Raw genomic sequence first — 102,012 nt, forward strand, 5'->3', positions numbered from 1 at the left:
ATAGAGGAAGCAAAAAAAATTATAAACTTTCAAAGTTAGAGATAAAATAAAGGCAATCAATAGTACTGTATTTTGGAACAGGGAGTATTATATTTATTATTTGCTGAAGTATGGAGTGATCGAATCCCACAGGCCGAAAATACACGGGCCAGAAAGACACAGGCCTCGAGGCCCAGCCCAGCTCCCACATGCGCCCATTCCGTCCATTTCCAACGCCCCAAACCGAAACCTCGATCCCCTTCGCCGGCGATGGCGCAGATCCTCGTCCGCGCCTGCGCCACCTTCCGCCGCCGCCACCGCTCCTCCTCGGGTTCTTCGGGGGGCCCTCCGGCTTCATGCCCGCGGAAGCGCCCCACCCCGACGCGCCGGCCGCCGCGTTTTTCAGGTACCACGATCCGAGTATTTCCACTTTACCCCCGACTATTTACATATAGCCCCCTCGCGATGAATAATCGCTATCCGAATATTTCTACTTTACCCCTACTATTTACCCCCTGAATAGTCGCTATCCGAATATTTCTACTTTACCCCCTAATATTTACAAATACCCCCCTAAATTGGATCGCGATTAATAGTAGCGATCCGATTATTTTCATTTAGACCCCTAAGTATTTTCAGATAACCCCCTGGTCGTGCTCCGCTCCTCCTCCGCCCGTCCGCCGCCGCCCTCGACGCCGGAATCACGAAGCCCCGCCTCGGCCACCAGTCCCCGTCTCAGTCTGTAGCACCATCCCCCATCAATCCCTCCACCCGCAGGAAAATGGAGGGCAGCGCGCGGTTCGATGCCGCACCCGGCCGCGCGTTGCGAGCCGCCGGGCGGGCATCGGGGCATGGCGGCAACCGCGAATTCCGATTGGGATAGGGCACCCCAGCCGTCTCCGTGTATCAGTCTTCACCCAAGCAAGAACCGATGCTCGAAGCGATTGTGTGGTGGGTTCAGAGCAGAGCGTGTACAGTTTCTTTAGGCAATTCACAGCAGAGAGGATCTTGGCCGCGGTGTTGCTCGCCATTTCCTGTTCGGGTCGAGCACGTTGGCCGTTTTGATGCCTTCTTTGTCCATTCGGGAGACTACGAGGAGGCACAATTCAGGGTGATTGACTGGATACACTCCGAAGCAATGGCTGCGGTATTTGTCTACCCTTCGCTTTCTGTCACCTGGACTGCTGGTACTTCCGCCAGTTGGGAAGCACTAGGCTTGCACCAAGAAGAACGCATGACACCGCCGAGTTGGTGGTCCAGTTATGTGTATGGGTGCTTGTACTGCAAAGCACTCAAGAGCAACAAGTTTCTTAAGCTTGACGTTAACAGGATGGAGTTCTCAGCTGTTAGCCTTCTGCCTAACCATGAAAATCGACAGGTTCTTGTTGTGGAAGCTGGCGAAGGAAAGATTGGGATACCTGGTCGCATTTTTGGTCAAGAAATTCCTGAGTCTTGGCGCTACTCCATTAGGTAAAATGAGGGTGAATGGGTGATAATGCCAATGAGCATCTGATGGCGACTATATTCCCGCTTCCTAGTGATTATGACAAATATTTTGTTGTTGCTGCGGCAGAAGGACATATTGTCCTACGAGGCTCAAGATACATTTACAAAACAAGTCACTAGCATTCTCTGTGGAGGAAGTGCGTTTTCCACACTTGAGATCAAGACATCGAAGATTGAGAGGGTCTGTTCAACATGTGGTGGTGGATGTGGCCATATCCTTCCCTACTTTGGGCTCCCACCATTCATGTCACCGAGAAGGATATGACACAGCAAGTCTTTAACATAGTTTTTACTACCCTTTTGCATTCTTCTTTGAGGTCCTATTGCAGTACATGACATAGGATGATGTTTTATTTTTTGTTGTGTGTTTGTTTTGCCTATCCACAATGTCATGTGCACCATGAATTGCAGGTGCTCAAAATCTTCTCTAGGTGATGTAGTGTGTGTACGCCTCAATTCAAGCGCATTTAATTTCTTCTAGAAAACTGAAGTTTAAGAATTATGTAGCACTGAGCATTCAGCTAGATACAGGAACATGTTACATGTATGTAGCAGAATGCTGCCTACAGAATAGCTATTATAATTTGTTACTAATTCAGCGCTATGCCAAATCATTTTCTTTATGAATTGAATACATTTTCAATTTTCAAGCCCTGCCAACTGATTTAAGACGGAAGCAAAGCCAGTTTACTATAAGCTGTGATTACATAAATAATCAATGTTGTGATTTGATTACTCGTTTATGCTTTCAAATCGTGACTTTCCTTTTCCATCATTCATGATTTTTTTTCTCTTTTTGGATCAGAATGCATGAGGAATTGAGGGTGGTACGTACGGGCAACAAAGACGCATTCGGCTCTGTCTATGGGCTGACGAAGCCCAGCAGTATGGGTCGGGCCGGACGGATACAGGCCCAACACACAAGCGCCAACTTATTAGTCCGTCCTGCTTCCGCCCACTCCCACACACAGTCCCACTGTCCCACACCCCCCAACCAGACCAGACCTAGATCCATTTCGCCGGCGGCGGGTGGCTCGCCGGCGATGGGGCAGGTCCTCCCGGTCCCTGGAGCCAGGGAACCTCCGGCGCCGGCCCTCCCCAACCACCTCATCGAGGAGGTCCTCGTCCGCATCGCCACTCCCCGCGACCTCGTCCGCGCCTCCGCCGCGTGCGCCTCCTTCCGCCGCACCGTCGCCGACGCCTCGTTCCTCCGCCGCTACCGCACCCTCCACCGGCCGCTGCTCCTCGGCATTCTCAGCCCATGGGGCTTACTGCCCGCCGAAGCGCCCCACCCCAACGCACACGTCGCCGACGCGCTCTCCCGCGACACCTACTTCTCCCCCGATCACCTCCCTCCCCGCGGACGCCCCGGCTGGTTACGCTCGGATTCCCGCGACGGCCGCGTCCTCCGGATGTTCTATGAACCTAAGGACGGCACCGTCCTCCCGGAACTCCTCGTGGCCGACCCCTTGACGCGGGGTTACACGCTGCTGCCTCCCATACCCGAGAGCCTAGTAGCCTCCCTCCTTGGTCCTGTCTGCCCCAAGCTTGTTGGGGATTTTGATGCCTTCTTCGTCCCTTCCGGAGACTACGAGGAGGAACACTTTAGGGTGATTGGCTGGACGCGCGACGAAGCAATGGCCGTGGCATTTGTCTACTCTTCGCTTTCTGGCACCTGGACTGCTGGTACTAGAGCCTTTTGGGGTGAACTAGGCCTGAACGTGTGCCCAGAAGAAGGCATGCTGCTACTGGCGGATCGGTGGCCCAGTTATGCGTATGGGTGCTTCTACTGGAAAGTGTTTGAGAGCAACAAGTTTCTCAAGCTTGATGTTAACAGGATGGAGTTCTTAGCTGTTCGCCTCTCACCTAACCATGAAAAACAACAGGTTATTGTTGCTGAGGCTGGTGAAGGAAGGATTGGGATAGTCAGTCTCACTTTTGGTCGAGAAATAACCCAGTCTCTGCGCTACTCCATTAGACAAAATGAGGGTGAGATTGCCAATAAGCATCCAGTGGAGACTACAATCCCGCTGCCTAGTGATTATGATGAGTATTGGGTTGTTGCTGCGGCAGAAGGATATATTTTCCTACTAGGCGCACGATACATCTCCCAAGGAGGCACATCTACTCACTGTGTAGGAAGTTCAGCGTTTCTCACACTTGAGATCAAGACATTGAAGATTGAGAGGGTCTGTTCAGCACGTGGTGGTGTATGTGGCCATATCATTCCATACTTTGGGTTCCCACCATTCATGTCACTGAGGAGGATATGAAGCGGTAAGTCTTTAACATAGTTTTTACTGCCCTTTGCATTCTTCTTTGAGGTGATGTCGCACACAGGACACAGAAGGATGTATACTTTTGCTGCGTGCTTGTTTTGCCTATCCACATTGTTATGTGCACCATGGATTGTAGGTGCATGAATTCTTTCGTGGATCCTTGTGGTCACCATGTAGTGTGTGTGCTATTAGGCCATCTGCTACTGTTTTTACGTTTAGGTTCTTGTCGACATGATTTGCTAGTATTCTCTGTTATCATGTAAAGAAACCTCTCCAGAAACCATGCGCGATCTTTTTGTTTTATTTTTAAACAATTAGTACCATGTGAATGGAACCTTGTAGAATGGAAACCAAGTGTCTTGGAAGATGGAACATACGTCAATTACTTAGGAAATTGAGAAGATCATTTCAGAGGTATAATTTCTCCCAGAACTGTTGAACTTGGGGCAAGAAGCATAATTTTTGTAAATGGATTCTTGTTAAACTTAGTTTTTTTAAAATATTCTGGCATCTGAAATACTGCATGCAAGCAAAATATAATGATTTTGTGGTTTTATGGTTTTCCTTCATGGATAATGTTTCTAGCATCTCTTGCTTCATGGTTTTTGAGGGCAGCCCTATAGTTTGGGTTGCTTTTTCATGTTAATCCATGTCCTTGTATAATCTGGTTGACGAAGTGATTAGTTTGGGTAGTGTTGGGCTTTTCAGTGCCTTCCCCCCATGGTTATGCAAATTTGCTAAACATTGACTATAGCATCACTCTGACGTTAGGGCCTTTTGGCATGCATGGTAATTCACATGTTTCTGTGTTTGTGTTTGTTTTGTATTTGTACTCCTATATGTAGCTTGCCTTCTTGCAGTATGGTGGATCTGAGGGGCAGTGATTTTTCCTTTACTTCTTACTTTTTAAGAAACAACATTCCGAGCTTAGAGAAAGATGGCTTATTTATCTCACGTGCCATGAGCAACTGGCATAGCCTAAGAATTTTGATGGGCTTGTCTATTGCTTCTTATGCATGTCCCTGGACTCTGACTTGTTCTCGCTCTAGCATTTTTTTTATTGTTTACTTTCGCCTGTGCTAATTTGGTCTTGTGACAGATCAATCCGTCCCTGCCCTAGGTGCTAGACTGTCAATTACTTATAAAGGCAAATATGCAATATTGCTTTGCTTATCACAAGTAAGATAACAGGCCTAGATGTTAGTTATGCCAAATGATTTTTCACTTCATAGTTCATTCTATTATCTTAATTTGTCATTTTGTTCAAATGGATCGGAATCCATGTAGCTACTGGCCAATGAGAGAGACTGATACTATCCCAATCCAAAGCCTCCTCCCAAGAATTCGATCCACGAGAAAAAGGTAGGGCATTTACACCAGGTGGAGGGTAGCATGTACTTGCCCTTTCAGTTTTTCTAATGAACACTTTCCTCAGAATACACGTACCTATTGCTTTATGTGTTATTGTTGGAGATTTGGATCATAATTATATGTAGTTAATGTCTTGACAACAAGGACTATTTGCTTCCTTTTTGACATAATAGAGCTACATCATTTTATAACTTTTCTATGTTAACTGGACGAGAGAGTACTGTGTACCTGCATATAGTTGGAGGTTGGCTGCAAGTAAATTTGTTGGAGCCACACCATTTTTTATATGTTTTCTTCCTTCATGCAAATCTCGATGACGTGAATTATGTGGACCATGATGTCTGGTACATTTGCTAATATTTTCATGTCAATGAAGAGCGTAGTTTGGCGCTCTCTTTCATTTTGGTTCATTTATGTATTTATTTATTTATTTATTTGGCAATGGAGCTGAACTTTACACTATTCAGATTATGCCTTGTGACAAACTGTAGATAGTAACGGTTGCACTGTATCAGCAATGGTTGTTTCTAACTCCTGACTGCATCCAGTTGCAGCACTAAATTTGCATCCAAAGCTGTGGCTTCTTTGGTGCCATGCTGCCCATGTGGAAGCTAGGTGGTGGTGAACTGATGATGATGATAATGCTGATTGTGTTGCTACGTGGGTTATCATGTAGTCTGTCGATATTCTTTAGAAGGTTGATGTAGCTATCAAGCTCGGTCTATGTTCTTAACCTAGTTTGCCCCACAACTCTGATTATTGCTCGGTCTGATGTAGGGATCAACTTGGTCTGTGTTCTTAATCTAGTTTGCCCACAACAACTATCACTCGGGCTGATGTAGCGATCGAACTTGGTTCATGTAGTTAATCTAGTTTTCAGACTGCGGTAATTATAACTCCATATGTCAAGTATCAGGTTTCTGTGGTTGATGTTATGTACTCCCTCCATCTTAAATTATATGTCATTTAGTATTTCTAAGTTCATAGATTTTTGCTATGCATCTATACATATATTATGTCTAGATGCGTAATAAAAGGCAAATTTAGAAATGTTTATAGTTTGGGACGGAGGGAGTATATTTTCTTTCGATGAGATGTACTGGAGTAGGCGAGCCAAGCGTGTTGAACTTCGAGACTGGAGTGGCTCTGGAGATATTTGCAGCAATCACGTTATGCGCACGAGTAATTCATTGTCCGGATATGCCCGGTGGTAACAAGGATGTGAGCACAAGTCAACTATACAGCTCATGCATGTTTCCTAAGCCAACGACTAAACTAGGAAAGAAATATCTGACAAACCGTGCACATGAGCTTTGTTCAAGTGAGTTGGATTGAAATGCGTGTTCCCCATCCATCGAGAGCTTCGGTGATGTGCGTTCAAAGGGAAGGGGGAGCTGACTGCTGACGTCAATGCATTTCATTTAGCTGCTGAACGGTTTTTGACCTGCAGCTAGCTTAGATACAGGCAATCCAGCAGGCTGGCCTAGATACAGGGAATCTAGCAAGGCGTTGACAAGATTAATTTACTACTATACTAGTAGCACAGGCAAATGAAGTAGTGGCACGGTACCATCGAGCATTTACAGCTCATCCTTGTGATGGTCAACGACTAAAAGAGGGAAAGAAATTAATCTCGCATGTAACGACAACTCTCGCGCATGTATATAATTTTGTTCAGGGTGGGTTGGCTGCATAGGCTGTCCCCACGCCGACAGCTTCAACGTCAAACAAAATTGCAAATGATTGTCAGTGGAACAAATTCAGAGAAGGAATGTTGTTCTATAGAAGGAGCTTTGCTTTCACTAGCAAGAACAACATTAAGTCGTGGAAAACAAATTGCAACTGAGTTTTTTTTTTGAACATTTCCTTGTGGGGGATTTTGCAAATTTCCCAAGAAAGAATCTGAACTTAAGTTCATTAGAAGTATTTGAGAGAAAAGAAAATAAAAAATCTAATTGCTTGATGCAATTAACAGTTCATTAGAAGTACGCAATCTTTTGCAACAAAAAAAGGCCTCGACATAGCATCGAGTACATGCACACACGATCAAAACAAATGCATCGAACCTTTTGTTTTGCGAGGAACAAATGCGTCGAACTTGTTTCCTCATAGACCATGCAAGCTCAGCAAGTACGTTGAACTTTACGAAGAAAAGACAGATAGGAACACAAGGATCCTACAAGGAAAATTCATTGAACTTGTGCTGATCGGCCCAAGTGCGTCTCTCACGTACGTTCCCCTCTTCATTTTGGAAGTCTATAAGTTTATCCCAATTGTTGGTTTTGCATTTTTCTGGATTCATTCCAGGATTTAACATGCGCTATTCTCGACATACCCGTCGATAACAAGATGCCAGTGGTGACTTCGTGAATCTCAAGGATTTGCCGACTCAATCTTTCGGAGATGCTTAGGGTAAGATTGCGCGCGCGTGTTCGTAGTAGCGAGTATGTGTGCTCTGCATGACCAAACGACGAGGCCACTTGGCAGCCGGGTTTTGTGCAGAGAACCGTTTAACTTGCGGAGAAATCAGAAATGATGTTTGCGCGTGCATACACGTGGATCACGAGAGATAGGACGGTGGCGAGAGCTGGCAGGTCGGTGCAGTGTCAATGCAAGCTCCAACAGTAGCTCCAGGTCAGCAGAGCGCGTACTCACTTCAGCCTCTGAACCTGCTGGCTGGGATGAGTGGTTGCAATGGCCTCATGGAGGCTGCTGCAGACATAAAGCCTTCAGATTCGTGGGGCACGACATGAACAAGGGCGTTCATGATCGACCAGGTGCATGCATTGAAATAACACCTTTTTTTCATCTTTTTATTGCACCATAAGCTATCTTGAAAATCCTAGATCATCCACCGCTGGCTGAACGCAAAGCTCAAATTTTCGAGGTAAACTTAGACAAGCCATATATTGTATTATAACGGCTCTTTCTTTATGTATCAGAAGATTTAAGACTTAACATAATTAATGCCCTACTTGCCCTACTTGGAAAAGGGAAGTGTCTCCATTATATATGTACTGCTCCTACGTACATGTAGGGTCCTATCCAGTGTACTTCATATTTATAGATTCTCGAATAGGTCACTTTAGCAAGGCATCAGCCCCGGCTTCTCCAGCGGCTCCGGCTGAACCTCTACCAAAAGTAACAGTTTAGTTAAAAACAATTTCGGCTTATCTAGTGCTCTAGGTATGGAGCCGTTTTGTATGAAGAAGCAGAAGAAAAAAAAGTGGCTCCTCTAACTTCTCCCCGTTTCAGGAGGAGCTGGAGCCGTGCCAAAGACCCCTAACAGGGAAAAAGATGGATTGTGATCAATCTCGACGTACCTTTTTCCTTTGTAGAAAAGTCTCAGCGCACATTTAGAATCCTATCGAAAAGGTTTTCCATGCTACTTGGACAATGGTGGGATGAGGGCGTGTATGTGAGAAGCGAGACCAGCTGAATTAAATCGACCGATGGAATAGCACAGAAAGTTGCAGCAAAGGGGAGAGGAACCTAAAAAAATAACAAAGTTTCACTAAAAGTTTCAAAGAATCACTGAGTTGGCCGGACTCCTATATTATTCTTGAGCCTGACTTTTTCTACAGGCAACATTCTAGTGAGTTTAATTGAAATATGTGTACCATGGAACACCGGGAAGAAGATGGGTTGCAAATTAACCTCAAGCACAATTTTTTTCTTTTTCAGAAAAGTTTCAACTCTCATTTAGATGTAAGAAGAGAGTGTGCTATGAATATGATAGCCGAAACCGACCGAAGAAAATCCATTGACAACACATATGAAGGTGTGGCAAAGGGGGAAGGAACCTTCAACACCTAGGGATCCTACATCATGCCTGCTTTCCTTTTTCCAAAAGTGCTTTGGAAGAATATCTCCTTCTTGTCTTGGGCACTCGAACGGATGGAAAGAATTTTCAGCATTGATAGAATAGAATTCCAGCCGTGTGGTGAACGGCCTATCTATGGTAGAATTGTCGGTGAACCCTGCTTATGTAGCAAACCTAGCAAGAAAGAAATCATATTCAAACTTGACCCATTTTGTTCCGGTGCGCTCACTTTTATGTTTTCTATTAAATACTAAATATTCATTGCATTTTTATTTTATGCCAAGTTCATCCTAAAAATTAGAACATCGAACTCACTCAAATTGGAGTTTCCCCTTATGGTAAGGACCATCTTGGATATTACACCATCACAGCACATATGAGTATATGACAGCCAATTAAGCTGTTAATTACTTGTGGCTGCCCCTCTGGAGTCTCTGGACATACTACTAACCATGCATGTAACCAAAGGCAAAAGGGTTGTGGCTTACAAGTAGGAAAGGCCCCTGGCCCCCACCATGGCTTCCACTTGGTCCTCTGGATGCAGAGATGCAGCGCACCTGTCCTCTCCTCCGCCCCCGCCACACCTCCACTCCATGGTTTGGTTTTGAAAACCGGCATCGCGAGTCCACAGATAAAAACGGCGGCCTCCCCACCACGCTCGTCGTCCTTGCCGATCGATTCCCGCGCCCCCACCCACGCCGCCAAAAGCTTTTCTCTCGCTCGATCATCTGCACAAGCTCTGCCTTTGTTAGTTGTTCTTGCACAACTCTCTCTAGTCTCTGCTGGTGTGGTTGTTCCAGCTCCGCCTTTTCTTTTTTTCCTGGTCAAATTTATCAGTCCCCTCCGTCCTTGGCTGGCGCCTTTTGGAAATTCCGGCGGGTTGCCGTCCTCCGCTTGTGTTCTTGCCCGTCCAGGGTGGTGGTGGTGGTGCTATTAATCTGGAGAAACAGTCCTCCATCGCTTGGGAAATCATCCAACAAAGGGGAGAAGTCGGCAGCGCCACGGGCTCAAGATCAGAGGTGCAACAGATTTACCTTTTCTTCATGTCTAATCTTTGCTACCTGCTGTGTTCATCCTAAGTCTGATTGTGTTGAGTAGTTCTTGATGTCGTACTTCTTGTTTCTGCATGTTGAGCAGATACTGTTGCTTCAAATCCCCCAGAGCAGGTGACGGTCTCTCACTTGGACGCTGCAGTCGTCAGAGTGTTAAGGAAAGAACTCATTTTTTTACAAGATTGGCGACGGGCAGCCTCCAGAAAAACCAAAGATCAGATTCCTGATTCTGTCCGTCGTCAGAAGATCGAAACTCGTCTGCGCATTGCGCGCGCATTACATGCTGGTTGCTGCGTCGCTCATGGCGATGGAGACGGCGGACGAGCAGCTCACCAGAGGCCAGCACAACCCGAGCCGGCAGCGGGGCGGGAGGCCCGCCGTGGCCGTCTGGAGGCAGCAGCGGAGCGCAGCCACCACGGCCAAGCAGGGGCAGCGCCAGCACGCGCCGAAGCAGCCGCCGCCGCCGGCGGGCGGGCTCAGCGCGGAGGCGTTCCTCGTGCTGGCTTGCGTCGCCGTCTCGCTCATCGTCCTGCCGCTGGTCCTGCCGCCGCTGCCGCCCCCGCCGCCGTTGCTGCTGCTTGTGCCGGTGTGCTTGCTCCTGCTCCTCGCCGCACTGGCCACCTTCGTGCCGTCGGATATCAGGACCATGGACTCCTCCTAGCTACTTAGTAATTATTTTTGTACTGTTGTGAATCTGACATTCTTTTTGTTCCAGCTTTTTCTTCTCTCTGTGTATGGCATAAAATGAGTCAAGGAAATGGAAATTTGTTCTCTTTTTCTGAAACTGAGATTAATTATTGGGAAATGCTACGACTCTTACGTCCGGACACGTCAGACGCTCCACCAAAAATATCTAGCGTAGATCCCACAAACACCTTTTTTACTCCCACATTATCCTCTCTCCCACGAACCACGATCCATCCTTATCCTTCCTGAAGATACCGCCACCCGTACCTGTTGCCGCCGGGGCCCCCGAGCTCGACCCACCGGCCATGGAGGGTGTCGCGCCCAGAGCTTGCCCACCCCGCCGGCCATGGAGGCTGCCACGCCCGTTGCTCACCCCGTCCCCCGACCATGGCGGGCGCCGCGCCCGGACCTCGCCCCTGCCTCGCCAGCCATGGAGGCCCCGTGCCTCGAGCTCATCATATGCATCCTCTCGGGCGTGGCCCCAACCTCCTCTACATCGCCGTCCTGGAGCTCGCCGTCCACCGCCTCCCGGCATGGCACATGGCACATGGCACGGCGGGGCTGTCAGTGAGCGAGGCCGGCAGCCATGGGCGCGCGCGGCAGGAAGCGATCTCCATGGCTGACGAGATATTTCTGCATGTTGCAAGCGTATGTTTCACGTGTTTCGGATGTTTCAGAAGAATGTTGCAAGTATTTCATGTTGATATTGCAAAGTAGATCTAAATGTTGCATATGCTTCGCACACATGTTGCAAGAATTAACCTATCATATGGTGATTTTTTTTTGAAAATGTTGCCTGAAACATGCGCTTAATGTTGCGGTAGGAAATTTTTTAATCAAAAACGATGTTTACATTGAACGATTTTTTGCATATTTTTTAATATTGCAACCCCATATTTTCGATGTTGCAGATGTTATTTTTAAATGTTGCAACGGAGCATCCAATGGGAAAGTTCCTATCGGACGTCCGGGCACTAGCAACGTCCTTAATTATTAGGTCCAACAGACTATTGCATTTGATTGGATTTATCTATATGCTCTATTGCTTTAACCAAATTATACTTTTCAAGTTATAGTTTTCTATTTAGTCAAAAAGAAGTTACATTTTCTATTTGTGAGTGTATATGCATTTGTATGAAAATTGAAACTATTAGTTAGTGTAATCGGTAGATTTTGACATATAATTTACGCGGCACATAGGAGAGACAAAACGTCCTTGCGCAAAGGTGTCAACATCCCATCAGGTAGGCTGATAATTGGAATTTTGGATAGTGTTGTTGCTCTAATTGTAGAGAAGTAGATGGAAAAACACCACACACTAATGAGGGGGTGACCTCTATATATATAGCCAATATAGCTTGGAGTACAAGGAATACATCAAGTGTATAAGAAAAGGATAAATACATCCTAATATGCACATATACTTCCTAATACCCGCCCACAGTCGAAGCGGGAGGATCACGGGCGCACAGACTGGACCTAAACTCAGTAAACAAAGGAGTTGGTAGGCCCTTCGTCATGATATCCACGAACTGGTGAGAGGACATCACATGGAGGACCCGGACCTCACCTAAGGCCACCTTCTCACGAACAAAGTGAATATCAATCTCGATGTGTTTCGTGCGCCGATGATGCACCAGGTTGGCTGTCATGTAGACAGCACTCATGTTGTCACAGCAGACAACAGTGGCCGAAGTAAGCAGGACATGAAGCTCCTAAAGAAGTTGACGCAGCCAGCAACATTCTGCCACATCATGAGCCACAGTCTGGTACTCTGCCTCAGCACTGGAACTAGACACCGTGGTCTAGCGCTTGGAGGACCAAGACACCAGATTGTCATGAAGGTAGATGCAGAAGTTGGAGGTGGAGCGTCTAGAGTCCGGGCAGCCAGCCCAGTCGACGTCGGAGTAGGTAGTCAGAGACTGAACAGGACCGGTGCTGATGTGAAGCCCGGAGGAGAGTGTGCCCTTCACATAGCGTAGGATGCGCTTGATCAGGGCCATGTGGGCTCGCGTGGGTCATGCATGAAGAGGCACACCTGCTGAACCGCATACGCCAGGTCAGGTCGAGTCAGAGTGAGGTACTGAAGAGCCCCAGCAAGACTCCGATACTCAGAGCCGTCCTGGAGCTTGGCGTCGTCATGTGCCGAAAGCTTGGCATGAGTGTCAACGGGAGTCGTTGTAGAGTGACACTCAGTCATGCCAGCACGCTGAAGTAGATCCAGGGCGTACTGTTGCTGAGACAGGATTAGGCCCTGGGAGGAACATGTGACGGAGAGGCCAAGGAAGTGGTGTAGGTCACCAAGATCCCTCATGGCAAACTCGGAGTGAAGACGCCCCATGATGTGCTGAAGAAGAGTCGAGGATGAGACGGTGAGGATGATGTCGTCGACGTAGAGCAGCAGGTAGACGATGCTCGGCTCCTAGGGAGGTGTCGGAGGTGGAGGCAACGAAGCCAAGCTGGCGAAGGAAGGAGGCGAACTGCTGGTACCACGCCTCAGGGCCTGCTTCACTCCATACAAGGACTTCTGCAGGAGACAGACGTGATCGAGGGCGGCGGGGTCGACGAAGCCGGGAGGCTGCTGGCAGTAGACAGTCTCCACGAGGTGTTCGTGAAGAAACACATTACTCACGTCTAGCTGGTGGATCGGCCAGGCGCGAGAAGTGGTGATGCTGAGGACAGTCCGTACCATCGCCAGTTTGATGACCGAACTGAAGGTCTCGTCGTAGTCGATGCCGTGATGCTGGGAGAAGCCACGAACCACCCAGCGCGCCTTGTGCCGGGCGAGGGACCCATCAGCATGGAACTTATGCCGAAAGATCCACTTGCCTGACACGACATTGGCACCGAGCGGCCGCAGGACGAGGCGCCAGGTGTCGTTGTTGATGAGGGCCTGGAACTCGTCGACCATGGCAGCACGCCATTTAGCGTCAGCCAGAGCACTACGATAGTTCGCAGGAATCAGAGAGGGCGGAGAAGAAGTTGAGGCTGTCATGCCGTGGTAATGGCGCCGCTGGATTGCCCTGGTCACAGACTGAGTGACATGGCGCGGAGGGGCAGGTGGCGACGAGCAGGGGGCAGAAGACGCTAGGGCCACGAGCATCGTGGGCGTAGGGGGAGGACCGTCGGCGCTCGCCCGACCAGTCGGAACGCTCGCTGGCGCGGTCGGGACGCACGCCCGACTGATCGGAGCGCTCGCTGGTGCAGTCGGGGTGCTCGCCCGATCGATCGGAGCGCTCGCCCGTGCTGTCGGGCGCTCGCCCGACTGATCGAAGCACTCACTGGTACGGTTGAGGCGTTCGCTGGTGTGCTCGGGGCACTCGCCCGACCAATCGGAGCGCGCGCCGGTGCGGACGGTGCGATCGGGGCTGCACCCGCGCGTGACGCGGTCGTGGTCGGAGCAGTCGGGAGTGCACCCGCGCGCGGTGCGGTCGCGGTTGGAACAGTCGGGAGCGCTACGGTCGCGGTCGAAGTAGTCGAGGGCGCGACCGCGCGCGCCACGGTCGGAGCAGTCGGGAGCGCGGTAGAGAGCGGCAACCCGCCCGTAGATGGAGTGGGGTACACGGTCGGCTCGTGGAACAGGATGGCGGGGTCGTCATTGGTGAGTTCCTGCAAAACAACTGGTGAGGGTTGAGGCTGCTCAACATCATATGATGGAGCGACCGAGGTGGAGGTAGGAACATCGGAGGGGCTTGACAAAAGGAGGTCGAGCTGCGATGGCTGAGTAGGATGGGAGGAGAAGGGAAAGACGAACTCATCAAAGACAACATGGCGAGAGATGATGACTTGACGGGTGGACAAGTCAAGGTAGTGGTACCCCTTGTGAGAGGAGGGATAACCGAGGAAGACACAGGCTGTGGAGCGAGGAGCAAGCTTGTGGCGTGTCGTGGCTGAGAGGTTGGGGTAGCAAAGACAACTGAAGACATGCAAGTGAGAGTACTCGGGAGGCCGGGAGTAGAGGAGGCGGTAGGGGATGTCATTCTGAACGGTAGAACAGGGGCGTCGGTTCAGAAGATAGGTGGCGGTGGTAAGCGCCTCAGCCCAGTATGGGGCGGCCATGGAGGCGTGAGCGAGCAATGTGCGAGTCACGTTATTAAGGGTGCGTAGGACACGCTCGGCTTTCCTATTTTGGGGAGAAGTGTAGGGACACGAGAGGTGCAAGTGGATACCTCGAGAAGTCAAAAAGGATGTGAGAGTCTTATTAACAAACTCAGTCCGTTGTCAGCTTAGGCCCTGTTTGGGAGGAAGGTGCTAAAATTTAGTCCTAATCTAAATTTTAGCCCTCTCAAAAAGAGTGCTAAACTTTAGTCTTTGGGGGTGTTTGGGAGGGAGGCTAAAGTTTAGCAACTGCTGTGCCAAATGACCCTTTTACCCTTGCATAGCTGCCTCTCCGGATCGCCACCCGCTCCTCCTCAACCCCTTCGTCGCCAGCCAGCGCCGCACGGCGGCGAGCAGCGGCACGACAGATAGGACCGCCGCCACGGTGCACAACGGCGCCCTCCGGCGGCCACCGCGGGAGTGGGCGCCGGCACCGGCACTGGAGACCTCGCGGGGAGAGAGAGAGACGCCGTCCTGCGAGATCTGTGGAGGCGAGGCAAGGCGAGGCGGAGACGGTGGCGGGGCCTGCGAGGCGAGCCGGAGGATAGCGGTGGCGACGAGGTTCCGGGTGGAGCGAGCGAGGCGGAGATGGCGCCGTGGTCCAGCCGCGACGGCGGTGGCGGGGTCGGGCGGAGGCGAGGCGAGGCAGGGCAGGGGCACAGCGGTGGGGCCGGTGGAGGCGAGGTGCGGGGGGGTGGAGGTAGCGGCGGCGTGGCCGGCGAGGCGAGGCCGCGGGGGTGGACGGGGCCGGCGGAGACCGTGGGGGCGGGCGGAGGTGGTGGGGCCGGCCGGAGACGGAGGCGGTGGCGGTGAGGCGGAGGTGGTGGCCGGACGGAGGAGGATGGTGGCGAGGCGGAGGTTCGGGCGAAGGAGGCGGGGAGAGAGAGAGACTGAGGGGAGGAGAGAGAGGGGAGGGGGGTAGGGGGAAGTGGTCCGGGGGACCATTTTTTAGTCCATTTAGTCCATTTTGCTACCCCCAAGTGACTAAAGGATTAGTGGGGGGCTAAAATTTAGTCCACCAGTTTTAGCTCACCTGTTTGGGAGCACAAGTGACTAAAATGGACTAAAGTGGGGGTGCTAAAGTTTAGCACCCCTCTCCCAAACACCCCCTTAGACGCTTCGAATAGGAAGACTAAACTGCGTGTGAGCATAGGCGCAGAAATCAGTGATGTGTGAGGCGACTTCAGACTTGTGAACTAAAGGAAACGTCCAACAAAAATACGAGAAGTCGTCCAAAATGACTAGGTAGTAGCGATAACCAGAGATGCTAGCTACGAGAGAAGTCCAAACATCACAGTGAACTAACTCAAATGGAGCAGAACTGCGAGAGTTAGAATGTGAGAAAAGTAACCGCACACGTTTCCCTAACTGACATGAATGGCAGAGTATGACTATCTTTATTACAAGCAATGGATGAAGTTCGTCTAAGTGTGGCGATGGCGGCAGAACCAGGATAACCAAGATGGAGATGCCACAAACTGGAGGAGATGGCGAGGCCGACGTGGGGCGCTGCAAAAGTGGCTGCTGGAGATATGGTGTAAAGATCGCCGGTGCTATTGTAGTGAAGAATCACTCGTCTGGTCGGAAAATCCTTGACAGAAAAACCAAAAGCGTCAAACTCTATGGTGCAATTATTGTCCTTAGTAAACTGACGAACAAAAATCAGATTACGAATAAGAGAATGAACAACAAGGATATTGTTAAGATGAAAGTGAGAGGTGGGGGTGGTAAAGGTGGAGTTGCCCCGACATGTGATAGGAAGGGTGTGACCGTTACCAACATAATGGAGAAGTGAGAGAGAGGGAGTCAGGAAAGAAGAATACCATCCAAGGACGACATATGGCCGGATGCGCCTGAGTCAACCACCCAACCGCCGTTCTGCAGCGCCATCTGGTGCAGGGCAGCAACCAAACCCGCCCGGTCCCAGGTTGACGCCTGAGTGGGCGCCTGAACAGGGGTGTAGGTGGTGTGGGCCTGCGGGGGGGGGGCCGAGGAGACCAGGGGCGCTAGCGCGCTAGCCCCCACCGCCCGACGATGCTGACCGCCAGCCTGCTGGAAGCCCGTGGTGCCGTAGGAGCTAGCCCCTGGACTGAAGCAGAACCATGGGCCGGTGGGTCGTGGGGGCCCGGCGCCGTGAGAGCTGCCGCCGCCCTTCTTCTGCCACTTCTTCTTGCAGCGGAGGGTGGGTGGCGGCAATGTAGCAAGAGGGGTGCCGCCTAGGGTTGCGCGGATCAGGGGGAAGGCGCAGGGAGAGGAGGCCCACGACTAATCTCGTGATACCATGTAGAGAAGTAGATGGGAAAATACTATATACCCTAATGAGGAGGGGTGACCTCTATATATATGGCCAATATGGCTTGGAGTATAAGGAATACATGAAGTGCATAAGAAAAAGATAAATACATCCTAATATACACATATGCTTCCTAATACTAATCATCTTGAGTTCTTGACACGTTGGAGGATATTACATTTTCGGTATGGGGTGCATCTTACAAACATTTTAAAGATCACCTCTGTTAACCAGAAAGACCACAAGGCGAAAGTCCCTATTCAGTAACCGGAAGCCAAAAAACATACCAGGTGCATTGGTTTTAAACTTTTAATAGTCTTCCCCACTACCCATCTCTTCCCAAGAAGCCCATGGGCGACAATGCCAACAAGTTTCATTGGCCAAACTTCACTGCCAGCTATTTCTACCAAGTGGAAGCGAAAGGATAGATTCTCAACTGCGTGATTTGATTGATAAGTGGCGTAGATCGGCCCAATACGTTCTGCATCAGCTTCAGATGTACGCTGTCGGTTTCTTATTGGGTAGGAAAAGGGTGCTCAAATGAGAGGGGTTGCTTGTGAATTCATCATGTTTGGTTCCGAAAAATTCAAATTCAAATACTTCTACAGAGACGGTTTTTCATAGGGATATGCTTTCTCCACAGATATGGTTTTCCCATCATAGAGAGGATTATGGTGGTTTATTAAATAATGCGACATAATTACTCAGATACGTATGAGATAGTCAATCCTTATTGACATAATTATGCCATCACCATGAAATTCAGTTCGAATGCCTCTGATGCAGTGTTTCATGTCTCTAATGTGTATGGACCTTCTGCCCTGCTAAGAAAGTTGCTTTTGTTAATTGGCTTTACAATTTTGATGCCTCCTCTTTTGAAGACTAGATTTTAGTTGGGGATTTCAACTCTATTCGATCTCCAACAGATACAAACAAGCCTGGGGTTGTGTCAGTGACATGCTACTTTTCAATGATCTTATTCAACATCTGAACTTAATTGATATACCATTTGAGGGCACGCATTTCACTTGGAGTAACTACAGGATGATCCTTTGCTCGAGAAGCTTGATTGGGTTTTTACATCAGCATCATGGTCCCTGTCCTTTCCTGCTACCTTTGTCAAACCTCTCTCAAAGCCAATTTCTGACCATATCCCATATGTTGTCAGAATGGACTCTCACGTTCCAAAAGCTTCGATATTCATATTTGAAAATTATTGGGCAGACTTTCCAGATTTCATTGACACAGTTCAGTTACATTGGCACTAAAATCCTTTCTTTGCTAATATGGCTAATGTAACGTCCCATTTTTAGAGCATTTAAAAATACGTACTTTTTAAAAATTTTCTTTAAATACAAACTAAACTCCTTTTCTCCAAAATATTCAAAATCGTTTTCACAAACTAACCTTTCATTAACCAACATATATGTTGCATTTGGTTGTTCCTTCAACACCTCCCTTCCAAATCCTTCTTCTAAGTCCAAGGACTAATAGTCAAACCACCCTTGAATATTGCCTACAACCAAAACCCTATAGGGATCTTTCAATCCTAACTCCTTCCCACCTTACCCCAACTCCTAAACTCTTCAAAAAGTCCATATTCTATGTCTTATTCAAGCCTACACCTCAAGCACAATCCAAATTTGAAATCCATTTTAATTTTGGATTCAAACATCAACTAAATTAATAGGAAACCTCTTTGAAACCTTATGCAGGCTGACAACTTCCCATCCGGCCCACCTCTTCTTCCAGCTCAGCTCACCTCCGTTCCTCCCTCCATCGCATAATTTAACTTGCTTAGTTCAACACGACATATAAAGATAGCAATTAGATGTTATTATATATAATTTATTTTTCAAAGTTAAAGTTTAAATGGCATAATTTATACATCAATATTTATAAATGAAAGTTGATTAGATTTTACATCGTCTTTTCATCTTTTCATTTTAGATACAAATATAATCTGAATTAACTCTCACTTAGGATATTTTCTAAAAGTATTCTTTACATATATTTTCTAATTAAAATAACTGCAGCATATAGCTCTTGTCTTTTCCTTTATAAAATGTTTCTCCGATAGATGTATATTTCAATGGTACCATTGTTCTTAGTGTTTTATGTGCCTTTGTGATCCTAAAATCGACCCCTATCCTTTAGTACGTTCTTTTAAAGTTTTTCTTTGATTGGTGTATTATTTTTAGTTATACTTGTTTGCTTTGTACAGTTGTGTCGATGATTGCTTCGAGTAGAAGGATTGTTGTTCGAAAGTTTTGGAGATTAAGAGTTCCAAGAGAGCAAGAGCTGAAGAGCAGTAAGAGTAACTTTTTTTGGACAAAGGCAAGTGTCCCTAACCATCTTTCTATCTATGCTTATTTACAAAAATACCTTGCATTAATTGGAACACGGAGAACCACCCAGGAAAACAGTGCAACCACAAGAACTACATGGCTCTAGTCTTGATTAATTAATTAGAGACTCTAGTTTGAAGCGGTCTTACCGAAAGGGCAAGAGGGACGGTGGCAGATGGGGTATAACCCGACCCTTAAACTGATCTGCTCTATGGTAGCTTCGCAGTCTTGAGAGAGGTTTATGCTCTGCTACTAATCTGGAAACCTTAGCGGGCTACTTCTTAACGGGGAATCTTTGTAAAGGCCTCATAGCATCCCTATACAATCACACATCGGTAGTGTGATAAGTGCCTACTTTTGCATAGCATGGTTGGGTCTAAAGTTCTTCCGAACTTTTACGCGACTTGTGGTGAAAATGTACAACCTCTGCAGAGTGTCTAAAATTAATATATCAGTCGTGCTCATGGTCAAGAGCGGTCTATACCCTCACATGATTAATAAACTTGAAGATGGACTTAAATCATTATTCTGGCTATTTCTTGTGGCCTTGCTGAGTACCAACCATAAGTGTAATCTACTAACTGTTGTTCAGAAGAATAAGGTGTGTGAAGTTTGCTGAAGTTGATGTTGAGTTCTAGGCGTGCGCGATCCCAAGTCGATTGCCTATGAAGTTTGGAGTCTTCGTTTCTAGGATTAAACTGTATACCTTGATAGATTCGTAAGTCATTATTTATATTTCTTTAGGTGATATTGTTACTGTTATTCATGATGATGTCACTGTATGTATGAAACTAGATCCTAACATACATATGTGCAGCACTTGGTTTTGTTTTAAAACCGGGTGTGGCACCTAGCGGCCACAGCACGCGGCTCGCCCCTGGCCACAGGGGAGCGGTGACTCGCGCCCCAGTGCTCGAGCGGCGCCCGGCTCCCTTCCCCTGTCGCAAGAGCAGCCAAGCCCCTCCGCTCGCGGGAGCGGTGGCCAGCGCCTGGCCTGTCCCTGGAGCAAGGCCGGTGGCTAGCACCCGGCGCACCCCGGTGCTTCGGGAGCAGGGCGACCGGTGCCAGGCCCTCCCCCAGCGCGGGCGTGGCGGTAGTGGTCCATCAGCAGTAGTGGTGATGGAGATCGGAGCGCGGAGGATACGAGGATGAAAAACGAGTGGATAAGAACAAGGAAGAAGCAACCGAGCAGATATTATTTCGCTCGGAGTCTGAGGCCGTAGTCAGCGTCCGGTATTTCTAACTCGCGCTGGATGCCCGACTCTTAGTATTACCGTGAAAAAAGTGAAGGGATGCTCTTTTTTAGATACTAGATGGCTTCATCTGGAGGTTTCAAAAGGAGCTGAGTAAAACTGAAGGGGCTGTTGTGATAACTTGGAACGTTGGACGCAACAGTCATACAGAAAACTGAAAGCAGTGACTATGGTGTTGTTTTCCTGAAAGCAACTTCAGCTTGGATCAACGATTCAACGTGCGTGTGACCTGTTCCCTCTTTTGAAAGAATCACCTAGGTCACGTCAGACAAACTAAGGTTCTAATGCAGAAAACTGACACAAATTCTATGGAAATCCTGATATTTTATACTCCCTGTTCTTTTGAGGATATCCTTCGACGATTCTGTTCATCAGCACTAGATAAACAGGTACATGCAACACGGCATGGCGTTGATCAGACAACATGCAAACCATGGGCAGCCGTGCGGTTCTTCAGAGTTAGCATAATTCAGAACCCTCTAGCTCTCTCCCTTCCCCCTCCTTCCCCTAGTGTGGAAGTTCTTCAAAAATTGCCTTTGTAACAATGTCGGGAAAACCTTTGGGAAATGGAAATATTTGCTTTCTCAAAAAAAAAGCATAATTCAGAATTCATCAGGCATGACAGTTTGCAGAGCTTGCAGTTTCTCAGGAGACAAATCACAGAAATCAGCATACCCACCACGCATTGGTCCCCACATTTGGTAGAACAACGTATGACAATGGACACATCTCATCAAACCAGAAATTGTTCACAAGCAATCAAACAAGGACAAGATCATTTCTGCATTTGCTATCTTGTGTTCATTTCTTTCTGTATAACAAACCTGAACCGAAATACTACCAAGTTAACAATCTCCTAACCAAAACAATCAGTTTCTTAATCCAAAGGCGCACACACATATCTTAACCAAATTTTACACAGCATGCTTGGTAACTAAGTACCCTATACATTAATGATTCGAGTATTCGCCGCGCTTCATCACTTGGGCTCCACCCTCGTGGACGGCATCCCGCCGCCGCTGTAGTCGAAGGGGCTGTCGCCGCCGTATGGGTGGCGCGGCGTCCGGCTGGCGTAGCTCATGGACTCGGACGCCGACTCGTGCCCCGGGCCGCCGCCGGCCATCTTCACCATCCTCTCGATCTCGCCGACGACCTCGCCCATGGACGGCCGGTCGGCGCCGGCCTCCTCGACGCAGCGCAGCGCCAGGTCCACGAACTGCTCCAGCCCGGCCAGCGCCGACGGCGCCGCTCCCAGCACCGGGTCCACCAGCTCGTGCAGGCCGTACATGTCCTTGCTCCGGTCCACCGCCGCCTTCACCTCCCGGACGATGTACCGGTTCCGCTCCAGCGGCTTCCTCGCCGTCACCACCTCCAGCATCAGCACCCCGAAGCTGTACACGTCGCTCTTCTCCGTCAGCTGCTGCGTCATGTAGTACTCAGGATCCAGGTAGCCCTGCAATGACAATAATATCGACACGTGTCACACCGATCCAACATTAGTTATCAAAAGTTTGTTACTACGGCTACCAACAAACTGGTCGGTGCATGAAACTCAATAGAATGAACTGGTCGGGGCATGAAACTCGATAGTACGAACTGATCGGTGCATGAAACTTGATAGAGATGTAGTATTGTCACAAAGCAGTAGTAGAAAGGTAGGTAATGACCATTGTCCCCTTGACTTGGGTGGTGACCTGGCCCCTGCCGTCCTCGCCGAGGGGCTTGGAGAGGCCGAAGTCGGAGACTTTGGCGTTGAGGCGCTCGTCGAGGAGGACGTTGCTGGACTTGATGTCGCGGTGGACGATGGGCGGGTCGGCGAGCTCGTGCAGGTAGGCGACGCCCTTGGCGGCGCCGAGCACGACGCGGAGCCGCCGCCGCCAGTCGAGGCGCACGCCGGACTTGCCGGTGAGGCTCTCCTTGAGCGTGCCGTTGGGGACGTACTCGTAGACGAGGATCTGCTCGTCCTGGTCCAGGCAGAAGCCCACGAGGCTCACCACGTTCTTGTGGTGCACCCGGGAGAGGAGCTCGATCTCCGTCCTGAACTCCAGGCTCCCCTGCAGCGACCCCTGCTCGGACCTCTTCACCGCCACCAGCTGCCCGCTCGGCAGCGTCCCTCTGTAAACCTGCAGCCAATCAAGTTCATCGATCAGAATTGTTAACTTTGAACATTGCTAATTAGTTAACCTCTGATGATGATCACATGAGCATTACAGTTCACTGAATTGTTAGCAGTAGCACTACCTTCCCGTAGCCGCCGTTCCCGATGTCGTTGGCCTCGGAGAAGTTGTTGGTGATCTTCCTCAGCTCGTCGAAGCTGAACATGCGCGCGCCGCGGAGCTGGGGGACAGTGCTGGCACTGGTGCTCTTCATGTCCCAGGAGACTGCACACACAGAGCTGCCTCGGTCAGCAACCACCATACAGCAGAGAAGCTGTACTGAAAGAGATTCAGAACATGTTGTAACATTCAGTACTGACCGAAAGACTGGCTCCTGTCTTCAGTCCGCTTGGGTGTTCTCTTCCTTCTGGCGATGCAGACAACAATGGCAACAACTGCTGCAGCAAGAACCGCACCGCCAGCCGAGGCTCCAATTATAAGCGGTAAGCGGTTCGTCTTCTTCGATGTCGATGGTACTAACAAATCTAGACACATGAAAATGGTTGATCTCTCTGAGTGTAACTGTAACCATACCAGGATGTGTGCTACGCTATCTGAATTCTGAAGTACATTTTCTGAATGACCTTACCATTGGCAAAACTGTACTGCTGCCCAATGAAGTAGTACGGGCCGAACATGGCTGGCGGTTTGTACGTCTGGTTGCTCAGAATGAACCCAACATCAGAAATGTCCTGCTCGCTGAACTGAACCTTGCCACTCGGGAACAGCTCAAGGCTCATCTGCAGGTTGTTGTTGGAGTCGAAGAACGGTTCATGGATGGCGATCGAGTCCACCGGGACGTTCAGCTTCGCGAACTTGGTCTTCATGTCCTGCTCCAGCGGGACGAAGTTGGAGGGGCTGCTCAAGTCGGAGAACGATGGCGATCTGAAGAACAGGGTGCCTCTGTACGGCACGGCACAGATGCAGGCTGGGCTCAGGAGCTGGTTCGAGAGGCATGGGGTCGGCACCGCCGAGCAGTTCCTGGCGGTAGAGTACGGCGCCGCCGTCGGGTTAGAGTGTCCTGGTGCCACGCAGTAATTGTCAGTGCTACCTGGCACGCAGATCGGGTTTCCGACAAGTCTGTGGGTGTCAAAGGGAGTGGAGGTCAGCAGTGAACAAGATCAGCGCACACATTGTAACTTGTAAGACAGAGCAATGTTTGTTCTCACATGAGTGTCTTGCTGTACTGTGATCCCCCAACAGTGATGGCTGAGATCTGGTTGTTCTGAAGATCGATTAGTTGGAGCTGAGTACTGAAATCCGACCCGATAGTTAGCGTGCCGTTGAAACGGTTGCCCCGGAGCCTCCTGCGGTTTTCAGGAAGTATCAGTGAACTGAACATGATTTTTCTGAGCATATCTGTTTGTACATTCTTGGCTGAACATGAACCGAGTAGCAGTCTCAGACTCTCAGTACAAATAATCCATCACAGTGTTTTTGTCTTTCTACACATTCTGGACTTGATGATCATGCTGATGTAATCACTTACAATGTCTGGACAGCAGGAAGACTGAAGAGAGCTTGTGGTAGCTGGCCGCCAATTTGCAGATTTTCAAGGAATCTGCATTCAATGAAAATTCAGAAAAAAAATTGCTGCAAATGAAGTAGCATAAAAGGTATGAGTAGAGCAAAGAGAGTTACAGTGAGGTCAAAGATGGCAAAGTAGTGAACCAGGATGGTGCATCAGATGCATTGAAGCTGTTGTTGCTCATATCCCTATAACAAGGTTGCAGAAAGATTCAGAAGCTGGACAGATTCAGAAGCTGGATACCCATGTCATGAATTCAGAAAGCGAAATTTGGGCATATCACTTACACAAAGCTGAGTGCACTCATTCCTGTAAGATCTGGTAGTGGACCAGTCAGCTTGCAGTTTTCTAGGTGCCTAATGTAGAAAAAAAAATAATACTGCAGTTAGCTTCCTAGTATTGTAGAACTGATACTGACCAAGAGCATACACACATAAACAGACTCACAGTTCTGCAAGCTTGGTGAGGTTGTTGATATTGCTAGGAACTGGCCCACCCAGCTGGGGGTTGTTATCGAAACGCCTGTGCCGATATAACTTCATGATCAGAATCAATACGTACTAATACATCTCTACATTTTCTCTTCTCAGCTGTGAACAATATATAGATGATGTACTTTACTTACAGAACTTCTAGTGGGTTAAGAAGTCCTAATGTTGGGGGAATGCTTCCAGAGAAGTTGTTGTTGTCGAGAAGCCTTGAGACATGAAACAAACCAAACACTGTCTGAGCTTCAAAATAAAAGTAAGGAACTTATGAGTTGAGAATTTGTGTTATTCTTACAGATGTATCAGCTTCATTTTTGAGGAGAAAATCTCTCTCGGTATGGTTCCCGAGAGCTGATTTATCCCGAAGTGGCTGTGACAAAATGATCATCAAACTACAACTCCAAAAATCTCCAGATATTAAGGAATATAATTTGAGTAATGCACTTACAAGTGTTTTGTATTTGTTAGATTATCCAACCCAGGATTTGTCCCGTCGAATATGGGAAGTGTTCCAGTGAGCTTATTGTCGGCCAGATCAAACCAGTATAGCTTTGAGAGGTTGCCTAGTGATGCCGGGATGGAGCCAGAGAACTTATTGGAGTTCAGTGATCTGCAGGCATAGAGTTTAATGAATACTACCTTATTTTTATCATAATGCCGATGAACAATCATGTTGTACTGAAGCCAAGTATGAGTTGTGAGCTCCTTACAAGAATATAAGTTTTGACAACTGTCCTAATTCTTTTGGTATTTCACCAGAGAAGCTGCAACCAACAAGAATTCTGCAGAGAAATGCGAGGTAGAATAAGTCCAAGATGAATCTATGCGCTGCAATTCTGAAGGCAGTGAGCCAACTGAACTCATCCAAGTTTGACTACCCACAAGTTTTGGAGGTTACTCAAGGATCCAATGGTTGAAGGTAGAGGACCACTCAAGTCCTTGTTGTAGGATAAGTCCCTGAAGCAAACCGAACAGTTACCTCATTTGCTTGCATGCCATACTAAATTCAGTATATACATGTTTATGCCTGATTGAAAAATATGTGACTAAACTTTGGTGGAAATCACCAATTTAGTTCTTTTAAAACTAAAATGATATTTAAAATAAAAAAATTGATTTTCTGATTGAGTAAATTGCATACAAGTATACGAGTTCCGTCAAAGTCTGAATGTCCCCTGAAAGAGTCCCTGACAGTCCAAAACTTGATAGTCTTCTGCAAAACATCCAGCAAAGGAGAAAAACAACATATGAGCTATCTCTTTCATCTAGATAGAAGAAACAGAAACCATGAATTATGTTTCTTATGTTTCTGTGATGCTGATACTAACATAGAAGTGACTCTGTTCCCAGTGCAAATTATCCCGATCCACTTGTCTCTGCACGGGTCATCGCCATTCCAGTTTGATGGCTTATTTTTCCAGTTAGCAGCAATCGCAGTGAGGCCAGCAGCTGTGCAGATGGACAACAAGAGCAATAAAATGAGAAAATTAGCATTGAAATCACAAACACTGGAGGAAGAACAGAGACATACAGTCTCCCGGATCCGTATCGGCCAAGATTGCAGAAGTCTGCACAAGAACACTGAACAAGAAGAGAAGCCATGGAGAAAGCCCCATGCTTGGGCAGTTTCTTGAGATGTCGCTGAAATGCTCTTAGTTGCTCATCTTCTGCAAGGTCAGAAGCTCTGGTCGTATTGCAGGAGGTCATATTGGTTGGTATGTCTTGTAGGGAAGAAAGCATCATGTTCATTTGGAACGGGTCAAGATATAGGTACATACACTTCATCTCCTATGAATTAGAATGAACCTGTAATCTCAGCTCGTCCAATAAGTGGCCAGCGTGCCAAGTCCTTGTATTAAATTTAAGAAAAAATAAAATGGGGGGGGAGACGAGATGAAGTCAATGGTGTGCAACTCGCATTAAGAAAATGACAGGATTGACGCTATTATAGCCTTTAATGTAGTGGTTGGGTGCCAGGTCGCGATTGCTCAACGGGAGAAGGTTAGTCTCTGATAGGAGCGTGGTGCAAGAGCATGTGCGCTCGTCTTTGACCTCAAACAGAGGAGGGAATTGGGGAACAATTGCATGTATACATACAAGTAGTTAAGAACAAAATAGTGGAATATTTGGATGCTTTAGGTGTCCAGTATTTAGCTATTTTTTTTCTTTGGTGAAGAACATTTCAATTGTTCGTCTCTGTAACATGAGCTCAACCAATCACAGGCCAGCTCATACATCACTCAACCGCATGATGGGTTCCAACAAACGGTTGCAACTTCTAGCTGGTTGATGCATAGAAGGGCTTCACTAAAATTAATGCTGACAGCGAAGCTTAATAAGTTGGCTTTGGCTACTTAGCTGCATCATTTGATATTTTGATCCGCTCAATCATGAACGGAATTGAGTTCCTGGAAGCATTTCAGGATGCCTGTAGCAATGCAACTTGAACTGCTTGAGGGCAAGAGACTTATTTAACATTATCGCAGGCGTCAATTTCTGATCAGATTGTTGTGCTTTTGGAACCATTTCTTCCTTGTTATCAAACGGAAATAACAGGAACATCGTGACAATCCATGCAAATTAATGTATGCACTATCAACTTTCTTGTTAGAATCAGTCTATTATTATACAAGTTTGACGTGTGCTCGTGTTCAAGTTTCTTCCATGGCGTCCAATGAAACGCCACCTCATTCCGTCAAGTGTGCGCGTGCGTGCATCATGTACTTAAAAAAGATGCATTAATCTCGTATTCTTGTTCTCACATCAGAATGGTAATAAAAAACACTAAAAACAATCTATTTGCATTTTTTTATGCGATGAGCTGAAGTCAATACGCAGCATTTGCATCATCTCCACAAGGTCCCTAGACATAAAAAATGCTCCCTTACTGACACTTGTGCCTCAAGCTTTAGGCCAGGTCTTGTCACATGAGGTGGGTTGATTATGTGATCTGAAGTCATTATCCTGTTGGAGGGACTGTTTTATCCACTGCCAAGAATTGTTCAAAGGCAGTGAAGTGAGATATGCATGTCGCATTCCATATTTAATATCTCTTATGAGTTATGATGTTATTGCCTTACTAGGCAATGGTCCAGTGGACAGCTTTTAATGCGATACATCGCAATATTTGTATTTTTTAGTGTTAATGAGCTAATTTACTGTAATTCAGAAAACTTATTTTCAAAGTCGGCTTGCACTTTCTTTAGCGCAGATTGATTTCTGCTATTTTTCTTAGTAGTACTTTGAGAACTTTTCTCAGTGTCCAATGCCTTTTTCTCTTCTTTTGCAGTAGTTCAGAAAAATCTGGGGGTGAAGTTATCCTTAACATCGTTTTCAAGATGGATGTGATGAGCAAAAATGGTCTAGCTACAGGATTGGATGTGGTCCATCAGTGACTAAAGCTAGCAACTGTGCTAGAAAGCTGCTCGCTTGCAAAACGATATGCAACGTCAACAATTTAATATGTTGTTGCCCATGACAAATTGCATATTTATCATCTGACTGTGCTTTGTCTGTTCGATAGATGGATAGTTTTGCAGTTGTTAACTGATTAGAACCTCAATTATTGTGCTGCATTCAGAATATGCAGCATTAAGACTTCATTCAAACTGTACACATTATTAGGAAACAACAAATTTCTCAAACATTTGCTGGAGTCTCCATGAACTGTACACATTATTAGGAAACAACAAGTTTCTCAAACTGTTTAGGAAACGGCCCAGTTTTGAAGCAGTGACTCCCCTTCCAATTTATTATCGAAAAGCATGCATTTTAATTTAGCATGATAATCTTGATTCTTTATGATGATGGTGCATCTGGCTGATTTTTAGGAAGCGCAGCTTGAAATGCTGGGATTTCCATGTATTCATCATGAAGTCTTGCCAAAATCGGGTACTTCAACTGCAAGAAAGCAAGCGTGTATTGAAACCACTTTCTGAATAAGCAGCAGGACAACACTAAAGCATTTAACGTGTTGGGACTAGCAGATGAATGTTGGGTACCATATCAATTTGGAAACGATTTATGCCGGCATGGATCTGTGGTGCTAGAAACACATCACCCTGTTGATAGATGAAAAATATGTACCAGAAGATAAGTTCAAATCACATTGCAAAGGCAGAAAAAAAATAAAAAAAATGTTTCACTGCACATTAATCTTATCTAGATGCAAGTAAGATGACAGGTTCACAAAAGTTGGGTGAAGGAGTAAGTCAATCAAGAAGTTTTAAATGTAGTTTGGACAAAATTTCTATGTATGATCGAGGTGGGGATTCAGCTTTGAGGATCGTTTCAAAGTGATTGGTCAAGGGAAAGTAACATGCATAATATATAAATTTAGGTCAGCCAAACAAACCAATTGGACATCATCTCCAGTAGCATATTTACTCTCGCATCCATCCAAAAGCTTTTCAATGGCTGACACAGAGAGTTGAATCAAGATAGTACCACGGTAAGTAATATTAAGAGAGAAAAAAAGGCAGGTGCATGAATCACGCTTTTGTATATTTTATTATTGAAGGCGGATGTATGTAGTGATCTTAAGAACTTTCATCCCAATTACATAAGGGCTAATATAATTACATTGCTACATTTGAAAACTTCAATCGTGTGACTGAAAACAAGGATGGTTTTACTTTACAATAAAAAGGTGGTAGGAAATGAGACCTCTGAATCCCTTGTCAATATAATGCTGAACTATTTGAAGGCCCTGATCAAAGCTCATGCTGCCCTCATGCAAACCCTGCAAAGTAGTTCTGTAAATTAATTTTGAACGTACCCACGGCGTCATGAGTGGGAACTAGCAGTTGGTAATACCCACAATAACAGCATAGCCTTGAAGAGGTTGAATGCTTGAACAAACTATGTTAGCTATCTGCAACAAGAGACAGACTTGTTGAAAAGGATATGCAGTACGTAGGTGCTAAATGACAATAATGTTTGACCTCTTCAAATGATATCACCAATTTGTAGCAAGTATATGTGCAAAATAACATACTGAAAAAACTAAATAGCAGATACCAATTGAATCCCCCACATACAAATTGTCACTCAGATTGTATTTAACTATATACAGAGAGACTTTGATCTGGAAATGACCTGAAGATTAAGAGCTTTCCTCTTAAGATCTTTAGGCAGGAGCGGATGCGCAGGATATTTATCTTCTAAATACTGTTTAACCCAATAACAGGGCACTTGTTAGTGACTAGTAATGGATGCAGTGGCATGTCAAAAGAACATATTTGCTTGACCGCACAATGAAAACCTGCTGAAGCAACATTTGAACTCACCAATGAGATGGCAAGAGAGTCGGAAACGACTATGTCCCCATCTACTAGTGCAGGAATATATTTTATTGGATTGATTTTTTCATAATCTACAAAAGGAAAGACATAGAAATGCAATTGCCATCAAACCTTGAACTTTCCACAAAATAAAACACGTATAAGAACTTGTGTGAATATGAAGGTACTAGGAAAATCCATGTTAGTAGAAGAATTCATAATTGAACCAAAAAAGTAGCCAAAACAATAATCGGCAAAGGAAATCCACTAATACATTATTGGGCACACTGGGCCTCAAACTTCAACATAACTCTAATTCTATCACCGTGTGATCCCTCTTGTGTTCTCATTGGTTGTAAAAGCATGAATGAGATGGCAACTGCAATGCAAGAAATGTGTCAAGGCATCGCAGTTACCTGGATCTGTCCTGGGATTTACTGACTTGTACTCATAATCCACACCTTCAAAATAAAGAAGAAATGACGAAATTAGCCATAACCAAATGGACCTTATATTTCACAATCTAACTTGCTAAATTCTCAACAGAGTTTTTCTGCACATTGGAACACATGAGGTTATTCAAACAAAAGAATTAAGAACTGCTCAAGGATGGACCAGTGGGAGCACGAGCACCTGTGCAGACTAAAAATATGTACTGCATGTTACCGTTCCGATTCTATCACTAGACAGATATCGACACAAAATATCCCTGGCCTTGTCAAATTTATTGAACTATTCATAATTTTTGAAACTCAAAAATACACAACTGCTAGCATTTGCAGTCATCCCTATTCGAAAAATATTTCAGAATCTGAGAAAACATAGATAACTCCGAACCTGCTTGTTGCAAAGCTTGAGACTATATGTTGTACTGAAAAAGAAGAACAGTTTGACTTTATTCAGCAACTAGAAGACAAGTTCTCCTTGTGCCTATGCTATCTGAATTGTTGAATAAGATTAAGCTCAGCTAGGCCTGAGAGCCAACCAGACTCCATAGTTTGAAGAAAGTAAGTAATTCACCTTTGAGGTTGAGAACGATGCGGACACGGTGGGAGCAGGAGCTGATCCAGGCGCCGTACAGGATGGGCTTCGCCGTTGCCATGGCCGCTGCCTCCTCGTCCTCCTCAATCAGCAGCAACTGAACTACCAGATGACGACGAGATGCAGCAGCAGGTGCAGGTGAAGTCGAATTGCGTGGAGCCTGAACTCTGAGGAGCAGGTGAAGTGAAGCCCAAGTCTCCAGTCTACTCCTAACCCCTTCGTGAGCAGAGTAGATAGAGCAGGGCTGAATGCCTGAATTCAACAGAGAAGAAAGATACCACTCGCCAAAGTCTGAATATCTGTCAGGTGGGTCCCACGAGATGTCCAGAAAGTCAGGATCACTGATTGCAGAGAGGGGAAACAGAGGAAGAGACACCAGGGGAGGACGAGTAAAAAAGAATTGTTGGACCATGCTATGCTACTTGTATGGTAGTAGCATGGTCAAAAGGAGAGGAAGAGGCAAAATTTCTTAGAGGATGGCATAGATGGTTGTGTTGATGCTTATATCTTTATTATTAGCCTGGTTTGGTTCCTGTGATTTATTTTTAGCACCCATCACATCGAATGTTTAGATACTAATTAGAAGTATTAAACGTAGACTATTTACAAAACCCATTACATAAGTGGAGGCTAAACGGCGAGACGAATCTATTAAGCCTAATTAGTCCATGATTTGACAATGTATTGCTACAGTAAACATTTGCTAATGATGGATTAATTAGGCTTAATAGATTCGTCTCGCCGTTTAGTCTCCACTTATGTAATGGGTTTTGTAAATAGTCTACGTTTAATACGTATTTAAACATTTGATGTGACACGTGCTAAAAATAAGCAAGGAACCAATCGTGTGCAGGCCTGGCGTGAACTGTTAGAGACAAACTGTCTAGCTTTGTTCGCCGGTGACGCACACATACGTTTGCACTGACCTGAAAGGCCTGCACTGTTAGAGACAAACTGTCTAGTCTTCCTGCGATAAGCATACAGGACGCAAGACCTGAAAAAAAACATGCATTGTTTTCCCCGCCAATCCTTTTTTTTAGAGAGAACACCCCGCCAATGCTTTGGTCAAACAATTAAAACTTTATGTCGCCAGAAGTAACCGTGTGGCCATTCGATGACTACAGCTAGCCCCTGTGCTAGAAACTGCACATTTATCATCTGACTATGCTTGGAATGTTCAAAAGATCAATAGATTGCAGCAGACAATTGTTAAAACTTACTGTGCTATTTCAGAATGAACAGCATGTATGATATATGGTTCATTAAAAGTGTACACATTATTAGGGAACAGCTAAAATGTCAAACAGTGACTGTTGAATCATGATACACAAGGGTCGGCTGGCCTTCAACAAGGGTATTGAAGGAAGCTGGGACTGCCCTTCTGAATTGTTAATGAAAAACATTCATATTGGTCTAGCTTGCTTGTAATCTTGACTTTCATGATGAAGGTGCATCTGGCTGATTTTCAGGAAGCGCATCTTGAAAGGCTGGGGTTTCCATGTATGTATCATGAAGTCTTGCTAAAATTGGGTACTTTGACTGCAAGAATGCAAGTTGCAGAATACAGTTTATGAACAATATAGGAGAGTATACTGCTCATTGGCGTTTATATTTTGCAGGGGAGGGAATAGCAGATGAAAAGTATGGTACCATATCAATTTGGAAGCGATGTATACCGGCATGGATCTGTGGTGCTAGAAACACATCTCCCTATTGAAAAACACAAAACATGAAAAATTAGATTAGTTCAAATCACAAGTGAGAAGACACTAGACAGGTTCACAAAGCTGGGTGAGGAAGGAACAAGTGAAGTAAGGAGTTTTGAAATATAGTTTGGAGAAAATTTGTCTTTTCATTCTGGTGATGCAGCCTTTTGAGGATCATATCATGGTGATTGATCACGGGAAACACAACATGCATCAATATAGAAGTATGAGTTAGTGAAACAAACCAATTGGACATCATCCCCAGTAGCATATTTACTCTCACATCCTTCTAAAAGTTTTTCGATCGCTGACACAGTAAAAGCAAAATTAGTACTGTAAGTAACACTTCTTTTTTTAAAAAAGAAACAACTGAGACGAAGTATGCTTTTGTTGTTTTTGGTACTGGAGGTCCATTTTTGTTATAGTGCTAACAAATGTTTTGCATCCCAATTACAATAAATAGCATAATTGCCAACACAACTGCATTGTTAGATTTGACAATAAAACTCTGATCTATATGCCTGATAAAAATAATTTTACATTGTGATAAAAAATTGACGGGAAATGACACCTCTGAATCCCTTGTCAATATAATACTGAATCACTTGAAGGCTCTCATCGGGGCTCAACCTACCGCCATGCACACCCTGCAGAGTAGTTCTGTAATTTAATCTTGCACATACCTATAACATCTTTAGTGGAATCTAGCTACTGGTAATACCCACAATAATGGCATAGCCTTGAGCTTGAAGAGGTTGAATGCTTGAACAAACTATATTTGCGATCTGCAAAACCCAATAGGCAAGTAACAGATATACTGAAATGGAGATACAGATAAATACATGTGCTGAATAACAAGAAGAATGTTAACTCCTTCAAATGAAAACGCATGCAGATGTGTAACATATGACACTGAAAAAGGGCAAATGCTGAATAATGCTTGAATCCCCATCTTTAAAGAATGGTGATCCTAGTTGTAGATAGACTAGAACTAAAATATCTGGACATTACCTGAAGATTAAGAGCTTTCCTTTTGAGATCATTAGGTAGGAGAGGATGCTTAGGATATTTATCTTCCAAATACTGTTCAACATAATAGCAAGACACCTGTTACTGACTAGCAATGGATGGCAGGGGAGAGAAGATTAATTGAAGCAAGATTTTCAACTCACCAATGTGATGGCGTGAGAATCGGAAACAACTACGTCTGCATCTACTAATGCTGGAATATAATCCAGTGGATTGATTTTTACGTAATCTGTAAAGAAACGAAAAAAGTAAGTAGCGTAACTTTTCAAAAAAAAAACACAAACTTGTGGAAATCAATGCTTGAGGGTACCTGGATCTGTCCTGGGATTTACGGACTTGTACTCATAATCCACACCTTCATGATCGAGAAAACTAGTGAAAGAAAGAAGCATAAATTTCTGCGAGGCAGCTCCGACCCCAGGGATGACGGCGCTGACCTTTGAGGTTGAGCACAATGCGGACACGGTGGGAGCAGGAGCTGATCAAGGCATTGTACAGCACGGGTTTCGCCGCGGTCGCCATGGCAAGCAGCCTCCGTGTCCTCCCCGATCAGCAGCGGCAGGTGGATGACACGATGATACACCGTACCAGCAGGAGGCGAAGAAGAATGCTTCGGCTCAGACATCCGGGACCGAGGGAGTAATAGATGGTGTGTTTGGTTTGAGGAGTGGGACAGCGACGGATCCAAATTTACCCGTTTCCTCTGGGGATTTGATGGGTTTGGGGCTGTCCGTGAGATACCCCGCAGCCTCGACCTGGAGACGACGACCCCCCACCCACCTCTGCTCCTTCTCCTAGGCAGTATGCACCCGCCACCACAGAGTCCTCATCCCTGGCAGGTCGGGGGCGGGGGGGGGGGGGGGGGGGGGGGGGGGGGGGGGCAGGTGTGCTGTTTCATTCCAGGGCGTCTCCTCCGCCATCCCCTGAGTCGAGGGCGAGGAATTGTGAAGAGAGGTCATGATTTTGTAGTACAACATGACAATTATGGTATTGGGAAAGACCTCCTCGATCTGTTGCAAAGTTCCTACCGTAAAGATCATCTCATCTGGGTCCTCGTCCTCTTCCTCTTGTGCGGGTAAGCCACGACTGGTGTGCGCCTACGTGCCCGGCGCCCCGGTCCAGAACGCGACGGGGGACGCCCGCGCCGTATAGCAACCCCGGGTGGTGGAAGCCGGCGTGGCCGGGGCACCGTAGAGCAGACAACCGGGGTGTCCGGGCTGATCGGAGCCTGGAACATCGGGCTTCGACCGGCGTCTGTCGAAGGATGCAGCGGCGGAACTGCCGGCGTCGTCGTTCGTCGAGCAGCGTGGCTGCCGTCGAGCTCCGCCGCTCGCCATCCATCCTCGCGCGGTGCACCCCAACCCCGCTCCCGCTCCCGCTCCCGAGAACGACCGAGTCAAACTGCGAATCTGGCGAATCCGAGCCGCACATGTCCAAACGAACGGTCCAAATGAAATACCGTCCACCCCCGACCTGAGCACGAGCGCCGCCTCAGCGTCGTGCCTCGACTCGCCACGCCGCCGCCGCCGCGTTACTGCGGCTACTCGGCTCCATGCTTCCATCTCCCTGCTCCCAGCGGTCGACATCGATGGTGCGGCGCCACCTGCGGCAACAGCGAGGCTGTCTTCTTCCCATTTCTTCTGCCTGGAGGACCGCGCCCTGCTGTGCCGGCCCTGCGACGTCGCCGTCCACACCGCCGGCGCCCACGTCGCGTCCCACCGGCGCTTCATCATTATAGGCGTCCGCGTTGGCGGCGGCGTCCAGTGCCACCACGTCCCCGGCAGTGACGGCGTGGGCAGCGGCGTCAGCCCAAACACCAGCAGTGACAACGGGAGCAGCAGCGCTCCCAGGCAGCAGCTCCGGCAACTCAATGACCATGCCCGACAAAGAGCGGCGGCCATCGTCGCCGTTCGGCGCAGTGGCGGCAAGAGAGGTCCTTGGAGGTCTGTGACCGTGGAGCCAGTTCCTGGCCGATGATGCTGGCGTTGGATATGGAGCTGTGCTGCTCTGCTGGCCTTTCTGAACCTGGCTCGTCCAGCCTGAGTGGCTGACATGTTGCGAGATCATTATGCTGATTCCTGGCATCAGCTAACCCATGAAATGTAGTATCAGGTGATTTGTTAGCTTTAGCCTCTTGGACCATCAAGTGTTAGATTCTTCAGGATTAACACATATAAAAGAGAAATGTTATGGTAATTACAACAGGAACCGAGAGTTGAACTCTGAACATGTACTCAGTTACTGTTTCTAGTCCTGAACTCTGAACATGTACTCACTAACTACAATGCTAACAGCGAGCCAAACACATTTTCTTCAGTTTGTTCAGAGTTCAGGACTCACGACCACCGCTGATGAACTGCGAGGGGGCGAGTAAGGCATCACTCCCTTGTTGGCGCCCTGCATCCCCAGCTTCAGGTTCAGTTCAGATGGAATAGCGCCCGCTTTCCTCGTGTTCTTCCTGCCTGCACAAAATGTTCAGTTCAGGTTCAGGCTCCGTTCTGCAGCTAAAAGAGAAGGGCGCTCCTGCGGAAGCTTCAGAAGCGAAGTCGACGCACCATGCATGGCCGGTGAAATCGATTTCCTGAGCAATCTGACACGATGCTGTTGCTCACCGCCGCAAATGCAACTAGAAGGTACTTGCAGCAGGGCTAGATAGCTAATGAAGCTGCTGACGGCGCGTGGTCGCGTGGACACCGGCCGGTCAATGAAAAGCCGCGACGCCGCCGTGAGAAAGCAAAGGGACGCGAGATCAGCCGATGCGTGGCGGCGCTCCGGGCGTCGACTGTCGACGGGCGTCGCTGAAGGCCCACGCCTTCTCGTTTCTCTGCGGCCGTCGAAGAAAGCAGCACCGCCGGCGTCCTCAAGCAGCGCGGTTCGCGGCCGAGCTCCGCCATCCGACTCCGGAGACCGAAAAGGCGAAAACGACCAAGTCAGACTGTGACTCTGCCGAATCTGGGCCGCACAAATCTGATCGAACGGCCTGCAGGTACCCAAGGGGTGGACGGTAAATGAAATACCGTCCACCCCCGAGGCCCCGACCCGGGTTCGTGCCTCGGCTCGCCGGAGCGCTGCCGCGTTCCCACCGCATAGTTGCTCCCGGAGGCCGATGGCGTGCCCGGTTGCATCTGCCAGACCGACGACGATCTCGATCGCGCCGTGCATGGCGCCGATGCGGCGGCCTCGCCGACGCCAGAGCAAGGCGGTGGCCCGACGTCGCAGCAGTCGGCGTCGTTCATGTCGCTGCAGTCGACTTGCACGATGGCGGGATGGGCATGGCGGCCATGGTTCGCAGCACCTAGCATTCGTCTTCTCTCTGAACGTGCGCAGCTGCGAACGCGAGGGTACGGTAGTGGCGTGTAATTGTCGTTGAGTGTTTCAGATTTCACCGGCAGTGTGTGTCCTTGGCCATTTTCGATCATTCATTCGTCTCCTCCTTATCCCTCAACAGAAACAGCTCGATCTCCGGTAGTGATCACAGCATGGTGGTGGAGCAACCTTTAATTCCAGAAGGCAGAATTCTCCAAGTCAAGGAAGGTCAATAATACATTCCATATATGTAGATGGCCATGCTATACATTCTAGCTACTGACACATGTTGCTCAAGACAAAGGCACATATGTTGCTGCTCATCAAGCGTACACATCATGCAAATAATTAACTGAGACATGATCATTCTCACTGAGAGGCCAAATGTGCACACTTATTCTCTTGCGTGGCACCAGAGCAGGTTGCTCTTGCATAATCCATGGTTACCGGGAGCGCACGCCTATTATTTTCCACATTGCTGCATGCATCTTGGCATTTCTTCCAAGTCCTCATATCTAGGGTGATGGTGCATCTGGCTGCTTTTCAGGAACAGCGACCTGAACTGCGGGGATCTCCATGTAGGCTTTGTAGAATCTCTCCAGAAGAGGATACTTTGACTGCAAAAACAGTTGCCTAGTGTTGTCGTAATCTAGCTCAAGGAATTTGCTATAAAGAAAATACTCACTCTGATTAGAAACGTATGTCGGTTTATCCTCTTTCACTGTTTGCTAGGTGTACATAGTTCTACTTCTAGGCAACTTTACCCTATTCGGTTGTTCCAGTCTACCCTTCCTTTATCATTAACTGACTTCTAGTGCACTTTATATGGGATTAGTTCTGGGAAAGATGGGCATTTCACATCTTCCTTGTTTCTCTGTGATCAAAGGGAGTATTATTTTACGTGCATCTAGGAGTAACAGATGGCAAGTTGTGTACCATATCAATTTGGAAGCGCGTCACACCTGCATGGATCTGCGGTGCAAGAAACACATCCGCCTGTTCATGAACACAAAACACACAGCAGCATATTACTCAATGAACGTGCAATGTGCATTGAAGTAATTAAGTATCAAAGTTCAAATTAAATTGACCACCAAGTATAGAAATGCATGTCACACCTATAAACAAAACCAGAATCAGTGCAGCAGGAAATTTTTGAAGACAAGTAAGATAAGCAACTTAAAAACATCTGCTGTGGAGAACCATATGTAGTGAATATGGTTATAGGTTATCCTTGCATTGATTGTGACAATGCACTTTTTTACAGAGTAATTTGTATAGACAAAGCAGTAAATTGTCAAGAAAAAAAAGTAGAATTACTAACCAATTGGATTTCATCTCCAGTAGCATATTTACTGTCACACCCTTCCAGAAGTTTCTCGATTGCTGATTGGATCCAGAGGAAAATGCAACAAACAATAAGGGAACAAGAGCAGGAAATATGGTGACAGAGTTCATATTTATGTGTTACAAGGGAACACCATTTGTTATGGTTGCGCGTGAAAAGAAAAACCATTCGATAACAGAGTTTAATAAGCCACACCTCTAAATCCCTTGTCAATGTAACGCCGAACAATCTGAAGGCTCTCATCAGAGCCTAACGTGCCATCAACCAGACCCTGCCATGGGAGTGGCACAAAATAGAATGCCCATAAATCATTGCATCAATACTGAAAAGGAAGCAGAATATTTCATCAGCACTTGCTGGTTGTGATGAACCCACAATTACAGCATAACATTGAAGAGGTTGAATGCTCGAACACACTATATTTGCAATCTGCAGAAAAGTAAGAAATATTTGTCATCCACATGGATTGGCAATTTACAATGTTACAGATAGATGTGTAAACTGAAATGGTCTTGGAACACAGCTGATCCTATGTTCCCTTATGTGCTATTTAGTAGCAAGTGTTACATGCAAAATATAAACAACGTGGTAAACTTATTCAATACTCGAAAAGCCTGCAGTCTCGTAGTTTTGAAAACCATAAGAATACTTAGCTTCGTACCATGAAACTTCTCAACTATTGGGTAAGACTTGTACCTGCAGATTAATAGCTTTCTTTTTGAGATCTTGAGGCAAAAGAGGGTGTTGAGGATACTTGTCTTCAAGATACTGAACAGAAAGCAAGAAGTTGGTCACTAATACTAAAGTGTTTATAGATAAAAAAATTTAGAGAAGAGCATCTCACCAATATGATTGCTAGGGAGTCAGAAACAACAAAATCCCCATCTACAAATGCTGGGACATACTTGATTGGATTGATCTTTTCATAATCTACAATATTATCACAAGGAGAAAAGTCATTCAAACTAATACGATCAGTTTAATTAATATAATATAATGCTGCCTTTCAAAAAAAAAAGACTACCAATGAATTCATTGCAGCTCGAAATGAAAAGGAAACTATTGCTGCCTTAAAGTTATGAGTCCCTCATGAAAACAGTACATGTCCTAAGAAAAATGCAAGAAGGTTTCTGAATGACTTTCTAGTTCAAAGTGCAACTAGATGTCTGAACAGCCAGTGTTATGCGCAAACAGTGCCTAAACCCAATATTTTGGGAAACTGGTGACCTATTATATGGTGCATGTAACTTCACTCATAATTTTGGGAGGTGAGCCAATTTGACATCTAGAACCACTATGCTGACTGTATGTTTGATTCTTTTTTGGAGGACTCACTATATGGTTGAAGTTAACAAGTTACTACTAGTTAACTAACCAAGTCCATCAGCTGTGACCATGTCACCAATTCTTTTCGTCCATATGTCACACCTTTCAGGCAGTAAGATGATGCGTGTAATACAAGAGATCTGTTACTGCTAACCTGGATCAGTCCGTGTCACAGCCCTGTACTCATAATCCACACCTTCATTATAGAGAAATTGGCACAATTAGTTCACAGAAAAAGTAATAATTAAATAGCACCAGGTATAACATGAGCCATCCCTGCGAGTGTGACCCGGTCCCTGCAGTCCAGAGATTGTGACAATCCTTAAAGACACTGCCTGTCTAAAATCCGTTTTTTTCTGAACCACACAAACTCTTAACCTAAATGGGTGGCTAACATGTAACATCTAGCCACCCAATGCAATACCCCCGATATCTGTTGAGCTGATTAAATCAAGAAAAGGCCACATTGTCCCCACATGAACGAGACCCTATTCTAGGCACAGATTTGCCATCACCTCTGGAGCAAGAAACTAAAGCCAGCGGCTTGATTCAGTTACCTTTGAGGTTGAGGGCGATCCGGACCCGGAAGGAGCACGAGCTGATCCACGCGCTGTACAAGATGGGCTTTGCCGCCGCCATGGCCGCCAGCGCCTCTTTGGCTCCTGCTAAGACAGTACCAGGTGGATGCGGAGAGAGGCCAACAATGGACGAAGAATTCTTGCCTTGGATTTAGCTGCTGTCTGAAGTGCCGGCGGTGACTACCGAGGAAGATGGAAGCGTGGGCGAAGTCCACCGGGGGGAAAAGGACAAGGAGCCTGCTGGGCGTGGCCCGTGGCCGGCCTGCCCCGCCGGCAATAGGCTGGACTAGGCTGAGAGACGAGAGAGTATTTTTGGTACACAGGAATTCATCGGTGTGAGTATTTTGTTGAAATTTTACTCCAGTGTTTCCCGTGTTCCGTACATACTCCAGTGTGAATATGATGTTGTCGTAAAAATCTGTTGGGCCGCAACTACGCAAATGAAAGGTTGGTTGAAGCATTTTTTCCGTACAGCCCAATCAGCATACCAGGCAATTCACACAGAAGCAGCCCAATTATCCAAGGCTCCTCCGCCCGCGCGTACCTGGTCCGGTAGTGGGCTTTACGCCCAGGCTCCAGGCGCGCGCGGCGGGGCCAGAGCGCAGAGCGAGCGAACACACGGCGGCGGCGGCAGGTGGAAACCTTTTCCTTGCGGCGGCCGGCGGGAAAGCAGGCAAGCAGCTGCGCGCTGCGAGCTGGCCGCTGAGGAGAGTGAAGGCGCGGAACCGCGGCACCCGCCGCTTTGCGGAGGAGGGCCTGGAGCCGTGGAGGGGCAGCGGGCGCGCCGGCGGGCAGCAGCAGGTTGGCTTGCCGCGGCGCCTGGAGGAGGCCGTACGTGGCAGGGCCGCAGGGGCAGTCGTGCGGCGACGGAGAGAGAGAGGTGTGAGTTGAGCAGCTGAGCAGGCCGAGCTCGACTTACCGAACGGCGGTAGCTTGCTGTTCGAGCAGGTGGGTAAAGCACGGTACTTCCTCATTTCAATGTAACTCGTGATATTAGAAACTAAAATTATATAGATTGCTGCTTCAATTGGAGCTCATACCGCCAGCAGCCATACACGATTTGGTTGATTTCTTTTTTATCTACACCTCTTTGTTATTGCAGGCCGGTTCTTCTTTTTTCCCCAATGAGGGTTGAGGGGTCGAATGCAGAGCTGAAAGATCCATATTTACCATGCTCGTCTGGCGTCGACCGAAATGCGCAGCTGAATGGTTCAGACACTGGATGGTTTTCTCCCGGGAAACTTTTTCTTGCCCGTTCTCAGCGCTCGCCACTGCAGTTCAGTCAGATTCCTCCAGTGGTGATGAGAAGCCGGATTCTGTTCTCGGCAATAAAATCATCCGGAGACAACCCCGTGGATTAAGCTCTGATAGCATTGTGCAGACGCTCCGCTGCCTAAGGAGGAAGCCTGCGGTTGCATTTGCCTACTTTAAAGATACGGAGAGCATTGGGTTTCACCATGATTTTTCAACCTACTCAGAGATCATACATATTTTAACCCATTCACTCCAGGGGAAGATGTTGATATCCTTGTTCTGTGAGATTGTTTCGCCAACTGGTAGTGGTGGTCCTGAAATCTTAGCACTCATGAATCACCTCAGAAGAACATGCGCCGCTCCTCACGCACTCTCATTTGCAATCAATTGCTTGATCAAGGCATACACCATGTGCCATGATGCACAGGCCACAATAGACATGCTTAGCCATCTTTGCAGGCTTGGATATGTTCCATCAGCTTGGGCTTGCAATTTTGTTCTCAAATTTGTAGCACAGAGCAGTGGAACAGAGATGGTTGTCGCAGCTTATGATCAAATGAAGTGCTCTCAGATGACTCTGGATGCTGATTCATTGAACATAGTCACTAGGTCGCTTTTTAAAGCAAAGAAGGCAGACGAAGCAGTTCAATTGTGGGTTGAGATGGTTGAAATAGGAGTGAAGCCGCATGGATACTCATCATTCGTAATTGGTCTTTGTGGTTGTGGAAAGTATGATCTAGCTTATGAGGTTCTTCAATGGGTCAGCCAGGAGAGGGTCCCGATTGAGGCCATGGCTTATAACATGGCAATGGATGGACTATGCAAAGAAATGAGATTGGAGGCAGCTGAAAAGATATTGGAGTTAAAGGCCAAACAAGGATGTGTCCCTGATGTATATGGTTATAGCTATCTCATTCGTAGTTATTGCAAAATTGGCAACATATTAAAGGCGGTAGATCATTGTGAGGCCATGGAATCCCACGGTATCAAGATTAATTGTCATATTGTTGGTTATCTTCTACAATGCTTAAGGAAGTTAGGCAAGACGTTTGAAGTTGTTGTGCACTTCGAGAAATTTAGGGATTCAGGGATCTATCTTGATAAGGTGGTATATAACATTGCTATTGATGCTTATTGCAAGCTCGGAAACATGAATGAGGCAGTTAATCTACTGAATGAAATGATGTCTAGGGGTTTGGTACCTGATAGAATCCACTATACATGCCTGATCAATGGTTACTGTCTGACGGGAGAAATGCAAAAGGCCCAGCAGGAATTCATGAAGATGCTTAAGGCGAATATAAAACCAGACATAGTTACCTGTAACATATTGGCCACTGGATTTGGCAGGAGTGGTCTCTTTATGGAGATATTTGACCTTCTAAACCTTATGATGGCTGAAGGGTTGCAGCCTACTTCACTTATCTATGGTGTAGCAATTGATAGCCTTTGTAAACGAGGCAAGCTTAGCGAAGCAGAAAAGTTATTTTATACAGTTGAAGAAAAAGGGATAGAGAATATTGAAGCACTACATAGTGCCATGGTCTGTGGCTATTTGAATTCAGGTTGGAGTAACTATGCTTACATGCTTTTTCTTAGGGTTACTCAGCAAGGAAATCTTGTGGATCATTTTGCATGTTCAAAATTGATAGATGACCTTTGTAGAGATGAAAATGTCAAAGAAGCTTCAGATGTACTGAGCATGATGCTAAAAAAAAATGTTGTTCCTGATGTAGTTTCGTATACCCATCTCATATCAGCTTATTGTCAGACAGGAGATATGAGCACTGCTCTCTTATGGTTCGACGATATGGTTGGGCGAGGTTGTTCTCCTGATGCTACTGTATACACAGTGCTGATGAATGGGTACTGCAGGGCTGGTCAGTTTCAAGAAGCATGGAAGTTATTTGATCAGATGGTAAAACTTAATATTAAGCCTGATGTAGTTGCATACACAGTCCTATTGAACGGTACCCTAAAGGAAACCATACAAAGAGGGTTGCAGGGCTTTGCTAAGGAGAGGAGGCGCTATCTTCTTAGAGAAAAGCATCAGAAGTTGCTGAGCTCTATGGAAGGTGAGGATATCGAACCTGATGTACAATGTTACACGGTATTGATAGATGGACGGTGCAAAGCAGAATTTCTTGAGGAAGCTCGGGTACTGTTTGATGAAATGTTTCAGAAAGGGCTTACTCCTGATGTTGACACATACAGAGTGCTAATAGATGGATATCGTAGACAGGGAGAAATAAGAAAGGCTGAGGTTCTTCAAAAAATGAAAGATAAGCTCACGAGTCCAGATGTTTAGACATACAGAGCTCTTATATATGGATATTGTAGCCAGGGAGAGAGAGCGAAGGCTGACGATATTTTTCAAGAAATGATTCAAATGAACGATGAGGGCATGGGTTAAGATGTACTGAATGTTTCAGTGTCACAACAGAAAACCTTGAAATCTTAGAAGGCTCAGTTGTATTTATGATCTCCCAGTTATATGTTGTTGAAAAAGTATGCCAACAACAGATAGGTACTATTCTATGTTTAGTTGTATATAGCATTGACAATCATCAAATTTATTCAAACTAATTTTTTGGCTTTCACATGAATATGCCATCATATATGATGTTGTTAGTTGTTACCCTCCTGCACAGTGCTGTGTTCCGAGATTCCTATCCGACGAGTTTCCTTGTGCTCATGATCACCGAGCTCATGTCCACCATGAAGGTGGATACATCCCCAGTTATGCCTTTGTGGGCTGTGCACCGTTCGCCATTCGTCGAGCATGTGAGGGTCTCTTAGAAAGTCAGAACAGCACTGGATCCTCAGGGAGAAGAAAAAACACGCAGGGTGTGTTTAGTGCTAAGGACGATGATTGCCTATGGAACTGCGCGCACGCCATCCTGGTGAAGCCTGCTGCGGGAGCTGCTGTGCATGTGCATCACAGTTTTACATATGGCAATTCAATCTTATACCATAAGCATTTTTGTGTGGGTTGTATCATGGTAAATTGCCATCTATTTATAATCAGTGAATTAGTGATTAGAGGGGTAGTAAATTCAGCCGAGGGGTGGCGCGTCGAACAATTTAGGAGCTAATCTTAAATAGAATTTAGGAGCATGGGTTGCTTGTGGAGAAATGAGAGGACCACAACATAAGGTGCATGCATGTTTAAGGAATGTGCGAGAGGGCAATCTGGTCAATTTAGCTACCTTGCTGCTCCAGCATGATTCCTTTTCTTTTAGGTACAAAAAAAAAAACTAGCATGCATGATTCCTTTTCTTCTTAATTATATCTCCAACATAATTGATATCAGCTGGCCACTGGGCCCAAGTCCTCGTACGGACGACAGAGTGATGTTTGAATTTCTTTAGTTGATTGATTGATTGAAATTTGCAAGGCACGGACTTAGGTAGTTGGTTGCTATATGTATGTACCCCCTACAACGTATAATACGTGACCAATATATGCAAATGCTTCGCAGATTTGTATAAAGGTGAGAATATCTTTTAATCTGAACCTTGAATAGATGGATACAGTTTTTTTTTCCTTTTCTCTAGATAGCATGTGAGAATTTCTTAAAATTCTCTAGATACTCTTTAACATGTTTTTTTTCTTTTTCTCTAGATAACAGGTGAGACTTTCTTAAGATTCTCTAGATACTCTTGAACATGTTATTTTCTTTTTCTCTAGATAACAGGTGAGAATTTCTTAAGATTCTCTAGATACTCTTTTATCTGTTTGAAACGGCAAAGGCATATATTTTTGTTCATTGATACAAAAGGCTTCTTTCATATTCCAATAAAAAAGTTATGTGTGTGATTTCCCTCTATACCCGTGACAAGTACAATTCTGTCTCCTCGCAAAAGAGAGAGAGAGAGAGTACAATTTTGACTTCGCATGCTTACATGCGGCATTAAATGGAACCTTCACTTAAAATGATTTGTTGGTTTATGTGCAAGGCAAAACAGTTTCAAAAGAATGGATTCTTGTAGCATAATTGTCGTCAACTCTCGAAAGCAACATGCCAGCAATCATCATAGATGGTACTCCAGATGCCATAGACATACATTATATTGTGAAATGAAGAGAAGACAAAAAAAAAGATAAAATAAACTATAGAGAGAAATTGAATAAAAATTGGGGATGTATATCCATCGGTAGAGCTCTACGATAAGCTTCTTAGAGGTCCGGGGTTCAATCCGATCCAACTCTTTATTCTCTCCCTCTTTTGGTCCGGAATATGGTTCCACAAGGATGCACCAAACCTCGACCTCGCCGGAGAACGAAGATGAACCCTTGTACGAGAAGCTAGAGCGCACACTTTTTTACATGGCACGAAAATTCAACACACACCTAGAACAGTAATAATTTTGTAAAGTACAGTGTATTGTGGTTTGACGAGCGAGACGTGCATGCCATCCCTGCCTTTAATTCGAGAGCTGATTGGGCGCTTCAGTTTCAGTGGGACGGGTAGGCTGCTACGAGAGGCCGTCTCTTTTGTCGTCAACGTCAGGACGTCACCGCGTCCGCGTGCGTGCCCCGCCTTCAACGATCGACATCATATACTCCGCCGGCATTTCTCGCTACCATCGCCAGTGGCTGCCCCCTGCTCTATATAGAGACACGCCGTCCTCCGCCGGTCGCTGTCCCGGCCATATCCTCCCGGCCCCCCCTCCGCCAACCCACCACATCTGCACAGTACTGCAGCAATGGCCTCTGCGTCGTCGTCCTTCCTCCTCCTGCTCCTGGTGGTGGTGGCCTCCGCCTCCGCCTGGTGCAGCCGCGCGGCGCCGGCGGGGGCGCAGGTGACGCGCGTGCCGGGGTTCGGCGGCGCCCAGCTGCCGTCGAAGCACTACGCCGGGTACGTGACGGTGGACGAGGCGCACGGGCGGCGGCTCTTCTACTACCTGGTGGAGTCGGAGCGCGACCCGGCAAAGGACCCCCTCGTCCTCTGGCTCAACGGCGGGCCAGGCTGCTCCAGCTTCGACGGCTTCGTCTACGAGCACGGTGCGTCGTCGGCTCGCTCGTCGCCGTTGATCGATCATAATTCATATCCCTCTGCGAATTCTTCTTTTTTTTCTTCTTCTTTGGCCATGCCGCCATGGCCAAGCAATCGTCGCCGTCGTGTGGTCTGCTGCGGGCGCCGGACGGAGTGGCCGAGCCGCCGAGGCCGGGATCGGAGAGCGGAGGAGGAAGAAACGCGCGGGTGGGTGGGGCATGTTGCGCTGCTGCGCTGTTGCTTTCTACGCGTCTTGGCCCCGTCCGCGCCCGTATCCCGTCGCTGTCTTGTGCCCATTTTGTCTTGGAAAGTCTAAACCGCGCGCATCAAGATATTATTCCTGCTTTGTTTCCACGTCTCCTTTTTCTCCCCTACCTTTCACCATTCTTTTCCTACTTCGACGACGAGTCCTGTCCTGCCTAATCCATCTCCATCGAGATCGGGCTTTCCCAGAACGTCTAGAGAACTAAACCAAAGTCGAAAATTCAGATATTTTGAGTTAAAATAAATTAAGTATTTGGGCAGAAAATGCCAATGTGACCTCTAAATGGACCCGGGTCGTGGAGAAAATTTTAGGAAGAAGAACATGAACGGGTCACAGACAGTACCTGTACTTTCTATCTAACCGATACACTTGTATGAATTATTTTCTTTGATATATATGATTGATATTTATATTCTTACCTTAGCCCTTTTTTGTTATAATGCTGCATGACAAGTTGTTATTTCCTATATACTATTAGATGCATCTAGAGTTATATATCTTGCTTTCTGTTTAGAAATTTCGCTCCAACTAAAATCCCATCTTTAGTGTTGTTCAAATATTTGATTTTATATCTGAATTCATGTAATATATTTTTCTGTAACAATTACGAGGGAAGTCTGCATTGTTCATGTTAGGTGTTAGGTAATGCTGCAGTACTATGTTCCATGTCTTTCACGCGCTAACACACTTTTCAACTTTGGTCCTTTCATGCCAACTAATCTGTGTTTTCTTGGAGGGTTCAGGACCATTCAACTTTGAGTCAGGAGGGTCAGCTGGAAGCCTGCCAAAGCTTCATCTCAACCCATATAGCTGGTCCAAGGTTGGGCATTCCACATAAGCAGACATTATCCTGCGTTTTATCTGAATTGAGACTAGTAGCATTATTTTTGTAGGTGTCTAGTGTGGTATACTTGGACTCCCCTGCTGGTGTTGGGCTGTCATACTCGAAGAATGTTTCAGATTATGAAACTGGCGATCTTAAGACTGCTGCTGATTCACATACTTTTCTTCTCAAGGTATACATATATGTATAGATCTTCTTTCGTGTTGGTGCAGTAAATTTATCCTTTCTCCCTTGTGGAACAAAAAGCTGAGTTCGTTTTCCTTTCTCCCTTTACTTGAAACCAGTGGTTTCAGCTCTACCCTGAGTTCCTGAATAATCCATTTTACATAGCTGGAGAATCGTATGCTGGGGTTTATGTTCCTACCCTTTCACATGAAGTTGTCAAAGGTATTGGCTTTAGGATATGATAATTATCCTTAAACAGCTACTAATTGCTTTCCTATTCTTGTTGCTGACGAATTGTTCCGCAGGAATCCACGAAGGAGTTAAGCCAACTATAAACTTTAAGGTTAATGAATTTTCTTATATTGCTGCCTCCATGAGAGCTCTGAACGTGGTCGCAAAGGAAATATAAGGTTTAATGTTTAACTCTGTACTCTCATGTTGATAGGGCTACATGGTCGGTAATGGTGTATGTGACACCGCCTTTGATGGTAATGCTCTTGTACCATTCGCGCATGGAATGGGTCTGATTTCAGATGATATATACAAGGTACATCTGTACTCCGACTGAATTCCCCACTCTGAAATTTCCTTCCACCACGAATTTTTAGCGATGATGTCAGAACACTTCATATATCCTACGAATATGAAAAATTCTTTATAAACTTCATGTGCCCATTGAAATATTCTTAGTACATCAACCCGTGGCTATATTCTTTCAAATAGAATCAACTACTAGCAAGAGCAAGGGTGTCTGCATTAACCAACATTTCTATTCAAACTGCAGGAAGCCAATACTGCATGCCAAGGAAATTACTGGAATGGTAGCAGTGACAAATGCGAACAAGCATTGTCGAGGGTCGATACGGTAAGCCACTAAGCCAGTGACACTATCTGATAAAAATCAGGGCTGTTCTCATCCTGTATATTATGTTCTCGTGTAGGCAATTGAAGGATTAAATATTTATGACATTCTTGAGCCATGCTACCACAGCAAGAGTATCAAACAGGTGATCCCTCAAAAGAGCAGAGCGCCTCAAAGTTTCAAAGATCTTGGTGTAACTGGCAAGCCCCTTCCGGTAAGAACCAGAATGATTGGACGGGCCTGGCCTTTGAGAGCTCCTGTAAAAGAAGGGCGTGTTCCATCATGGCAGGAACTTGCCGTTGCCGCACCCAGTGGAGTTCCGTGTATGGTGAGCACAAGTGCAATACCTTTTTCTAGCTCTATGTTCTCTTGTGATCTGTCTGAATTTTAATCTTCTGGAGAGATTGCTCTTTTTCTCCACTAAAACTATAAAACAATGTGCTTAATTTTTAATACTCACTCATTCCTTAACAAAAGTCATTGGTCGTTTCCATCATCGTTATCTACAAATTTGACCACTAGTTTCTATCACAATACTGAAACCTACAAAGATATTAAAGCAGTGCAAAACAGAAAATCATCATGAATCTAGGAATAGTTTGTCAATGTGGCAAATCTATCTATGTATGTTTCTATATTAACTAGTCAATGTGCAACATTCCACTATAGAAAAATTGCCTAGCTAAAACTCACCTTATGTGTATGCTAGTGTAGTAGTACACTGATACTAATTAATATTGTGCCGTATCGTATCGTTTCGTGTATCTTTGTCTTCTCCACTTGTCCTGTATAAGGAAGCCACTTCTTCCAACTAAAAGATTTATTTGACCATTATCTGGTTCCTATTCCATTGCGTGCATTTTGTTATTGAAATACATATGAGTTATTTTTTCTTCCAAGAGAAAAATGATTGCTTTTGCCTACCGTTTCTTGTTTGCATAATCTTCAGAGTGATGAAGTTGCAACAGCATGGCTGAACAATGATGGCGTCAGATCTGCGATTCATGCCGAACCAGTATGATATTTATATAATAATCACCTTGTATTTGATTGATCAATTTTAAAACTTTCCATCTTCTAAGCATAGTTTATCATGCAAAACATTATCTAAAAAAGTTTATCTTGCAAATGTTAGGTGAGTTCAATAGGACCATGGCTCATATGCACAGATAAATTGGATTTTCGACACGATGCTGGTAGTATGATCATTTATCACAAGAACCTTACAAGCCAAGGTTACCGTGCTCTCATTTTCAGGTACGTTAAGCACCTGTAATATCGTTTTGGCTCTCATATTCTTTCATCGATGTTATTGATGGTATATTTGTTTCAGCGGTGACCATGATATGTGTGTACCTTACACTGGGACCGAAGCATGGACCACATCTTTAGGCTATGGAGTCGTTGATTCATGGCGACCATGGTTTACGAATGAACAAGTTTCTGGGTATTGAACAAAAATTAATCCGCCATTTTTTATCCTAGACCTTTTTTAATGTTTAATGCTAGAGAATTATTTATTTCTTCAATTAAGATATTTCATGATTTTAAACTAACGTTTGTATGTTATCCATAAAGAAATGTACCTCACATTTTTTTTTGCTTGTTATACTCATCAGGTACACCCAAGGATATGAAAAGGGCCTCACCTTTGCTACTATTAAGGTAAACATTTTTTTCTAACATTGCCTATCAAAACCAGTATGATGTGCAAAAGAACATGATAATAGCCTGCCAAGTAAAAAACAAATTATGTTCATGATATGAATACATTACTGAAACACAAAAAAAATATATGAAGGTTCGAGATTAGTAAGTTGCCTTGAATCATCACGTTATTCTTTTCGCAGGGTGCTGGGCACACAGTTCCTGAGTATAAACCACAGGAAGCATTGGCTTTCTACAGCCGTTGGCTTGCCGGTTCTAAACTGTGAAGTTCATGAATGCTGCTGCTGCTGATGGAGGCATATTTCTGTCAAACAAAGGACAATATGAAGAAACTGGATAGCCGATAGAACAAATAAGACAGTCAAAGGATCAAAGTTTCTAGCGCCAACTATAGTGTTGAAATTTTTTCTGCAAATATTACATCATTGCAGCTTATTTCAATTACATCCATTGTTCACGCCTTCATGGTGTGGCCAAACATTTGTGACAATTCTCATTGACATTTTGAAACCCCAAAGGTATCAATGTCTACTATTTTGTTCTGATCTGTACAAGGTTTCTGGCTGTTTTGTTAATCTCTCTCGATAAACATCTTCTGCATGTTTGAGAAAAAAATCTCAATAAAAGATATGTAGAACACGAATCTTTTGATACAGATTTGTACAATAAACATGCATGGAATTTTGTAGTTGATAGACAAAACTATAAAGTTTGAATTTTTTTTTCTTTTCACATTTTAAGACGCTCTATAAAAATAAACAGATGAAACATTGACAATATATCAATAAATAATGATATATAGAGAGTTTATGTTCCGACCTTTAAAGGCCAAATCTTCAACACTCATCCAGCAACTAGAGATGTACTGTATAGGATGCTCTCCTGATATTTGCACAAAGAAAAAAAATATGGTCGTAAAGGAGCCAAGCTCTAGTGACCCTCTCCAACTAGGCTTGAGACAAGCTGGAGTAGACAATAGACTACACCAAAAGTGTGTGTTTGGATGATGATCAACAACTTTATGGCAATTAGGTTCGGTGAAGTGGCTTGACCAAAAGGGTGCAGCTGAAAAATTGTTTGAAATAGTATGATTACATTTTTAGAAGACAATCAAACCAATCCATCCAAACCCCATAGGTCGGAGGGGAAATGAACACATCTCCCTACTAGCTAGCCTTATTTGGACTTGTAGAGAATTAATCACCCCAATCTCCTCCATCCTCTCAATCCAGGATTAACCGAATGAAGCATAAACCCTGAAGATTTGAGGGGATCCTATCCTAAAACATGGCATAAATGTCAGATCCCGAGTAATCTCGGGATATCTATCTGAGATTGCATGCACATTTTCGATCTCCAAGTATTAATGGTACGTACTGGTAGGCTGAGACAATGCCGCAGGCGTCGCGGCCACCGGCACATCCCTTGCGCAGCCCACGCTGCAGTCTGCAGGCACACAGCTACCTCTATTTAAACACGCTCCCGGCCGGCCTCGTCGACCACATCGTCCGTCGAGCTCCCGAGTCTCCGTCTCCGACACCGGCCGGCAGCAAGCCAGCAATGGCCGCCTCCTTCTCTGCCTCTTCTCCGTCGTCAGCTCGTGTCGTCTCGCCAACACTTCTCCTCCTGCTGCTGGCATCCTTCGCCTGCCACTGCCGCTCCGCGCCGGCGGGGGCGCAGGTGACTGGCCTCCCGGGGTTTGGCGGCGCCCAGCTGCCGTCGAAGCACTACGCCGGGTACGTGACGGTGGACGAGAAGCTCGGGAGCAGGCTCTTCTACTATCTAGTGGAGTCGGAGCGCGACCCGGCAGAAGACCCCCTCGTGCTCTGGCTCAATGGCGGGCCTGGCTGCTCCAGCTTCGACGGCTTCGTCTACGAGCACGGTGCGCTGTCGTCGATCCCCTCTCCTCTGACATTTTTTTTCCTTTGCCCAAGCAAAATCGTCGTCGTCGTTTGGTCTGTTGCGTTGCGGATTATCTTTTCATACGCTTCATCTTATTGATCAATGTTTATATCTTCGGTTACCTTTATATGTTCAATATTTATATTATAATCTCTTCACCTTTTTCACCACATTATACTGCTGGTTAACTTCTTAGTTCCTATCTAATATTAGATGCAGCAATAATTAGCTTGCTTCTTATATACTAGAAGATTTGCTCCAAAATTAAAATTGTATCTTTAGTATTAGTCGTTCAGATATTTGTATTTATAAATGAGTCCGTGTATCTGATTTCTGTAACGGTAATGAAAAAAGTGTGCATTTTTCCCATTTAGGTGTTACGGATGCATCTACATGACCTGACAATGCTGCCGTACTACTGTGTTAATGAGAAGTGTTCTCACTTATTTGTCAACTTTGATCCTTTCGTGCCAATTAATCTGTGGCCTTCTCGTTCAGGACCATTCAACTTTGAGTCAGGAGGGTCAGCTGGAAGCTTGCCAAAGCTTCATCTCAACCCGTACAGCTGGTCCACGGTTGGATCTATTTACATAATGTAAGCGCAGAAACTATCTGTTCTTCAATCTTAACGAGAATTTCGTTGTTCCATTTCGTTTCAGGTGTCTAGTGTGATATACTTGGACTCCCCTGCTGGTGTTGGTCTGTCATACGCGAAGGATAAGTCCAAAGCTTATACAACTGGCGACCTTCACACTGCTCATGATTTGCATACTTTTCTTCTCAAGGTATATCGTATTCGTATATGTAGAGGTTCATCATGTTGGTTCTGGAAATTTATCATCTTCTTGTGGAACAAAAAGTTGAGTTCTTTCTCTCTTCTTTTTTCTTTTACTCTTAACAGTGGTTTCAGCTCTACCCTGAGTTCCTGAAAAATCCATTTTACATAGCTGGTGAATCATATGCTGGGATTTATATTCCTACCCTTTCACATAAAGTTGTCAAAGGTGTTGGCTTTTTTTTTTGAAGAATAGGTGTTGGCTTTGGGATGTAATCGTGCTTAAAAGCTACTAATTGTTTTTACATTCTTGTTGCTGACAAAATATTCCACAGGAATTCACGAAGGAGTCAAGCCAGCTATAAACTTTAAGGTTAAGGGACCTTCTAAAATTATTCCTGCTGCATGAGAACACTAAACGTGGTTACCAAGGAAATCTAAGGTTAAATGTTTTATTCTGTACTCTCATGTTAGGGCTACATGGTCGGCAATGGTGTGTGTGACACCGTCTTTGATGGTAATGCTATTGTACCGTTCGCACATGCCTGATTTCAGATGATATGTACAAGGTGATACAATCAATTGATGAACTTTTTAGCATATCAGCCTGTGGCCATGTTTTTTTTTTCCAATAGAATCTATTACTGGCAAGAACATGGGTTCCATTTGAACTTTTGAAGTGCCGGGTGAATTAGTTAACCGCCAATTCTATTCGCACTGCAGGAAACCAGTACTGCATGTCAAGGAAATGACTGGAATGACTCTAGCAGTGATAAATGCAGAACCGCAGTATCAAAAGTCGACGAGGTAAACCAGTGACAGTGTGACACTATGTAGTAAAAAAACAGTGCCGTTCTTGTAATATATCATATGGTCTTGTGTAGGTAATTGCAGGATTAAATATTTACAATATTCTTGAACCGTGCTACCACAGCAAAAATATCAAAGAAGTGGCCCCACAAAATAGCAGAACGCCTCAAAGTTTCAGAGATCTTGGTGTAACTGACAAGCCCCTTCCTGTAAGAACAAGAATGCTTGGACGGGCCTGGCCTTTGAGAGCTTCTGTAAGAGCCGGGCGTGTTCCATCATGGCAAGAACTTGGCGCTTCTGTGCCGTGTATGGTGAGCACAAGCGCAGCACCCTTTCGGTAGCTCTGTCTGTCTCTTGTGGTCTGTCAGAATGTTAACCTTCTGGAGAGAGATTGCTCTTTTCTCTGTAAAATTATGCTCATTGTTTTACACTCCATCATTTCCTTAACAGAAGACATTGGTGACTTCCACCCTCGCTTTCTTTACAAGCTTGATCACTAATCACAATACTGAAAGCTGCAAAATATTAAAACGGTGCGAGTTTTTTCTTCATCATGAATCCTGTAATACTTTGTTCATCTGGCAAATCTTGGTATTTTCCTTCATTTACTTGTAACTCGTCATATTAGTATGCTAGTGTAGCAATATATTGATACTTATTGGGCAGTTCCACTCGCTTGTTCTTTCATTTTATCTCACTTGTTCTTTCAATTATATTAACCTTCTCTAGTTATGAGAAGGTGTGGGTAGAGCGCTGATAGATCCTTCAGTTGTTGAGCTGCCAACCAACGCTCAAACCTGGTTCTCACAAAAATGGAGGGGCACGTTGAGATATACTACTTTTCACTGCATTCCTAGGTGGTGGTCCGGCCTTCGGTCCCTTTTCTTGGCCTTAAGAAAATACCTTGGTGGGCTGTCTTTCCCGCATGGGTCGAGTTTGTTGTATCTTATCCGATTATCTTGCATAAGCTGGCATGCACACATTTTTGAAGTACAATATTTTTATGTTTTTTAAGTCCCCCTTCCATTGGATGCAGTTTCTTCTCGAAAAATATAGGAGTTAATTTTGCTCCCACAAGAAGCATGCATGATTCATTTTGTGCTAATTCTTACCTACCTTGTTTGCTTAATCTTCAGAATGATGAAGTTGCAACAGCATGGCTGAACAACGATAGCGTCAGATCTGCTATTCATGCCGAACCAGTATGACAACTATATACTAACCATGTTGCATTGGATGGATCAAATTTTAAAACTTTCCACCATCTGACAATAGTTCATCATTCGCATGTTTGGTCAGTTCAATCGGACCATGGATCTTATGCACAAATGCGTTATGGGATTTTGATCATGATGCGGGGAGTATGATCATTTATCACAAGAATCTTACAAGTCAGGGTTACCGTGCTCTCATTTAAGGTACTATGACTTTAAGAACCTATAATATTCTTTCAGCCCTCGCATTCTTAAATGAACCTTACAAGAAGCTGCTATTATAATTGATATATTTATTTATTTTATTTGTTTCAGCGACGACCATGATATGTGTGTGCCTTACACTGGGAGCGAAGCATGGACTGCATCTTTAGGCTATAGGGTCGTTGATTCATGGCGTCCGTGGTTTGCCGATGAAGAAGTTTCTGGGTATTCGAACAAACAATGATTCAGCAATTTTGTCCTAGCATTTTAAAATTATTTTATCCCTAGAGATTGAATTATTCTTATATCAATTTGAAATCAACACAAGTTACACTTTCTTTCATGAGGGAAATCTTCAGATAAATGATCTCTTATTTTCCATGATTTCAGTCTAATTTTTTTGTATGTATAAAGGAAAAAAGGAAATGTAACTCACATATTTGTCCTTGTTATACTCCTCAGGTACACCCAAGTATATGAAAATGGCCTCACGTTTGCAACTATTAAGGTGAACACTGCATCTAACTTTTTTTCTAGTAATGCATCGATATATGAATACATCAATAAAACACGAAAAAAGTTAAAGGTTCATTTGTAATTAAGATGCCTTTAACTATCCTGTTGTTCCTTGCACAGGGTGCTGGGCACACAGTTCCTGAGTATAAACCACAGGAAGCATTGGCTTTCTACAGCCGTTGGCTTGCTGGTTCTAAACTGTGAAGCTCATGACTATAATGCAGCTGCATATGATAGGAGGGATATTTCTGTGCAAAGTCATGTATTGAATCAAACAGAGCACAATGTGAGGAACTCGCAATACAAAAATAAGGCATTCTTTGTTTTTTTGCAAACGTCATATCAGTGCAGCTTGCTTGTTTACAGGCATTGTTCACGCCTTCAAGGTGTGGACAAACATTTGTTAAAATCAATGTAACTCTTGTTTGGATCCGCGTACCAACAACAATATTGAACCAAAGTCTCTCTCACCCCCCAATATGCCAGTAATTTTTCATTCATACAAAAGTTACAAAGCGCGCACGTATACTAAGATTTACTTTGACCGATAATTTTGACCGATAATTTAGTTAACAATTTTTTATTTTTATAATGTAAACTTGATATGGTCAGATTTGAAATCAAATGTCCTCTTCAATGATTATAAGGTCAGTCTTAGTGAGGGTTTCATAGGGAGTTTCATGATATTAAATTTAAGGCCACATCAGCAATTTTGCTGATTTGGCAAGGTAATTAATAAGGGAAGTTTCATCAGATGAGAAAGGAGTTTCATCCCCATGAAACTCAACCGGCACAGTTAATGTCAGCGCCAAGGGAACGCCCCCACCCCGAGAAGGCACTTACAAGTAAGGCCCACCTGCAGAAAGAGGCCCTCTCTGCGTGGAGCCTAATTAAGGAGATGAGCCCTAAAGTCCAAAGTCTAGGAAGGACCCGGAAAATACCGCCTCCACATTGTGGGACCTACTGAGGGCCCGCGCGATGGGAGCGGGACACAGCCGAGGAGGCGTCCCGGGGAGTCGCTCGGGAAGGCTCACTTCCAAGCTAAGCAAACAATGGCGTATCCTGGCGAAAGAAGGGCGCGACAGTCGAGGTAGGCTGTCAGCAGGCGTCCCGTCCCCGTAAAAACACCATCATTATGGTTGATGGGACACGCTTGTATGCCTCAGGATTGACGGCCTCACCCGTCCCGTCCAACAGGCGGCGGGTGCCGCCCTCGTGTCAAGAGCGCCCGCCTAGCTCCCGGCTGCGGCCCCACACTAAGGACCCAGGAAGCTGCAAAAGGCCTCCCGGGAACTCTGCCAGGAGGGTGGGCCTACCTCGCGAACCTGGGAAGAGGTAAAAGCTTCTCGGGAAGGATCCCGGGAGACAGGTTCATCGCCTACTATCCCGGGACGGTGGGTCCGGACTGAGAGAAGTAAGATTACCAAAATAAGATGGCAAAATGTGAAGATTGCCATACAAAAGACATGGACGGGATGCTCCGGCGCTGTGCGTACTAAGGCAAGGAAGCGTTAGGGCAAGTGGATGACGCGTCAAAGGAACTGTAGCAAGGAGGGCGGCCATTGGGCCACCGCATTCACACACGCAATGTAAAGGAACGGATTCGGGTGCAAGGCTCACCCCCAACCAGTCCCCCTGGTCTAGCCTATAAAAGGCCAGCTCTTGTACAAACAAAATAGACAACTCTAGCAACACAACACACAGGACGTAAGATGTTATGCTTTCGAGCGGTCTGAACCTGTTTAAAAACTTTCTTAGCAAAATCATATACTAACTCCCCATGCATGAACTAACCCCCAGGCCGGATCTCTAAAAGGGGGTCCCATCAGATCCCTGCTCTCGGTGCTTGACTACCGTCAGCTACCTAGTTTTCAATCTTGGTAACTGTACAATGAAATTGTGCACTAACTGACCTAAGTTTATAACCATAAGTAATATAATATAAGATAAATGAATGGTCAAAGTCTAATTTGGGAGACCGTTCCATTTCATATCACGCTTTATAAATAGAAACAAAGGGAGTAATTGATAATGCTCTAGGCTAAACATGATCCGTTTGCAAAGGTTTCTGCAACCATCACTAGTGGAAAACTCACCTTTAGTCCCGGCTGGTAAGGACATAGATCCTGACGAACCAACTGGGACTAACTATTCGTGACAAAAAGGATCCTTTAGTCCCGGGTCAGACCCTCCTTTAGTCCTGGTTGGTTTTACCAACCGAGATTAAAAATGTTCCAAAAAAATAAAAAAAAGAGGCCGCTCGGCCGCTCGCCGCCCGGCCGCGCCAGCTCGCCCCGCCCGCGCCCGTCGCCGCTCGGTAGCCCGCCGCCTCCAGCTGGCTGGCGCCGCTCCCCTACGCGCCACTGCCTTGCACGTTGCCCCACTGCCGCTGAGGGGCGAACAGAGGAGAGGGGGTGGGAGAGGAAGGGGGAGGGGGCGACAACGGCGGGAGGGGGAGAGGGGCGGCGGTGGGAGGGAGGGGGAGGGTGTGGCGGGCAGAGAAGAGAGGGAGGGGAGGGGGCGGCGGTGGCGGCGGGAGGGAAGTGTGTGTGAGAGAGAAGAGATAAGGAAGAGGTCGAAGGAGAAGATAAGGTGGAGGGAGAGAGGGGGCCACGTGGAAAGGGATGTTTTGTCCCTGTTGGAGCCACCAACCGAGACTGAAGGCCCGATTGGTAATTTTCCAACCGGGACCGGGGGGCTTTAGTCTCGGTTGGTGTTTCCAAGCGGGACAAAACGGCCCCTCATCCCACTAGCCGTTACAACCAGGACTAAAGTCTCCCTTTAGTCCTGGTTGGTCTTTCCAACCGGGACTAAAGCTCCCCCGCAGTGGTTCATTTTTGACTCGGGACTAAAGACTGTTTAGTTCCGGGTCCAAAAACACTCGGGGAAAAAAGCATTGGATGGATGGAATGTGAGTTATCTACCGGTGCATTAATTAGCTGCAGTACGTTTTTTTTTTGGGGGATTAGCTGCAGTACGTGCATTGGGATCCTGCAGCGATACAAGCAATTCCGGGCTTACCATAAGGCCCACCAGGAGGAGTTGTACTGTTACATAGTATACCGAAGCAACGTGCCTCATTGTTATTGCGTTGACAATCCATAGGGAAGAGTAATTGCTTGCAATTCTCGGCGAGTAATAGACTTGCAACACTCCTTGTGCCATTGTCACCGTACCTGAGGATAACACCACAACGGCAAGAAGGCTGAAGATCAACAAGCGACTAGCGTTAGTCTTCCTGGTAAACCTTGCGCACAGGACAGAAGAATGAGGGGTTGTGTGTTATGAGCTTGGTGTTGATCCAATGGACAGTCCGGTGCTCTTTATAGTGGACACGATGGACATCATTTTACAGCACAGCTGCAGCCTGCAGGCCCGATATGTCATGTATTTACAGCCTCGTATATAGAATGTCAAGATATTAATATTCAAAATAGAATCTTAAAATGATTTATTATTGTTTTAATTCAATCAATTTAATCATTCAAGGGGTCTTTGATGCACCATATTTTTTTTAATCGATCTCTACTCTTTCTCTATTTTTTTTCTCTTAATAAAAATAAGTAAGGTTCTATTTTTTCTCTTAAAAAATAAGTAAGGTTCGTTTCACTCTGGTTCTGGGCCAACCTCCACTCCGATGTGCGTTTTTGTTGAAAGTTCGATGTATGCTTTCATGGGCCGCCGCGCCGACTGGTGTGCTAAATGGGCCATTAGTGGGCCCACAAACTAGGGAGTCCCGCGAGCGCGTGAGAGAGAGAGAGAGAGGGGGGGCCAGAGGGGCCTATCTCTTTCGCCGAAGTCTTCCTGCCTGCCTCGGCGCCGACGCTTCCAAATTCCAATCGATTCTCTCGTCGTCCTCGCAATCCCCAGCTCCCCTCCTCTCCTCTCCCAAAACCCTACCCTTCCCTTCCCCAGCAGGCTCCCGGGGGCCAATGGACGGAGGAGGCGGATTCATGGGCCCGCCGCCGGTGCCCCGCTCGCCGGAGGACGTCTTCCGGGACTACCGCGCGCGCCGGGCCGGCCTGATCAGGGCGCTCACCACCGGTAAACCCACCTCGCCTTTGCCTTCGCCTCACCTACCCCCCTCCGACTCCGTCTGGGGCTCGAGTTCTCACTGGTTTCCCGCTGGCCCTCTGCAGATGTGGAGAAGTTCTACGTGATGTGCGACCCAGGTGAGCTTTCTCTGCCTGCTCTGCTCTGCTCCCCCGATTCGATTCGGTTTTCTAGGGTTTGGGAGTGCGGATTTAGATGCTACTGGGCGGATTTGGAGTATGTTTGCTTTGCAATCTCTGATTGCTCCCTTTGAGAACTGATCTGGGGTCTTATTCAGCTGATTTTCGAGGTTTCCCCCCTTAATTTCTGGAGTTTCTCCTCCCAGTCATTGGTTCCGGTGTGCCCTGAGAATCTATTGGCCGGTGAATCCCTGCTCCGTTCTTGCGGGCGACGACCGCTCAGCTCTGCTTCCGGTCTCGCGACGTACTAGTCAGTCCTCGCGCTGTGCTCATCTGGGGGAGGGAAAGCGGAAAGGTGGACGTGGGGAATCCTTATCTTCTGAGCTGGTCGACCGCGCGGCCGGCCAGTCATCGCGAAAAGTCGTGCTCCTGCCTATTTACTGTTATGCTCCCGGACAGCGACTTTTCTGCCACTGTACGAGGGGCATTTTCGGTATTTTTCGTGAGTGCGTGATGTCAAGCAATGGGATTGTCAGGATAACATTGTTTTTTGTCGAGTACAAGTCAATATTGTCATCCTTTCTGGGCATTTCCAGATTGGGGATGGGTGTATTGCATACACTTTTTGAACTCCATCGCTCCCAGGATTTAACTCTGTTATATCATGCTTTGTCCATGCCTACATGGAAACAAGGGCATGTACCTTGGTCAATCTTTATTATGTATAGGCCAAAGTTCATGTTTGTTAATGCCACATTTATGATTTTGTTTTCCACAGATGAATGAGTTCAAAGCTTGCACCGCTTTTAAATTTTAGATGGTTAACTCAGGAAACTAGCTCTTATTAGGTCCTGTCATTGGCAATGCAAGATGATTTACTCGTTGCTGCTCTGAAATTGTGGGTGGCCAGGTGGGAGAGGAAATCAGGAAAACAGTGTCCATGGGGAATGCTCTTATTATTAGTTGTATGGAACTGATTTATTGATGTCATAGTGTCACAAGGGGCCATGGAGCCTTTTCTTTCATGCATTTGGCCGTACAGTCTGCCCTTTTGCGTTGCAGTTCCTTGTTTCATGGAATGCTCAATTTCAAATGGATGATTTGTCCTGCTTTTTTTGTGGTTACAAAACTCTCGCTTTAAGGACCTTCATTCAATTTCTTTGTTAAGTGTGGTTTAGAGCTTCAAGAACCATGGACACCTAATTTGAGAAATTATCATCTTCTTTTGTGCAGAGAAGGAGAACCTATGTTTATATGGACTTCCCAATGAGACATGGGAAGTCAACTTGCCTGCAGAGGAAGTTCCTCCTGAACTCCCAGAGCCAGCTCTGGGAATTAATTTTGCACGTGATGGGATGAATGAAAAGGATTGGCTGTCACTTGTTGCCGTGCATAGTGATTCTTGGTTATTGTCAGTTGCATATTATTTTGGAGCAAGGTTTGGTTTCGACAAGGAATCCAGGTATTTCATTAGTTCTTATTATAAGAATTATGTTTGCTATTTGTGTATTTGACTTATTTCAGTGGGTATGGGCCTACCTCGTTAAGTATCTCATAGTTTCTGATACGTGGTTATTTCAATAACGAGTATTACATCATCTTAAACAGAATTATGTTCTTAAACACAGAAAATGAATATAATGGTATCAGGATCCTAGATTTTGATTGAGAAATGAGAGTGGAAAGAGATGGTTAGATAGATTGAGGGGATGGAGAAGATGATGATATGTTGATTATTTTATCCAATTTGTATGGAGGAAGAAAGATTGAAGGGGTTTCTTTTTCTGATGACTAGGAAATAAGCCCTATTTGTGTTTCCATGGCATTAAATAAATTATCTCAATTTGGATGCCAGTGCACTAATTGCACATCTTGGTCATGTCAAATGTGCAATGGTTCCATCCGCCGAAGTTGTTGAGTAGTCAATTTACAACAATGGTTCCATCTGCTGAAGTTGCTGAGTAGTCAATTTACAACTAAACCTACAACATCCTTATTTCTGTTTATTTACAGCATTCAATTTTTCTGCCACAGCTGAATTTTGCAGCTATTTTTGTTGTAGTCTTCAGTAGTTTCAGCTTACTCACATTGGTATCACTTTTGAGGCCTTCAATTCTTTCCTCCTGGGTAGAGCTTTAGCTTAGAACATTTAACACATGCTACCAAATGATAAATCTGTATACTGGCCTTGAGCTAACAGTCTTTAGTTTGGGATGCTAATGAACCTCTCTTGTTCTTGTTTAAGATATTTATACTGTAAGTTGGAGGTTTGAATGCATGGTTAAAGATCTGACTTTTTTTCCCTAAAGACATGCCAGTTTTCATATCCATTGTTAGTAGTAATATGGGCTCTTACATTGTTGTGGATTGAATCCATCACTGGTGATAGAGGCTTAAACTGCTGCTGATTATTTTCAAATAGATTTTCACCAATACTGTTTCATTAAATTGGTTAACAATTTTACCTAAGCCTTTAAGATGACCTTAAATGCTATACTGGAGTGTTCTGTTATGTTTGACAGTAACTTGCCGTATTCATTACATGATTACTTTGATGTGCACTGTCTTACCTCTCGCTGATAGAGTTACCTTCTGATGATTGGCTTGCAGGAAACGGCTCTTCACCATGATCAATAACCTTCCCACCGTATATGAGGTTGTTACAGGAACTGCCAAGAAAGAACCCAAAGAAAAAACTCCTAAAAACAGCAATAAGAGTAGCAAATCTGGCTCGAAGGTATGAAGTTTTAGATCGCGCTGTCATATCATTTTACATTACAACCAGTGAAAAGCCAATTAACTCCATGATTCTCTCTGACACTGGACATTTGGTGAATATGCACAGCCCTCACGCCAGGCAGAGCCCAACTCAAGGGTCCCGAAGATGCCACCCCCAAAGGACGAGGAGGAGAGTGAAGGGGAGGAAGGCGAACCACAGGAAGACCATGAGACCGCGCTGTGTGGTGCATGCGGCCAAAGTTACGACGACTTCTGGATCTGCTGCGATCTATGTGAGAAATGGTTCCATGGCAAGTGCGTCAAGATCACCCCAGCCAAAGCGGAGCACATCAAGCAGTACAAGTGCCCCTCCTGCACAGGCAGCAAGAGGGCCAAGGCTTGATTCTAGGAGACCCGAAAGGCCGGCAATGCTCTAAGGAGCCTTGACGAGTTGTAAGCTTAAATTGTCAGGTTAGGGCAGTAACAGATTTGAATACCTTGTTTGGATATTGTCGGCGTTGATGCTTGAGGATCCCTCTAAATTTAGTGTCAGTAGTTGCGATTACTGACTGACTGCTGTAGTGTGTGTGGCCTCAAGCATCTATGCTCTGTAGTCTACTGAATTGTGTGCTTTAGATTCCAACTGTGCCATGTATGATCATTTAGTCGTTTTAACTTTAGCTTCCTGTCATTTCCTGGCTGGGTTCTTCATCAGGTGCACACAACCACACAGGAATCTTTGAGAAAAAAGGTGAGGTCTAAATGGTGTTTTGCCATGTATGATTTTAGTGGTTTGATAATGCTGGTGAACGCAATGGTTGGTTGCTGTTTGTTTGGCCTGATGCTTTGTACTTGTTTTATTGTAAGGAATGCATGGTTGGATGCACCGACAAGGTAAAGTACTGCACTTACTTTTGATCGTGAAGAATATACGCTTGCTCCATATGTAAGAAGTCCAAGTTCATGTGTCCCGCATGAGCTCGCCGAGGGCGTGGTCCTCCGACACTCCTCCAACAGCAGGATCAGAAGAAACCCCCTGCTGTCGCCTTGGTTCCTCTCCTGATGCTCCGGCGGCCCATCCTTTTGGCTTGTGTTTCTGTGAAACTGAAGTCTTCTTCAATGGCGCCGGGTTAGCAAGTCCTCCATGGAAGCCTGATACAAGAACTGAGCTAGATCGTGTTAAAGAGCTAAGCTATAGCTGAAAGCCTGAAACCATTGGAGAAGCTTGCTTCAATGTAATCTTTCACATTGATTCGAAGCAAGTAAATACACGACGCACGGTGGCATTAATCATGCCCGTGCCATCCGCGTGAACACGGAGATCCTGCTTGTCAGTCTGTTGTACTTGTCGGCAGTAAAACAGGGCCTCGCTATATAAAACGGTGCCAAATTATGAAATTACACCATCGTCTTCAACTTTCAGACTTCAGAAAAGAGAGAGCCGTGAGCTATATATAGCTTCGGTTTTTCCTTGCTCCTGGTTGCTGCCGCCAGGTGCCAGACGCTGCCGTTGCACAAAGAAAATGTTATCCTTGTCAGGAGTCAGGACCAGGCCGCGTATTGAAACTGTTGGTGAACAGCATCTCTTTTTTTTTTTTAGTATGAATGAACTCGAGTTGCCAAAACAAACATTTTGTGGCCTCGGCCCGTGCTTTGACGGACAAACCACTGGCTACCACAGTGAGAATCCCTAGAAAAAACACAGAACACGTGAAGTGAGCCATTTGATTTTTTGCATTCTTCGAAAACAAATTTGATGTAACCTGAGACAAAAACAAGTTTTGGCCTTGGCTCACATACTACTACTACTACTAATTGCTATATTGCCCACTCTTTCTTTTGAAAGTTTACATATATATATATAACGGCTAACTTGACAACTAGATTGACAAACCTTTTCCCCCCAAAAAAATATTTTTTTTACAACTAGAGGCTTTTGGTTCTTCTTCTGCTAAGCGGTAAAGCCCTCTATTTTCTTTTTCTTGAGACGAAACATGAAAGCCCCTGCTTTTTTACGAGGTACACGCATTATTCCGTGACAGCCGACAAACTGTACTGTGTTGCAGAGGGAAACCCCCGGACAAGAAGCGCCTGTGACAGCAGTGGTGGTGGGGAAATTTTAAATCCGCCCGCGTGCAGCTTCGAATCTCCATCTCCTCCGGCATTCACTGCCCAATGGCGGTAGGTTCCACCTCCAAAGGCGCCTCCTTTTTCGACCCCTTTTGGGTTCTTGATGGCTTTTTATAGGACAATTTTGAACTGTTCCCCCTCCTTCCCGTGACGTGCGTGCCGCAGGTCTCGTCGATCCCACCTGGCGGGCTCCGTGGTGCCTGGTGAGGTTCTTGCCCCTTTCCTCGCGCAACCCTTTCGTGATTGCTCCTCTTCTTATTTGGATCTTGGTGCCGGAATGATGCGGTATGAGCTCGCCTCCTGGGGATTGGTTGATTTGCTTCTTCTCTAGTTTAGTGGCTGCAAGTGTTTTTTCCCCGAACGAACCGTGGCTGCAAGTTTGCCAATGCGTTCCATTTGGTTCATCGTCACCCCACAAGAAATTTCAGATTCCTTTTCATCCCAACACTCGTTTGATGCTGACAATCCCACATTTTCCCTTTTAGGAAACTGCGCATTGATTTCCCCCCCTCGGTTTCCAGAAGATACTGTCGCTTCCGGCTTAGGTTTCATGTTTTGCTCAAAGGATTCATTTCTGCTGATGGTTTCTTCTTATTTATAACCACCGATACCCACCAGCATATCACATATGCCACTCTTTTATTGATTTTCAGTGCTTGCTATGCTTTTTTTTTGAGGATTCAGTACTTGCTATGCTTGTGACGTGTTGAAGACCATCTGTTTATTGTGGCATCAGATGAAGTGAACTTGAAAAGATCCGCAACAATTTCTCTATTTGCTTCAGAGGTTATTGTAATTTAATGTGAATCATCTTTAATAAGGTCTGCCTGATTCCATGTTTTCACATAAATTGGTCCACATATCTGCACACTTATAGGGTCTGCACTCTGCAATCTCCCTGCTTTCACATGTAGATAATTTAAGCAATGTTATGCATTCTGTAGAATAATTTCTATTATGATTTGAACATTACGATCTAGTTTCCTTGGCACTGAACTGCAGTTTCTTTGTGCCTCACTACCTGTTCTAGATATGCGTTGCTTCTGAAGTTGCTGTTTGAGCATTTTGCTTCTGAAGTTGCTGTTTGAGCATTTTGCTTCTGAAGCAGAAATTTTGTCCAGTACTTTGTACAGTTTGTAAGATGCATCACCTTTGTGTTGTGTGTTTGTACTTTGCGCCTATGTTAACTTCCAGAACACTTGATGGTGTTTGTAACGAACATACGGCAGTTCTTTTCCCTGGATTGTGCTGTCTTTTAACGTTTACTATTTTTCTATCTGCTAGACAAGTCGCTGCCATTCTAGATTGGGAATGGAGACTATGGTTGGAGGATGTGTTGGCCCAAGTGAACTTCACTTGAGGAAGGAACTCACTGCTTTGCAGAAGGCGCGCTTCTTGCAGGATCCTGAGACTTGCTCAACGTGGAAATCACCTTTGAGTTCTAGGTCATTGGTGGCAACTTCAAGGATTACACACAATGGTGAGGTTTCTAGTAATTTAGCACCAAAGCACATTGAGTCACCGCATGCTCCTCTAAAAAGTGAGAAGAAACGAAGAAAGGTATATCTCTACAATTGGAGGCAAAATTCTATCAAATCAAGTGAGGATGGTAGGCAACGATCTGGTGAGTTAAGCCTGGACAGTCCATGCAATTCTAATGGGGTGAACTCCAAAGGTGATGCATGTCTGGATGCTCCTGACAGCATTTTCAATGTTCAGAGTTCAGCATCCTGTACACCTGTGAAAAGAATAGCTAGAAGGAGAAAGGGTGTTTTTTCCAGAAAAGGAGCAGTCAGAAACCCAGCTGTTTTGAAGTCGTTAGATCTTCAGGTTAACTCCGGTGAGCGATCTGAGGATACTGAGAACTGCAACTCAGAGAGTCAGGAGCTATTTCAAGGAAGTTACTTTTCTCACCCTACATCTCCACTGTTTGCTGCATGTGGATGTGTCAGCTCTTCAAATCCCTCAAAACTACTGAAAATTGGTAGAAGAGAGGGATCTTCCTTTTCTTGCACACCTGTTTCTACTAGCTCCTATTACAGGCATGGAAGAAGGAACACCAACACTTTTGGTTCTTGGGATGCAAGGACTGCTACTTCTTTAGATGGTGATGAGTCTAACCAATCAGCATTACTGGGAAGTCAAAGGTCTCACCTCCCTTGCTATTCATCAAAAAGGAGAAAGCATAGAGGATCTGAAGGAAGTAATTATTCTCCTTCACTATCTGCTATACTTCGGAGAAAAGGTAGCAGCTTAATATGTGGAAGTCAGACATTGCATAAGAAGAAGAGATCATTTGGTTCAATGAAATGGGCACATTCAAAAAAATCTGCTCGAGGAATGCCACATTTGGGTACTAGCTGTGATTTTGATTCTTCATCATTTGATTCATCAAGCGATGAACTCTCAACCAATATAGGGGAGCTTGATATGGAAGCTTCGAGCCGGTTGGATGGGAAGAGATGGTCAAGCTGTAAAAGCCAGGATAGGATCAATCTATCTGCTCAAGGTGGTGACCTGGCAGCGGCAGACCAGAGAAGCTTGAGCCAAAAATACAGGCCAAAGGCATTCAGTGAAATCGTTGGTCAAAATATTGCAGCACAATCACTTCATAATGCAATCATGATGGAAAGGATAGCTCCTGCCTATCTTTTTCAAGGTCCTCGAGGAACAGGGAAAACATCCACTGCACGGATATTTTCAGCGGCCCTAAGTTGCCTTGCTACTGTAGATACCAAACCATGTGGGATATGCAAGGAGTGCACAGATTTTTTCAGTGGAAATGGAACCAATCTAATTGAAGTTGATGCAAGTAATAGGAAGAGTGTAAGTAGAATTAAGCACTTACTGGAAAACATACCACCATCTGGTTCTTCGTCCTGTTATAAGGTGTTTGTTGTGGACGAATGCCACATGGTATCTTCCAATGTGTGGTCAGCATTTATGAAGTTTCTTGATGAACCATTACCTCACGTCGTATTTATATTCATAACAATTGACCCTCAAAACCTGCCTCGAGCTGTAATATCACGTTGCCAAAAGTATGTTTTTTCCAGGATCAAAGATATTGACAGTGTGTGCCGGTTGAGGAAAATTTGTATGAAGGAAAATCTTGATGTTGAATTAGCTGCTTTAGATTTAATAGCTCTGAATTCAGATGGCTCACTACGAGATGCAGAGACAATGCTAGATCAGCTGAGTTTGCTGGGGAAAAAGATAACACCTTCACTTGTTAATGATCTGGTAATCTTGTTTTTATGATTAACTTGTTTTCATGAATAAATTTGCTATGTGTTATGTGAAAATGCTGCTTCCTAGTTCCTAATTTGTTGGTTCTTTAATCTATATGGAAATTTTGCATTAAATTATTATTCTAATTTGATATCATAGTCAAAATTGCATATTGTTTTCCGAATGTTTCACTATTTAACTACTTAGGCCCTGTTTGTTTGAGCTTCCTGGCAGCTTCTCAGCGTGAAAAGCCAGAAGCTCAAACAAACAACAATCTTTCCGTGTAGCTTCTGAAAAGCTGGAAGCCCAGAAAAGCTGAGTTTATATGGGAAGCTGGAAGCTCAGTTTTATGAGCTTTTCGTAGCTTTTTGAGCTCTGAAAGCTAAACACATCTTCTAAAAGCTAGTGTTGGCTTTTCAGAAGCAAAAAGCCAGCAGCAACTTTTCAGAAAAGCTCAAAAACTGCAGCTCAAACAAACAAGCCCTTGTGCTCATATTGTACTTTTCATTAGGTTTTTTTAAAGGTCCTGTACGTAAATTATTCTAGTGATAACAAGTGAGGCCTGCGGCCAAAGGCCTAGAAAGTGTGCAAATCCCAACTGTACTCATGAACCAAAAGCTACCCAATGAAAGTCAAACTTGCCTGAGTAGCTGGCTTCCTAGTTTGCTCTTTTGTCTCACAATAGAGGTGCAAACTCTAAAGGGCACATTTATGATTTAGCATTTGAACATATGTCTGGACCCATGTCACCTTGACTTATTTTGAAAATATGAGCTTTATTTCTAAATTGTACCCTATAGAATGGGGACAGGATATCAAATATTCTGCTTGGGGAAAGGAAATTCTTTTCAGTTTTACATGAATACAGTGAGAAAATAACTAGTAAAATAATTTCATTTCCTTATATTTTACTAGATAATGAGTGATATATATTATTCAATTGAATGGTGTCTCTAAGTTGCAAATTGCATTTTAAAGGTTGGGGTTGTTTCAGAAGAGAAATTGCTCGATCTTTTGGAGATAGCTATGTCATCTGACAGTGCTGAGACAGTCAAAAGGTCAAGAGAGTTGATGGATTCTGGCATTGATCCAGTGGCCTTAATGTCTCAATTAGCTGGGCTTATCATGGACATCATCGCTGGCACCTACAAATTGGCTGATTCTAATTGTTGTAATGGCTCAGTCGCTGGTGGTCGAAGTTGTGAGTACTTTCATCCTTGTATTGCATTATGTTTTCAATTCGTTCATTCTTACCTCTTCCCCACCTTTTCATTTCTTTCTTCATCATAGCTGTCACACAAATCTTCCATGATTTTCTCTGTATCGTAAAATCTACTGGAGTAGTGCAGTCCTACTAAAATGAATTACATTTTTTCTAGAATTTATTTATACCAATAAAAATGACATTTTTGCTGCTACTTCCATTTATCAATATCATATGGAGGTGCATATATAGTGTTCTCACATGGTCACTGTTCATGAGTTATGACCGTGAGGCAAGCAAAGCTATTGATTATCTATTGGATTGTGTCAATTTATTTTTAATAGCAGTGGACTAAAAATATTTCAATAGAATAAGCTAGCACATGCTATTATGTGACTGTTGGTTGACTGTCTGCAAATGCTAGGGTAATATTTCCAACAGAAACAAATTAAATCTCATTCTTAGATTCACCATTAACCAAAACCACTGCTTGTGAGATGTTCTTAGGGGGTGGCAATTACAGAAAGAGCCAACCTCATGCAATAATTAAAATCTCTCATTTAGCTATTTTAAAGATCACTTAACCACTAACTTTCGTTTACAAGATGGACCACTTTATGCTCAACTGGAAATGCTCATTTGGTCAGTACAGTTGAAGATATGATCTTATATTGCGAAACACCATATCCTGACCATAGTCCATAAAGCTCCAACAGAAGCTTAATATTGATTGTGTTATGGCTGTTAATTGCTACTTCTGTTAGTCTGATGTTTGTGTAAATTCACCTTGACTGTGTTATTGATTTATTGTGCCATACTGCCTTATACATTTATGCAAAAGATGCAGTTCGTAAGATTGTGTATAATGCGTGGGTTATATTGCATTGAGCCTCGAGGGCGAATATATAGGGGTACAAGACTTGGGGGGCAAGAAGCCTTCCCGAGAAATTTCCTATACTACCAAATATAGTCTAACACAGTTCATCTAATCTACAACCTACTTATCTATCTTCTAACCATTTTGTTTGTGTTCTGTAATCTGTAGTAACAGAGGCAGAGTTGGAAAGGTTACAACAAGCATTGAAGATTCTTTCTGATGCTGAAAAGCAGATAAGGGTTTCAAGTGAGCGTCCCACATGGTTTACAGCAGCTCTGCTACAACTCGGATGTGGTCATAGCTCAGATATGAACCAACTAGAAAGCAGTACAAGAGAACACCCTAAAGCAGCCAATGATGCAATGTCTGAAGCAGCAAGGGAATCATCTTCCAGCAGGACTGCTTCTCATTCATTATCTGCCTTTGGGATTTCCAAGAAAACACTTGAACACAAAGCAATCAGTGTGCACTCAAGTCCGCAGGTCCTTGGCTCACATTCATCTAGGTCGAGACTGAATTACAACTTGGTTTACGGAGAGTGTAGATCTGTCGACAGAGTTCCGCTCAATTCAAATCAACTGAATGACAACTGTTCCAAGCAAAGGGCCTTGATAAATGAAAAATCAGATAACCTTGCCCAGATTTGGATAAGATGCATTGAAAATTGCCACTCCAAGACACTACAGCAGCTACTTCTTGACCACGGGAAGCTAGTATCAATCAGGCAATTTGAAGGTAAAAATATCTTGTGTTTTCTCTTGTGATTAACATGGAACATTTGGAGTGTGTTACTTTGTCACTGAGCTACTGATAATTCTTATACTGTAAACAAATTACCAAGTGCTCCTTGGTCAGTTCTTTTATCTATATATTGTTTTTATATATTTAAGAAATTCATCCTCAGACATGTGTCCCATGTTTGACATAAGTATGTCAGGTACAGTAGTGTCCACAAAGGTAAGGCCACAGTGGTAACAGAGTCGAGAATTTTTTGCCTGTACAGCAGTAAGTGCATTTGTATATGGGTCAACTTGCTTCATATCAACTGGTTTGGACATGGCTTCTAGCTTCTTGGTTGGAGACACATCTACCAGCATAAATATGTGGCATATTCTGGATCCCAAATAGCTGAAAAGAAACTTAGACACAAAAAAAAAAGAGAAAAGAATAATGTAGCAAGTTTTTAAGCTGAATTGTATCATTGGTTCGCCACCAGTTAGGTGAAAATTTGTCAAGATACAAAAGAATGCCAACATCAGAAATTAGATTGTTATACTTTCAGGCATCTTTAGCATCTTTATATCTGTGGATGAAGGGGCAAAATCTATCTCTGTAATTGAAATTAGAGATTGATGAAGGATGATTTTTTTAATAAAAGTGTAGAATATTGTGCACAAACGTAGAAGAAGAAGCAAATGCATCTGCCGAAGTTGAAATTGAATTAAATTCTCCATAGGCTCCTGTATTTTAAATGATTACCCAACTATTCTTTGTTATTAAGATGTAAATTTCATTCATTTTTTCAGACCATACGATTGCTTTTATAGCATTTGAGGACTGTGGCATTAAGTCTCGAGCTCAAAGATTTCTGAGCAGCATCACAAATTTAATTGAGACAGTACTGAAATGCAACGTGGAAGTCAAAATGGGTCCACTAGCTGAATTGATTGACGAAGAACTAACATTAGAGGCTGGCCCTAAAGTAAGAAGAGTCGAGTCTGATGTCTTGAGTTGCTCATCAAACAGTGACCGATTAAAGGGGACTATGAACTCCTCAAGGAGAAGTTTGGATCATCCAGATGAGGGAAGGAAAGAACTGGAGAAATATAAAAATACTCCACCTGCTGATGAAAGGTTGCATTCGGTTTCAGTCACTTTAAGTTCAGGAATACCTAAGGCTAGAGGACTGGAAGTTCCCACCCAGTCGACAAAAGAATCAATAAATGGGGAGCAGCGGTTGGAGAGTGCGTGGCTCCAGGTTTCTGAAAAGCACACACCAGGTCTGATGAATCAAGCAAAACACAATCAACATCAGGTTCTGTCTCAAGTTGTTGACAGCCAACACCAAAGGAAGTTGTCCATGTCCCTAGTTGTGCCCTCGAGCCATAGAGATGATGATCTTGCACATGAGATAGAAGCTCTGAAGATAGTTGACAGTTATGGTTCTCAGAAGCACCAAAGTGGAAGAAGTGAAAATGGGTTTGCCATTTCACCAAGCAAGCTGCACAGAAAGGATGACATGGCCGATTGTGACAAAGAGAGCGTGTAAGTCCTGTCCTGTCTGCTTTAGTTACATGCTCTCATCCAGCTTTTATCCTGACCTTTACATTTTAAAAACATATATATAGTAGTGCATGCCACTTTTAAGTGCATAATACAATTAGGACATTATTGATTAACATGCGAGTTGAGGTTTTCTCATTCTAGTCAAATTAAATCAGAACAACTTGATTTGTTGTTCGGAAATATTTATCCATGTTGAAATTGAGTGACTTTAAACGATATTTTAGCATTTTCTACATGTCCTGAAGGTTTTAGCAAATCCATTTTGTTTGTTGAAATTCCCCATGCTTGTTACTTGTTGATAGTGTTTTTTGCCCATGCTTACCTTGCCTTATTCACAGTTGTTCTGAGCCTGGAAGACCTGGTTGCCATGGCTTTTTCCCCTGTTGGAAAGCTCAAAACCAAAGGGAGCAAAGGTACAAATGTCAAAAGCTGTATCTTAAGCCGTGGCACAGAATATCAGGCGTTTAAACTGACACCTGTGTCTGTGTGTAATTCAGGCGAAGAGGCAGATGCGGGTGAAATCTTCTTGATCTGGCATAGCAGTTTTGCCCGATGTTGATTATGCAGCTAGACTGCCAGACTGGAAATAAAGAGTGCATTTCAAAATTTCTTGTCTTGCAAAAGGACACATTGTTGTTTCAGAAGACAAGAACTTTTGAGTTTACCATGTTCACCTTAACATTCTTCGTCCAGCCTGAAAGTCATTCAAATTCTGGTGGCAGTATATTTTTTTGGCCTTCACAGGACAGGATTTTGGTGCGATGACTTGACTAGTCGCTGACTGCAATCAGATACATTCAGCTGCAAGTGGAATCTTTACATTGTATCCACATGTGGCCCTATAGAGTTATTCTATGCTTCTTGTGTTCGTAGGGGGGGAAAAAGGAACGGCAAATGCTGTTAGGAATAATCAACTAGTATTCCCAGGGGGCCAATAGGCCCATATAAGTAGAGTACAAGTGGTGGTACATATGCACATAACCTCTTATACAATGGGGTATTTACAGAAGAGGAAACATATCTCTAACATCCCCTCAAACTCATGGTGGATCTACAACACTAAGTTTGGAGAGAAAGTAACTATGATGTGCCTTCGTGAAGAAGTTAGCAATCTGGAGCTCCGAAGGCACATACTGAAGAACAACCACCTGATCCTAAACCTGAGACCGAACAAAGAAGACATCAACGCTAATATGCTTGGTAAGCTCATGCTTCATCAGATCCCAGGTAATACTGATAGCCTCTGTACTGTCAAAGTGAAGAGGAGTCGATCCAGTCAAAGGAACACCAAAATCCTCAAGTAGCCACCGTAACTAGGAAAGCTCTGCTATCAACAATGCCATAGCACGCAACTCAGCCTCTACACTAGAACGGGAAACTGCGGTCTGCTTCTTAGTCTTCCAAGCAATGAGAGAACCACCCAAGAAAACACAGTAAGCAAAAAGGGACCGGCGATCAGAGGGATCACTAGCCCAGGTAGCATCAGAGTAAGCACGGAGCTGCGTGGAAAGAAAAGACGTGAGAACTAGTGACACGCAGATAGCGCAGAACACAAAGAAGATGGTTGTAGTGAATATGTGTGGGGGTGGAAATAAACTGACTGAGAATATGTACTGCATGAGAAATATCCGGGCGAGTGACACCAAGATAGACCAAACTCCCAACAAGATGGCGATAGCGGGTAGGATCTGCCAAAGGCTCACCATCAGTAGAACGAAGCTGGAGGTTAAGCTCCATCCATGTGTCAACCGTACGCTCATCAATCAGAGAGGCTCGAGCAAGAAGGTCATGATTGTCCTTCTCCTGGGATAAGAAGAAGAAACCGTCAAACGAAGAGGAAACCTCAATCCCAAGAAAATAGCGAAGAGGACCAAGATCAGACATGAGAAATTGCTCACGAAGCCGAGCCTTAACAAAGGCAATAAACTGAGAATCATCCGCTGTGATAAGCATATCATCAACATACAGGAGAAGAAGAGTACGACCACGAAAAGAAGAGTGCATGAAGAGTGCAGGATCATGGTCACTAGCAGAGAAACCAGCAGCAGTGACAACAGAAGAGAAACGCTCAAACCAAGCTCGAGGGGCCTGTTTAAGGCCATATAGAGAGCGACGAAGATGACAAACCATGCCTCTAGAATAGAATACCCCGGAGGCGGTTGCATATATACATCCTCATGCAACTCACCATTAAGAAAGGCATTCTTGACATCAAGCTAAGAGATCAACTACTGACGAACAGAAGCAACAACAAGAAGAGTACGAATAGTGGTCATATGGGCAATTGGAGCAAAAGTCTCATCAAAACCATGACCATGCTCCTGCTGAAAGCCACGAGCCACAAGACGTGCCTTGTACCTCTCAAGAGAACCATCAGGGCGAGTTTTGACTTTATATACCCACTTGCACGTGATAGGGCGAATGCGAGGAGGAAGAGGAACAAGTTCCCAGGTACCAGTATGCTCAAGAGTAGCTAACTCCTTTGCCATCACCTCCTGCCACTCAAGATGAAGTATAGCGTCACGATATGAAGTCGGTACCGAGCAGGAGGTCGACAAACTCAACAACCACATCCAAAGAAGCAGCTCAGGCGCAGGTGAAGGAGAGGTGTCAGAAGAAGATGCCGAAGCATTAGGAGAAGACACAAGAGAAGAGTCATCAGAAGAAGACATAGCCCGTCGTGTATAGACATGTGTCACTGGAGGCTTCGCGGTATAGTCAGGAACCAAAGGAGAAGGCTCAGAAGACGAAACTACAGAAGAAGGCAAAATAGAAGAGGACTCTGTAGGCAAAGGTACAAGGCTCGAAGGAGGCGGAAGAGCAATAGGTGTATCGAGAAAAGTCAAGAAAGAAAGCGGCTCGACCAAAGACGATTGTGAAACATCAGAGGAAGGACGAGGATAGAATGGACTAGACTCATCGAAGACAACGTCACGAGAAATCCGCATCTGACGACTGACAGGATCCTAGCAATGATATCCCTTATGCTCAGAACTGTAGCCAAGGAAAACACACTCAACAGACTGTGAATTTAGTTTGGTACGCTCCCGAGGTGGAAGAAGAACGTAGCAAACACAACCAAACAGTCTAAGCGAAGAGTAGTTAGGTAGACGCCCAAAAAGACGCTCAAACGGAATCCCCCCTAAGGAGTAGTGGAAGGCTGAATGCTAATAAGATGTGTGGCAGTAGAGATAGCCTCAGCCCAAAAATAAGAGGAACAGAGGAGGCAATCATGAGTGCACACGTGGTCTCAAGGAGGTGACGGTGTTTGCGCTCGGCTACACCGTTTTGCACATGGACACCTAGACAAGAAAACTGAGGAAGGGTCCCCTGAGAGTCGAGGAAAGCACGGAGAGGTTGAGAAAGGAACTCACCAGCAGAATTAGCATGGAAAGCACGAATAGACGTGTCAAACTGAGAACGAATCATAATAGCAAAGCGGCTATAGATGGGGAGAACCTTGCTACGAGAGGACATATAGCGAGATAAAAATTATATAGTATCTGTGACCCCCTTTCGAAGAAAAGGGAGTAGAACCCCATACATCTGAGTGGACTATATCAAAAGGACGCTGAGAGACAGACTCACTACTATGATAAGGAAGCTGAATATTCTTTCCCAATCAATAACCCTGACACGAATGAAGAGAAACATCTCCTGAGACAGGTCCAAGAAGACCAGGACGAACTAATGAAGATAATCGAGAACCATGGACCTGACCAGGACGATGATGCCACTACTGAAATGTGCATGTGGAAGAAGTAGCAAGACCGGCAGCAGCGGAAGGAAGACGAAGCCAGTCAAGCTGCTAAAGGCGCTGAGAGTCACGGAGTCAGTGGCCAGTACCAATCAGGGATCCCATGCGACGATCCTAAACAAAACAAGAATCAGAATCAAGGATAATAGGACAACCATGGTTAGTGATCTGACCTGCGGAGATGAGCTACAAGGTGAGTCGGGGAACATAAGAAACAGAAGGAACATGAAAAGAAGTCTCAAGAGATCCCTGACCAGCAACAAGAAGAGAAGTACCATCCGCAGTGAGTACAAAAATAGGTGACGAAGGAGAATGTAAGGAAGAAAGAATAGAAGAGTTCGAAGTCATATGAAAAGAAGCTCCAGAGTCAAGAATCTATGGAAGAGTACCTGACTGTGAAGAAGGTGGTCTCTCAATGCTGGAAGACACTGTAGCAGAACCAGCAGAACCTGTAGCAGCAGAGGGGGAGGAGACGCACAAGTGATGAAGCAGCCATAGAATCTCCTGCTAAGTACCATTAGTAGTCGAAGATGAAGCAGGAGACATAGTAGTCGTCGAAGCCAAAGAAGAAGCACCAGGAAGATGACGATGATGCTTCTTCTTCCTGTAGCACTGGGACTCCCATGGCCAGCACGATCACAATAATCACAGTAAGGATAGCCTTTACCAGACGACGGAGCACGTGAAGCAACAGCCGAAGAAGCCTTCGAGGAAATAGATGTCGTCAAAGGAGCTGGTGTAGAAGATCTCATAGGTAAAGCCGCAAGCGCTGTGGGCACTGGAGGAAGCGGCAGAAGACCAGCATCACGAAGACGAGTCTCCTTAGAGCGAACAGTAGTGAGCACCTCCACGAGCGAGACACGAGGGTGACGTGCAAGTAGCTGAGCGCGACACTGCTCGTACTCCGGTCGAAGCCGAGTGAGGAACTTGTAGATGCGCCGGAAATCGCGCTCAGCTCGGAGAGCGCGACAGCAGTCACAGGTACGATAGCCAACTGTGCAGAGAGTGTCCAATTGGCGCCATGTAGTAGACATCTGAGCATAAAAGGCATCGACAATCAAATCTCCCTGCTGAAGTGTCTGCTCCTGACGAACCACTGAAAGGTAGAGGGCATCTCCAGACGGCTCATAGCAGCGACGAAGATGAGACCACATCTCAAAAGCAGTAGACAAACCAACAATCTCCGTAGCAAACGGAGGATGCATACTGGCGACGAGGATGGAAGCAGCACGAGCATCATCATCAACCCACTGAGTGTACAATGCCAACTGATCATGATACATATCCAAGGCCTCATGATATGCAGTAACCTTCTTGTCGTAGGCTAAGGAAGCAGCAGGATCCTTCGTCGGGTCAGAAGGAGGCACAGGCTCTGGAGGCAGAGCTGCAACAACAGGGCAGCGAAGATCACCACAAAGAACACCCCAGAGACAAAGACCTCGCATGTGCACCCTCATATGTTGTATAAAGTCCGTGTAATTGGTGCCATCGAAGAGCACCGAGCAGCGAGGAACAGAGATGGTGCTGCCTGTAGACGCCATCAGAAGTGCAGAGGACCAAGGCACAAGTACATAGAATCAGCACGAGAAGACCAGGTGGGCAGGGACGATCCACCGTGGCAGGCGCACGGCTGATTGAAGATAGGCGAGCGGGCCGCCAATCCTGTCCAGCGAACTGTCGGGGAGAAGAGAGGCGGTGTAGCGCTGGGAGGTGCGACAGGCCCGTGAGCAAGGAGAGGCAAGCCCCCGCGACGGAGAGCTCCTCGAGGGAGCGGCCCCCAAGAGGTAGTTGTCAGGGAGCGAGGGGCCGCGCAGCGCCGGGAGGTGTGGCAGGCCCGCGAGCGAGGAAGCAGTCGCCGATGGGGGAAAAAATCGAGGAGCTGCCAGCGGCAGCAAAGAGCTGATGGAACCCTAGACCATATCTTGGCTCTATACCATGTTAGGAATAATCAGCTAGTATTTCCAAGAGTACAGGTGGTGGTACATATGCACATAACTCCTTATACAATGGGGTATTTACGGAAGAGCAAACATATCTCTAACAAATGCATCTTGTGCAGACATTTGGACTGTAAACGTTTTTATTTACTTCGATGGCAATATCTGATGATGAACACCTCAAGAGTGAAAAAACTGATTAATATAGACGCAACTTTTATTCGTCCATACTGAAGATCCTGTGTTTGTCCTTCATGCTGTGTTTCTTCTGTGGATGCTAACTTAGTAAATTCCCTTTGCTACTGCCATTTTTTAATTCTGAGAAATCTGACACTATCCTATGATATGCTGTGTTGACCTGGGAAGCATGACTAGTGCCTAATCAAATGGAGCGTGCTCTCGTTCTCAGTACTGTGCAGCAGGAATAACGCAGGATGGCATGTCTATATCTTCATAAGGTGGCTGCTGCAGCTCTGGCTCGATCAAGGTCTCCAATAATGCTCATCCTTTTCCAGTTACGCAGATGTCTGCGAACTTGCTGCAGCTGATGTGTACCGAGCGAGATTCGCAATTTCTAACCAGTCTTTGCTTCAGCTGTGTACTGTGTACATCCCATGAGCGTGATCCGAGAGTCGGCATCCACCGAGCCCGTCTCAAAATTCTAAAGGAAAAGAAAGAAAAAGAACACCAACTGAGCCAAGACGCAGTTAAATTAAGCACAAGTAGGCAATAATTGCACCTGCTAGTCCACAAATTGGTCCTTTTTGTAGCCAAACGCAACAAGTGGAATTATCAGTGCAAAAAAGAGATAGCGCACCTTTGAATTTAGAGCAACTCTATGGTGCCTTCTACTACTCCTATAGTGCTTTCGGATTATAGGTTAAATCTGACCCTTGATACTTTTAGCTTTTCTACTATGGTAAGGCGCTTAAATTACAGTAGCTTGGATTTTTGTACTGGATACTGTTCAATCTAAACTAATCCCATCATGATCACCTGCTCCAAAATCACACGATCTCATACTGATCTTAGATCACAAATGATGCAAAGGTAGATACACACTATCTTACTATAAACTAATTGGAGACTCCTTTTAAAGCCTTCAAGTAAAGCCACCTAGGATTCCTAGGTGGACACTCTAGAAAAAGAAAGAAATTCTATAAATTTCTCACAAAAAAGCAAAACATATGGCCATCAATCGGTAGGCTCAAAATCATCATAGCCATTGGATTTATTATATTTTCTAAAAAATTACCCACGCCATATAAAAATATCCTAAAGTAACCCCCTAAATTTATATCTAAATTACCCACATATGCCATTATATAAATTAACTAAAGTAACCCCTAATCTTCATCAAAATTATCTACTCATGCCATTATAAACAATATTTAAAGTACCCCTAAATTTGCAACTAAATTTCCTACCACTAATGCTTAAAAAACTTAAACTTAAAGTAACCCCTTAAATTTGTATCTATGTTACCTACATATGCCATTATTAAAAATAACATGAGGTAACCCACATTTGAATCCCATTAAACAAATTCAAGCGCATACCTGCAATGCAAAGTGAAAAAGTTAAAAATTATAAATGTGGATGAAAATATATAGAGTAATTACTAACTAAAATTTAATTGAAGATAACAAGTATATATATATAAGTATTGTGTTCCAATATTTAACAAATGATATGTAGCTCATGGTAATAGTTTTGTAGCAATGTGGTGTCATTTTTTTTCATTTGAGACTTCGCATTAGTTCCCACGAGACACATGCTACAAAAAAGGACAAATCCTAAAAATTGTCAAAAAAATCAAAAACATCAAACACCAATCCTGTAAACTCTAATAATCATAGTCATTGATGCATTATATTTTTTAAAAAGTTACCCACCACTATCATTATGAAAATATTCAAAATAAACTCTAATCCTATATCTAAATTACTGAGATCAGCCATTATAAAAAATAACCTAATAATCATCATCCAATTTACTCATACATATCATTATAAAGCATAATTTAAAATGTTATTCTAAATTTGTATCTAAGTTACCCACGTGTGTCATTATTAAAAATAACATAAAGTAAACACCTAAATCTTAATGTAATTATGTTCATGTGCATCATATAGAAATGTCCAAAAGTAAACTAATATTTGATTCTAAATTACCTATTTATATCATTGTTAATATAGAAATACTAAGTTATAGTATATACACATGATGAGTGTCACCATTTATACAATTTACACATGTTTGTGAGGAATCGATGAAAAATATTGATTTTTATGCTAAACACAATGTATGGAGGTGCGGTACAAAATGAAAAAAGTGTGAATATGGATCAAAAAGTTTATAGAGTAATTACTAATTAAAAATCAATCACAACTGGATAAAGATAAGAGTACATAACTATATGAGTATTATGTTGAAGTATTAAAAAAATAAGAGAGTAGTAAGTAAACAAATTAAATTATTAGCTAGGAGTTTAATTTATAAATAATTTTCAGATTCAATAACTTTTAAAAATATTAGCCCATGCGGGAGCACGGATTGATGGACTAGTATATAAACTATACGACAAACTTGAGTTTCCAAAACATCGTACCTTTCCTTCTTCTTTCAAAAAACGCATGATGATATGATATGATATAGCACAATGCAACACACCGTGAGAAGCGGGTACAAGGAACTTATTACAGGCAGGTACAACGGGAAGTTCACAACTGAGTTGCAGCAGGTTGCTTGAACCCGGGCAACAAGCCAACAAGCAACTACATAGTATATTGTATAATGCATTGGACAACAAACAGTTCAGGAAATCAACAGCAAACGCAGCAACATTACAATTCATGGATTGCAAATAATTAAAGCTGCGTACTACTGAACCCGGCAGATGTGCGTACGATCGACGGTCGATTTGTTGGTAGATCTTATTTTGAAATGAGCCAGCAGGAGAGTTGCTGCTATATTAAAAAAGAGGTAAGCTTGACGGGCAAAGCCAACGGAAATTCTGTACAGTATGTACACTCACATCCCCGTATAGGGGAGAAGGAACAGAACCATCTATGCTAGCTATGTACATCATACCCCAAGAAGAAAAAGGGCTAGATGTTTTGCTCTTGCCGCTATCCAAATCGACGCTTGATCTTTGATCTTTGCAACTACTCTAGCGGACGTTTGTTGTTGCCGTTGAAATGTCCTCGCATTTCGCTCGAGCCAAATTTCCCATAGCACGAGGATAATTGGACTTCTTAATCCTTTTTGACCAACCACCTGAGCACTCGCAAGTGCTGTCCACCACTGTTGGAAGATCTTATGATCATCGGAAACGTTCGTGGATCACTCTAGACATTGGGCGGCCAGCTTCGGACAATGGATTCCTCACTAGAGTTGGCATCGTCATTGTTCCGTCTGATGAAGCTCCTGTCCCATCCATTCGACAGCAAGGCCCAGAGCTGCGTGATGAACTCGTCGCCTCTCCCGAGCTGCTCGACGTGAGCCGCCGCATTGCCCGACTGAGCCATGAACATGGTCATCTCGGCCCAGAAGTCTGCCATTATCTTCCACCGCTCAGAGGTGCCTTTATTCATCAGCTGTTTGCCAAGTCCGATGCCCTTGCAAAGGATGCCTCGGTAATACTGTGGATAGTCTATCATCAAGTCCAGGCTCCATGCCTTCACCACCGCGTACCTCTCCTCCGGCGATGCGCCGACGCCGCCGCCACCACTGAAGAGGAGCTTTGCATCCTTCACCAACTCGTCGAAGATCGACGCTGTCAGTGCCGGGTGCTCGTGAAGCAGCTCCGGTCAGCTTTCCCTTCATTTTCTGACAAAGACATGTCGCAGTACCAGGTGGCGATGTGCCAGATCAGGATGGTGTGGATTTTGGTCTCTTGCTCGTCGAGCGTCCATGATACATCATAATGCAGGGAGTCACATGCCGACATGGACTGCGCGTGGAACGTGAACCTACCGGGCTCAGGGTCGGCAGCTCGGTTACAGATCCATCTCTTGAGCCCATCAAACTGCTCTTATCTCAGATGCATTATCTGTTGTTGGAGGCAGCCGTCGCCGCCCCAGCAGTCTTCCCATCAACCTGCGCATCAGGCAAGGGCGGTCGAAGTCTTCCACAAGGGAGTTGAGTCCTAGATGAACTTTCCATTTGGTTCCTACAAGCTCTTGGAAGAGAATCGAGGGGATTGCTACGAATATGGTGTCGCTGAGTCCTGATACGTCGTCAACTATGCCGCTTAGATCGCTTCTACGATCACACATGTACGATACTAGGAACCGATCTGACATCAGGTACCCGGCAAGCTGGCATGCTTCCAGCAATAGGAGAGCATGCAAGCTTGCAGAGGTGATGCGATGTGTTTCTCTTTCTCCTCCATGGCCAAGCTTCGAACAACTAGCAAGAAGCCTAGCTTGAGGAAGGAAAAGAGGAAAAAGGCATCCACTGAGCCAAAACGCCATTCTGTATGCCAACTTGCACTTGCTATCCACAAATGCAAATTCTTTAAGCCGGTTTGCGTAGCGGAACATTCGACTGGTCCGGTACGTTTTGGCGTTTCGGATAAAGATTTTATCAAACTGATGGAACTTTCGAAACATTACTTCCTCCAATTTTTTTATAAGATATGATATGACTTATCACGTTCTTCCAAATTAAACTTTAACTATTCATTTATATTATATTGTTTACGATTATAAATTTATAATTATTGTAGATTATTGTAGAGTATACTAAGCTGATTAAGGCACTGGCCCGATCTTCCATTGGATAGGATAACTCTCGATTTGGTTGTAACACATGCGATTCGGCTTCCGGTCAACAAAATCCCGACCCTGCAATCGTAGCACCACGTCTCCTTTAGTTATCAACCATGCACAATCCTATTGTCCTCGCCACGAAAATTTTTCCTGCAAGCGAATCGAAAAACACGAGGAGGAACGTGAAGAATACAATCTAAAATTGCAGATGTGCATGAGATAAAATTGGATAAAAGAGGTTCAAACTCTTGGCACGAAAGACAAATCACCATAGTGAAATCATTTTTTTGACGATCTTTTAGTCTTTTCTAACGAGTGTGCCCTGTGCTAGTGTGTTCCTCGTGACACATCTGCCACCTTCGCAACCCGTGGCCGATGGCGCTGCGCCACCTCGTGGCCCTACCCAAAAACTGTCATCATCACCGGGCAGCCGTCGTGCAAGGACACCTAAAACATAGAGAAAATCCCCTCTATGCTATTGGAAATTTAGCTCATCCCTTCTGTGCCATCCAAATTTAAGCCATCCCTTCAATGCCATTAAAAATTTAACTCCATCCCTCAGAGCAACTCCAAGAGTATCTAAAAAATTCTTCCCCAAAACTATGTATTAGGGGTTTTCCCAAAACAAATTTCCCCCAAAAACATATCAGTCCACAGCAGATCGCTAATAAATAGCCCCCAATATTTCAAACACAGGCCATGTCATCGTATTGGGCCCATCGGAAGGGACGCGCGGGCGTACGGGAATAAGGATTGGGGGAGGAACGCTAACGCTAAAATATACGCGGTGGCAGGCTGTTTTTTAGCGTCGCTAAAAAATTGGGGAAGGTTTAGGTGGATTGTTGGAGTTTATTTTTTCTCTCTTTTTTCCTAAAAATGGGTATTGGGGGTAAGATTAGTAGCCTCTTGGAGTTGCTCTTATGTGCCATTGTTGTCGCGATACAGTTACATGACTGTTAAGTGAAGGTGGAAAAGACAATATTACCCCTTGAGAGAGGCTAAATAAATCATTGTTGATATCCTCCCTCTATGCCTTGCTAGAAGAGAATAGGCACTGATACATACGCACAAAACAAGCATCCATCGATTGTTTGTTTTTTGGAAAGGTGCATCCATCGATTGTATCTGATTATTCCTCTTGGCATCTCTCTAAATAATCACCATACGGTTACACCAATAGAATAGAAGAAATGAAGAATAAACAATAACGAAAAATATGTCCCCGGTTCCAAACAATTAAGAGCACGGACACATATCACAACAACACATGTACCTCTCATTTCTAGATATGTAACTTTTGCTATACACCTATACACACACTACGGGAAACAATAAAAATGCCGAGTGTTTTTTATTTGCCGAGTGCTTTATTTCGGGCACTCGGCAAATGAGGTGTTTGCCGAGTGTCTTTGTGAAAGCACTCGGCAAATATTATACACTCAGCATAAATTTTCTTTACCGAGTGTCAAATGAAAAACACTCGGCAAAGTCATAACCGACACTCGGCAAACAACTGACAATCAGCAAATCTTCACCACGTGACCGGCATGTGCGACGTCCGTTAGGGGGGCGTGCCAGACATTAGTCCTTTGCCGAGTGTCCGTCACCGACACTCGGCAAAGTTCCAATTTGCCGAGTGCTTCGCTCGACACTCGGCAAAGCCAGTGTTTTTTTTTCGGCACTCGGCAAGGTTGCCGAGTGTTTTTTCCGACACTCGGCAAAACCAAAACTATTTTTCCCTCCTCCACCCTCCACACTTTTTCTACTCCCCACATACGATATTTGGCACTGCATGTTAGAAGGTGGTCTATTTCTTGGTCTGTTTGCTATATTTAATGAATTAATGTCATTTAGAGTAATTTGTTGATTTAAGTCAAATTTGATTTGCAAGTGATTGGAATAATGGAATAATATGAGTGGAAAAATAATATTCATGTTAATGAGTCCGAATTGAGGTCTCATCCGGGAAATGAAAAGAAATTTCGAACATTTTGTTCAGAAAACACGACCACGAACGTGTGGCCGAATGATATTTAAATTCTCAAAAAAACAAACGAAGTCTGAAAATCATGAGATTTTTCAAGATGCCATGATTTCATATGTGGAGGCTGTGGTAAAAAATTAAGAAGGTTTTGCACAAATGTTGATATATGATGCTTACAAATCGAAGCATCTCCGGTGAGGATTCATAGAAGTTAGAAGGATCCGGTAAGATTTTGAGTCCAATTGACACTTGAATTTGGGTTTGAGTTCAAATTTTTTTGTATAGGCCATACACAACATATATTGGTTCATGACAAATTTTGCAAATTTTTCGGATCCGTTTGATAATTTTTATTTATTAACTACAATTATATAAATTTAATAGATATAAATGCAATTTCAGCTATAACTCCATGAAATAATGGAATAATATTAGTATAAAAATGAAATAGGCATTGTTTTGTGATTTTGACTAGGTTTTTGCAAAGTTTATGGTGAAATAATTAGTAAAACACGTTAGTGAAGGTTTACACGTGAAATATAAGCGTACTTTGCCGAGTGTCATAATGAAACACTTGCCGAGTGTCACATCAAAACACTCGGCAAAGTAGCTATTTGCTGAGTGTCAACAATTCAACACTCGGCACACGTTTCCGCGGGCCTAACGCCAGGCGAAGCTACCGTTTCAAAATCCGAAAAAAACAATAAAAAAAAGGGCCTTTGCCGAGTGCCGGCGATCTAGCACTCGGCAAAGCCTGTAAGTTAAGCCCCGGCCAGCCGCCCGCCCTAACTGGCTAACTCACGCACACACCCACACGCCACACACACGCCGTCGGCCTTGCGCGCCCCCAGCCCCCGGCCCCCGGCCTCGCGCTGCCCCCGGCCGCCAGCCCCGCGCACCCCCGACCCCCCGCCGGCGCCCCTGGCCGCCAGCCCCCCGCCCCGCGCCGCCCCCGGCTGGCGCCCCCGGTCACCAGCCCCGCGCGCCCCTGGCACCCAGTCCCCCACCCCGCGCCGGTCCCGCGCACCCCCGGCCCCTGTCCCCCGGCCCCCGGTGTGCTCCGCCCGCCCCACCGGCGGTGCCCCGGCCCCCGGCATGCCCCGTCCGCCCCCTCGCCGCTCTCAGCCGGTAATTCTTCAATATTTGCTGTTCAAATTAATTAGAAAATAAATTAGAAATTAGAAAATAATAGGATGAATTAGAAAAGGACTTGTAGATTAGAAATTTGAAAAAAAAATTAAAAATTATAAAAGGGTAGGATGACTAGGGAGGTGATAGGACTTTTTTTTAGAAATTAGTAAAGGATGAATGATTTATGAATTATTTGCTTCCTTTTGAGCTGTGTGTGGTTGTCGGCCATCGTGCCGTTAAATTGGAGTGGATGTGGTTGTCGGCCATCGTGCCGTTTGATTTGATGCAGGTTTTAGAAACCTCCCCGTGTAGGGGAGGTGCTGCCTAAATTACGACTTGACAGTTCTATGTTTCTTTTCTTGCAGGAGAGGCTATGTTACCGTCCACGACTCGTCACTTTGCAGGATAGCAAGGTGAGGCATCCTACACCTCTCTTTTCGTATGATGTTCGTATATCACATAACCTAGTTAGGCGTCTCCCGTTCGAAAGAGATACGGTTGGAAATATGCAGATTTTTGCATATCTATAACCGTATCTGTTTCAAATTGTCCACATTTTTTGGATAGCCCGAGGATGTGTAGGTGGGTTTAGTATCTATGGTCTACTCCGATCCGAGATAGAGTTTCGGCAGGACCTCCCTGTTGGTCTCCGGATACACAATCTCCCTTCCAGGACATGTATTTGGAGAACAGCGGGGAGGTGCTGCCGAAATTCTATCTCGGGCCAGAGTAGATCATGGATACTAAACCCACCTACACATCCTCGGGTGGGATTAGGACCTATCTTCACCTAATAGATAGTATAGGAATGTGTAGATGCAACATGATTTTTTATATTACTCGCTGATATGCTAGAGGATGGAGGATGGTCAGTGGATGTACACGGGCCGCTCTAGTCAGAATTCATTGACCAATGAATCGATTGACAAAACAGATGTTTTCTTGGAACGGGCATTTGCAAGTGTCAAAGGAGCTAGATCGACTTGGTGTCCGTGTAGCAAATGTGGAAACAGGCGTCGGCAAACCAAGCTAGACATGGGCAAACATCTTGTGAAGAACGGATTTACATCAGACTACACCAGGTGGATCTACCATGGTGAAGCAGATCGTGGGAGAGATGAGGTCTTGAGATAATGCATCGAGGAATATGATGATGATGTCGGGGTGGGAGACATGTTAAATGACTATCATGAAGCTCACTTCGATGAAGCACGTCGGGAGGAGGACCCAGAGGCTACCACAAAGGCTTATTACGACATGTTGTCTGCGGCGTGAAGTCTCAGTTTAGCTTGAGTCGAGACACCTTTGATATTATGCTGATAGTTTTTGGAAAAATAGGTACGCGACTTCAATTCTTTATTCTAATGTTCAATTCTGCATAATTCCTAATCATTTTGTATTTTTTGCCGCAATCGTCGTCACATGATGGCCGACCTTGCTCCCAGCTCAAGGCATGGGTTCTGTCCAAAAAGGGCAAGGCGACGGCCGACATCGATTTCGACCCGGAGGACCCGTCCGAGGCGTACAACCATCCCAACATCCACAGCCGCGTCACCGAGTATACATCGATGGCAAGGGAGGTTCACGGGCCAGAGTTCGATCCGAGCTCTGAGGATATTGATGGAGAAATCATGATGAGGGTGGGAGGAGGCAAGAAGCATGGCCGGTATTGGATTGGCGACGGCGTAATCGACACGGCCTCTACTCCCACTCTCTCCTAGATCCGAGCAAGGAGCACGGACTCGAGCCCGGCGATACGGCCACGACCAACCACTGCACAGTCCAGATGGAGGCTCTCCAGGTTTTTTTTCTCTTCCATTCATCGTCCGTTGGTTGTTATGTACTTTAGCTTTGCATTGTAACATTGCAATGAAATATTGTAGGCCCAGGTGGAAGCAGCAAGGAAGCAACAAGAGTATAGATGGCAACAGGTACAAATTACCTGAGTGCCCGCGGGTAAAAACCCGTTAGGGCGAGGATACGGGTGCCATTTTGTACCCACGGGCACAGGTACGGGTTTGAGTTCGTGCCCGCGGGTATAAAAATACCCTACCCGTGCCCACAAACCCGCCTGACATGTGGGCCTCTCTAGCACAAGTATATAAAAAAATTTCTAGGGTTCCATGAGTCCCTTCCGCTCCCGCCGCACACCAGGACCTTATCCTCATTCCTCCGGTCTTCTCTTCCCCCGCATCGCACCACTTCTGCGAATCCCACCGGCCCTCTCTTCACCCACCACCAGCCTGCCACCGCTCCCCCGCCCTTGCTCCACCCGCTGCGAGGTCCCCGCCGGCCGCCCTCGGGCGTCGCCTGCGAATCCCGCTCCCGCTAGCCCTCGCTCCCCACGCCGCCACTGCTCCCCCCGCCCTTGCTCCCCCGCCGCGAGGTCCCCGCCGGCCGCCGCCCGCCCTCGGCGGTTTGGCCATCGAATCCCTCCGCGAGGTCTCCCCCCTCCGCCGCCGAGAGGTCCCCCCGCCACCGCTCCGCCCGACGCCCGGCCACCTCCCCGCCGCCACACGGTCCGCCGCCATCTGGCATTTGGCTGGCGGGTACGGGTGTGCCCACGGGTACACTTTGCCCGTAGGTGACAGGCGCGGGTTTAAGTATGTACCCGTCACAGGTCGCGGGTGCGGGCACAGGGTTTGCCTCGCGGGTGCATGTTTATAAACCCTCTACCCGCAGGTAATGTGCCCGTTGCCATCTATAAACAAGAGGAGATGGTGGCGAGGATGGAGTAGATGGTTCAGCAGAGGATAGAGGTCAAACGGCAGAGGATGGAGGAATAAAATCGGATAAGGATGGACCAGATGTTCCAGTACATGCAAAATTTTGCTTCGAGAATATGGGTCAATCTTTGCCACCGCCACCGATGTTGTTCCCTCCACCTCAGCCACCCACAACTACTCCTATGAATCACTTGACACATTGTGCTTAAGATTGAATACTTTAATTTTGATAACTTTAAATGTTAGCTCAGAATGTCCTAGCCTATGTGCAGAATTAATCGGCGGCTTTGAATACTCAGGACCAAGATTTGTCATGGTGGTCACCTTGGCCTCCACGGTTTTAGACTTTGCATTTGTGACTTGAACTTGGATGAAACTTAGTTGTGACTTGAACTTGGATTTATGGCTTGTTTCATGCTTACTTTGGATTATATCTGTGATGTTTATAAATAATACTTGTAATGGTGGTTGTGAATTATGCCTGTGATTGTTTATTATAAATGTCTGTGATGATGTGTATTGTGAATTGAGAGGGGTCTGTTATACGTGATAAAATAGTTAAAAAAGGGGAGCACTGTCAACTTTGCCGAGTGTTACACTCGGTAAAGAGGGAGCTTTGCCAAGTGTTTTGACTTTAACACTCGGCAAAGGGGGCAGTTGCACCACTTTCTGGTGTTTCTTCGCTGAGTGTATTGGCTTAAACACTCGGCAAAGAAGGCATAAAATGCTCCCGGTGAGCCATGTTTGCCGAGTGTCACGACCTAGACACTTGGCAAAATTTTACGTGTTTACTGAGTGTCGAGCCACCGACACTCGGCAAACATTAAGGTGGTTGCCGAGTGCCACGCGGCCGACACTCGGCAAACTTCAATTTTTTGCCGAGTGTCTACCGTCTGATACTCGGCAAACTTGTCGTTAACCTGGACGCCATTACCGCCCTTGTCACCGAGTGTGCCGAGTGTTTATTTTCGCCGAGTATTTTTTTGACCTTCGACAAACCTTTTGCCGAGTGCCCAATGTTTGACACTCGGCAAATACCTGTTTGCCGACGCAAAATTTGCCAAGTGCTGAATGCTGAGTGTTACACTTGGCAAACACTTTGCCGAGTGTTTTTGGGTCTTCGCTGAGTGCCTGGGGTACTCGGCAAAATTACTGTTTCCTGTAGTGACATATTACGTCTAGATATGTAGAAAAACTATATAGTTAAAAAAATCAAAACGAATAGTAATTTAGGACGGAGGGAGTAGCTAGTATGCGTGTTGATCTGATTCTATCAAATCCGACTGGTGAAGCCGAAGCTGAGTGGAAGGTGATCCGATTCAATCAAATCCGACTAGCAGCTAGTAGGCGCGCAGTCTCACAAGAGCCTCATCGATTCAGGTGGGCAACCGCGCTGGAGCCCCGGCCCGTCGATCCAGACCGGCGAGGGGGGCACTGGCGCAGCTGGTTTGAGGCGGGCACCAGGGCGCTGGCGCGCTCGTTCGAGGCGGGTCGAGGGGGCGCGCTGTCGCCGGTGGCCCGTCGCCGCGGGGGATTTGCAGGTCGGCGCGCCGGTTTATCGATTTGGCGAGAAAACAGATGATGTGGCTGTCGTTTGGGATAAGGTTAGAAGAGGGGTAAAAACGGAAAAAACCGGTGCCCAACATACAAAATCTAACGGCGTTACCGGTAATGACATAGAAGGGATAGATTAAAAAGGGATGATCTAAATTTGGATGGCATAGAAGGGATGAGCTAAATTTCTAATTGCGTAGAGAGAATTTCTCTAAAACATACTCCTTCGTCATGTAATACAAGGCATTCGAGCATTCAAAACTTATCCTCAAATATAAGACATTGTACATACATTTGAATGATTGCACATTTAATTTTTCCTAAAGTTGACAAGGTCGGTGGATTATTACTAAAAATTGTAAGTCCAAGCAACGACCTGAGATTGAGACGCTAGATCTAACTAATCTCTTACTGTGTGAAGTAAAGAATCATGCTACGTTTCTAGGATCAGTCACGCCAGTAATCAGCTTAATTTCTGAAGCGGTCATCCAGGGCTGGACAAGCCAGGTTCGGAGAAGCCAGCAGGGCAGCACAGCTCCATGCCAACGCTAGCGTCACCGGCCAGGAACTCACTCCACGGCCACTGCTGACCGCCAAGGCCCTCTCTCGCCGCCGCTGCGCCGACTGACGACGATGGCCGCCGCTCTTTGTCGGGCATGACCATCGGGTTGCCGGAGCTGCTGAAGCGCTACTGCTCCTCAATACACGATCTCATCGGCTGCCGGCGCGGTCCTCGGCCTGCAACAATCAAGCGTCGATTCAGATTGTTCTCCATCATGCCAACGGCTTCTCATGTTTCTTCAGGATTGCTCTTCTCTTCCGCGACCTCAGAACTTGGGGTTGCATGCCTGCAGCACACGAACACATGGCGTCTTTGCCGTCGCGTCCCCTCGCTGTCCCCAGCCGCCTGCATCATCACTGGTGGTTGTGAGATCTCAACTCTGAACCGCGTGGTACAGGACGGCGTCGGCGAGGCCGCATCGGCGCCATGCATGGCGCGATCCTCGTCGCTCCTGTTGGAGGGGAGGGGGAGGCTAATGGAGAGGCCGGTGCCTCCTTCCTGAGTGCCTGTGCCTCTACCTACTCGTTGGCCGATGCAACCGGGCACTCCATGGATGTCGTCGGCCTCCGGGAGGAAGTATGCGGTGGGAACGCGGCGCCGCGGCGGTGCTCTGGCGAGCCGAGGCACGGGCCCGAGGTAGGCCGTTCGATCCGATATGTGCGGCCCAGATTCGACAGAGTCCCATGCTGACTCGGTCATTCTCGGTCTCCGGAGTCGGATGGCGGAGCTCGCAGCTCGGCGGCGACCGCGCTGCTCGAGGGCGCTGGCCGGTGGTGCTGCTTTCTTCGACAGCCGCGGGGAAAGGAAACGGCGTCGATCGGCCGTCAGCCACGCCCGTCGGCAGTCGACGCAACCTGGATTGACGTACGCCCTGTGCCATGGATTCCGCCGCATCCGGGGCCGCCGGCCGTGGCCCGCTCACGGCCGTAGCTACAACCCCGAAGTTGTCGTTGCTCCGGCGTCAGGGAAACGCCACCTCTTCTTTATGCGGCACGGCGGTGCCTCACTCGCCCGGAGCGTCGCCACGCACACACCGGCTGACCTCGCGGCGGCGTCCCGGCTTCCATTGACCGGCTGGTGTCCACGCGCTGTCAGCAGCTTCACCAGCTAGCTAAGCCCCGCTGCGATTCTCTGCGAGTTGCATTTGCGGTGGTGAGCAATAGCATCGCCGCAGATTGCTCACCAAATCGATTTCACCTGCCATGCATGGCCCGTCGACTTCGCTTCTGAAGTTTGTGCATGAAGAACGAATCCTGAGCCTGAACATTATTTTGTGCAGGCTTGAAGAACACGAGCGCTCATTCAATCAGAACGTAACCTGAAGCTGAGAGGTTGCAGCGCACCAACAAGGGCGTCATGCCTTCCTCGCCCCTCGCAGTTCACCAGTGGTGGTCATGACTCGTGAGTCGTGAGTCCTGAACTCTGAACCAACTGAAGAAAATGTGGTTGGCTCGCTATTAACATTGTGGCTAGTGAGTACTTAGTAGTTAGCACACGTTCGGAGTTCAGGACACTAGAGCCAGCAACTAGGGAATCCAAGATCAAAATATCAAATCGTCCCCAGAATGTCTCAACTTTTGGTGAGACAAATTCGGTTTAGCAAAAAAGAATAGAGGAGAACACGAATCTGCTAAGTGATCACCGATTCTTCAAGCACCACGCGGACTGATTATAAGGTTTTTTTTCTTTTTTTTGCTTTCGAATACAGTATGGGATGAAGAACATCTCCTGAGTGCAACACATCAATATTACAACCTGTTTGTTCTACCGTTCTAATGACCCTGTGGTGCACTTTTGGTTTTGTCTTACCTGCTACATGCTTCCTTCAATGAATGTCAATTTCCTGTTGCAATTACCATTATATATTTGTTAATCCTCAAGAATCTAGCACTTGACGGTTCAGGAGGCTAAAGCTAACAAATCATCTGATACTACACTTCTTGGATCAGCTGATGCCCAGGAATAATTTTCAGCTTAATGATCTCGGAACATGTCGTCATCCAGTCAGGCTGGACGAGCCAGGTTCAGAGAGGCCAGCCGGGCAGCAAAGCTCCATGCCAAGGCCAGCGTCATCGGCCAGGAACTCACTCCACGGCCACTGCTGATCGCCGAGGCCCTCTCTCGCCGCCGCTGCTCCGACCGACGACGATGGCCGCCGCTCTTTGTCGGGCATGGACCACGGGTTGCCGCCGCTGGGAGCGCTGCTGCTCCCGTTGCCGCTGCTGGTGCTTGGGCTCACGACGCCGGCCGCGGCGTCCACGCCGGGGACGTTGTGGCACTCAACGCCACCGCCGATGCGGACGCCGGTGATGAGGAAGCGCCTGTGGGACGCGACGTGGGCGCCGCCCGCGGTGTGGACGGCGACGTCGCAGGGCCGGCACAGCAGGGCGCGGTCCTCAAGGCAGAAGAAGTAGCCTGTCTTCTCCTGCCAGCAGTGCATGCAAATTATATTTACACAAGGAAATCAACAGCAAAATCAGGCAGAGGCATCTCATCTTTGTTCTGCTGTTCATGTCATCATGTTGCGCTCGAGTTTGCAACGTTTTACCGCCAATTTATCCACTGGGTCTCAATGTTTGTTTAAATTCATAATTTCGACTGAAATTTGACGTAGTATGTGGTTGGGGACCGTTGCGATTGCGTATTTATAATTTGAGTGCATTGGCCGTTGTGCATCACCTATCCTAGCAAGCAGCAACCACCAAAGCTGTCAAGTTCACGAGCAAAGATATGCCATCAGATACGGGTTGTCATATCGTCCATGTACTTCTCATATGGGCTGCGCATGCTGGACCATTTGATGAGAGTAATGTCGGCAGCAATCAGCCAAACATCTGTGAGGTAAAACATGATCTATTGGACCTTCTTCTCTGAAGAAACGGGTATCCTTATCCGTGTCCAAATCTACGCATGCTTGAGTAACAAAAGCTAGGTTAATTTAAGAATACTCTGTATGTTCCAATCAAAATTGTTAGTACTCCCTTCCTCTGTTTCAAATTGTAGGTCATTTTAGTTTTTCTAGATTCATATATATTCTTACATATGCATTTAGACATATATTATATGTAGATGCATTGCATAGCAAAAACTTAAACTATGCACCTAGAAAAACTAAAATGACCTGCAATTTGGGACGGAGAGAGTAAAACTTTTAGGCAGTAATGCATGCAAGCTTCCTTAAATAATCTTTGGATTTTTTTTTCTTTTTCTTTTTTGACAGGTTAAGCAACAATTGCAATTATTTTTAATCATACACAAATTGACAGCACGAAAGCAAAATACAGATTTGAGGAGCTGAAAATGGAAGGTTTTGGAATGAGTAGTCTCTCGCGCTTACTTTTTTTTTAAAATAAACGAGCGATGTGCTTACTGTAAAATCTGTAGTAATAGTGTAATACACGTTCAAGGGTATAGTATGCAAGGGTGATGGAGCGCGTACTCGCTGTGCTTGTGTGCGGTGGTGGTGGTACGTATGTGGGTGCTTATGCGTAATCCTTGAAACTGAGCCTTAAATACATAGTGTTATATGAATAATGGTAGTTTTCTTGATAGATCAAAAAAAGGCACTAAGTTTATAGCTTGACTTGTTATCCAATCAAAAGGACACAAACGTCTGATGCGGATTTAAACCATGCGCCTTACTCGGCTGAGCAGTACCCTACAACGCCGTTAGGATTAGGATACTGTAGCAGGCAGCAGCAAGAACGTGCGTACCTGGCAGATGTCACAGGCGGGGTGGTGGCTGCCGGTGCCGTCGACGGCGAGGTCGGGCGAAGGGCCGGTGGTGGTGGTGGACGGGAGCAGCGCGACGCGGCTGTGCCTGCCGGCGAGCCTGTTGGCGGAGTGGACGGCGACGTCGCAGCGGCGGCAGAGCGCGGCCTCGTCGGCGCAGCACAGCACCGCCGCCTCCGCCCGCCCGCACGCGTCGCACACGATCTTCATGTAGCTAGCTAGGCCTGCTGATTGCTGACGATAGATGGCCGGCTGATGAACGAGAAGGGAAGTTGCTCGACCGATCGTTTTGGTGGGTGGAAAGCCCAGCCGGCTTTTGAAATATCTCCCAACAAGTGCCTGACACTCTCTGGTTCGCTACTGCCGACCCGTGTGGAACATTCATCGTGTGGTTTCTATGGGCGTGCGTGTTTATGGACGCTTTTTTCTCCCTCTTTCTTGTTCTCAACGACTTGAATTCGAAAACGACGGCTGCCACTTGTGATGCATAAATGTGGGTTTTATTGTTCAAAAAGCGAAAAAGGGTTTATGGTATTTACTTAAGTATATAACCGAATTATACAGCTTTTCTTACTACTTTAAGTTTATGAATTGGACGGCAAGTTTATGCAACTCAATATGGTATTAATGTGTGCACTAGATATTCGAGCTGCTACTATACAGTATATTGCCACTCGCACTAGACTAGCTATTAGAGATTGACCTAAAAAAACAACTCAGCCAAACCTTGTGTGGCCGAGAATATTTCTAGAGTAAATTGTAATCCATGCCTCAAAAATAAACTTTCACATATGTTAGATTTGTGCCACATAAATCCAAGATGCAGATCGCCTTCTCAAACAGCATGGAGGCATGGTCCTTACCCTTTACCCATAACAAAAAAATCCTCTCTTTTTTTCTCTCTCGAAAATGACAAATGAACTGTCTGAAAATGAATCATGACAGCTTTCAACCAAATCTTCTGAGAATCAATCTTGACCGGATGCGTGACAAATAAATTGGCTGGCCAATAGCTAGCCACCCAGATGGACCAATCCGCACGTTACCATCATCTGAACTTGCTCGGATAAGCGAGCCATCTTGTGGCCACTAGGTTCAGTATATCTGCTTTATTTTGTACTTATGTTCTTGTTTTATTTGCTATATATAAATACATACATATATATATTTATATACATATATCCGTGCAGTCAATTGGGTACTCATGTTCACACACCGCAAAAGGAACAAACGAATATCACGACTGATGGAAAACGACATGCATTCATGAATTTGTTCCGAGAATCAAGAGTGCTAGAGCAACTCCAAAAGCTCCATTAAATTATCCTTAATACCTTAATTAGGGAGAAATAGGAAAAAAAAAAGAACCTCCAACAGCTTGAGAGCCTTCTCCTCCCCAATCGCCCCACAACTACGGGCCACGGCCGCCAAAGAGCTTGAGAGTTGACGAGTTGACGGTTCTTGAACTAATCCAAATAAAAACATACACCCAATTATGATGACGTGGCCTGTTTTAAAATATTGGAGGCTAGTTATTGGAGATCTGCTGCGGGATGATATGATTTTGGGGAAAGCAAATTTTGGATAAAATAGTGGCGAAATACTATTTGAATATTTATATCAAGTTAACAGTTGCTGAATAAATCTTTCTATTAAATTAAGTGCTACTATATACTGATGAGTAATGAAAAGAAACGATAATCTACTGTAGTATGTCATTCAATATGACGTTGATGATTATTTCCTATCTTTTTCATCATGGAATGGTTATTATTTTTGCTTGGGTTGCACAAGCAAGCAATGTGAATATTTTGTTTGAACAAATAAATCATAATAAATTTTGAAAAGATGCTTATCACCGCATTTTGTACCTCTTGTTTTATTTTATATTTCTATATCTCTTGCTTTGCTTTATATTCTTCAGGATAGACTGATAGAGTATCATCAGGATTGAATATTTTAGTTTCCTTCCCAATGTGTGTACTGTGTAGTATTTGGGTTGCCAGGTTGGGCTGGCTAGGCAGCCTTTCCTATACAGGCCCAACAGCATTTTAGCAAATTGGGCCGCCACCACACTGACATGATTTTTCATATTTATTTACTTTCTTTTTGAAAATACAACAAATAGAAATGAGGTCATATTCACGAGTGTATCACGGGTGAATGTGTAGCCAACTCAATATAGCGAGCATCCATGGAAGAGGTATACTCCTTCCGTTTTAAATTATAGGTCGTTTTGATTTTTATAGGTTCATAGATATTATTATATACTAAAAAGATAAAACGAACTACAATTTAGAATGGATGGCTTCTTAAGTAATTAAAAGATATCAAAATTAGCCCTTCAAATGTATTGGGATAAGATACGAAGGATTAGGCTAAGTTGTATTCTAAATGGAGAAGCTCATGCTATCTAGTCTATAACACCAATAAAGAGAAACACATGATATCTTGCCTAATCCTCCCTATATTTTGAGGAACTCAATAAATGAGGGATTCGGCTAGATCATCATCATGTAAATTTATTTTCTGATTCTCAAAATGGAGAAACTCAAAATACGCAAATTCAAAATACGAATTCGAGCAAACGTGCCAACCCTTTCCATTTTAGACGGCCAAACCTTCCAGCAACTACAGCAAACCAGCCTTCACGCCCCCGATCAGAAACAGAAACGAAAAATCCTCCTCATTTCGTCCCCCGCCCTCGAATCGCGCCCCTGTTCTTCCCGATTCTCAAGCATTCACATCGTCCTCCGCCATGGTAAGAAACCCGCACCCGATCGCCCTGGTTCTTTCTTTGATCCGTTCTTGTTCTCACCTCGGTTCGATCTGCTTCGCCGGCGCAGATCCGGTTCATCCTGCTGCAGAACCGCCAGGGGAAGACGCGGCTGGCCAAGTACTACGTCCCGCTCGAGGACTCGGAGAAGCACAAGGTCGAGTACGACGTAAGCATGGAGCCTGCTGGGCAAGAAAGATTTGATCTTGGTGCCTGTTCTGGGCTCCAGCTTTTGGTTTGGCGTTGCTGATCCGTTCTGGTGTTTCTTGGTTCTTCATTGTTGTGAATCCAGGTGCATCGGCTCGTGGTCAACCGGGACCCCAAGTTCACCAACTTCGTCGAGGTGAGTGGTTTGAGCTCTTGCTTTTGATCCCAGGTGTAGTTAGGGTATTGATTGGGATATCTCGTGACGGTAACTAGTGTAAGTCTTCGATTTTGCGTACTGTTCTTGGTGCTTAATGAAATCAGTCGATCAATATGGCTAATGCTGGATTTAGTTGGTTCCTGCACGGTGTGGCAGTCAGAAAATTGTGTGTGGCTTGCCTCATTTTTTAGGTTGAGCAATAATGCAAAAACATGCAGATTAACCATAGTTTTTTATCATTAGATTGGGAGAGATTGTCTGGTGGGAAGGGATAATTGTCATTGTTAAGAATTTGTTACAGATGCAATCTTGAATGAGGGGTGTCATAGCTACGGAATCAGCTAGAAATTACAGTAACCAATCCCTAGATTTGTGTAGCGACACATGATACACAGAGATCAGTGATTGAGATGGTCAGATGGATGAGCACATTTGCTTTGTACACTTTTCATTGAGACTTGCTATGGAAACACCTCATTACATCATCATCACTAACTTTTGAAGAAAAAAAAATCTCTGGCCTCACTATAGTATTTCTTTAGCGAGCCCAATCCAGCTCTCAGGCAGTATGGATAGCTCTTAAATCTCACTTTAGTATAACCAGATCGATATGTTTTGTCTGTTTTTGGCAAAGTTTGCATTCACAAGCTTGTTTGGAAAACATAAATTTTATGTTCTTGATCGGATTCAAAGGCAATATCAAGCCTTGCTTGCTGTTGATTTAAAATACGCAAGTTAGGTCCTGTGCTTTAGCTTGTAGATTGTGAAAACATAAAAATCTGCAAGCTAGGGGGAGCAGATTGTTGGATTGTAACAATCTGTCCTGTGGACTGTTGCAATCTAGGATGAGAAAGCTCCTTGTTTGTTTCAGCTTGAGATTATGAAAGCTACAATCCACAACTCCAAGCTAAAACAAACAGGAACTTAGGATGGAGATGTAAGTTAGTATGTGAATATCTGACAAGCGAGGTTGCTTATTATCCATGAATTCTTTTGGGGATAGCATTAGATCGTACATTGCCTTCATGCCAATTTTTATTTGTTGTCATCTATCATCCATTCATCTCTTGGTTGCTCCCTCTTTTATTCTTACAATATAGGCTACTACAGTAAAAACCTATCCATAATGAACTTCCAAACTCATGATTAGATATTTAATATGACCATGTAAAAAAAGTAATATCAAGCATACTCTGCCGACTGATTTGAAACAGCGAAGTAGATTCATATTGTAGATATTACAAGTGCTTCTGTAGGATATGTTTTTCAATATTTATCACTAAGAGTGGTGCTCAATAGTGGTATTATATGACTAACCTAGATATCCTAAGTCCCTAAAATTTTTCTTTGAGTAGTGTTCAATTTTTAGAATACTGCTAGAGGAAGATGGTTTTGCATAATGTATTTTTCATTTGTATAGCAATATGATAGCCAGTTCTATAGCTTTCTTCAATTTCGTTGTTCCCCCTTGTAAATAATGTGGAACTTCTCTTGCAGTTCCGTACACACAAAGTCATCTACAGGAGATATGCAGGACTCTTTTTCTCGATGTGTGTGGATATCACCGACAATGAGTTGGCATACTTGGAATGTATCCATCTGTTTGTCGAGATATTGGACCATTTCTTCAGCAATGTTTGTGAACTTGATTTAGTATTTAACTTCCACAAGGTAACTTCTATATCTCTCTAGGCTAATATAGCAATCTGCAATACTTTTGAAGTCTTGATCTTATCACTTGTTGTATCCAAAGAGTGTTTTCTGTTCAAATATTCTCTTTATCAACAAGTTCATTGGTGACCAAATTTACGTGTGTTTAGCTACTGCTAATGTATTCTGTCCAAGTTTTTTTTTCAGCATTACTTGTGTTTACATTTAATCTCTTATGCAGTTTAGATAAATGTTCCAAACAGTTCCATTTGTCAACTGAGCAATTTAATATGTTAGGGTTAATATTTTGATAGCCAGTAAGTTTTTTATGACCAAAATCATGCCTATTTGTTAGCGCCACTATATGCTGGCCAAGATGTTTACCTATTTGGTGTTGCTTTTGTTTATTTGTCATCTGTTACTCGCTTATAGACCTGTGTGTAGATGATAAAAGGGGCCATTGGAAAACTGCTAACAATATAGCCTATTTGAACCTAACAACCTTTAGTTATTTTGTCCCAGTTTTCTGATACTCTGATACTAAGTTTATCATCATTATTTTATGTGTCAATAAATAGTGCCTTCTGGCTATCAAAATGATAATCTGTAATTTGTATTTACACTGTGCCTAGTGTATTCAGTAAACAATTATCTATGCTTTGGGAGATTGCATATCTGGAAATCTTCAGTATTTACACTCTGCCTAGTGTATTCAGTAAACAATTATCTATGTGTTGAGAGGTTGCATATATGGAACCTCCAAAGCCGTGCTCAGTATTGTCAAAACCCAAATTGTATTTGCATTAGACATTAGGAAAGAAACGTTAAAAATCTGAGAACAGTCTATTTAAAACTGATATTTGAAAATAAACATCTTGAACTTCATTTTTGCTACAATCAAGACTAAATCTGACTGCTTATGCATTCTAGTATTTTTTGTGTTTCTGAAACCAAGCTAAAGTATCTAACTGCCATTGATTTTGCTGGACCTTCTAACTTTGATAAATTGTCTTTGACCTTTTTGGTCGTGTGCTGTAGGTCTACTTGATATTGGATGAGTTTATTCTTGCTGGAGAGCTTCAAGAAACAAGCAAAAGGGTATGTCTTTCCCCATCGTAATACATATTGCTGTCAACTTTGTCTTAGGTATTTGTATCAATAATACTGATGGAATCTTCCATTGTATTCCCAGAATATGATGTAGCAGAATATAATTATAAAATCAATTAGCAATTTCTTAAGGTAGTGAGATGGGAAAGGTACACTATATCTTTTTCTTGACCATAGGAGGTCTAGAATGGTGAAGTACTTCTTTTGTGCACATATTCTACCTTTAAGTGAGATCAGCTAAATATATGATCAGTATTGTCACTTTGCATGGAGTCAAGCTAAATGTGCTTCTACGAAATGGTGTACTGGCATAGCTTGCTCTTCAGACTATAAATGTTTCTCTGTTTTTTTTTCTCCTAATATAGCCACCCGTGTTTTGTTTTGATGCAAGAACATAGCATTTGTCACTCTACTTAATCATTTTTTTCAAGCATTTTATGCATTATTTCCAGAAGCTTTCAAGCATTGAAGTCGTGCCTGCACTACTGCAACAACATTAATGTTAATAATGACTTGAGCAAAATAGTGAAACTATGGCAGAATGCACAAGTATCAGTGGGTTTTAAAATTTCCTATTCTCCCAGAAAACTATAGGTTAAACACACTTTTGTTTGCAGTTTTACTATGAACCAACACTAGGGACTAAAGTTGTTTCCTCTGGGTCATTAGGTCAACCCAGAACTCACTTGAACTAAATATATTTCATTGCTCCTGAGATCTTCATTGCAACTTAAGCAGACTTTATACTGGAAAACATTACATGTGTTTTTTGCTTTACATATAAGTTGTATTCATTCTCACCACTTGCCTATTTTTCAGGCAATTATAGAGAGGATGGGCGAGCTTGAGAAGCTGGAATGAGAAGAAAAAAAAATGTTGTGATGTACATTAGCCTAGGTCGCGATATAATCAGTGCCGAGCCTGTTCTGCCCTATATTCAAGTCACCTTCATTTTTATGTACAATTCTTTGTACCTGTTGTGCTATTATCTTTACTTCATTTGAACCTTTCACGAACTGCGAGCCTGTAAGTGTTATTTTATCATTTTGAGAGGTTAATGACGGATTTTTTGAGCCACCTTCCATGTGAAGATATGAATCTGATCTCATGCAAAGCTACAGACCATCACTGTTTGATCTTTTAAGTGCACAGTTTTAACACTACTGATCATTGTCTGCTACTGAGAGTAAGAGTTTGCTCTTATGTCTATGGTGAAAGATCGGTGCTATCAAGATAATTTTAATGAGTGAACCTTTGTGTGTGCTGACTGATGTGTTTTTGACAATAAGTGGATTGTGAATCTCACTATCTCAGATGATGATGATGATGATGATGGGCCTGAATCTCACTATCTCAAATGGCTGGATCTTAGCCAGAGGGC

At 45.0% G+C, this 102,012-nt stretch overlaps 12 protein-coding genes and 1 pseudogene across 27 annotated transcripts; 8 read left to right on the plus strand and 5 right to left on the minus strand.

Moving 5' to 3' along the window:
• Nucleotides 1–2,305: 2,305 nt before the first annotated feature.
• Nucleotides 2,306–6,070, plus strand: LOC117849849 (uncharacterized). Of its 6 annotated transcripts, XR_004639112.2 has the most exons (4): nucleotides 2,306–3,762; nucleotides 4,864–4,943; nucleotides 5,052–5,126; nucleotides 5,684–6,070. XR_004639112.2 is itself a non-coding variant. In XM_034731559.2 (2 exons), exon 1 carries the CDS (start codon nucleotides 2,373–2,375, stop codon nucleotides 3,756–3,758), a length of 1,386 nt encoding a protein of 461 aa, XP_034587450.2. In that variant the 5' UTR covers nucleotides 2,306–2,372; the 3' UTR covers nucleotides 3,759–3,762; nucleotides 5,690–6,070. The 6 variants fall into 6 exon arrangements, 3 of the variants coding, with proteins under 3 accessions (XP_034587450.2, XP_034587449.2, XP_034587448.2); XR_004639111.2 differs by having other exon boundaries at nucleotides 2,309–4,943; XM_034731559.2 differs by lacking the exons at nucleotides 4,864–4,943; nucleotides 5,052–5,126 and having other exon boundaries at nucleotides 5,690–6,070.
• A 3,402-nt stretch (nucleotides 6,071–9,472) lies between these two features.
• LOC117847572 (uncharacterized) lies at nucleotides 9,473–10,794 on the plus strand. Its single transcript, XM_034728795.2, has 2 exons — nucleotides 9,473–9,977; nucleotides 10,096–10,794. The coding sequence occupies exon 2, from the start codon at nucleotides 10,291–10,293 to the stop codon at nucleotides 10,669–10,671; it is 381 nt and encodes a 126-aa protein (XP_034584686.1). The 5' UTR covers nucleotides 9,473–9,977; nucleotides 10,096–10,290; the 3' UTR covers nucleotides 10,672–10,794.
• Nucleotides 10,795–21,448: 10,654 nt separating this feature from the next.
• Nucleotides 21,449–26,670, minus strand: LOC117850719 (leucine-rich repeat receptor protein kinase HPCA1). The gene is made up of 18 exons (XM_034732581.2): nucleotides 26,393–26,670; nucleotides 26,190–26,310; nucleotides 26,003–26,074; nucleotides 25,744–25,818; nucleotides 25,572–25,643; nucleotides 25,310–25,471; nucleotides 25,157–25,231; nucleotides 24,999–25,070; nucleotides 24,821–24,895; nucleotides 24,661–24,729; nucleotides 24,487–24,561; nucleotides 24,335–24,406; nucleotides 24,015–24,152; nucleotides 23,435–23,925; nucleotides 23,166–23,330; nucleotides 22,931–23,070; nucleotides 22,357–22,812; nucleotides 21,449–22,142 (listed from the first exon to the last, which is right to left on the minus strand). Exons 1-18 carry the CDS (start codon nucleotides 26,475–26,477, stop codon nucleotides 21,669–21,671), a joined length of 2,889 nt encoding a protein of 962 aa, XP_034588472.1. The 5' UTR covers nucleotides 26,478–26,670; the 3' UTR covers nucleotides 21,449–21,668.
• Nucleotides 26,671–28,392: 1,722 nt separating this feature from the next.
• On the minus strand, nucleotides 28,393–31,455 carry LOC117846808 (glutathione S-transferase). 2 transcript variants are annotated; one of them, XM_034727897.2, is made up of 9 exons: nucleotides 31,164–31,452; nucleotides 30,560–30,604; nucleotides 30,150–30,235; nucleotides 29,959–30,030; nucleotides 29,681–29,734; nucleotides 29,527–29,602; nucleotides 29,216–29,277; nucleotides 28,863–28,922; nucleotides 28,393–28,761 (listed from the first exon to the last, which is right to left on the minus strand). In XM_034727897.2, exons 1-9 carry the CDS (start codon nucleotides 31,243–31,245, stop codon nucleotides 28,660–28,662), a joined length of 639 nt encoding a protein of 212 aa, XP_034583788.1. In that variant the 5' UTR covers nucleotides 31,246–31,452; the 3' UTR covers nucleotides 28,393–28,659. The 2 variants fall into 2 exon arrangements, with proteins under 2 accessions (XP_034583788.1, XP_034583789.1); XM_034727898.2 differs by lacking the exon at nucleotides 29,959–30,030 and having other exon boundaries at nucleotides 31,164–31,455.
• Nucleotides 31,456–32,390: 935 nt separating this feature from the next.
• LOC117846809 (glutathione S-transferase) lies at nucleotides 32,391–34,715 on the minus strand. The gene is made up of 9 exons (XM_034727899.2): nucleotides 34,357–34,715; nucleotides 34,230–34,274; nucleotides 34,063–34,148; nucleotides 33,902–33,973; nucleotides 33,616–33,675; nucleotides 33,462–33,537; nucleotides 33,136–33,197; nucleotides 32,835–32,894; nucleotides 32,391–32,723 (listed from the first exon to the last, which is right to left on the minus strand). The coding sequence occupies exons 1-9, from the start codon at nucleotides 34,439–34,441 to the stop codon at nucleotides 32,622–32,624; spliced, it is 648 nt and encodes a 215-aa protein (XP_034583790.1). The 5' UTR covers nucleotides 34,442–34,715; the 3' UTR covers nucleotides 32,391–32,621.
• Nucleotides 34,716–37,402: 2,687 nt separating this feature from the next.
• LOC117848640 (glutathione S-transferase) lies at nucleotides 37,403–40,813 on the minus strand. Its single transcript, XM_034730125.2, has 9 exons — nucleotides 40,457–40,813; nucleotides 40,054–40,095; nucleotides 39,418–39,503; nucleotides 39,270–39,341; nucleotides 38,949–39,002; nucleotides 38,769–38,844; nucleotides 38,550–38,611; nucleotides 38,162–38,221; nucleotides 37,403–37,842 (listed from the first exon to the last, which is right to left on the minus strand). Exons 1-9 carry the CDS (start codon nucleotides 40,536–40,538, stop codon nucleotides 37,741–37,743), a joined length of 636 nt encoding a protein of 211 aa, XP_034586016.1. The 5' UTR covers nucleotides 40,539–40,813; the 3' UTR covers nucleotides 37,403–37,740.
• A 236-nt stretch (nucleotides 40,814–41,049) lies between these two features.
• On the plus strand, nucleotides 41,050–44,331 carry LOC117848638 (uncharacterized). Of its 2 annotated transcripts, none has more exons than XM_034730123.2 (2): nucleotides 41,050–41,439; nucleotides 41,580–44,331. In XM_034730123.2, the coding sequence occupies exon 2, from the start codon at nucleotides 41,649–41,651 to the stop codon at nucleotides 44,037–44,039; it is 2,391 nt and encodes a 796-aa protein (XP_034586014.1). In that variant the 5' UTR covers nucleotides 41,050–41,439; nucleotides 41,580–41,648; the 3' UTR covers nucleotides 44,040–44,331. The 2 variants fall into 2 exon arrangements, with proteins under 2 accessions (XP_034586014.1, XP_034586013.1); XM_034730122.2 differs by having other exon boundaries at nucleotides 41,050–41,425.
• Nucleotides 44,332–46,333: 2,002 nt separating this feature from the next.
• On the plus strand, nucleotides 46,334–51,081 carry LOC117850562 (serine carboxypeptidase 1). The gene is made up of 13 exons (XM_034732420.2): nucleotides 46,334–46,738; nucleotides 47,739–47,815; nucleotides 47,889–48,011; nucleotides 48,124–48,226; nucleotides 48,310–48,347; nucleotides 48,450–48,551; nucleotides 48,789–48,869; nucleotides 48,946–49,194; nucleotides 49,816–49,881; nucleotides 50,002–50,123; nucleotides 50,200–50,313; nucleotides 50,486–50,531; nucleotides 50,717–51,081. Exons 1-13 carry the CDS (start codon nucleotides 46,441–46,443, stop codon nucleotides 50,798–50,800), a joined length of 1,503 nt encoding a protein of 500 aa, XP_034588311.1. The 5' UTR covers nucleotides 46,334–46,440; the 3' UTR covers nucleotides 50,801–51,081.
• Nucleotides 51,082–51,955: 874 nt separating this feature from the next.
• Nucleotides 51,956–56,159, plus strand: LOC117850640 (serine carboxypeptidase 1-like; annotated as a pseudogene).
• A 3,597-nt stretch (nucleotides 56,160–59,756) lies between these two features.
• LOC117847657 (PHD finger protein ALFIN-LIKE 8) lies at nucleotides 59,757–63,525 on the plus strand. 2 transcript variants are annotated; one of them, XM_034728902.2, is made up of 5 exons: nucleotides 59,757–59,999; nucleotides 60,095–60,127; nucleotides 61,361–61,589; nucleotides 62,738–62,864; nucleotides 62,973–63,525. In XM_034728902.2, the coding sequence occupies exons 1-5, from the start codon at nucleotides 59,888–59,890 to the stop codon at nucleotides 63,246–63,248; spliced, it is 777 nt and encodes a 258-aa protein (XP_034584793.1). In that variant the 5' UTR covers nucleotides 59,757–59,887; the 3' UTR covers nucleotides 63,249–63,525. The 2 variants fall into 2 exon arrangements, with proteins under 2 accessions (XP_034584793.1, XP_034584794.1); XM_034728903.2 differs by lacking the exons at nucleotides 59,757–59,999; nucleotides 60,095–60,127 and adding an exon at nucleotides 60,672–60,822.
• A 1,268-nt stretch (nucleotides 63,526–64,793) lies between these two features.
• On the plus strand, nucleotides 64,794–73,314 carry LOC117847655 (protein STICHEL). Of its 7 annotated transcripts, XM_072292601.1 has the most exons (10): nucleotides 64,794–65,026; nucleotides 65,141–65,178; nucleotides 65,461–65,520; nucleotides 65,629–65,761; nucleotides 66,260–68,218; nucleotides 69,185–69,407; nucleotides 70,456–71,022; nucleotides 71,814–72,552; nucleotides 72,912–72,986; nucleotides 73,071–73,314. In XM_072292601.1, exons 5-10 carry the CDS (start codon nucleotides 66,287–66,289, stop codon nucleotides 73,090–73,092), a joined length of 3,558 nt encoding a protein of 1,185 aa, XP_072148702.1. In that variant the 5' UTR covers nucleotides 64,794–65,026; nucleotides 65,141–65,178; nucleotides 65,461–65,520; nucleotides 65,629–65,761; nucleotides 66,260–66,286; the 3' UTR covers nucleotides 73,093–73,314. The 7 variants fall into 7 exon arrangements, with proteins under 7 accessions (XP_072148702.1, XP_034584788.1, XP_034584789.1 ...); XM_034728897.2 differs by lacking the exon at nucleotides 65,629–65,761; XM_034728898.2 differs by lacking the exons at nucleotides 65,461–65,520; nucleotides 65,629–65,761 and having other exon boundaries at nucleotides 65,141–65,260.
• A 19,351-nt stretch (nucleotides 73,315–92,665) lies between these two features.
• On the minus strand, nucleotides 92,666–95,160 carry LOC117846928 (uncharacterized). The gene is made up of 2 exons (XM_034728051.2): nucleotides 94,714–95,160; nucleotides 92,666–93,424 (listed from the first exon to the last, which is right to left on the minus strand). The coding sequence occupies exons 1-2, from the start codon at nucleotides 94,939–94,941 to the stop codon at nucleotides 92,996–92,998; spliced, it is 657 nt and encodes a 218-aa protein (XP_034583942.1). The 5' UTR covers nucleotides 94,942–95,160; the 3' UTR covers nucleotides 92,666–92,995.
• A 2,063-nt stretch (nucleotides 95,161–97,223) lies between these two features.
• On the plus strand, nucleotides 97,224–101,708 carry LOC117849686 (AP-2 complex subunit sigma). Of its 2 annotated transcripts, none has more exons than XM_034731328.2 (6): nucleotides 97,224–97,492; nucleotides 97,578–97,664; nucleotides 97,800–97,850; nucleotides 99,369–99,542; nucleotides 100,560–100,619; nucleotides 101,451–101,708. In XM_034731328.2, the coding sequence occupies exons 1-6, from the start codon at nucleotides 97,490–97,492 to the stop codon at nucleotides 101,490–101,492; spliced, it is 417 nt and encodes a 138-aa protein (XP_034587219.1). In that variant the 5' UTR covers nucleotides 97,224–97,489; the 3' UTR covers nucleotides 101,493–101,708. The 2 variants fall into 2 exon arrangements, with proteins under 2 accessions (XP_034587219.1, XP_034587217.1); XM_034731326.2 differs by having other exon boundaries at nucleotides 97,248–97,492; nucleotides 97,578–97,676.
• Nucleotides 101,709–102,012: the final 304 nt, after the last annotated feature.

Source organism: Setaria viridis, chromosome 3 (genome assembly GCF_005286985.2).
Source record: "Setaria viridis chromosome 3, Setaria_viridis_v4.0, whole genome shotgun sequence".
Lineage (NCBI taxonomy): Eukaryota > Viridiplantae > Streptophyta > Magnoliopsida > Poales > Poaceae > Setaria > Setaria viridis.

Coding starts and splice junctions, on each gene's coding strand:
- LOC117849849 (XM_034731559.2), top strand. CDS start 2,373: ATGGGTCGGGCCGGACGGATACAGGCCCAACACACAAGCGCCAACTTA.
- LOC117847572 (XM_034728795.2), top strand. CDS start 10,291: ATGCTGGTTGCTGCGTCGCTCATGGCGATGGAGACGGCGGACGAGCAG.
- LOC117850719 (XM_034732581.2), bottom strand. CDS start 26,477: ATGGGGCTTTCTCCATGGCTTCTCTTCTTGTTCAGTGTTCTTGTGCAG. Junction 22,813..22,930: donor GGAACGGCGGCTACGGGAAG/GTAGTGCTACTG, acceptor GATTGGCTGCAG/GTTTACAGAGGGACGCTGCC. Junction 22,143..22,356: donor CCCAAGTCAAGGGGACAATG/GTCATTACCTAC, acceptor TTGTCATTGCAG/GGCTACCTGGATCCTGAGTA.
- LOC117846808 (XM_034727897.2), bottom strand. CDS start 31,245: ATGGCAACGGCGAAGCCCATCCTGTACGGCGCCTGGATCAGCTCCTGC. Junction 30,605..31,163: donor CATCGTTCTCAACCTCAAAG/GTGAATTACTTA, acceptor TTTATTTTGAAG/GTGTGGATTATGAGTACAAG. Junction 28,762..28,862: donor ATCGTTTCCAAATTGATATG/GTACCCAACATT, acceptor GCTTTCTTGCAG/TTGAAGTACCCGATTTTGGC.
- LOC117846809 (XM_034727899.2), bottom strand. CDS start 34,441: ATGGCGACCGCGGCGAAACCCGTGCTGTACAATGCCTTGATCAGCTCC. Junction 33,974..34,062: donor ATTCTCACGCCATCACATTG/GTGAGTTGAAAA, acceptor TATGTTGAACAG/TATTTGGAAGATAAATATCC. Junction 32,724..32,834: donor ATCGCTTCCAAATTGATATG/GTACCATACTTT, acceptor GCATTCTTGCAG/TCAAAGTACCCAATTTTAGC.
- LOC117848640 (XM_034730125.2), bottom strand. CDS start 40,538: ATGGCGGCGGCAAAGCCCATCTTGTACAGCGCGTGGATCAGCTCGTGC. Junction 38,845..38,948: donor TTCAATGTTATGCTGTAATT/GTGGGTTCATCA, acceptor CTCCCATGGCAG/GGTCTGGTTGATGGCACGTT. Junction 37,843..38,161: donor CGCGCTTCCAAATTGATATG/GTACACAACTTG, acceptor CTGTTTTTGCAG/TCAAAGTATCCTCTTCTGGA.
- LOC117848638 (XM_034730123.2), top strand. CDS start 41,649: ATGCTCGTCTGGCGTCGACCGAAATGCGCAGCTGAATGGTTCAGACAC.
- LOC117850562 (XM_034732420.2), top strand. CDS start 46,441: ATGGCCTCTGCGTCGTCGTCCTTCCTCCTCCTGCTCCTGGTGGTGGTG. Junction 50,124..50,199: donor TACCGTGCTCTCATTTTCAG/GTACGTTAAGCA, acceptor TATTTGTTTCAG/CGGTGACCATGATATGTGTG. Junction 50,314..50,485: donor ACGAATGAACAAGTTTCTGG/GTATTGAACAAA, acceptor TATACTCATCAG/GTACACCCAAGGATATGAAA.
- LOC117847657 (XM_034728902.2), top strand. CDS start 59,888: ATGGACGGAGGAGGCGGATTCATGGGCCCGCCGCCGGTGCCCCGCTCG. Junction 60,000..60,094: donor GATCAGGGCGCTCACCACCG/GTAAACCCACCT, acceptor GGCCCTCTGCAG/ATGTGGAGAAGTTCTACGTG. Junction 60,128..61,360: donor CTACGTGATGTGCGACCCAG/GTGAGCTTTCTC, acceptor TCTTTTGTGCAG/AGAAGGAGAACCTATGTTTA.
- LOC117847655 (XM_034728898.2), top strand. CDS start 66,287: ATGGAGACTATGGTTGGAGGATGTGTTGGCCCAAGTGAACTTCACTTG. Junction 69,408..70,455: donor AGTCGCTGGTGGTCGAAGTT/GTGAGTACTTTC, acceptor TGTAATCTGTAG/TAACAGAGGCAGAGTTGGAA. Junction 72,553..72,911: donor GATTGTGACAAAGAGAGCGT/GTAAGTCCTGTC, acceptor CCTTATTCACAG/TTGTTCTGAGCCTGGAAGAC.
- LOC117846928 (XM_034728051.2), bottom strand. CDS start 94,941: ATGAAGATCGTGTGCGACGCGTGCGGGCGGGCGGAGGCGGCGGTGCTG. Junction 93,425..94,713: donor CCGCCTGTGACATCTGCCAG/GTACGCACGTTC, acceptor CACTGCTGGCAG/GAGAAGACAGGCTACTTCTT.
- LOC117849686 (XM_034731326.2), top strand. Junction 97,677..97,799: donor AGCACAAGGTCGAGTACGAC/GTAAGCATGGAG, acceptor TTGTGAATCCAG/GTGCATCGGCTCGTGGTCAA. Junction 97,851..99,368: donor AGTTCACCAACTTCGTCGAG/GTGAGTGGTTTG, acceptor CTTCTCTTGCAG/TTCCGTACACACAAAGTCAT.